The 118,894-nt window shown below is 33.6% G+C and overlaps 1 protein-coding gene across 2 annotated transcripts; it reads left to right on the top strand.

Annotated features, from left to right (window-relative positions):
- The first annotated feature begins 2,738 nt into the window (after positions 1-2,738).
- LOC143235066 (uncharacterized) lies at positions 2,739-110,625 on the top strand. Of its 2 annotated transcripts, XR_013018911.1 has the most exons (27): positions 2,739-3,927; positions 25,021-25,119; positions 42,257-42,320; positions 47,236-47,264; positions 50,484-50,620; positions 51,041-51,141; positions 55,792-55,901; positions 56,161-57,839; positions 60,955-61,100; positions 61,367-61,462; positions 63,157-63,269; positions 63,809-63,983; positions 64,669-64,803; positions 65,809-65,889; positions 67,398-67,550; positions 76,673-76,774; positions 77,475-77,658; positions 86,439-86,593; positions 89,689-90,820; positions 91,442-91,579; positions 92,836-92,915; positions 95,612-95,827; positions 96,489-96,611; positions 96,964-97,097; positions 97,347-97,495; positions 102,450-103,001; positions 109,983-110,625. XR_013018911.1 is itself a non-coding variant. In XM_076472840.1 (26 exons), the coding sequence occupies exons 1-26, from the start codon at positions 3,884-3,886 to the stop codon at positions 102,572-102,574; spliced, it is 5,700 nt and encodes a 1,899-aa protein (XP_076328955.1). In that variant the 5' UTR covers positions 2,739-3,883; the 3' UTR covers positions 102,575-108,350. The 2 variants fall into 2 exon arrangements, 1 of the variants encoding a protein (XP_076328955.1); XM_076472840.1 differs by lacking the exon at positions 109,983-110,625 and having other exon boundaries at positions 102,450-108,350.
- Positions 110,626-118,894: the final 8,269 nt, after the last annotated feature.

The following is a 118,894-nucleotide window of genomic DNA, read 5'->3' as shown; positions in this document are numbered from 1 at the left end:
AACAATTAAAACTGAAGAAAAGACTTTTCAAGATCTTCTGTAAATGTAATTCTACAAAACTGCATATTCTAACTGAGGAAAAAGTTAGGACACCCTCATATTTATTCCCACTTAAAATGGCTCAACTCACACACAGGTGTATCACACCAGGTGCACATGATAGAAGCATACTCAGCATTTTGAATGAGACTTGCCCTATTTAAACCTCAGACATTTAGTTTGGTGTGCTCCTGATTGTTGAAGTGAGAGTGAGCACCATGGTGAGAGCAAAAGAGCTGTCTGAGGTCTTCAGAAAGAAAATTGTAACAGCTTATGAGTCTGGTAAGGGATTTAAAAAGACCCTAAAAGATTTTGAAATCAGCCATTCCACTGTCCGGAAAATAGTCAACAAGTGGAGGGCTTTCAAAACAACTGCCAACATGCCCAGGTCTGGTCGTCCAAGCAAGTTCACCCCGAGAGCAGACCATAAGATGCTAAAAGAGGTCTCCAAACACCCTAACATGTCATCACGGGACCTACAGCAGGCTCTGGCTACTGTTAATGTGAAAGTTCATGCCTCTACAATCAGAAAGAGACTGGATAACTTTAACTTGCGTGGGAGGTGTGCAAGGAGGAAACCTTTGCTCTCTAAGAGAAACATCAAGGCCAGACTGAAGTTTGCCAGAGAGAATGTAGACAAAGACCAGGACTTCTGGAATAATGTTCTTTGGACAGATGAGTCCAAAATTGAATTATTTGGATACCAGAACAGAGGACATGTTTGGCGTAAACCAAATACAGCATTGCAGGAAAAGAACCTCATACCAACTGTGAAGCATGGAGGTGGAAGTGTCATGGTTTGGGGCTGCTTTACTGCAGCAGGACCTGGACAGCTCACAATCATAGAATCCATCATGAATTTTGTTCACCAAAGTGTATACCCTCCAGGTGGTACAGCGGTTTATATGCAGACTTTCAACGCTAGAAACCAGGTTTCGATACCGATCGTGGACAGACCACAAATAGCCCATACATGGTAGCTTTGTGGTTAACATCAAACAAACAAAGAAACAAACCAAATTGTATAGCCATAAATGAATCACGACGGAATTCTCCAACAACAAAATCATGCTCGCCTTTTCAGCCTTGGGGGCGTTGTAATGTGATGGCCAATCCCACTATTTGTTGGTAAAAAAGTAGCCCAAAAATTGGCGGTGGGTGCCTTCCCCCTAGTCTTGCATTGCCAAATTAGGGTCGGTTAGCGAAGATTGCCCTCGTGTAGCTTTGCGTGAAATTAAAACCAAAGCAACCAAAACCATGTAGTCCTTTCTCGACTGTAATATAAGCACTGGCATAAGTAAGGGTGCCAACTTTCCAATGATTATTGTTCACTAGTTCCTCGGCGTGCGCCCTTCTTCTTTCTGTTTCCATTATAAATTTTAACCTGAGTTACTTTGTGAGAAACCTTCTTAAAATATTATTATTGTGTTCTGATGGATACTCGGAAATTTATTCTTCTTTCTTTCCCTTGTTGTTGTTATCCCTTCCTACACACACACAACACTCCATTGCTAGCTTGGTTCTTCACAATAAACACTAGGTAATTTTTCCTGTAAGGAATCCAGTAGGTGTTTCTAGTATCTGTTGGTTCTTATATATTACATTCACTTCTCTCGTATAGTAACCAACTCTCCTAACTCCTGGGAAAGAAACGGCTCAAGTGACCCAAGAAAAGTCCTTACCAATATGATGTCTATGTTTGCGAAGAACGAGGAACAAAACTGAAAACAAACATTTAGTCCAAAAATTTCATTGACCTTCTTTATATGTAGATCTCTATAAACCTATCGTAAAATGTATAAATACAAGATAGATTTATTTGTTTCACAATTTACATGAAAAACTACAATAAATGTTTTCTGAACATACTTGTCCCTGATTTTGAATTGATGGGGTAGAAGAAAGGTGACTAATCAACAGCACCTACTGCCAACATTTAGGCTGCATTCATTTAACTGAACAGTGGGATATAACCACCAATCTTCTAATACAACCATGGTCCTAATGTCTGCAGCACGTTTTTGCGGCACCAGGTCGCGGACCACGAACACTCGGATTCAGTTTCAGCACGCTAGTCTCTAGCCCACGCCTGGCTCGCCAAGAGAAAATTTACTATTTTAAGGACACTCATGCACAAAATAATATTGCTATTTCCAATATTTGTTGATAGGTTAGTGGTTGAAGGTACGAAAAATTGAATAAAACGTATCAACTTACTGGAGTCATTATTTTGAAGTTTTTGTTTTCATGATTTACGTACGTCAATATTTTACGCTTTTTAACTTTCACTTTCATGGTGTTACTTTTTTTTAGATATCAAAATATAATTAAATATATGCATTTCATCTCGAATTACATACACACACATATATGAGCACTCAATAAAAAACAACAACAAACTAACGAACGAATGTTTAAACACACAGTTCGTGTGCCGTGTTTCCACGCGAATTAGTATAATTTCCTACATTCTAATAACACGTGATCAATAAAGTAGTGCCGGCTCGAACACATAAACGCTTGAGAGATTGTTTACACTGGACGGCAGAATTGCAAAATTCAAAAATAAGAATCCAGGAGAAAAATTGTTTGTTGCTCGTTCTTCTGCAGTAAACATACGTGTAAACAAAAAATATATTTTTACATTTGGTCTTCAAATTGCAGTTTATTATCCACGTACTTTTAGCTCATATCGACCAGTTCTGACCGTGCTGAATAACGGTGTCAGCTTCGCTTTGATCCCGTCTGTATTCATTTGCTTGTTATCCATGGTCCAACTCGTTTGTCATGGCCTCAGATTAATCATTTTTGTATTCATGCTAAATGTATACTCCATTTAGAAGGAGTATACTTAAGGAAAATATCATAATTTAGCGGTAATAATATTGATAACTTATGGTTTCAAAATGTACGCGACGTATAATAACACCGCTCTTAGATCGACGTCTTATAGCGCAGCTTACGACCTTCTATTGCGCGTGCGCCAGAACGTGTTCTATTGATGATATAGGAGAGCTGGAAGGTGTATTATTTTCATTGTATAACCTAGCAAGAAAGATAGCTATAAAACGGCTTATTAGTCCAGCAAGAACACAGTTGAAGAGAATGACAATTATTTCTTCGGATCTCATTTGTTTTCCCGCAATACTCAATTAATTTGAGCTGCAAGACGTTGCAGTGCGACCCCATACAGCCATAGAATTTTGGTCAATATTTAGCGGGGTTACTGTTGTACAGACATCTAGCCAGCCAATAGAGGGTTTCTGGTGCCACCAAGCCGGTAAGGCACGGTGTGCCGCGGCACCAACTACCTGTGTACCTAGCGCCTGTTTCGTGCTGCAAGACGCAAACTGCAAATTTGACAGGAATACGAAAATTTGAAGTTTTAGCGGTAATCACTTGATGTCAAATTCCTACGTTAATATATTTCAGGTGACCAAATATTATATTTTATTACCGTCTAGCAACTGATACTCCTATCTCCTTTTCACATTTTCTTACCGAATCGAAAACTACGTATGTTTGAATGGAGTGTAGAAACTAAGCTCCCGTTTGTGATGGAGGGTTCTACTTCTAACCCGACTGCTTTGCTAAACTAACATCACTTCACTTCTTACTTTTAAGGTGACTTTCAGTGTAAACAACTAGACTGGCTTATAGGGGAAACTGAAATGCTCGGTTAAAAAACCCTGTTGCATTTGAGCAATGCCAGTAGCCTTATCACTAACACGTCAATAACTGGGAAATCTTCAATACAGTTCAAGTGGTGTTCTTAAGCAATAATTAAGTTTGTGTAACTTCTAAACGTTTATTAAGGTTCTTGCCAGCTCCAAAATTTCGCACTATGGATTGGTGGGAACTTTGCGTCTCTTTGCTCTGTTGTAGGAGGTGAGTCAGTGTAGTTTTTTTACAAAAAACGAAAATAAGACAAAAGAATGCATGTCTTCTGATATTTTAAAAAAAGAATCACTGCCTTGAAATTATAATGGTAATAGAAATAAAAATAAAGTTATTTTTGGATAATTTAAAACAGTTCATTATTTCTTTTTGTGTGTAGTTATATATTTTGACTGATAATCTTTATATCTTTGTATATCTATTTTGGTTTAACTACAGGTATATATCATTCACGAATAATCCATAAAAGTTTGTGTAAAAATGGGTACTTCGTTTTGGATACTTTTAAGATCAGATTGCATTAAATAAAAAATCATGATACGATTAAAAAGTAAGAAAATAACTAGTTCATATCTTGTAGAGAGCGCAAATTAACTCCAGTTTCCTTTTCTGTTGTTTCAATTCTAATCTAATTCAACATTCTGGATCACAACTTCATCCTTAGGTTACTCTATTACTTATTTAAATGCAAATCTAATTCTGCGTTCTAGATATTACCTCCTTCCTTGGGTTACGTCAATTAGTTGTTTGAATCATAATCTAATCCTGGGTTCTAGATGTCACTTCCTTCCTTTGGTTACTTCAATTAGTTGTTTGAATCATAATATAATTCTACGCTCTAGATGTCACTTCCTTCCTTGCATTACTTCAATTAGTTGTTTGAATCATAATCTAATTCTGGGTTCCAGATGTTACTTCCTTCCTTAGGTTACTTCAATTAGTTGTTTGAATCATAATCTAATTCTGGGTTCTAGATGTTACCTCCTTCCTTAGGTTACATCAATTAGTTGTTTGAATCATAATCTAATTCTGGGTTCTAGATGTCACTTCCTTCCTTTGGTTACTTCAATTAGTTGTTTGAATCATAATCTAATTCTGGGTTCTAGATGTTACCTCCTTCCTTAGGTTACATCAATTAGTTGTTTGAATCATAATCTAATTCTACGTTCTAGATGTTACTTCCTTCCTTAGGTTACTTCAATTAGTTGTCACTTCCTTCCTTTGACTTCATTAGTTGTTTGAATCATAATCTAATTCTGGGTTCTAGATGTTACCTCCTTCCTTAGGTTACGTCAATTAGTTGTTTGAATCATAATATAATTCTACGTTCTAGATGTTACTTCCTTCCTTAGGTTACTTCAATTAGTTGTTTGAATCATAATCTAATTCTGGGTTCTAGATGTTACCTCCTTCCTTAGGTTACATCAATTAGTTGTTTGAATCATAATCTAATTCTGGGTTCTAGATGTCACTTCCTTCCTTTGGTTACTTCAATTAGTTGTTTGAATCATAATCTAATTCTGGGTTCTAGATGTTACCTCCTTCCTTAGGTTACGTCAATTAGTTGTTTGAATCATAATATAATTCTACGTTCTAGATGTTACTTCCTTCCTTAGGTTACTTCAATTAGTTGTTTGAATCATAATCTAATTCTGGGTTCTAGATGTTACCTCCTTCCTTAGGTTACATCAATTAGTTGTTTGAATCATAATCTAATTCTGGGTTCTAGATGTCACTTCCTTCCTTTGGTTACTTCAATTAGTTGTTTGAATCATAATCTAATTCTGGGTTCTAGATGTTACCTCCTTCCTTAGGTTACGTCAATTAGTTGTTTGAATCATAATATAATTCTACGTTCTAGATGTTACTTCCTTCCTTAGGTTACTTCAATTAGTTGTTTGAATCATAATCAAATTCTGGGTTCTAGATGTTACCTCCTTGCTTAGGTTGCTTCAATTAGATGTTTAAATCATAATCTAATTGTGGGCTCTAGATGTTACCTCCTTCCTTTGGTTACTTCAGTTAGTTGTTTGAATCATAATCTATTTCTGCGTTCTAGATATTACCTCTGTCTTTGGTGTAGCTCAATTCGTGTTATAGTACTATACTTATTCTACATTAGGATACTATGCTCATCCATAAAATACTTCAATTTGTTGTTTGAATCCCTAACTAATTCTACATTTTGGACTGTTTCTAATTCCTTGCGATATTTCAGTTCTCTGTGGCATCCCAAACCAATTCAACATTTTGAATAATAATTTTATTCTTGTGATACTTCAATTCCTTAACTGAATCCTAAACCAATTTATATTCTAAAAGCCCCCCTCCCTCACCAGTGGCACAACGGCATATCTGTAGACTCACAACGCTAGAATCCGAGTTTCGATACCCGTGGCGGGCAGAGTACAGATAGCCCATTGTTTAGCTTAATAACAAACAAACATTCAAGATATTACTTTCATCATGAGGATGCTTTAATTCATTCTTTCAATACAAATTAATTCTACATTTGGTATAACACCCTTTTCCTTAGGATATATGAATTTCTTGTTTGAATTTTATACTAACCACACATTCTGGATATTGCTTTAATGTTTAAAATATACTTCAGTTTGTTAATTGAATCCTAATTTACTTCTGTATTCTAGATATTACCTTTATCAGTAGTATGGTTCAATTCGTTGTTTGAATACTAAATTGATCATGTTTTAAATAACGCTTTTATCTTTAGGATTCTTATAATTCGACGTTTAAATCCTAAACTAGTTTTATGTTCTGAAAAGTAACTTCATTCTATGATGACTTAGTTTTCTGTTTGAATACTGAATTAATTATACATTCTAGATATTGTAGGAATACTACACTAATTTTACGATCTATACACTACCTTCCTAAACAAATTTTACATTCTATATACTGTCTTCACCCTTAAGATACTTAAATTCGTTGCTAGAATTCTAAACTAATTCTACATAGTAGATACTACCTTCTTCCTTAGGATGTTTCAATTCGTTGCTAGAATCTCAAACTAATTCTACATGGTAAATTCTACTTTTTTCCTAAGGATGTTTCAATTTGTTGTTGTAAGTACAAAACAACATTTCGAGTTCAGACTCCTTGTTAACCTGAAGATAACCTAAGAGGTCGAAATATTATCCTGTAATTTATTTTAATTTAAGTTTTAATACCCATCTAGCCGTCTTGAGAATAAAGTTTTACTTCAAGTGGGTTTCTTGTCATCACAAATCATTTTTACATGGTAGATACCATCTTTGTGTTTACGATGCTTCAATTCGTTGCTAGAATCATAAACCCATTCTTACATTCTAGATACTATCTTCTTTCTTAGGATGCTCCAATTCTAATTACACAGTCTAGGTACTATCTTAGTTCTTAAGATACTTCGATTCGTTGTTTACATTCTTAATTAAATCCACGTTCTGGATACCACCTTTATCCTTATGTACTCCAATTCGTTGTTTGATCATCATACTAAGTATACATTATGGACACTACATTCAATTTCAGTATACTTCAACTTTGCCTACTAAACTAGAGCTTTACTCTGGCATTGCTTCACTTTTAATTTCTTATTAAAAAGTAATACTGATTACAATCATCAGGATATTACACTCCATTTATTTACACAGTGAACTCTTGCAGAATCGACTACATTCTTGAAGAATTAAAAATAATTATTGCATTCGAAGTCAGTGATGCAATATACAATATACATACAACCTTAACATACTCAAGTTCGGTTCTTACATCAAGGATAACACTTCATTCTTGCACTGTCTCCATCCACACATTGTTCTAAATCGTTTCTCATCTTAAACTAGTGCCATATTGTTGCATATGTTCATTATTAGGTTGTTTTGATTTGTTGGGTTATCTCAAAGTAGCATCATATTCTTTTATCCATCCATCTTTAGGTTGTTCTAGTTTGCTGCTTATCTTAAAATAGTATCATATTCTTGCAGCCATCCACCTTAGTTTGTTGTTTATCCTAATTAGTATCATAATTTACATAGAACATGATATAAGCAGCTGTCATTGGAGTGTTTGCATAAGGGAATTACGTTCTGGTATGCTGTTGCTTTTCGTAATGATTTCTAAATCATGGAATGTCACACACTATCTTAAAATGTTACAACATCTATTCTTTGGGTTTTTTAAATCGTTGACTTATCATGTGCTAAGCTATTTCTTCCAAGTCATCACTACCCAAAAAAATGAAAGTTAGGAGAAGTTAATTAGGTTGTACTTGTACAAAGGAAAATTTTATACACCTGCCTTACTCTCTGTAAGTGATAAATAGACAATTCTACTCTTCGAAAACAGGACTCTGAAAACTTTTGTTATAAGTCTAAAAAGCCCAGAGTTTTCTCGTGACCTCTGCGTGCAGGAACTCGAAAGCTATCGTGAAACGAAGGATTTAAGAGATAATGAAACAGCCATTGTTGGAGTGTGTTGTTCAATGGATTCGGATAAGTGTGTGCTTTAGAGCAGATGTATCATCAGCGTTTTGTACGCACTGTTTGTGTGATGTGCTAACGTCGCAGTCTGATTATGATATCGATTGATGCTGTCTGCCTTGCTTGTAAAAATTGCCTTCAGTTAAGCAACTGACAGACTGTTCAGAAGAATAAACTCTTTAAGAATTAAAGAAGCTTGTCTTAAAGTTCAATGTGAAGAGGCGGTCTGGTATGGCCAGGTGGCTAGGGCGCTCGACTCTAAGCATCGCAAGTTTGAATTCCCGTCCCTCTAAATATGCTAGCCCCTTCAGCCATGAGGGCGTTATAAGTAAATTCTTATCTTATGGTAGATACCATAATTGTCACAAGTCCAAAAAGCCCCGAGTTTTCTCGTGACCTCTGCGTACAGGAACTCGAAAGCTATCGTGAAACGAAGGATTTAAAAGGTAATGACGAATAAACAACCGTTATTTTTCTTCAAGAAATTTTTCATAAATAAAATAATTACATAACCGCCTTCAAACATGTGGTCAGCTATCGAGCATTAACCCTTTCTTTCTTTGTGAACCTGACGATGACGGAAGAGAGAGTCGAAACGTTGTTAGCTCCTCTACATAGTGCTTTCTCTACTCATAAAATATTAAACTGTGTCTGAAACAAGGTTCTAATCACAGGATCTAATTGAGTACAAATTTAAGTGAGAATAAGGTCCTTCATACTCTTCTAGGTGGTGTTTTTTCACAATTTTTTAAAATAAACTTAAAAGCTTTCACACTTCGTTTTGATTCTGTATCGTACTTCATATTATTGTGACTACATAGCCAGTATTTCAGTCTCTCTCTCTCTTTTTTGTACATCATTGATTTCAAGCCACGGCTGACATTAAGAAATGTCTATGCAACATAATCAAGTGCTAAAGAAAAATAGTTGGATGATGGAAGACAAACATGTTACTGTCATTGTAAGGAATTTGAATGATGGAAGAGGAATTTAAGACAAATATTCCCTGAATTGGGACTATGGAAGTCATATATGAGACGTTCGCGTCAACAGCATTCTAAATAATTGTGATCATGAAAGTCATATGTGAGACACTTATGTCAACATAATTCCAGAATTTATACGATGGAAGACGAGTATGAAGAGATATTTCAATATAAATGATGCTTCTACTGCTTTTCAATAGTATATGATGCACGCACACTTATAGCTTATTAAAACGTAAAATTTATGTAAATTTTGCAAATCATATGATAAGAAACACTAAAGTTCCTTCAACTTAAGCTGAAATGATCAATATTTACTGCTTCATGAGTTTTAAGTATGGTTAAAAGTTTTTTTCTGTGTAACAAAATGAATGTAATTCTTAAAAAGTGGTACAAAGCACTTGTGACTTTACCAACACCTGCAATTAATAACTGTATGTTTTGTGACTTTACTCACAGTTGTAACTAGATATTACTTCGTGATTTTACCATTAGCTGTGATTGCTTATCATTTTTGTGACTTTATCAACAGTCATGAATACATATCATTTTGGCACTTTACCAACAGCTCTGACTGCATACCGTTTTGTGACTTTGTCAACAATTGTAATTGTGTACTATGTTCTGACACTTGATATTTGTTGAAGAGCTATTCAACCGTTATTAGCATCGATTATAGTATAACCGATATCAGCCAAACTTTGAATTACGACGTAACCGATACTAGCTAATCTTTGAATTACGACGTAATCGATACTGGCCGATCTCTGAATTGTGAGATAACCGATACTAGCTAATCTTTGAATTACGACGTAATCAATGCTAGCCGATCTTTGAATTGTGACATAATCGATACTAGCCAATCTTTGAATTACGACGCAATCGATACTAGCCGATCTTTGAATTACGACGTAACCGTACTAGCCAATCTTTAAATTGTGACATAACCGATACCAACTAATCTTTGAATTATAGCATAACCGACACTAGCCAATCTTTGAATTACGACGTAACCGATACTAGCCGATCTTTGAATTACGACGTAACCGATACTAGCCGATTTTTAAATTGTGACATAACCGATACTAGTCCATCTTTGAATTATGGCACAACCGATATTAGTTAATCTTTGAATTACGGCATAACCGACACTAGTAAAACTTTGAATTATGACATAACTGATACCAACCAATCTTTGTATGTACTGTCATTTGAAGTATTCAAATATAATTCCAACCTCTATCAAATTTATTCAATATATTTCTATTGCAATCCACGTTTATTTTACTAAACAGCCACTTTAAATTATGGTAACTTGGTAAACATATTTTCTTGGAGAGAAGGTTTACTTGATTTGAATTTCTCGCAAAACTATTCGATTGCTATCTGTTTTAGTCATGCCAGATTTCGCAGGGATAAACTGGAGAGAATGTAGCTAATTACCATTAACCACTGCTAACACTTGGGTTACTCTTTCACCAGTAAATAGTGGTATTAACCGTCACATTATAATGCACCTACGGCTTAAATTTGGATCTTATTATATCCAATAGCAAAGGAACAAAAAACACTTGGAGAAACAATGTAGTAAATATGTTATAAGTTGATTCGCTTATACAGTGTGTTCGGAAAGTCACTGTGCAGTTTTGAAAGTAGCGATAACAGCATTCGTTCAGTCTATTTCAAGCCATCAACTGATAGCGGTGTTTAGAAACAAAATAGGAAGGATCCAGGCCTGTATTGATGCCAACAAGGGTCACTTTCAACATTGTTTATAATTGTCATTCATATTTACATCCTGTATTCTATATTGAAACATGTCTGTTAATAAATATATAAGTGCACAGTGACTTTCTGAACACCCTGTATTAAGAACTTAAGGTGGATTGAACATGTATACGAAGTAGAAAAATTCAAACAAACAAACTCTGGTGTGTATGTTGTTTAACAAACATTAAATACCCTGTAGAGGGTAACCAACGGGGAAGCACTAACCAAGTAGTATTGTGACATTACCTACTTACGTGAAACTTACTTGTATTGGAAAGAGAGGGGATGTTCTAATAATACAGTTTTATAAAATTCCATCCGTGTAAACAAATTATTCTAAATGTTGACAAACAAACATAATTTAACTCTAAGAAACGGACCAGATCTTTAACTATAATTCAGAAAACACTGTATTTTAACAGTAGTTTTGCTTCTTGAGAAAGTGTTTCACTAACGAGAAACCCGTTTTTGAGAACTTGCAAGCATCACTGATAAAGCTTGATTTGATAAACAGGCTGGAGCTGTGTTGTCTGTGAGTCTTTCCATAGTAACTCATTACAGTGGCAAGTCTAAGGATTTACAACGCTAAAATCAGGGATTCGATTCCCCTTGGTGGGCTCAGCAGATAGCCCGATGTGGCTTTGCTATGTGAAAACACACGCACACAACTTAATATTATGAAGTAAGAGGCTGCAAAGGTATTTTCCTTCCTTAGTCAATGCATCATAAAAGTAATCTTTATTAATTTATGCTTCCTGTTTATGACGCAGCGGTTGTGTAAGTTACTCACTTTAATTCTGTTTCTTTGTTTTAGCGAAAAGTTCACATCAGCCTATCTGCATTATGTAAATGGAATACCACATTTGATCATTATAAGCACTCAAGCTCAACAATAAACCCCAGTGACATTATTCACTTTAAAACAGTCTGCATACAGTTCTGTGTTAGTACGCTAGTTATAAATGTTGGTTTTTGAATTTTGCGCAAAGCTACACGAGGGCTATCTGTGCTAGCCGTCCCTAATTTAGCAGTGTAAGACTAGAGGGGAGGCTCCTAGTCATCAATGCCCACCGCCAACTCTTGGGCTACTCTTTTACCTACAAATAGTGGAATTGACGGTAACATTATAACGCCCCCACAGCTGAAAGGGCAAGCATGTTTGGTGTGACTAAGATTCGAATTCGCAACCCTCGGATTACGAGTCGAGTGCCTTAACCATCTGGGCTCTCTAGTTTTAAATAATTACATCTTGTCACTGTTAAGATGTTACTGTTTTTATTTTCAAGGCATGGTCAAAATATCTGAATAATCAATACATTCATGACTTCAATTACTTTATTTAGTTCCCTACAAACTAACATAAATTTCTTTGTCCATTTTGACTTTTTTCTGAGCTTTTTCTTCATAAGTGTAGCAGTTTTAACGCATTAACTAGATGAACATGAATTTCATTAGTAGACAAGAATGCCTGCGGTATGTTATAGTTTTTCAGGTATAAAGTTTATCTACCAGATGTATTTCCACTGAGTCTCCGACTGTGTTCTATTTCAAGAGTAAGTAAAATCAAAATTAAGAGTAACGTATATTTTATTTATTTCTTTTTAATTTCATATGTTTTAGCATACGGTGTGCATAATTCTTCTCGGGATGCATGACATGCACACGTTTTCCTGACCTTACAGCGATAGAAATTGCAACGTTAAGCGTCCCTTAAATGACGTCATTTTAGTGTCTACTGTATGACTGACAGACAACACACTACTGTATAACTGTGTGAGTGGTTAAAATAGGTGACTGCTTCAGGCGCCTACGTCCTCCTTTCGGGGAAATAATTTTGTGAAGTAGAAGTGCTCTACACCTTAACAGGTAGCTAAACTGATACCTACCCGTCTTTGCAACAGTACCGCAGGAAACTATAAAAGTTTAATTTAATTTTCTCTGCGACATATTAATGCGTGTTATTACGTAGTTAGAAACTCTAAAAGATGTTTTGAACATAGCTCGTTGATTCCAAACCACCAGTAAACCCAGGAGGTTGATACTTTATTATGTAGAAAAAATACAGGTTGTTAAAGTGTTCTGTTTTTGCAGTTAAGAACGAAACGGAGCCGATGAAGTAAATAAAAATAATAAAATGATTAATCTAGATTCTAGAAGAAACCTCATTGTTCGATGCCCAAAGAGATACCCGCTCACACGTGTTGTCAGGGGCATAAAGGGGGTGTCTTACCATCCACATAATAATAATATTCATGGCTTTCAATATACAAATTAAAGTGTTGAAGAGTCTCTTTCTTAAGTTGAACTCGTGTGTACCAAAATTAATAACTGAACAGAAGGTCTTTGTACAAGAATTATACGAAGTATTTTATATTAACGAGGGGCATTGCACAAAGTAACAAGGAAATTTATTAATTTTTCCGCAAATAAAGAAGTTAGTAAATTTGAACAGTTTGGTATGGTTTGTTTTGAATTTCGCTCAAAGCTACACCAGGGCTATCTGCGCTAGCTGACTAATTTAGCAGTGTAACTCTAGAGGGAAAGCAGCTAGTCATCACTACCCTCCGCCAACTCTTGGGCTACTCTTTTACCAACGAATAGTGGGATTGACCGTCACATTTTAACGCTCCCACGGCTGTCAGGACGAGCATATTTGGTGTGACGAGGATGGCTAGCGCAGATATCCCTCGTGTAGCTTTACGCGAAATTCAAAAACAAACAAACAATTCTTTAATGGCCCGGCATGGCCAAGCGCGTTAAGGTGTGCGACACACAGGAACACGTAAAATAAAATGTATTCCATACAAGCACAGATACAAGATTAATAACACCTGTAGTGAAATCTAACGAGTGCTGTTTATGAAGCCCAGTTATTCTGTATTTGCCGAGCTGTATATAAGTAATATAAGAATAACATATATGTTGTGGTTATAGCACCTATAATTAGTATCAGCGATCTATGCACAGCACAGGCTACAGAAAATTGGTATACACCACATGTAGTTTCTGCAGTTACGCCTTTATGATTAACATCACTGGTATATAAGGTGCACAAAAAATCAATTTCTCGTTGTATGAACGTTAAGTTGTAATTGTGTTTAGTATCTGGAGAGTTTAAGTAAATCGGGTTGTTGAAACATTTAATATAGCTAGTTAATTATTGGCTGTTCTCTGCCAACTGTTTTAATTTATCTGACCAAACATATCTTATGAATTTTTCAGAGCTGTACAATCGGCCAACTTTGGAATTTGAGGCGGGTATTATACAGGAGCTCGATAGAAACCATAGTTCAGCTATGCTATCATTAACGCATCGTGTTTTTTTATTTATTTTGTTGTTTTTTTCAATAAGATTTGCATCGCGTGCTATGATTGGTTACACAAAAATCTGCCGAACATGTTTTAATAGGAAAGTTCCACTCACAGCCAAGATGGCACTCAGTAGAAATCCTGCAAAAAAAGGACGTTCTTCCTATCCAACCATTATTTTATCTAAAATTTTGTTAAAAAGATAGAAATTCCTATTTTAAGGATGTGCATTAGGTAATTTAGAACAGTAGATCAAACAATTAAAAACTGCAACTTTCAAGCTATACACACATTTACAAGCTTGCTAGTAAAAGAACTGATATGATTAAAGCATTTATTTACTAAGCAGAGGTGTTTAATAATTATTCATTCATTACGTAGAAGTGTTTATATAATTATCTATGAATTAAGCAGAAATGTTTTATAATTATTCATTCATTAAGCAGAAATGTTTTGTAATTAATTATTATGTAGAAGTGTTTTATAGTTATATATTAATTAACCAGAGGTGGTTTATAATTATTTATTAATTAAGCACAAACATTTCATGATCAGTGCACACTTCTTTTTACCTTTTTTAAGGCACTCGACTCGTAATCTGAAGGTCGCGGGTTCGAATCCCTGTCACACCAAACATGCTGGCCTTTTCAGCCGTGAGGGCGTTATAATGTGACGGTCAATCTCACTATTCGTGGGTGAAAGAGTAGCCCAAGAGTTGGCGATGGGTGGTGATGGCTAGCTATCTTCCGGGCCTGACATGGCCAAGAGCGTAAGCGTGCGACTCGTAATCCGAGGGTCGCGGGTTCGCGCCCGCGTCGCGCCAAACATGCTCGCCCTCCCAGCCGTGGGGGCGTTATAATGTTTCGGTCAATCCCACTATTCGTTGGTAAAAGAGTAGCCCAAGAGTTGGCGGTGGGTGGTGATGAATAGCTGCCTTCCCTCTAGTCTTACACTGCTAAATTAGGGACGGCTAGCACAGATAGCCCTCGAGTAACTTTGTGCGAAATTCCGAAAACAAAACAAACAAACAAACAGCTATCTTCCCTCTAGTCTTACACTGCTAAATTAGGGACGGCTAGCGCAGATAGCCCTCGTGTAGCTTTGCACGAAATTCAAAACAAACCAAACCTTATCTTCTCAAATTCGAAACGTTATAAAATTTTCAAAAATTTATACATGACTCATCTTGGTTACTCATGCACTGTTTTCTCAATACATGACGCACTTAACTTTACTTGAAATGCAGTACTTCTGCAAACCTTAAATTGTTTGTTAGTGTGTAACAACTGTATGAAATTTCATGAGGCCCATCAAAACAAATTACCCACGTAGATCAGAACTAAAAATTAACCCTTTTTATAATGCATCTACTTTAGAAACCGTATGACAGTGACCATGTGATACCATAAAACAATACTTATATAATGGTTAGAACGCACTGATTCATCATTTATATATCCTCTCTGTTATCAACATTTTTGGTCGTAATCCCAATAATGTTTTACGATGTTCGGCTAATTTAGAAGGTTTGGGATAATCTTAAATCCACATACTAAGTTAAAAATTTAAATAATCTTCACTGAAAATAAATATCATAAACAAATGGAATGTATACATAAGTATATTTCTAAATTTAAATAAATACTAATAATTAAACTAACATTAACGAAGTAATGATTTGTAAGTTTTGTTTCTTGACCAACTGACTGTCCTAGCTTTGGATACTTGAGTAATTGTCACGAAATGCTACACACACATTTTGTCGGGCTAAATTAATTACTCGCTCAAAAAACAAAGGTTGTGACACCCTTTCAGTCATTGTTTCTTGATAAATTGGATATTTTAGTTTTGGATAATCAAGTGGTTGTCACCAACATCTCGTTTCCACTGAATGACGAAAAGAAACTCAGGGCTTTTAGCTTATGTGGGCACTAGATAAAGACAAAGTAAGTGAACATGCAGATAGATAAAGGGAACAACCGCCGTTATTTAGCAGTTTTGTGTAATGTACTTTAAGAACTAAAATAATATGCGATAATATTCTGTTCAAATAACGTATTTAATACAGGCAATACATACAACATAACATACGAACCTACTACTTTAACTATGCATTAAATTTTTAAGTACGAGAGGATTAATACAAAATTTCAATTTAATTATCTGAAAACACCAAATATTTTATTTGACTTATTACTATATCCGTATTTCAGTACGTTAGTAAGCTGTACCTGAAAGTAGAAGGGTACTCATTAGAGCTCATATATCCGCCACATAGCGTTGATGATATTCGACTCTCAAAAAATACGAAATTGTGTCCGCATGTCCGTCGTTATCAACACGTACAGACCATTTTTGAATAATATTTTATATGCGTCTACCAAATTTCGCAAAAATCCAATTATTTTTGACTAAATCATACAACAAAAATAGTGAGAAAATTTGCTCTCCACGTTAACAGATAGGAATTTTACGATTATGCCACGACCTTGACCCATCAAAAATTAATCACTTTCGTCCAAATTCGTTCAGCCATTTTCGAGAAATCTTCCTGATAAACACAAAAACACACCATCCGTCTTGAGTTGCGAAGGTAAACAGAAAGAGAACAATTAAACAGTGAAACAAAACTTAACTAAAATAAATTTAAAACGATCACAGATTTCCAAAGCCAGTCATATATATATTCTTCTACATTTATATCAAATTAAACTGCGTTTAGCACTAAACTCAGCACGAAATGCCACCGATAATTAATTTTAATAGTTCCATGTAACTACAAGTTAATAAATGAGAAGGAAGCGAGTGTTCATTAAATAAGGCGAGACAAAATTACGAGGATTATTTAAATATCAATATCAAAAACAATTTACAGATCATCCATCAATTAATTTAAAATTTTAATTTCTTGAGTAAGATTTCTTCACGTTCATTAGGTACAGTAACATCAAGTGTCTATTGGTTTCTACAATAAGATAATAACAACAACTTCTATTTTAGTTTGTTAATATTATGTATATTGTGTAGTACTAACACTAAAGAAGCTTTTAATGAATAGGAGTTGGTCTATATTTAAATTTATTTATTTATTGAATTTCGTGCTACTCGAGAGATATCTGCGCTAGTCATCCTTAATTTTAAAGTGAGAGAATAGAGAGAAAACAGCTAGCTATCACCATCCACCACTAACTCTTTGGATACTTTTGTATCAACAACTAGGGGGATTGACAGTTACATTATAACGTCCCCATGGTTGAAAGAACGAGCGTGTTTGGTGTGTGGGGTTTCGATCCCGCGACTCTCGGATAGTGAATCGAGCGCCCTAACCAACTTGTCGTGCCGGGAAAGCTGCTCGTTACCAAATAATTGAAAATCGGCCTTCACACTATAATATCACCACAGATGAAAATTTGTTTTTTTATTTTTGAATTTCGCGCAAAGCTACTCGAGGGCTATCTGTGCTAGCCGTCTCTAATTATGCAGTGTAAGACTAGAGGGAAGGCAACTAGTTATCACCACCCACCGCCAACGAATAGTGGGATTGACCGGAACATTATAACGCCCCCATGGCTGAAAGGGCGAGCATGTTTGGCGCGACTGGGATGCGAAACCCGCGACCCTCAGATTACGAGTCGCACGCCTTAACACGCTTGGCCATGACGGGCCACTATTTATAATTAACAAATATTTTTCCTAATGTTAGTTTTCTAATCACTAGATTTTCAACTCATATTTCTTCAAGTTAATTTAAAAATATTCTTCAGTTGTTCAGAATACTGTGAAAAGGCTCATCTCTCTACGATAAATTTACTTTTTAAATAATAAGTAACCGGTTATTTCGAAGTTTTAAGTCATTGAAATGATAAGAATGAAAGTTTCCAAAGAAAGTAAGAAAATAAATTTCTCGTAAATTTACTTTGTTTCTTTCTTTGGAAAATTTCATTCTTATCACTACAGTTTGTTTGTTTGTTTGTTTTATAATTTCGCACAAAGCTACATGAGGGCTATCTGTTCTAGCCGTCCCTAATTTAGCAGTGTAAGACTAGAGGGAAGGCAGCTAGTCATCACCACTCACCGCCAACTCTTGGGCTACTCTTTTACCAACGAATAGTTGGATTGACTGAACATTATAACGCCCCCACGGCTGAAAGGGCGATCATGTTTGGCGCGATGGGGATGAGACCCCGCGACCCTCAGGTTACGAGTCGCATGCCTTAACACGCTTGGCCATGCCAGGCCATCACTACAGTAATTTTAAAACTTCGAAATAACGTTACTTTTTTAAAAAAATGAAATATTTTTTGCAGAGCCATGAAACATTTGTTTCCCTTAAATTAATAACTAGCTGAATAAGTCGTAATAACAAATTCTAATATTTAAGCAGAATCGTCAAAGTTAATTAATTTTTTCTGTGAATCCTGAAGTAATTAGAATTGGCATCAATAACAATGTTTATCATGTGTCTAATTGAGGGCGCCCCTTTTCTTGCGAATAGCTTCAGTGCAATATGTATTCATTTTAAATCATTCCGCATGGTGACCCTGTATTTTTTAGACGCCTTCTAGTCTCATCTAATTAATGTGGCGTGTAGACTATTGTAGGTAAATAATCATAACATAATCAAAGTATACTTTCATCTTTATTGCAATTTTCCCTTCCTTATTACAGGAAAAAAACAAACAAACTTGTAAGTGAAGATATTTTTATCCAAACAGATGCTATGGTAAAGTAATTTAAAAAACAATAAGCTTTTCTAGTTAAGTATATTACGTATTCTTTAACGAAATAAAGTAACTCTAATGATTCTGGCTTTTTTGTAACAAGCCACACCCTCATCATGTTACACGAGGCATGATATTGCCACTACTAATTACTTGTTTAAGGGTCCAAATACACTGTTGAAGACATGCAGTATTTAATGTGTGACAGGTTGAAAGTTGTGAATTTTGTTGCCACACGTTTAAATAATGGCTCAGCGATACGTTTTGCAGTTAATAATGCTAAAGTTGAGGGTTTAATTCCAACGGTGGGCAAACCACAGATAACACATTGTGTAGCATTGTGCTTGATAACAAATAATCTTTTATTCAACCTACTAGAAAAGCTGTATTGCAAAAAAAGTTAACCCTACAATATGACGCTGTGAAATGTCACTTGTATATACGAGGTCTGTTAAAAAAATACGCGGACTGACGTCATAAAACAAAATGTACTTTATTTTGAAGTTACACGTCTGGGACCCCTTCAAAATACTCTCCACCCCAACGCACACACTTATCCCAACGGTGTTTCCACTTGTTGAAACAGTCCTGGTACGCTTCTTTTGTAATGTCCTCCAGCTCCTTCGTCGCATTTGCCTTAATCTCGGGAATCGTCTCAAATCTTTTTCCTTTCAAGGGTCTTTTGAGTTTGGGGAACAAGAAAAAATCGCAAGGAGCAAGGTCATGTGGGTAGGGGGGTGGGGTGGGGAAGAACAGTGATCGAGTGTATGGCCAAAAACTCACGAGTTCTGCGTGACACAAATTTCGCAGCAACGCGGTGCATCTTCAATTTTTCGGTCAAAATCTCCTAACAAGATCCAACTGATATCCCACACTCTTCAGCAAGCTCCCTGACAGTCAGACGTCCATTTGCCCGCACCAGGGTGTTGATTTTGTCGACGTGTGGGTCGTCAGTTGACGTGGAATGACGTCCAGGACGCTCATCATCTTCAATGGACTGTCGACCATCCTTAAAACGTTCATGCCACTTGGAACATGTCGTACGATTCATAGCAACATCACCGTAAGCCGTGTTAAGCATAGCAAAAGTTTCAGTCGCAGATTTTCCAAGTTTAACACAAAATTTCACAGTAAGTCGTTGCTCCTTCAGGTCATTCATTCTGAAATCCGCCAAACGAAAAAATCGCACTTCACTTAAAACCGCGTAGCTAATACACAAATGAAGATATCTGCAATCGGGAAATGGCGTCGTAATCAGCTGATCTGTGCGAACCTAGCGACACTAAGCGGATTCCCCTGGAACCAACTGGAGCCGCGCAATTCAAACAGTCCGCGTATTTTTTGAACAGCCCTCGTATATATATTAAATAAAAAGAAAAAAAAAGAGAAGACTAGGCCTAAAGCATGGCGATCTGATAACAAAACTGTAACAACGCCAGAGTCATTGTATCTACATGCGTAAATACATTGGTATATAAAAATATTTATACATTATATCAGACTTCTCAACGAATATACTTACATCACCCTTCAGAAATTCCTTTGTAATTGAAAAGGTAGAAATGAAGGATGTTGCTTAAATCACATTGAAATGGGTGTTGAAGAACCTAGAAGACGCTATTCGAGAGAAAAGAGCCTGTGCTTATAACAATAGTAGAAATGATTGTATTAAAATAATATTATTTACGTTAGGTACTTGGTGTTCAAATTAAATATAAAATAATACTCAGTTTTGTCTGTCCTGAAAATACGCGCGTACTTCACTATTAAAATGCGCGTGCGAACTTCATTTCAACGGATGTAAACAAAAGATTAATGTAAATATACTGTAATATACCTTTTGTATAACAATATATGAACAGCTTAGCAGAGTTTTATAAAAAGGTCTAGCATTAAGTTTAATGTTATAAGTTTATTTGGTAATAGTATTATTTACAGTGAAGTAAAACCCTAATTAAATGAAATAATAATACGACAAAACTTACACAGGTTATAGTGTTACTTGATCTCTCTATCGAATATAGGTAGTATTTAATAAAAAAACTTATCTAATGTTAGGCCTAAGACAATTCGATGTCTGCGATTTGTATTTGTATTACTCTAGAAATCCTGCATTTAATTCGGACTGTTTTAAAAAAAATAATAATTCAACCGCGAATGTTTTGTGCGATTCTGCTAGTAATGAATAACAATAAAATAAAAAAGCGACAGCTGGTGGCCGGTTACTTACATGAAAGTATATAATAATAATTGTAAAACTTCTAACTGAACAAATAGATCGCTTTTCTTTAAGTTGACCGGACTTCGCAATATTTCAGCAGGCATCAAAAGACTACTCTGACCGACAAAATCGGTTTCATCAGTATGGAATCATTTAAATTCAGCAACTAGGTTATTTAAAGTAAATATTATTTCGTTCATACTATGATTCGTCTTCTGTTAGCTTTACCTTGAGGATATTATTCGCATTATCATTAGAATAACTTTCTTCTGGTTTATTTAATACACTTACATTGTTTGTCTAGAAGGTTGACACACTCGACATGATTTCATTTCGTACAGCTTCGCTGTTGGTCAAGAAAATGCACAACGCTTGAATCAATAGAATTAAAAAACCAAATTACACAAAGTCAGTTTAGTGCTTAAGCGAAAATGTAACTCAGCGATTGTCGGTTGATTTTAAACATTGCTATTAAGAAGTCCTCATTCTTCAACCTTGGTAGATTACAGTGCGCTCCCTATTGCTGCCCTTAATAAACGTCAAACTCTAAGCAGAAGGGTAATTACATTATATTGGTCACTGTATTTTCGCGTGCAGTGTGAGGAATTTCTTGAGACTAACTGTTCCCTTTGAAAATACTTTTATTTTAATTAATGATCAGAATAGATGCCTAACTATTATTTTAAGGGATTAAATAACTGCAATGGCAGAATAAGTTTTAAAAGAACAACAAACATTTTCTTTGTAACAGCGTGAGGTCCCAAGTTGACACTTTGCCTACACGGATTTAAATAAGATATTTGATTCCAGTAATAGGAAATACGTATTCGAATAGTTATGTACGTATGATGTTACTGGTAAACTGTGTAATACAGTAAACGCAACGCACAATGAAGTGAGGTACACGTACTTATTATTATCAGAGCACTTCGACTTTTGTAAAGGTTTTATTCAGAATTTCGCACAAAGCTACACGAAGGTTATCTGCTCTAGCCGTTTTTAATTTAGTAGTGAAAGAAAGACTAGAGGGAAGGCTGAAAGGGCGAGTATATGTGGTGGGATGAAGATTTAAACCCGCGACCCGTTGGTTGCGAGTAAAGCGTCCTAACCTATTTATATTACTTTTAAACGGCTTGAATGAGATCCTTGCACAAATTATAAAAAGCTTATTCCTTTTGTTATTCTGTAGAGAACGCTTTCACGCTCTTATTTTGGCAATGTTCCAAAATGTACATCGTTGCTTAGCAACATAACTGTCACCTGATTGTTTTTAGGCCAACTATAGTGTTTATGTTGAATGCTCAAAATTCATGTTGATTTGTTAGAAAGATTTGTTTGTTTTGTTCTTTGTCTTCATAAAATTTGATGGTTTAACAGCAAAGTAGATTAATTCAGACGTTTTATGATATTGAGTTGTAGCCAAAAGTAAATTAAAATTTTCCAAGTGGTGTTTCAGTTAAGCCTCACGCTTATGTAATAAGCGTAATATTTAAATTATACAACAATTACTACTATTACTAAAGTTTGTTCGTTTATTTTTTGGAATTTCACGCAAAGCTATACGAGGACTATATGCGCTAGCCATCCCTAATTTAGCAGTGGGCTACTCTTTTACCAACGAATAGCGGGATTGACTGTCATATTATAACGCCCTCACTGCTGAAAGGGCGAGCATGTTTGGTGTGACGGGGATTCGAACCTGCAACCCTCGGATTACGAGTCGACTGCCTTAACAACCTGTCCATGATGGGCAGAAGCAGAAGGAGTTAGAGAAAAACTGGTTAAGGTTACAACGATTAAATTTTAGTATCATAAATTATCTTACACAGAAATGAACATACTTGATGAAAAGGAGAATTTGGTTTAGAAATTAGGCGTAAAAAATTAATGTTGTCTGGGGTTTTCCGTATTCTTGTATAAAATGTATACTCGATGCTCTAAACATATCTTTTTAAATATCTACACTCTCGTCCCTAAGACATGTGCTCGGCAACGGTCAGTTGCAAACTCTATTTGTTAACCTGAAAATGACTTAAGAAGGTCGAAACGTTGTTTTTTACTTTATTTTAATAAACGTTTTAATACCTAACGTCTTGAGATACAAAATATCTTTTTATAGAAATTGACTATCTTTTTACGCTTGCCAAAGCATTAAAAAAGAAAGCTTCTTCTTATATATTGAGAACTGAAGCTGATCAGAAAAGAAAAGCTTAACGAGAGATTATAATTTCTGTAGTGAAATAAAAAACCTTTATTGAAGATAGATACCCATGTTATTTTCATTAAAAAGATTTCTTTTCATTATTAGCTTAGTATATGTATTTATGACCTCCCTAAATTTCTTAAGCTGGCTCAAACTCGTGAGATATTATTAGGATTACGGACGAAAATGTCGTTAACAGCGAGGGCACCCAACTGAGGAAAAAAGCATTTTAATCATTTTGAATAAAAATCTAAGAAAAGCATACTTAATTAACTATAGTCATAACCGATATGTTGATGAATTTTAGTTTCTCTCTAAGCAGCTAGTTTGTTTTTATAGGATATTAATATTAATCATTGTGTGATAATATGTTGATACACAAAGTAAAATAGAATCTCACCCTATATCATTAGGTATGTGTATAACATGTATGTTCATGGTATTTTTGAAACACCTCTACTAGATGTGGAACCGAAAAGCACAAGTAACTGATATAAAACTTACATGAATTATACATGAGTTTGTTGCTAAGTACAAAGCTACGGAATAGGCTATCTGTTCTTTACTCGTCTCAGATATCAAAGCCCGATTTTTAGCGTCATGAGGCCTGAAACTTGTCACTGAGTCACAGAGGAGCAAGTTGTTTATCAAGAAAATACAAAATCAATACAATTAACGTAACATTAAATATTTTTAATTTCACTACACAACAAAGTTTTTGCTTTTTAAACACTGTTGGGTGTTCCTTATAGATTTTTAGCTGCTGATCACGAAAATCAAATCCATATTTGCCCATCACGTACTGTTTAATCGAAATATTCAGTATCACCAGGATATTGCTACAATAGAAAAACGATATCAGGGCAGCTGGAATCCGTCAATGCTTGCTGACTACTATTGGACACTGCAACGTGATGCACCGGACATTAAATACAAACGAAAATCAGGAGCAAAACACTTTTAATTATGTTGAACCTAATAGCATATTAAAAACATAAATGCATAAACACGTTATTGCCGGTAAACAATTAACTGTCTATTTCTCAGAGTTCCTACGTGATGAAGCAAAACCAATACTATATTTGTGCATACCCACCAGGTACCTGTCACAATCAACAAAAACTTTTCAGGAAGCAAAACTTTTCAAAAAAATTGTTGTGCAGTGTTACTGAATTGAACAGGCATTTTCTTCGAACATACCTGAAATTAAAAGGTAGAAACAAATGAATGGATGCTCTTCGTTTAAATGCACAAATTGCTTCCTAATCTAACGGTATCAAGAGTCTGATACAACGAACTATGTTTATTACTCCTGTTGAAAATAGATACGTATAGTTTTTCTTGTTAATCATAGTCATTCGCTTCCTGTTCCTAAAGTTTTGCAGAAAGAAGTTTGCCCTTCTTGTTACACTATAGTTGGATGTATAGGAAATTAACACCACTAATCTTTTCATACTCAGCTGCGGTTCTACAGAAACAGAGTAATAAGGATAGCAGCTGTCTTGACGTTCGGATCTATAGAAACGAAACACTACAAAATTTATGACTTAAACAGTATCGGTCTTATTATCATCATTTCTACATATAGTACAGTGTTTTCTTTTATCAACAGTTACCAAAAGGAAGATTCGGCCAGAACTGAACCAGTTGTTGAAAGAAAAGGACCTTTATCCAGCTACGCCTCGCCTCTTCGAGGGTATGGTGCTCTTCGGTGAATAATTGGTTCTTCTTTTCTTTTTCTTTTATTTGAATTTAACCTCGTGAGTAAGCGTTTTTATTGCATGTTTACACCAATTATTACTTCCTTTCTCTGATTTATATTGTACCTTTGAGATAGATGTATGTATATATTGCGTAGAATTACTACTAAAAAATACGTGATTAGTATCATATCTTTATTATGACCTAGTTAGAATCAGATGTGTTTGTATTTGTATGTATACATGTTAAAACAGATAAGCCGCGAACGCTTCAATAATAAAATAGCAATCTGAGGATAAATCAAGTGAAAAATAAATTAAAACGCAGCTACTCGTTCAGAATATCTAGGGTTTTTAATAAAAAATGCAGACTAACAACACCAGTTCAATTCGTTATCTGATTATTTATGCATAAAATAATGACAACTCCAGTAGACTTCCTTATGTGACTATTTACATATAAAGTACAGACACATCAACGCCAGTTCAATTTGTTATCTGATTATTTACGTGTAAAATAATGACAACTCCAGTATACTTCCTTATGTGACTACACTATGTAACACAAATTTTGTTCCTGTCTAGTATGTGTTATTTCTTAATTGCTTATGTTGTAAAAGTACAGAAAATGGCCATCGTTCCCTTCAAATTTTGCTTTTGTGACCTGGATAATGAAGTTTAGAAATTATCTATTTTCTAGGTAAAAATGGGCAGACTTGCACATTTTCATTTACATAAGTTCTGAATAAAACAACATATGAATCAAGATTTACATGTATTTATACTAAAGTTACACAAAATGAGCAAAAATGTTTAGAAGTGAGTGGTACTACTGTAATATAAATCACTTTCATCTATCAGCTCCTAAATATAGTCTCCCTTCATGTTTTCGTTATACGCTCCTTGGTAGCGGCGTTCAAAGTCCAGTATATTTTGGTGGAAGAGCTCGCCTTGCTCCTCAGAGAATACTCCCATCTTCTTGAATTTATCAAGATGAGCGTTAAGGATATGGACTTTCAGGGACATCCTGCAGCCCATTTTGCCGTAGTTCTTCACCAGAGCCTCAACCAGTGCCACATACTTTTCGGCCTTGTGATTGCCCAAGAAGCCCCGAAACACTGCGACAAAGCTACTTTAAGCTTTTTTTTTCCCTTCCTACTTAGCTTCTTGGGGAATCCTGTGCGCTCCAAGATATTCTTTATTTGTGGCCCAACGAAGACACCAGCTTTGACCTTTGCCTCAGACAGCTTAGGGAAGAAGTCTCGAAGGTACTTTAAAGCTGCAGACTCCTTATCAAGAGCTGTGATAAATTGTTTCATAAGACCCAATTTTATGTGCAGTGGTGGGAACAACACCTTCTGGAGGTCCACTAGTGGCCCACACTTGACATTGTGCCTCCCCACAGAGAACTCGGTTCTTCGTGGCAAATGCTTCCTGTTGTAGTGCGCTGCGATGTCCCTGCTGTCCCAAAGACAAAGATAACAGGAAACTTGGTAAAACCTCCTTGGAGACCCATTAGGAATGCCACCATTTTGAAGTCTCCAGTAACCTCCCAGCCATACTCATCATACTTCAAGGCTTCTAACAAGGTCTTGACAATGTTGTATTCCTCTTTGAGGTGCACTGAATGAGCCAGGGGAAAAGACGGATGGAGCAGCACAGCTTTGAGGCTTCTACAACATTCTAGAAAGTTTGAGAAAATTCTCTATCAGCTACTCAGCACTTAATCTACCTAAAATGTTCTGGAAAATGGGTAAATTTGAAAATTTCATTGCCCAGGTCATAAAAGTAAAGTTTGAAGACATCAGGAATGCCACCATTTTGAAGTCTCCGATAACCTCCCAGCCATACTCATTATACTTCAAGGCTTCTAGCAAGGTCTTGACGCCGTTGTATTCCTCTTTGAGTAAAGTTTGAAGAGAAAAATAGGTATTTTTCATTTATTTTAGGCATAAGCAATAGAGAAATAACACTTTCTGCCCAGGAACAAGAAAAAGTAAAAATTTTGTTACATAGTGCTATTTACGTGTAAAGTACAGACTCGTCAACTTCAGTAGACTTCGTTATCTGGTGAATCACGTGTAAAGTACGGGCGAAGTAGCGTGCCCTTCGTTATTTGGTGATTCTATGTGTAAAACACAAACGCAATCGCTCAAACGCACTTCGTTATCCGGTTATCTAAGTGAAGGTAAAGCAACATATGCTAAAAGTATGCGATAAAAAAGAGAAAAAAAAGAGATTATCCGGTATCCTAGGTGTGTGGGATCCTGGAGTGTTTTCATGTTTACCTGCTACAGACTCCTAGTATAATTATGACTGATACACAACACTGCTGCAGCTTCTAGATCTTTGACAAATAATCTTCAGGAAGGCTAAGTCTATCACTGAAGATGAACATAGAGAAAATGTTTGGAATTCGGTATATTTCTTTGAAATTTTCTTTCAGAGTCTCTTTTTGTACAGACAAATAATCAACCAGTGACAGTTCAGATTCATTCAATATTGAAATGACGAGTGAAAAGAAAGAAGAGCAAATACACCCTTTAAAGGAAGTTTTCTCTTGAGTACAATTTGGAAGAGGCTCCTTTTATAAAAGGTTAACTATGCAATATATATCGAATTTGAGTGTGCAAGTTAGCGAGTTTCGTGACAAAGAATCAACCAGTGACAGCTCAGATTGATTCAAAGTTGAAATGACGAGTGACAAGAAAGAAGAGAAAATACACCCTTTAAAGAAAGTTTTCTCCCGAGTACAATTTGGAAGAGGCTCCTTGTATAAAAGGTTAACTATGTAATATTATATCGATTTTGAGTGTGCAAATTAGCGAGTTTCGTGACAAAGAATCAACCAGTGACAGTTCAGATTCATTCAAAGTTGAAATGACGAGTGACATGTAAGAAGAGCAAATACACCCTTTAAAGAAAGCTTTTCTCCTGAGTACTGCTTTTTCTGCTGCAGACAAAAATTAAAACACACTTTTGACTTCGTGTAAGCTAAGATTAGTTACATTACGTGGCGCTAAAAATAGGGTGTACTATTTTTTATGGTGTAACATTTGGATTTCATTACTTTATGCAAAACAATTGAATTTATTTCAGTTTGAAATCAAGCATTTGAGATTATGAGACTAATAACAAAAACTGATATGGTTTTTACTTAAAATTCACAACTTTGTGATCATTGCTATCTCCAGAAATAGTGTCGAGGTCCATAATTTTTTAATTGCAGTGTCAATAATGACAAGATAAGAATTTCTTCTGAGGGTCTTTCCCTTCTTGACAAATTTCAGTCTCGGGTTAGAAATTTACACGTATTTCTAATTCTTAGACATGTACGTAGTATTTTGTAGAAAAGATTTCTTTTTTCAATAACAGTAATCGCAGACGTTAAGTGAGGGCGCTGTACCACTTTACTCCCTATATTTATTTGTAAAAGCACGAATCTGAAGTTTCAGGGCTTATGAGAGAACACCCGTTACTTTTTATTTTTCATATTTGTTTTCCATTATCTTCTCAGTCAATGGTAAACATTTATTTCTCTTATCTTATTCTCTTTGTTTTTCGTTTTTCTTTATTACTACATCCTTTCTCGCTGTTCCAAGCAAATGTTTACTTTGCTCACCCGCTAAGTTCGATTCTTACTCGAAAACTGCTTTGATCGTAAAGAAATATTTGTGGCACAAGCACGTTTTTTTGTTTAATTAAAAAAAAACAACAAAAAATTAACATATTCACTGTACAGCCTTGTCTCGACTTTCTTAAAATTCAAATCAGATTTCTGCAGCATTTTTCTTTATTATACAGTTGCGTTATATTGAATCGTTAATGGTGCCAATCCAAACACGAACGAATCCCTTTACTGACTAAACGACCGCCATTAGGAAAACAACAACATAAAAAAAATTATCATAATTATCACAAAGTGGCAGAATCTTGAAACTGAATCAATGTCACAATAATTTTGAAGGTCTTGTAAAGGAACGTTTTACTCTTTTTGATTTAAATTAATAAAATAAAACGAATACAGATTCAGATAGACCCTAAAAACGCACGTTTTGACACTTAAAATGGATTTGGATGATTTAAAGAAGTTGTAATTGTTATCAAGGTTAATTAAAATTATTTTGCAATTTACTTCTATCACAATTTCAAGCATATTTTTATGAGGGTTATCTACACTTAAACATCTCTAATTTAGCTGATAAGGTAGTAAGAAGAAAGCTGGTCAAACGTGTTCACCGTCAACTTCAGGAAAATTCTTGTGATTTAATTGTGAGAATTGACACTCATTTTTATAACGCACCAGTACCACCAAAATGTGGATCGTGCTTTTGCGACAGTGTGTCGTCGCAAACTGGAAAATCAGTCTAACCACGTTACCCTCTAATCCAGATTCGTCCTGGTTTTACAGTAGCCTAGAGAAAATGTTAAATTTTTTACTCTGCTTAAGATAAGTTTCTCGAATCAAGCAAAACGCGATTTTGTGACACCTTGTGTTTACAGCAGGAAAACAAAATCCCGTTAATTTTGCAAATAAAATTTGCTGTATTCAAAGATTATGTTTTAAATTTTCAGTTATATTTGATAAAAAATTATAATTTCAAAAGTGACTTATATGCTTATTCGATAATATTATGACAGTTGTAACTTTTATTTTGAACGGTTTCTCTCGAAATATTACAACGCTAAAATCAGGAAATCGATTCCCCGCGGTAGACTTCGCAGATATCCCGATGTGGCTTTGCTATAAAAAAACACACTCTCGAAATATTATACTTGTAAAAATGTGAATGACCATGTACTCGGTCATCCCTTAAGTAATGTTCGATTTTAGCTCAAGAAAAAGAGAAAGGATTTCAAATGCTTTTAATGTTATTATTCAATAATGTGTGTTCCATTATTATTAATTACTTCCTGCTAACGATTCACAAGCTTCTGAATGCCACTTCTATAAAATCCTTGAGGTATGGAGGAAAAGAATGTAGAGAGGGTAGTTTTGACATCTTCATATGTTCCAAGTTCTTTGCCATCAAGATAGTTCTGCAAACTTCGGAATAGATGATAATTAGATGGAGCAAGGTCTGGAGAATAAGGAGGATGTGGAATTTTTCCCAGTCTAGCTCTTCAATCTTTGCAGATGTGATCCTTGCTGTATGGGGCCGTGCATTATCCTGGTGTAACACAACACCTTTATGACTGATCAAAGCAAGCCTCTTTTCTTTCAGTGTAACATTCAAGCGCTCTACCTGTTGACAATAGAAGTCTGATGTAATCGTTACATAGAGTGGCAGCAACTCAAAGTGGATCACACCAAGAGTATCCCACCAAACGCTTAACAAAACTTTTCTTGGGTGGAGGTCCATTTTGGGCTGTACTTTAGCCAGTTTACCTGCACTGAGCCATTGTCTTCGGCGCTTAACATTTTTTTTTAATATATCCATTTTTTCATCTCCAGTCACAAACCTATCCAAAAAAGGGGAATTACGTTCACGAGAGTGCAAAGAAGTGCAAATGTCCATTATTATTCTAAGGTTGGCTTCTGTCAAATCACGGGGGACCCATTTTCCATGTTTTGACACTTTTCCAAGCTGTTGCAGATGACAGTGAACTTTTGAATGGGTTGAATTAAGCTACTCTGTTAGTTTTTCACACCTTAAACCATAAACACCTTGAATGTTTCGTGTAGTTTCTGCTGTACTTTTGCCTTTTTTAAACTGGTAAAGCAATATATGCCTATTGTGCTCCTCAGACACATCCACCTCCATAAATGGTTTATTTGATTAACGATCTGAAAAAGTGGAGTTCAATTAGTTTCTTTTATTTGTCTGAACATTTTTATACATGTCCTACAACATATTTTATTTATTAAAGCCTTTTAGAAAGACAGAAATGATGATGCGTTTTCTGTATTAAGTTTTCGGACTTATGTAATGGGGATTCGAACTCGCGACTCTCAGATTACGATGCGAACGCCCTAACCACTTGGCCATGCCAGGCCTATTCGACTTTGAAAATTTGGCAAAAATTGGTAAAATTACTCACAAAATAAATTATAATGATTACCTGTGAAAAATTTGGCTCTTATATTTCAGCTTGTCGATATTAGTTTAAAGATTTGTGTATAAATTTGTTGGAAATTACGCGCAAAGCTCCATGAGAGAAATCTGTGGTAGCGGTCCCAAACTTGGTCTGCTATTTTACCAACGAATAGTGAGATTGATCTTCACTGTATACTGCATCTCTAGCTGAAAGGGTAAACATGTCTGGTATGACGAGGATTTGAACCCGCAATCTTCATATTACGAGTGGAGTGCCTTAACCAAAGGGCCATTTATGTATGAAAAGAAAGAGTAAGAAATTATAAATCAACATATTTTACTCTTAGAAATGATGTATTAGCATGTATTATTTATGTCATCACAGAAACCACATATATATAAGTGCGTATGATGTTCTTTCATAAAATGAAACGTCGGTTATTTACGAGATGTAATAATAAAGTAGTAAAACGTCACGATACACTTTCTATACTTTTAGAAATAGCATTTTTGTCAGTAGAGGTTTTCAGTATTTTTCAAAGCAAGAAATGAATACTATTGAACTAACTGCTAATAAAAAAGGAGCAAAAAATGTGCTATAAAAGAATGTGAAACTTGCTCGTGAAAGTAGACAGGTATTATGGTCCACTACTCAGCTCGCTCATCCGACTGACGTCATCCAGTGTTGTGTAAGTATTTATTATCACGTGATTAGAAAACAGGAAATCCTCGTATAAATAATTTTGAAGTAAAAAAGAAGTAAAAGTAAAGAACATGGCAGCATTTTAAGCTTGTATGTAGTATATTTATTTGAAACCCGATTCATCTAAGTAGCGTACGAGTTTCACGAAATCCTTCCAGTGTCATCAGTTTCAGTACTATTCACCGGTGAGCGTGTTCCAACAACAATTTCTGGAATTTTCTTAATTTCAGATTTTTCATTTTATAACTGTTCATGTTTGTATATATATCAACTAAAATGGAAATAATTATGGAAATACACTTACGTACAGGAGTCGTAAACCATAAGTAATGGCAACTAGACGATAAAATTATTATTGGTACGATTTTGTTTGTTTGTTTAGAATTAAGCACAAAGCTACACAATGGGTTATCTGTGTTCTGCCCACCACGGGTTTTGAAACCCGGGTTTTAGTGTGTGAATCCGCAGATATACCGCTGTGCCATTGGATGGCTATTGGTACGAACCATGATTATAAAAAAATACAAAAGATGTTTTTGTTGCACAAAGCTACACAATGGGTTGCCTGTGGTCTGCGTACGACAGGTATCGAAACCTGGTTTCTAACGTTGTAAGTATGCAGACATATCGTTGTGCCACTGGGGAGCGAAATACAAACGAAAAACGAATAAGTCGTACAATGTATTAACAGACTGAAAGTGGCCCTTTTGCTTTACACAGTGTTTTGATGCTGCTATACAGTTTATCTATGTACAGTTGTAGAAATATTGTTCCAGATATTATTCCTCTATTCAGCCAGGCTGTTTTGGTGCTGCTATACAGTTTATCTATGTACAGTTGTGGAAATATTATTCCAGATGTTACTTCATTATTCAGCAAGATTATTTAGTTGCCTCTTGACTTCCAGTTTTCATAAACCTATGGGCCCGGTGGGTCGCGGTTGGGAGTTATACTAGTTAGTTTAGGTAACTGGTTGGGATCCTTCATACCAGTATGAAGACTGGAATGCTAACTTCAGGAGGTAAGTTTATTTAACTTACTTACTCATAAGTGGGAGTAACTTATTATTTTAATTTCATTTTTCTTTATTTTTTGTTATTGTATATTTTTCTTATTTCTTCTTTACTTTGGAGAGCAGTCACCTTCCCACAACTGTCTGCAGGTCGTGAAAGATGATATAGATATAGGACGTTGTGGGTTTCAGTAGCTAATTTCTATTTGTATTCCTTTAATTATCTATTATTGAATTATTTATTATTTATTTGAGACTGGCAAACGGAGGTTAAAACTGATAGACGGTGTATCCATCACGCAATGTGAGTCCTACTTCCGCAGTCACCTCCAAATCTTATGGTACATTTTATATCCTATATTATAACATATACCCTGGGAATCCTTTCAGTTGTTGCAACGCTTTTGCTTTTTGTTGAGGCTTATTTTAGTTTATAACAAACTAACGTTATTCAGAGGTTTGGCTTTGCTGTTTTTAACGCAGTCCTTCTTTTTGATTTTATTTTATTTTACTTAATACTTCAGTATTAATATTATCTCTCTCTCTTTCTTTAGTCCCTCGCTAGTACAACGGTAAGTCTATGGATATACAACACTAAAATTAAGGATTCGATTCCCCTCGGGGGAATCAGCAGATAGCCTAATGCAGCTTTGCTATAAGAAAACACACACACTGTATATATATATATATATATATACATATATTGTTACTTAGTGGTACACCAAGTTTTTGTGTAGGAATAAATATCTTCAAGATAATAAGAAGGTTGATATTCCAAAATAATGTAAAAGGCGTATTTAACTTATGACAGGTTTAATCTGTATGTTCGTTTTGTTTTTCGCGCAAAGCTACTCGAGGGCTATCTGCCCTAGCCGTCCTTAATTTAGCAGGGTAAGACTAGATGGAAGGCAGCTAGTCATCACCACCCACCGCTAACTCTTGGGCTACTCTTTTACCAACAAATAGTGGGATTGACCATCACAATATAACGTCCCCACGGCTGAAAGAGCAAACATGTTTGGTGTGACAGGGATTCGAACCCATGACCCTCTGATTAGGAGTCGAGTGCCTTAACCAACTGGCTATGCCGGGCATAATCTGTATGGGCGTGAATCCAAGATTCGTACAACGTTTAGGAAGCACAGTCCGTACAAAATAAATACAGTTACGCTAGAGAAATTGATCCTGTTATAATATTTAAGACATGTCTATGGTATTATTGTTATGACAATCGTGATTTACGCGATTTGTGCAATTTAATGCAAGTTGTTTTACTTATTTATAGTACTTTTCATATATTCAGATCGAGCATCCTATAAAAGTTTTAGTAAATAATATAGTAATGATATAACGCTCTTTTCTTTACCACTTAAGGGATTTTAGCACATTCAAAAATAAGTCCGTTAAATAAATCTAAATCAACATTATCTTTGATGTAAAGTTTGGTATGTTGTGAATTTTGCGCAAAGCCATACGAGGGCTAGTTAAGTTAGCCATCTCTAATTTAGTAATGAAATATTAAAGGAAAGGCAGTTTGTCATACCATCCACCACCAACTCTTAGGCTTGTCTTTTACCGATAACTACTGGGATTGACTGCAACTATATGACGCCCCACAGCTGAAAAGGTGAGTAGATTGCGATTCGAGCACCCTCACCGCCTAGTGATGTCCGGTTTTGATATAAAGAGAACCGTCTTCAGAAATAGATTAACAATAAAGTAGATTATGATATTTGTTTCTTCCTCTTTTCTGATAACGCTAAAACGTGTGTTTTTCTTTAAAACATGTATTAAAAGCTACTAAAATGGAATAGAGGAAAACTATTTTAAATAGCTCAAAGTCTATCATAGCATCATCAAGAGCATGTGTTGCATACTTCTTTGTGACCATTGTAACTTGTGGAATATAATCACACTTTTAAATTCAGTAGTAAAATCTTATGAAATACGTAATTATATCGCTGTAGCATAATCTCTAAAAACATAAAAACTGATTTACAAAAACATGAGTTTTCAAATTAAAATTATTCCTAATACATATGTATAATTTTTGTGCCGAAGCAAATTAATCTGTCATTATTCTTCATAGAAGTGAATAGGATCATCTATGTAATTAATAGAACAATGTGTTTCACTCAGTTCATGCGTGTGTGCGTGCGTGCTAGCTGACATGGAAATCCGATATCCCTAATCATGCAGTGGTACTTTAATGTTTTTTACGTGTATAAAGGTGAAGATGTTTTACATGCATTGTTTTATACGAGTTCACACTTTATAGAATATTAACTTGAAAGACAATTATATCAGTAACATAAACAAACTCGCAGGGAAACTCATTAATTTAACGCTTTACCTTTCGATAACTAATAATAACACATTACCGTTATATATAAATATAATTGAACAGTGTAGACGATTGGGCTTGAAGTGTAAAAATGTTTCTCAGACGAAACACAGACTACCCGTTATTTCAATTAGCAGTTGCCCGCAATTTATTTTCGATGTTGTATAGCTAACACCTTGTGCGAAAGAAAATAATTACAAGTTTCAAATTATACGAAAATTCGATTTAGACAAATATACACACAGGAAATTAAAAGAGAAATACATGACGACATTTGACTTCTACTCTTATTGGTACCACAATTTTAAAACTTCGCTATTTTGCAAATATTATAAGTAACCAAATATCACAATACAAGTGCTTGAAAATCGATAATTAGGCCTAAAGTTTAAATACGCCTTTTACGCAAAGAACGAGTTCACGAGCAAGGGAGATTAGAGTATTACACCATTTTCGTTATTGGCGTTAGCAGAAGCAACGCTGTGGATAATAGGTTTATACTACTGCGATTGGAAAAAGTGAAATAGTGGCAAACGGAGATCGAAGACACCTTCATACTATGATTTTAAAGGTTCACTGAGGGAAACTGAACCTCAGATTTTACTGTTAAATGTAAAAAACGAACAATTCCATAAACTTTTTATTTTTTCTTCCTGTTGTCGCCAGTATATTACCAGTTACATTTAATATTATATTATACTGTTGTGTATACGATTTGCGATCCTTATAATTTACACGATGGAAAAACAAATGAATACAGAGACAACGTATTGAGGATATTACATTTTTGTTATTTTGTCAAATACATAATAAATTGAATGTCAATAAAATGCACACATTTGCAGTGAAACCCTATCATAGTTAAAATATTCAAATGACATATCTTAAGTAACGTGAAGTTTTAGGTTCATATTATTTGATTTGAAATGCATAAATAATACTTTAGAAGAGTAATGTAATATAACTTGAGTGGATAAAAAAGGTCTCAGAGTAGTGCCTAATTTGTTAAAAACACGACTCCAACAGCAGAAGTTCTCCGCTGGTACATCTGTAAGTTTACGGATTTACAACGCTAAATTCAGAGGTTCGATTTCCCTCGGTGGAATCAGCAGATAGCCCAGTGTGGCTTTGATATAAGAAAACACACACTAACAGAAGAAAAGAAGTCAATCAATGTAATTCCTCACTTATAAAATATTTTGTGTTAAGGAGACGCCTCTCGATGTTCTGTCCAATTAAAGTACTTTCCAGCTGTAACTTCTTTATATCATATGTTAAAACATTCCAAAAGACATGCGATACACCGTAAATTGCAATGTCACAACCAACAGAGATTTGGCATTAAAATTTCTCATTTTCGGTGTGTAAGGTTAAACTTGTTATCGATTTTTTTTTAATTGGTCAAATTCAAATTTTTTGAAATATAGTTGAACTCATTTTCGAAGTTCAAAAGATGAAGTTGAAAAACATAAAATTGAAATATCAGTAGTTATCATTTGTACTTGAACATTTGGCGAGTCAAAAGTTACTCTGGTTTGGTTTGTTTTGCTTAATCTTTTAGGAAGGGCCCGGCATTGCCAGGTGGTTAAGGCACTCGACTCGTAATATGAGGGTCGCGGGTTCGAATCCTCGTCACGCCAAACGTACTTGCCATTTCAACGATGTGGGCGTTATAAAGTGACGTAAAAGGGTAGCGCAAGAGTTGGCGATGGGTGGTGACGACTAGCTGCTTTCCCTCTATTCTTACAATGCTGTGACCTGGCCAGGTGGGTTAAGGCGTTCGATTTGTAATCTGAGGGTTGCGGGTTCGAATCCTCATCACACCAAACATGCTCGCCATTTCAGACGTGGGGGCGTTATAATGGGACTATTCGTTGGTAGAAGAGTAGCCCAAGAGTTGATATATTAGGGACGGCTAGCACAGATAGACCTTGAGTAGCTTTGCACGAAATTCAAAAACAAACAAACTTACACTGCTAAATTAGGGATGTCTACGCAGATAGCCCTAGTGTAGCTTTGTGCGAAATCCAAACCATATCATCTAGGATACGTTTTTTTCTAAATCTTCAAACATATTATAACTATAATATTATATTGCGTAATAAATGACAGCAGCTAAAGTTTTCATTAAAAATAGAACCATGAGAGCTAACTCTTGATTCAATAAAATACCAATAAATAATTTCTTATTAAACTTTGGTTTTGATAGTAATTATTGCATTTTAAATACCCATTGTACTTTCCAAGATTCTAACGTGTATTAACAACAAATAATTTGCTGATAAGAGTAAAATTTGACAGAGGGCGATTAAAACTTATTTATGCTATATGATTTTTTGATAAAATATGAATAGTAAACTAGAGGAAACTCTTGCTTCACAGACAACGCATGCATGATACTTAAGTTATTTGACTATGGAAACATTGTTTAGCAAAAAATATAAAAAAATTAATAAATTAGATATCGGCGAGATTGAATCCCCGACCTACCGCATACAAAATGTGTGCTGTATTACATGCGATACCAAAAGATTTTTTAACTATGCAACAATAGTGAGTGCAATATTACATATATGTATGAGAAAGGTACATTTTTTAAATTGATATATTCTTTTTAAAATACTGTTGTTGTATTACATAGTTGGATACGAATGAAACAAAACCTCTTAAGCAAAATACGGAGCTGTATTGCTATTTAAAGTAATGGCCTGCCATCGCCAGGAGGTTAAGGCACTCGATACGTAATCCGAGGGTCGCGGGTTCAAATCCCCGTCACATCAATCATGGTCACCCTTTCAGCCGTCGGGGCATTATAATGTGACAGTCAATCCCACTATTCGTTGGTACGAGAGTAGCCCAGGAGTTAGCGGTGGGTGGTGATGATTATCTGCCTTTCCTCTTGTCTTACATTGCTAAATTAGGTACCCCTAGTGCAGATAGCCCTTAAGTAGCTTTGTACGAAATACAAAACAAACAAATTCATACTAGCTGTCACGAGATACATTTAAACTTTAATATGCCGTTCATCGTAGCTTGTCATACGGCTGATGAGCCCGCATGGCCAGGTGTTTAGATCATTCGGCTCGTAATCTCAAGGTCGCGGGTTCGCATTTCTGTCCCACTTTACATACTCGCCCTTTCGGCCGTCGGGGCGTTATAACGTGACGGTCATTCCCACTACTCGTTGGTAAAATAATAGACCAAGAGTTGGCAGTAGGTGGTGATGACTAGCTGCCTTCTCTCTAGTCTTACATTGCTAAATTAGGGATGGCTAGCGCAGATAGCCCTCGAGTAGCTTTGCGCAAAATTAAAAACAAACAATTTAAATAAGGGTAAAAAAGTATTAAATGACTATATACGAAATATATCTCTATACGTAACATCTTTTGTATAGACGCCTTCTTTTTCTGGATAACTGTATGTTTGATTTATTTTTTTCTTGATAAAACTATGAGTGTGTGTATGTTTTCTTATATATCAAAGCATCATTGGGCTATCTGTTGAATCCACCGAGAGGAATCGAACTCCTGATTTTAAAGTTGTAAATTCGTAGACTTACCGCTGTACCAGCGGGAGACAAAACTATTAATAAAGAGACGTCATAAAGTAATGAATGTTTAAAATTAAAATATCAAGAAACGTAAAAATCAGTTGGCTTCGTTTATAGCTAATTCCCATTTTTTCTTCTTTGTTTTTCCTTTTCTACCACAGTAGTATCAACATTTTGTTACTCTCTCCTAATATATTAACAGAATGTTGAGTTCATTACTAACAATATCTTTCGGCGTCTATATTGAGATAGTTGAAAAGTTATAATAGTTATAAAATATTGGTACCAAGAAGTAAAAATCAACTCTTTTCATGCACTTCTTTTTAATTTCCTATGGGTATATTTGTCTAAATTATATATGCATATAACCTGAAACCCATAATTACATTCTTTCACGCCCCCTAGAGGCACAGCGGTATGTCTACGCACTTACAATACAAGCAATCGGATTTCGATACTCGTGTTGGGCAGAGCACAAATAGCTCATTGTGTAACTTTGTGCTTAATTCCAAACAAACAAACATTTTCTTTCGCACAATGTGTTAGCTATAAAACATCGAAAATGGATAAAGTTTTGACATTTGCTGTTTCATATAGCGGGTTAACTCGGTGCTTCGTGCATGAAGCATTTTTTAAACTTTAGGATTAATTGTCAATATTTAGAAGCCTATTGGAATTGGGATTGAGATGTAGTTCTATTGTGTTATTATAAACCAGGAAAGACAAAAAATTAACTTAATATGTTTCCTTCCATGTTTGTTTATGTTACTAAAACAATTATCATTAATGTTATAATAGCCAATTTTGCACATGTATAGAACAATGCATGTTAAACGACGTTTACTTTTGCAATCGTACTAACGTAAAAGTGCCACTTTACAATTAATCGCAAGGATTATCTGGTTTTGACACGAGCTAGCATGCATACACATATAAAACTGATTGACACACGTTAAGTGGCAATGTTCTATTATATAAGTTATAAACTTTGGTTGAGTAAACATTAGGATATTCATGGGCGGTCTTAGTCATTCTGGAGCCCTGGGTAGAATTCAGTAAATGGAGCCTCATAATGATAAGAAAACTCAAAAGTGGATTAAAAGGCACAACATTGGGAGCCCTTCCACTTGTGGGGCTTCAGACATTTGTCCAGTTTGTCCAGTAGGTAAAACTGCTTATGAGAGTATTTTAGTTAATTAAACATGAAATAGTACTTTGTTTATAAAGTGTTTTTGAGGAATAGTTCAGTATATACTTTTCCTTTTAAATTATGGATCTGATTTTGAAAATTTAATTAATAATGTACAAATTGCAAATTAAGAATTGACATTACAATCCTAACGTCATATGTACAGCTTTATAAAAATGTATTGATTGTAGTAATAACGAAATTTTAAAAGGTTTATACATTATTTAATTTTTAAGCATTTCTGTTGTTTCACAATAGTCAGGTGTGTCTGCAGATTTCCACCGCTAGAAACTGAGTTTCGATACTCATGGTGGGCAGAGTAAGTTTTATAAAGTAAATTATTACCAACATGTATGTAATTTAACTACAAAATTATTACTTAAAATATTATCAGTGCATTAATTCCACACATCATAACCAGGTTTAACAAATTAATATTATTCGTATATTAACGTGAAATAACGTTAGTGTAGTTTTCAACGCTTTAGCAAACACTGAAATAATAAAAGAAATGATTTCATAAGGCTGACGAAAGTTTACTTTTTGTTTAAGTTTCTTAAGTTTTTGTAATATCAGGTAATCTCTCAAGTGAGGTACAATTTTAGGTTCAGTGATGACGATGAGCGAAGAAGGTCGAAACGTTGTTCGCTCCTCTATATAACATTTTTCTCAACCCAAACAAGCCGTTTTTACATACATAATTTTAGGTTCAGAAAAATAGAAAGGATTTCAAACGTTTTTAATATTATTTATTCAATTCTGTTGACAATAGAAGTCTGATGTAATCGTTACATAGAGTGGCAGCAACTCAAAGTGGATCACACCAACAGTATCCCACCAAACGCTTAACAAAACTTTTCTTGGGTGGAGGTCCATTTTGGGCTGTACTTTAGCCAGTTTACCTGCACTGAGCCATTGTCTGCGGCGCTTAACATTTTTATAAAATATCCATTTTTCATCTGCAGTTACACACCTTTTTTGGACAGGTTTGTGCAAATGTTCTCTCTTGCTCTAAGGTTGGCTTCTGTCAAATTATGGGGGACCCTTTTTAAAGTTTTGACACTTTTCCAAGCTGTTGTAGGTGACGGTAAACTGTTGAATGGGTTGAATTAAGCTTTTGTGCTAATTCTTCAACTACCACAGCACAATTTTCGTCAAGTGCAGCTAGCAGCAAGTCATCATTATACTCACCAGGACAACCTGAACGTAGCGCATCACTTAATCTGTAGACACCTGATCTGAACTTCTGAAATCACCTTAGACATTTTTTTTCATTGAGAGACTCCGCACCATAAACACCTTGAATGTTTCTTGTAGTTTCAGCTGGTTTATTGCCTTTTTTAAATTCATAATATGTGCATTATATGACTTATGTGCTGCTCAGACACATCTATCTTCATAAGGGTTTATTTGATTAATGATCTGTAAAAGTGGAGTTGGGTTAGTTTCTTTTATTTGTCTGAACATTTTTATACATGTCCTACTACATATTTTAGTCATTAAAGCCTTCTACAAAGACAGAAATAATGATGCACTTTGTGTATTAAATTTTCGGACATTACTTGTGGGATGACCTGATATATGTGTGATGATGAAGTTATGGCGAAGCTGTAGTGGTCACTACGAAAATGACTTGCGACGGGAATAGTCAGTTTTATTGAAGTAATAATTTGTTTGTGTAATAATTTTTAGCTTGTTAAAATATCAATCTGTTATTTAAAGATAAATTCTAAGGAAATTTAGTTTTAAAAACGTTTTATAATTATCTTGAAAATCAGCATTTGTTAAACTGAGTTTGTTTGTTTGTTTGTTTGTTTGTTTTGGAATTTCGCACAAAGCTACTCGAGGGCTATCTGTGCTAGCCGTCCCTAATTTAGCAGTGTAAGACTAGAGGGAAGGCAGCTAGTCATCACCACCCACCGCCAACTCTTGGGCTACTCTTTTACCAACGAATAGTGGGATTGACCGTCACATTATACACCCCCACGGCCGGGAGGGCGAGCATGTTTAGCACGACGCGGGCACGAACCCGCGTCCCTCGGATTACGAGTCGCACGCCTTACGCGCTTGGCCATGCCAGGTCTGTTAAACTGAGATCTGTTTATGTCTCTGAAAACTACATATATAGGTGAAGGAACCAGGGGACAAGGAAAAAAAAAGTTAAATTTAGGCCCCTTGAGGTAACTTTTCCCTCCTCAACTTGTAATTTATCATTAGAAATCTCTTTCTTTCTAAGCCGGGAAATATAAAGAAAAACTTTTTAGCATTTGGTCAATATAATTTATATCTTATTTTTCATTCTTTCCTATTAGGTCTGGCCAAATCTCTCTTGACATGTCCATGAACTCTGAATCTTCAGCAATAGATGATAAGAAGGTATTCAAATATATCTCATTTATATATGCATTTTGCCAATGTATCATTTCTTTTTTATTTTAGCTCAAAAAGTACTTTTTTATTGTATTTTAATTTCAGGCTACTAGACGGTTATGCCTAATGGTGACAAACAATTATAAACAAACTCGAAACTTCAAAAGAACTTTTACTGAAGTATTTTGATTCACAGTGAAACCTTATGTTCATTTACATGGATTTTTGAAGTAAAAAAAAGCCACAGTGACAGAATAAAAAGATAATGATTTTGTGAATCTGTGAGAATCTTTTAATATGATAAAGAACACATAAAAACAACAATATATATGGCAAGTTTACATATTAATATGTTTATAAAAATACTATTAGCTTTGTTTGTTTGTTTTGGAATTTCGCACAAAGCTACTCGAGGGCTATCTGTGCTAGCCGTCCCTAATTTAGCAGTGTAAGACTAGAGGGAAGGCAGCTAGTCATCACCACCCACCGCCAACTCTTGGGCTACTCTTTACCAACGAATAGTGGGATTGATCGTCACATTATACACCCCTACGGCTGGGAGGGCGAGCATGTTTAGCGCGACGGGGGCGCGAACCCGCGGATTACGAGTCGCACGCCTTACGCGCTAGGCCATGCCGGGCCAAATACTATTAGCTATTATTGTCAACATATTTTAATATTATGAATTAAAACTAGTTTATGGTAGACAAAAAATAGCCCCCTGACTGAAAACTGCACATATATTTTAAGACTAAATCTTTTATTTATCTGTTAAGTACTTTTTCAAAAAGCAATGCAAGAACCAAGTTAACGTATTGTTAGCTCAATTTAATTTATTTACACTGACTCAGTGCATAACCTAATATAAAATTAGATACTTATAGTGCTATTTGAGATTCATAATGAAACTTATTCAGAGTTCGTTAGTACTTTCTTCCCAAACTGTTAACACCCTTCTAGATAAGTTAGTGTATGTGTGTAACTATATACGAAAGTGTATACTCTCACAAACATCAGAAGTGCCTCTCATTGTGACGTCACATATTAACCTTTCAAAGACTTGTATCTTGTCTTAATTTTAAACAGTATTTTTGGATTATTTCTATTTCTCTATAGAAACATACACACCATCCGTCGTAAATAAATTTGATTTCCTCTATAATAGTACATTGAGAAGTAATAAAATATTGAAAGATTAATTTTCAGAGATTGCATAAAAAACACAATAACCCACAGTTACTCAAAATACTAAACTACTGAAAGTAAGTCAGTACAAACATGCGAAATGAAAACTATATGGTAAATACACGTACTTTTAAAAGTTAATCTTTGTGAATTATCACATTGTGTCAGTTTAAAAATGGCATTTATATTGATCCCTTAACATTAGGCCTCATAAAGGGAAATAATCGATATTATATTATTTTGTTGGAATTATATTATTGGAATATGCCGACTAATGCAATTTCGGAGTGCTTGGGCTACTCTTTTACCAACGAATAGTGGGATTGACCGTCACATTATACACCCCCACGGCTGGGAGGGCGAGCATGTTTAGCACGACGCGGGCACGAACCCGCGTCCCTCGGATTACGAGTCGCACGCCTTACGCACTTGGCCATGCCAGGCCTTTTTTAGAGTGCATTGTTGATCATGTATAAAGAATTTCGAAATTATTACATTTGTAAATGGTATAACAGCCCTATTTAAATGTTTCTGTAATTATTTGACACTACAAAAAGTGTAGCTCCTACCAAAACTGGTTTACAAAGTTTGAATGTTGAAAGAAGACGAAAATTTAATCTTTATATCTTTCAGTTAGTAAAACCGCCATGCATCATATCGGGAATGGTGTAATGTTGCTGAAGTGTATATAGCTTGTGCTGCCGTCTAGTGAGTGTTATATATAACTTCTTAATTACATCCCCAAGAAAACGTAGTTTTTTAACCATTCAGAAAGGTGTATGTCAAGTGACGAAGCATCAAATTCGTGATGTCGAGCAACCCACATTAAGTAAAAATGTATTCTAAAGACAGCTGGTATGGATATTGAAACTTTAATTCAAATAAAGTACAGAACAGTGTTTCGACTCTCATCTTTAAGATGAGCCCAGCAACAGTCAGCTACAAACTCTCTTTGTTAACATGAATATGATCTAAACAGATCGAAACATTGTTGAGTACTTAATTTTAATTAAAATTTTAATTCCCATATCAGACGCCTTTAGAATACAAGCACCAACTTGTGACTATAGGGTGACGCCATAGATAAGTGTTTCTTGGGTGGGTTGATAGTGAGGATTTGCCAAACGCTTTGAAAGCTTACATTCTCAGTTTAAAAATTTTAAATTGTATCTTGAAAAATTAAACCCTGTGCATAATTTCATTTTATCTTATTTTGTACTCTTCCTAACTATTTGAACAATTTCTGTTTTTTCACTCAATTTTGTTTTTCATGAAAGCCTTTATTTTATTCATTCTTAAACTGTTTTGATTTATCTGTGTTATAGATTAGTAGTTTCCCTTTTGTGCCTTTTTATCAAGAATTATAAATCTTATACTGTGTATTTTGGTCCTCTTATTTCAGAAGGGATATTGTCTTAGTGGAAAGGGTTCAGAGAAGCTATTAGAATAATTCCAGGGATGGAAAGGTTATCTTGTAGGGATTGATAAAATGAAGGCCCTGTTGTCTTTTAATCTTAAGACTCGTGTTTAAGATTTAGAAAAGACAGGCTATGGTCCACTTAAATGATTCTTATTTTTTGATTTATGAAATGAATTGTTGTCAGCAACAGACAAAGCTGACACTTTACAGGAATTTAAGAGAGAAATCAATGAATTTCCTGAAAAATGTAGACTTAAAATTTTTATTTCCCGTATGATGCATACCTCTTCTCACACCATAACTTTGGTCTTCCACTGTTCTCTAATGCATTGAAAAGAAAGTTTTATTGCTTGACACACTAGCCTTTACATCCCACAAATTTAACTTGCTTATTTAGCTTGCACGGAATATGTAAACCTCCACTAACAGAGCAGCAGGACTCCCCTGTACTGCTTCATGTGAACCTTCCTTTCTTTATTGGTACAGTACCAGCCAAAGGTGTTTCTTGATTCTTTCTGTTTTTGAAATATTTTTCTTTTCTCAGCATTTGGTATTTTTATTAATAATTTTACTTTAAGATTTCTTGCATTCAGGTGTGTTACTGCCTTTCTTTATGGTTTTCTTATAATTAATTGAGAATTAATTCACAATTTAATGTGATTGCCACAGTGACTTTTGTAGTTAATAATAACACACACACATCACTGTCTCCCAGGCCTTGAGTCAACATTTTCTGCCAAGGAGGTAAAAGCCTTGGTATGTTGGGGGAATGTGGACTGCTGCCTTTATCTTTGCTGCTCATTCCTAACACCATGTGGCTGTATCCTTCTCTAGTGTATATTATCCACTTCCTGTAGCAGTTCTATAAACACAAGTAGAACTATATCTTGGCTAAATGTCGTTTTTTCATGTTTCTTTCAGAGGTTCCCCTTTTCTGCAATATATATTCAGATCCCACTCAGTGGTAAGTGTTGCCTGGTTATTTGGGGTTGTATAGATACCTAGCAATGCTTAGATGAATACCTCTGCCTTCATAATATGGAGAATTTACCATTGGATTTCTGTTTTTCTTTACGGGTTTGGAGTTACCTTTCAGTTTATACATTTTTCTTTATTCTACTTATGACTTTTATTCTACACAAATTGGTTTGTTTCCAGTCACATGTATGGTTTAAACTGGGGTGAGGTTTTGTAGGATATTTTTTTCCCTCATTCAGGCCTTAATGCCACCCATTTTGTGACACTGCACTTTTAATATGAAGGGCATGCATGTTCCAGAAGTGATGCAGTCCTCCATATGTGTGCTTCCATTCAAATTACAGAGCACACCTGACTGATCCTCTATGGATGCTTTCTGCAGAAGTCTCTTGTTTTATCTTATACCAGCCCCTCGACTTTTTCAATATGGGATTCCAGCTATGGTGTGAGAAGCAGTGTATATTATATCAGAAGTTATTTTCTTTCATTGAAAATATATTTCTGATTGATACTTACCCTTCTTTACACACTTCTCACCATTCCTCTCCACTTGGCCCAGCATGGCCAGGTGGTTAAGGCTTTTAATCAGAGGGTCGTGAGTTTGAATCCCTGTCCCATCAAACATGCTCATCTTTTTAGTTGTGGAGGCATTATAATGTGATAGTCAGTTCCACTATTACTTGGTAATAGCCAAACAAGAGTTTGTGGTTGGTGATGATGACTAGCTGCCTTCCTTGTAGTCTTACACTGCTAAATTAGGGACAGTTTGTGCAGATAGCTCTCAAGTAGCATTGCGCAAAATTAAAATCAAACCAATCCTTCCAACTTCTAGTAAGTTCTGCTTCTTATGGGCCTAATCTCAAAAGTGATGATCACATGAAGTAGAACAAAGAGAGCCAGCTGGTCTAGTAGGAGTGTGTGTTATGCTGTTATTGGTGGAGGGTTGATGCATTTTCTATGTATGCTTAAGAGGAAGCTCAAACTTGTGGATGATTAAGGTTAGTGTGTCAAATGAGAAAAAATTATTTTCAATGTATTAGCGACAGTGGAAGATTGAGAAAAGCTATGATGTCAGAGGAGGTAAATATCTATCAGAATTATATTTTTTAGTGCAAGTAAATAACTTTGTAAGGGTGAAGTCCATGTGTTATGTGAACTTAACATTAATTTCAATGTCATAATGTTTCTATTTAATTATAACAATAAGAGTTTCAAATTCTGAATAAATGTATCACTAAATTGTTATTTTTTTCACAATTATATGTTGTACATCATAATTTGGATTAAAATATGAATGAAATCACTTGACATTGTTATCTTTTTTTTACTTGCATGTAGAGCTACAGTAGAAGTTACAGATACATCAGGTAAGATAACATAGTTTGAAAAGTTTTATTTATTTGGGAGAAAAGCCTTGAACTTTCTGGATAGAATATAATTAAATAATTCTTCACATACATTTTGTAATATCTGTGGTATTTGGTTTTGGTATGAAGTTTTACAAAAAGTTAAGTTTTTATTAAATTGAGTTCATTCTTTCTTTACTATTGCACATTTGTTGATTAACTTGATATCTTCTGTAGTTCTATTCTTGTGAAAGTATACAAAGTTAATTTTGGATTATCAGCCACACATTTTAACTGTGAATGTGATATATATATCATTTTGTATATGTTTACATGTGTGAATCTTGTATCAGTATGTAGCTCATTTGTTGTAATTTGTGACTATTATTACATCATCGTTTCCCATTGTTTGTAGAAAGTTCTAGGCATCAGTTGGATAATATGTATGTATATATAGGTGATGAAATGAATGTAAATTAAATCAGTGAAAGTTGGGCTAGAGATAGTGAAATTAGACTATGTAATTGTTACCACAGCTGTACTGGGCAATATTTTAAAGCAGGTATCACAGTTTACAAGAGATAAGGAGGGTAATTTGTCTTATCAAGGGGTGATTTAAAGTAAATTAACCCATCTCTATGGACTTTAATGAGAAAGAGACTGAAAATGTATTCATCTTCAAATTTCCACCAAATAAAGCCATATGAATTTACTAAATATTGTGTATTAGTAATGAAATGTTTTCAATGCTTAAATAATAAATATAATTTCTGCAGGAAGAACTTTATTTGTAGTTTGATTTACATTAACTCTTTTTAAAGCCATTGAAGAAATTAGATATAAAAAAAAACTCATTTAACTACTTATCAGTGTAGTAGCCATTGGTATACAGGCATACAGTTACTTTTGATAATTGATAAGAATTTTAAAATACATCTAATTTTACATTTTTACATAGACAAAAGTACAGCTACTGTATTGGGCATAGAGTGAAACATTTATTGCATTTCTGATATCTGCACAGTGTTAATGTTATTGAGAATTAATAACCAAGTACAAACTATGGACAAAGATTAAGAATAAAGAAGCGTACGTGCAATAGAAGATGACCTTAAGGACTGACAAAAAGAGCCATCAATAAAGAAAAGAGTGAATCATGATGAGAATGAACTCATGACCAGGAAGGAGAAACATGATATAAAATACACAAAATAAACCCTAAAAGTAATTAAAAGCAGAAATGAATTTTATGATTAGGAAATATTATAAAACTATGAAATCTTTTAGATGATGAACCAGAATGGCTGCTGAGAAAAGTCAGAGAAATAATATTACACTGGTAACAATCAAAGCAATAGGAGAAGCAGGATCAAAATGTTTTTAAAATCATACAACATATAAATAACCTGCAAACACCAAGTACTAAATACTTAGCTCTTTCTATATAAACAAGGGAAGCAAAAGGGATTGCATTAAGCATAGAGGAAGTTGTACTGAAGCAGTTTTCAGTCTTCAACAAATAATAGAATAAGTAATGGAACATCATCAGAAGTTACTAACTTTTATTGATCAAGCAGTTGTCCTTGTTAGAATTGACAAAAGCAAACTGGGAGAGATTTTTGTTAATGTTGTTACTGCTCAACAAATCTGTATTGTAAGAACTTTATGCAAAGGCAGAATTTTGTCAGAACAAAGATAAGGTCAGTAGATTGATTCAGTATGTCCATGGGGTTAAGACAAGGCTGTGTATCATCACCCTTACTCATCATTTCATACACTGACAATATCTTTAAAGAAGCAAATCAAGTAGGTAGTGAATTGAATAAACTGTACTTTGCTGATGAGCATGAGACAGATGAACTCCAACTACACTTCAGTGAACTAAATGTAGAATATATAAGAAACAATATCAGAATAAGCCAGAAAAAGCTAAATGTATCATGTTCAATAGAAAATACATGGGTGATGAACAGACAGTCAGTGGACAAACGTTTAACAAGCTATTTAAGTATTTATATAGTATTTTCATTGAGGATGAGAAATTGGACAGAGAAATTAAAACAAGATATGTTAAAATCAATCAAACACCTTGATAACTCCTCTCAATTCTTACTTGTATAGCATGCTACAAATTGAAGCTGATATGTACTGTCTTTTTCTCAACTCTACTAATAGTGCCAATCTTGGATTCTTACAAATACATAGAATCAAAACGTTGTAAGAAGGGAAAATGAGACATCTAAAAAGATTGACTAGAATGACCAAACGATACAGAACAAAAAACAAATACATCAAACAACTACTGGGAGTAACAGATTTTGAACATTTAATGAAACAGACCACAACAATAACGTCACAAGCATTTAAACAGCCTTATGATTGGGTTGATAACATTAGAGACATGGTAACATCAACAGGTGAGTCACTATAGAAAAACCACCAAAACAGCGTAAGAGAGAATTCCTTTTATTTCTCCCTCCCATACCCACAGAAGTATAAAAAGTGGTAGAAAGAAGAAAATAATATGGATGAATATACATTTGCATAGAAATGAACAAATTAGTAAAACTGGTTAAATATGCATATATGTATTTGTTTACAATTTACAATTCATAGAACCACAAGTAGGTACATTTATTTGTGTCATAGGCCTACTTATTAATCATATGACACAGATTTCAAAATATAGGAAATACAAAGTTAAAAGATTTCTGAAATATCAAGTTAGTAAAGTTAAAGGAGAAATAATAAACCCTAAAAGTAATTAAAGTGATATATGACATAGTTTTATGATATAAAACTATGTCATAAGTTACTTTAGTTAATGCAGCAACTGTCTTTTATAGATGAAACACTTTTGTTGCTATTCTCCTAAGGTCAGAAAATAATTAAGGTTTTTTTATCATGACCAGCACTCTTATATCATAGAATTATAGACTATATAGTTTATTTCGGTTCCCGTATAAATTACAAAAATAAGTGTTTTTGAAGGTTACAATAAAACATCCAGTATATTCACCACTAGTATAAAGGCATTAAAATATATGAAATTTTACAGTTTTCATAAAGTGAAATTTTCATAGTTGTTTACTTATACATTTTAGAAATGCATCAGGTAATTGTACTTCCGTATTTCTCTATATCTTCATTTAAAGTATAGTAACAGTATTTAAAAAGATCACATATATATATATATAATCTTAATAATTTTACAGTTTAAACATTCTGATTCTGTTTCAGACCACCTAATGTACAGAGAGACAACCAAGCCCATGTTACTCTGAAAGGATGGTTGTTCAGGTTGGAAGGAGGACCATTAAAGCAATGGAAGAGGAGGTGGTTTGTTTTAGCTGAGTACTGCTTATTCTACTATAAAGGTAAAAAAATAAGATTATGTTTTATACATTACACTTTGATGATAAAACCATGTAAAAAACGTTTGTAGAGTCACTGGGATAGTAATGCTATACTAAGAATTTTTAGTTTAAAAAATATTAATTTTACAGAAAGATTTGTGGGTTTGTGTAACTTCTTATGTTTAATTATTTTATCAGATATTGAAGCAATATGAAGTTTTAAGAGTAGTGACTTTAAAAATTAAATTATTAATAACTATTTAATTTTATTTACATAACCAGCCACTGCACAGTGTTTCATAGAATGGCTGTGAGTTACTTTTTAAAGTACACTCTTAACTTATAGCTCCATGTCTTGACTGATTTGAAATCTAATTACAGTCATGGATATTAAGAATTCCCTCTTGTTTATTATTGAAAATATTCTTTTCCTTTCACTAGACCCTGAAGAAGACAGACTTCTTGGGTCAGTAATCCTACCCAGTTATAGGATTTCACCTTGTGCTGCTGATGACAAAATCACAAGAAAATTTTCTTTTAAGGTAATGTTTTACCTATTTAGTTATTTCACTGTGAAATTGTAGACGTGAACTTTCAAAATGCTATTTCTTTTAAGGTAATGTTTTATACATTTCGTTATTTCACTATAAAAATGTAAACATCGGCTTTCAAAATACTAAAAAGATAAAATTTTAATTTGTATGACACTAAGCTGAGTGTGGCCTAGTGGTTATTGTAGATCAGAGTGTTAAGCTGAGGATTCATGGTTTGCATTTCATTACCACAAAATGTGTTCTATGCTTTGGGATAGTGCACTTTAAAATTGTAGGTTAAATCTTACTATTAGGTCAAACAAAAGAAGCCCAAGAGTTACGAGTTGACTTGCTGCCCCCACCCCTCTTATCATAATTTGCATTTTCAAAATTAGGGATGCCTTATGCACATAACCCTTGTGTAGCTTTGTACAAACTACATGATGCCACATTTTAAGCTCACTTATAAAAGAATGATAGTATTCTGAAAAATAAGTAAATAAATAAAATTTTGTATAATAAAATAATAATTATTCAGTACTAACTATTCTTATGACTTAGCAGAGAATTTATTTCTTAGAACTTTTTTTCTTAAATTCCCAAAATTTCTGAACCACCAAAGTTAAATTAATGTTTTGTCACTTTTGCTACATACAAAGTTGGTGAGCTTCAAAATATGTGGACTTTTCCTTTCTAAACTAGGAAATTAGAAGCTGTAATCATTATTTTTATGTTTTACTTAGAACAACTGAAATTCATTTTTTTTAAAGTTAAAAAATCTGTTCAAAATTAGGCACTTCCTTTAATATTGTTCAAAATATTTTCCACTGCTTCTAATAATCAATCAAATACAAATCTTTTTCTAATTTTCCTTGTAATGAATTTCAGTGTTGGTTAATGACAATAAAACTGTGTGATTCCTCACAGTTTATAATCTTAAATTATTTTACCCATTTAGCATCTTGCATTTTGTGTACAAGTATAAATTAAATAAAGGCAGTAAGCAGTGGAATACAAATCTTCAAATAAATGAGCAAATCTTATTTATCTACTAACTATTACTTAATGTTTTTGAGATAATTACTGAATATTTTAGTGTATATTTCAAAGTAACTATGTTTGACAGTATTTGGTAGTAAACCATCTGCTATGATGATAGATGAAAAAGTGTGTTAGTTTGGGTAAAATGGTTTTAATGACTTAGAATTATTAAATATTTTTGATAAAAGTGTTTGCACAGTGATTGCTTTTATTGAATTGAAGTTTTTTTTTCAAGTAAACAACGTATGGTCAGAGGGTACTTTAAAAAAATTATAACTCAAAAAGTAGGTTGAACACCATCCTGATTTCTTTTGTAGATCATATTCAGAGATGTAAGAATATATGGTAAAAATCTGAAAAGGCTGAATAACTGGTGACATGGTCAAACTGTGGCCTGAAGTAGGACTATTTTTAGCTAACTCATAAAAAGTTGCATGCAACTAAGTTTTTTTACAGGAGATCTAATAGACTTTTAATTACAACAATTGCTAATTTATCAACTGATATGTTATAGAAAATTTGAAAACAAAATTCAGCTTTGTATCATATTAAGTCTTAGAGCTATGGCTAATTAAATAAACGAATGCTTTATACTATTTTGGGTTTCAGGTGATTTTACAGCCTCACTATGAAAATCCTAAAAGAGATAAATTTGGTTTGAGATTATTTTTGAATTCTGTGAGATTAATTCAGTCAGTGTAGCAAATTTCAGCCTTCTACCACCATTACTCTTGCAGCTTTAAGCAGCCCAAGTTGCCCGAAAATGAATTCTCCAAAAATAAACAAAAGTTAATTAAATTTTACAGGGCTGTAAATCAGAAACTATTAGAGATATTGATCTAATCTTTGGCAGTTTTTCATTATATGGGTGGATGAGCACATGTGAATTTTTTCAAGGCATTTTGAGAGGGTAACTTGGAAAATTTTCCAAAGTCTGGATGATTTCACATGGAATGACACTTGTGTGATTTGACAAAGTTATTAAATATATGTATATATACTTTATCTGTTGTTCAGATAACATGTATTAACAAAAATACTATGTGTCATTTAGATTAATAATGCTAAATTCCAGGGCTTATATTTGTCATATACAGTCATGTGAAAAAGTTAGGACACCCTATGAAAGGCTGTGTATTTTTGTAATATTTTTGGATATATAGATATTTAACCTCAGTTTCAGCAATATTGAGAGATTATAGGAATATAACTAAACAATTAAAACTGAAGAGAAAACTTTTCAAGATCTTCTGTAAATGTAATTCTACAAAAATATATCTAACTGAGAAAAAAGTTAAGACACCCCCACATTTATTCCCACTTAAAATGGCTCAACTCACACACAGGTGTATCACACCAGGTGCACATGATTAGAAGATCGTTATTCAGCATTTTGAATGAGGCTTGCCCTATTTAAACCTCAGACATTTAGTTTGGTGTGCTCCTGACTGTTGAAGTGAGAGTGAGCACCATGGTGAGAGCAAAAGAGCTGTCTGAGGCCTTCAGAAAGAAAATTGTAACAGCTTATGAGTCTGGTAAGGGATTTAAAAAGACCCTAAAAGATTTTGAAATCAGCCATTCCACTGTCCAGAAAATAGTCAACAAGTGGAGGGCTTTCAAAACAACTGCCAACATGCCCAAGTCTGGTCGTCCAAGCAAGTTCACCCCGAGAGCAGACCATAAGATGCTAAAAGAGGTCTCCAAACACCCTAACATGTCATCACGGGACCTACAGCAGGCTCTGGCTACTGTTAATGTGAAAGTTCATGCCTCTACAATCAGAAAGAGACTGGATAACTTTAACTTGCGTGGGAGGTGTGCAAGGAGGAAACCTTTGCTCTCTAAGAGAAACATCAAGGCCAGACTGAAGTTTGCCAGAGAGAATGTAGACAAAGACCAGGACTTCTGGAATAATGTTCTTTGGACAGATGAGTCCAAAATTGAATTATTTGGACACCAGAACAGAGGACATGTTTGGTGTAAACCAAATACAACGTTCCAGGGAAAGAACCTCATACCAACTGTGAAGCATGGAGGTGGAAGTGTCACAGTTTGGGGCTGCTTTGCTGCAGCAAGACCTGGACAGCTCACAATCATAGAATCCACCATGAATTCTACTGTGTATCAGAGGGTGCTTGAGGATCATGTGAGACCATATTTATGAAAATTAAAGCTGAAGTGGAACTGGACCCAAAACATACCAGTAAATCCACCAAGGACTGGCTGAAAACTAAGAAATGGATAGTCCTGGAATGGCTGAGTTAAAGCCCAGATCTTAATCCCATTGAGATGCTGTGGGGTGACTTGAAATAGGCTGTACATACAAGAAACCCGTCAAACATCTCACAGCTGAAAGAATTCTGCATTGAGGAGTGGGGCAAACTTTCTTCAGACCGATGTCAGAGACTGGTCAATGGCTACAAGAAGCATCTCACTGCAGCTATTTCAGCCAAAGAGGGTAACACTAGGTATTAGGGAGTAGGGTGTCCTTACTTTTTCCTCAGTTAGAATATGCAGTTTTGTAGAATTACATTTACAGAAGATCTTGAAAAGTCTTTTCAGTTTTAATTGTTTAGTTATATTCTTATAATCTCTCAGTATTGTTGAAATTGAGATTAAATATCTATATATCCAAAAATGTTACAAAAATACACAGGCTTTCATAGGGTGTCCTAACTTTTTCACATGACTGTATATATACGTGACTGTTTCAATTTAGGTGTAATATGAGTGCTACGATTTAGATAGTTTATGTAGTGCAAGAATTAAATTTAGTTATTTTTGGAAGCTATAGTTTATTACAAGTTTGTTTATGTAATTCTTTATGAATTATGCATTTTGTAGTTTGCTATTCATGAATTGGTGATCATTATATTATTGCATCATATTACTAGACCTCTGAATTTTCTCATTGTTTTAGTTTATTGAGCATTATTGTATTATAATATCCAGTAGTTGAGGAACATTTTAGACCTCTGTTGGATAAATATATGCCAAAAATTTTAGTTAGATAGATCTAGGCTGCATGATTGTGAGTTTAGCTATAAAGAGTGTATAGTGGTGATTTTTAAAATAAAATTATCACAGATTGTATTGTAGTAACAGAGCTTAGAAGAATAATTGATCTTTTCAAATTGTGTTCTAAAGTAACTAAACCAACCTGTTTGGAATTTAAAGAAAAGAGACAAATAGTTAAAGGTTTGTATACAGTTATGATAATCAACATTAAAAAACAAATATTGTCAAAGTGTGGGAATAGAACTTGTGTTTATATGACAATAAAGAATTTTGGATTGGACATTTCAACATATATTTTTGGTTTTAGAAATTGTGCATATCTTTGATTTAACAATATTTTATATTTTTGTTAAACCTTTAGACTGAAATCCTTTTACTAAGTATATGAAAGTGTGTGTGAAATAGCTCTTATCAAGTGTGTGAAAACACTGCTTTACAACGTAGCTATTAATAAAAATATGAAAGTTTTCAATATAAATTCCTCCTAAAATTTCAAATCTACATGTTATTACTTAACATTTCAAGAATAGTTGAAACTTGATGTTATGCCAGATACCCTTCAAGATTTTGATTTATTTCATTGTATTATACTTAATGAAGGCAGAACACCAGAACATGAAGACCTACTTCTTTGCAGCAGAGTCACGGGAGCTAATGATACAGTGGATGAATGCTTTGTGTTTGGCAACGATCATGCAAACATTTACAAAGTAGGAGACATAATAATTAGATTTTTTGTATAGGAGATTGCATTTTATTTTTGATATAAAAAACATTCTGAGACAAATGCATACATTATTTATGGGATTTCAAAGCTGTTCATTTAATAGTTTGCTTTTCATTTTTTTTAAAACAATGTAATGCAAGTTCAGTAATGAAAATTTGTGTATAATAATTAACTGAGTATGTTTTTTAATTAAAATTTATTGTACACTCATGTATGTAGTTGATATTTTCATGTGTATTTAGAAGACATTCCAGTATTGATCAGCTAAGTATGCCACCTACACCAGGGTTAGATGAAGAAGAGGACTCGGGGTTTACCTCCTATCAGTCCCGTAAACTGCAGGATCAAGAAGATCCCCGAGGAACTCTTAACAGCAGTTTCGTGTCTACCCAGTTTTCTTGTGATCAGTCTACACAGGATCTTTCGAGAGACCCCGAAGGAACTGTTGTTGTTAATGATGGCACCAGTGACAGTGGTTTTCTAAGTAGCAGTGAGAGATACCTAAGCCAGTATGGTAGTCAGTCAGTAATTCAGTGTTCTGTTTCTCCTAGAGGAAAAACAGGACATTCTTATTATTCTGTTGGGCCACCAAAACCAAAGAGACTTCATGCTAGCTGTATGAGTCTTCCACAAGGTGCTCCTGACCTAGTACCACCTCAGGATATAATATTGGGTAGGGGTAGATTTGTACTACCACGTGCAAGAAACCATTTTTATGAAAGTGATAAATATAATTTGGAGTCTGAGAAATATAATAACTGGGGAGATGAATATACTTACTGGACTTGGCAAGGAGATGGATGTTATGAACAACAACCACAATGCTATTTATATAGTTCTCAGGGAATGAATTCATCTCTTGAATTATGGTCTCAAAATAGATCTCCCCAAAATTATGAAAATTCAGGCATTTATAGAAATTCTGCACAACTAATTAATATTCTGGCAAGAGAGCCTTTACTTCCAAGACCAAATTTTGATAACTTAGGAAACATTATGTTGGACCTAGATCAGCCACCAGAAATTCCATATTTAAGTGAAGTAGACCGCTCTCTACAGTTACAACATGAAATGGAAAAGGAGGATAGCAATGATTTGATTGATAGAATTGCCCAAGATCCATCTTATCTTTATGATTTACGTAATAGTAGAAAATCTGGAAATATTTCAAGTAAGGACCATGACAAATCTGTATTTGGATCCAATTGTAGAACTAATGCAAATCTTATAGGTAAACGATATCAAAGCTCTGTTGGTGGTTCACAGTATATAGGAAGTGTAACTGATACAGATTCAAAAACCCTTGCCACACAGATGCACCAAATGGCTAACTGTCACGGGCTTGTCTCAGTTCGTCCTGTGTTTACTAATGAAAATACCTATGAACCATTTGACTCCGGATGCCAAGAACAAATTGTCCTGGTTCCACCTCATAGCATGAACTCCAGTGTCTTGGATATTAAAAAAAAAACTCAACAAGGAGAGTCTATCAAAAGACTTATGGAGTGGAAGGAAAGAATGCTTCCTTCTCCAGTGACTGAAAAACAAAAGTTTAAAAGAAATAGAAGTGTAGAGTTTGGAACTGCAAATGAATCTCCAGGATTACCACCTCCAAGACCTCCTTTACCAGAAATGTATTGTCAACAAGTATTGCAGGACATAGGAAATCTGGAAGTGCAGAAAAAGATTAAAGAATTTCACTTGCAAAATAATCAAACAAACAAAGTTGTGCAGTGTAATCACTTTTCACCAGCTAAATCTAATGGCAGTCATGATCTTTCTGAACGTCTTTATAAGCCAAGAAAGATTTCATATAGTGAGACTGAACTTGAGAACCAACAACAAGTGAGAACAACTAGTGAAGATCGAAGAGAAACAGACAGAAATCAGAAAACAAACAAATCACCTTTGAAAACACAAGGTTAGTTGAAATTTAAGAGTTATTACAATGTTATTAGAATTTACCTGTATGAGTTAATTGAAAAATATTTTTAGAAGGACAGCTATGAAAGTGCTATACAAGTATACTTCTCATATTATTAAATAAAATAAAAGAATTTTTTCTGGCCTGAAACTGTTTACAATATTATGGTAATAATGTATATTACTAGAATCTGGAAGATATTAAGCCTGCTGTCTGTGCTACTCAGTAGTGGCATGATGTGGAATGTTTATTGTAAAACACAAGATCCACTGTTTTTCTCCAAAAATTCAAACCTGCTTGATTTGTTCTTTGTTTCATAATTTGTTTATTATTATATAACTCTACTGGTACTCCTGAAAAACTTGAGTTATGAGTAACGAAACATAAAATAATCAAATAATTTTTTCCTACAAAAGTATTTTATGCAATTATCCAAATTATTAACAAAACTTATCAGAGTGCATCATGTCCTCCTTTTGTCAGTCTTTTTTTCTTGTGATAATTATTAGTAGGGGCTTAATCTGTACTGAATTCTGCTCAGGCCTGTAAACAGGATGTTTGAAAAGGGGGATCTTAATTTGTGAGATCAAAAGCTAACAGATATCGTGTTAAGCACAATCATCATGCAATGGAGGCCTGGGGGCAACTATTTCAAGCCAAAAAATGTTAATGCTTCATCAGAAGGGTTGAGACTATACAGAAAATATTGTATACCATAAGCTACATATAACTTTCACATCACCATAATAGGGAGGATTGGCTGAACTCCTTTGAACCACCTTGTAAAGATGCATGCTGTTTTCTCTGATGAGCCTTGTCTTAGCGAAATGTTTACTGCCACTACTAATGTACAATATCTATTATTAAGTAATTTTCACACTTTCTACACAGTTAGTCCAAAATTCTAAATTGGTATGTTTTAAAGGATATCCAAATTGAGGGATGTCTTTTCTTTTTATTTTGAGGAATATAAATATGTATGATGTATATTCAGTCATTTATGCTCACATCTAAGTAATAAATTATTTTACTGTAAGCCTGCTTGCAGTCTTACAAAATATAAACTTTATGTACATTGCAGCTGGTAAAAATATTTTTCTACAGGGTGAAATACAGAATAGATTAATAATGATATTAAGTATGCTGCATCTTGTTTATTTAATTTAAGAATATTTCTGTGGTAGCTTGATACATGTAATACATGTACCTTTTTATTCTTCTTCTGGATAGGAACCTTTGTTTATTTCTCAGTGCTTTATTTGTTTTCAATTTGAATATTTTCCTCTTTCCTGTGCCATCTTTCTCTTAAGGTGTATTTTATTTTCCTTGTCACTTAAGCTGCTGGGGAAGTCAATTTGGGTCAATGTAGTCTCACTAGTATGACACTGTGTGGCTGTCCCCCTTGATTGGAAGTAAAGTAGGGATGCCTACCTGTAAATGTAGTCCATTCACCCTTACATTATGATCTGGACAATTCCTAGCGATGACTGTGACTAGCCTGCTGGGCCTGGCATAACCTCAGAATGAGAATCTAGTATGATTCATTCCTGCACCTTCTTATGCTGGTATATAGTGACTTGACACATTCCACGTATTTCCCTTTTTGTTACTTTATTTTTTGAAAAAAGCTCACATTTTTTCTTTTATCTATCTATGCCAGTCCATTTATCATATTCTCAATATGAAATATGAGATGTCTGTTTTATGGAGAGGTGAGTAGTGTTTCTGAAGATAATATTTTCCTCACCAGTAAAATCTTTTCAGATAGATAATCACTTATCCACAGGACCACCAACCCAACTTCTGGCATCTCTTTTGCCTCACCACAGTTGATCTTTTGGTATTCATAAAGTGCTCTAGAAGAGTACTGTGCAAGGAGAGTGTGTTGCCTCCCTACTGTTGGAGACCTACTTACAGTCTGACTTTAAGTGTATCCTATACTGGCACAGTATACATTATTATAAGTAAGGTTTGGAGATTTGTTTAAAGCTTTGACTTTTGCACAAGGCTTTTGACAATAGAGTGGACTGCTGCTATTTGTTCTGTAGAGATAAGGATATTTATATGAAATACATTTTCAGGTAAAGAAACTGTTAATTTTAGGTGGAGGGACCAAGGTCAAACATTACAAAAACATATTTTGCTTTGCAGTTCCCTTGCATTTCCATCAGTGTGGATGAGACTTAGTGTAAAGATAATTTATGACAAGCCTTACAGAGTAAAGTACATGGCTTTGGAATTTATGTCTTTTTATTAATCTTACAGTTATTTGTTTGTTTGTTCGTTTTAGAATTTCGCACAAAGCTACTCAAGGGCTATCTGTGCTAGCTGTCCCTAATTTAGCAGTGTAAGACTAGAGGGAAGGCAGCTAGTCATCACCACCCACCGCCAACTCTTGGGCTACTCTTTTACCAACAAATAGTGGGATTGATCGTAACATTATACACCCCCACGGCTGGGAGGGCGAGCATGTTTAGCACGACGCGGGCGCGAATCCGCGACCCTCGGATTACGAGTCGCACGCCTTACGCGCTCGGCCATGCCAGGCCTTCTTACAGTTATAACTAAAATGGGCAAAATAGTATTTTTGGCCTGCTATTTCCTTGTGTTTTGACTAATCCATATGAGACAGCACAAAGATACCTTATTACAATTCCCATGAAGTGAAGGTGACAGATATGAGACTTGTGTCTTATTATTTCACAATTTATAGCAGTCAAAAGTAAAAAAAAATAATTAAAATTTAGAACTTCTGGTCTGCTACTCCTTTAATTTGACTAACTTTGATGATACTTTACAGAACTGTCAGGCTTTGTATAGTTGTCTTTATACAACTTAAAGTAAGGTGTTGGTGATAAATTTCAACAATAAAAAACAGTAAATAGTGATTGGTTCTTTATTGGAAAAATCTCAATAAATGATAGGCATTATGTGGGTAAAAATCCAAAACAAATAAGCAATGAGTTATTTAGCCAAACCACTTGACTCTATTTCAAGAGTCAAGAGTCAATTTCAACGATAAATTGGATGTTTTATTTGGTCACTCATTTAAAACCAAAATTGAGATTTTACAAATAGTATTGGTTTAGCTGATTTTTATTTTGTTTTCCAGAGTATCCTCCAGGTTCAGTTTATATCAGAGAAAGTAGTAGTAGTAGGCCAAAAGTCCGTAGAATGAGCTGGAGAGGAAAAAGTCCAAGTCACAGAAAAGCAGTGGGCAGAGCTATTATGTCAGACTCAGAACTTCATGTTCATCGGGTTTGTATCTGTATTACAAAGAAACGTGCAGAAGTAAGATAAGAAAAGTTAACTGAGGTTTTGTCATTAACTTTGATTACATTATATGGTTCTGTTTATATGAAAACAAATTACACCATTTATTACAGAAACAGGATGTTTTCTAGAAATTAAAACCAAATTGATGTTTGATATTTATAAGATACTTAAAAGCTTTTATATTGTGGCTGTATTTGTACATGTGTGTATATGTAATGCCACTGATTATTTTTTATTTATGTCAGCAGTCTTCAAAGATATTCAGATTAGTGCAATATTCGTCAGCTCTAAGTTCCCATCACAAGAGTATCAGCATTTCTGCAGGAGAACTGTTGGAGAAAACAGTAAGAACCTTATGCTGTTAAAGAAAATTTCTAGAAATGATCCTTTTTTTTTTGCAAGTAATGTAGCATTAAAGTTAAATCATTAAAATTTTTTTTCACTATAAGGTATAATAATAGTTTGGCAATAATTGATGAAGTATAATTTTTATTCCATTTTGTGAAATATTTATAACCCATAGAAAAAATTCTCATTTTGTTGTAAGATCGTTTTCGTGATTTTTCATACCATCAGAGATATGTGTACATGTTTCTATTATAGTACCTAATCATTTCTATTTTAATCTGTATTTAGAAACTTTAACATACAATTTTCTTGGCTAAACATATTTTGAAATGAAACCAAAGATAAAAAAGAAATAAAGAAGCTTTATTTTAATTATTATAATATGCTTGTTTTTATTCCAAACACTGATAAATTATTTCTAGTAGTTGCTTGATATGTTAGTATTTAAATTGTTTAAGAAAAAATAAAGGAGACTTCTTTTACTAGCAGAAGACTGTTTAGATTATCAGTTTTCTGTGTCTTTGTGTTCTTTGCAAGGAATTATTGTAACTTAAGAATACATCAGTGATCTTCATCCATGTTAACAGAGAGTGAGTTGCAGATAACAATAAGATGAATAATCATGTGTCTTTGTCCTTTTACACGTAAAGTAAGCTACAAGTATAACTAAGACTGGTACCAATACTTTTCAAACATTTATATTTGAACTTGATAAACACATTTCTTCATCACTTTGGAAAAGAAGCATGTTCATTACAGTTTATTCTATGGTATGTGACCCATGTCCATACAGTAAAAGTTAGTGATTTGAAAATCAATGTGGAATCAGTGTGTGTTCACAATTTCTTTGTTGGGTCTTACATCTGAAATTAATGTGCAATTGATTTATTTCATGGATCATATAAGTTGTGACACGTTGAATACAATTAAAATATTTATTATATTTGAGGAAAAGAGAAAGTTCTTTAATGCATTATTGTAATATGTGCTCTTGTTGGGCAAGTCCTTTTGTATTATTTGATAAAAATAATGCCAATTACAGTCCATGTAATTAGTTAATTTTCTTCTTTAATGTTTTCTATAAGCTACTTTCACATGTATTCCTGACCTTACAAATAACTTTTGAACAGAAAGTATTTGGATACTTGAAATTTAACTCACAAGTTAACTTGTTAAATTTCATTGATAATTGATCAATAACAAACATATTAGCTAACTCAGTGGTTGGCACTGAAGTGATTCATGTAGTAGCTCATTAATTCTGTTATTTATGTTGTATCCTTATTTCTGCATACTGCATAAAATTTCTAAATTTTAGAGGTGCCTTGACCATCATAAATCTTCTATATATTGTTTCATGTGCTTTCTAGCAAACAAAGATCTAAATTAAAATATTAGAAACATAGTTTATAACAATGCCAAATGCAGGGTTTTTGTCAACAGAAGACCTCTTTATCTTACCCATTAAATGTTTACTCTTACAGATGTATGTAAACAATCTTTATTCTTACGTTGACAGTATACATGGTTTTCTTATGGATGTTTGAAATCTATACCTTGTATTGAAATTCTACATGTGCACTTGAAAGTAAAATTGTTGTTTATAATTTATAGGTAAATACACATTTATATATATATGCATGTGTACTTTTTGAGATTTGTAATTCTGACCTTTATTTCTGAATTCCAGCATGAGGAGCTAGTTTTGTTCCTAATCCAGTTAAGACAAAGTCGAATGCAGTTGTCGAAATCACGGGAACAATGTCAAATGCAAATGATTAATGAGCAACGCATGGGACAAGTGTAGGTTGAAAATTCTTTTTAATGGCAGTACATATTTATATACCTTATGAGCCATATGTTGATTAGGAGTTAGGATACTCAGACTGTGAATTTTAAAGTTTATGATTCATGTTCTATTATCCCGACACTCTTTGGGGTTATGTGTGTTATAAGGTGGGATAAAGAATACCTTAAGAATTGACAATAGGTGCTGTTGACTTATATTTAGGATATTAGTTAAAAATTAGGGATGGCTATGCATTGATAGTTCATTGTGTAACTTTCTATGAAAAGTATTAAACAAATAATTTTTACTTTATATTGGTCAAACAATTTGTTTTTTAGTAAGTTACTTTGGGTTTATAAGTTAATATTCAATAAAGACTTTTTTGACTCATAGGAGTATATTATTTATCAAGTTGTATTATGGGTCAAAATATTATTAATTGAATATTGAAAGATATTCCTAGTGCATAGCTGTTTAGCTCTTTTCACCAAGTTCTCTTTCATGAAATATAGCACAGTTATTTCTTCTAGAAAAACTAACTTTTTTGTTGTAGGAAGCCCCATGAAAAAGAACATCAAACAAAATATTTGAGGTTGTATGAAGAGCTAGAAGATTTGCAAGAAAAATATGAACTACTTTGTCCACTTATTAACTTGGTGGAAAATCTGGTTAAACTGGGAACTTTGTCTGGAGCCACTGAAAGAAAATCTGCCTCCCTCTCCCGACTTGTAAGTATTATTTATATTAGTATAATCAAGTTGTTAGTATTAATGTTAACTGTTTCTTAGTATTAGTAATAGCAGTATTATAAATTTGTTAGTATTAATGGTAGTGTTAACATTGTCAAAGTATAGGTATTAGTAATAGTAGTATTATCAATTTATTAGTATTAATAATAGTGTTAATATTGTCAAACTATAGGTATTGGTGATGGTGATACTGTTAAATTTCAAGTATTAATAATAGTTCTGTTGTAAAATTGTAAGTATTATATATTTATTATCAATTTATAAACATTAATAATTTTGCTATTGTTGAATTTTAAGTATTAAGAACAGAATAATAGTAGTATTGTTAAATTGTATCACTAATGTTACACTGGGGATTTGGAAGTATTAGTAATGGCAGTATTGTTAAACCATAATTATTAGTACTGATGGTATTGCCAAATTGTGAGTATTGGTAATGGTATTTATTATTAAAGCAGTTTAGAAATTTAAAATAAGCTTGTTAATTATCCAAAGCTTACGTTATCAGTTGAATGATGTATTCAATTTTGACCACAAATTGCTAAGTGTATCAATAGTTTTAATTTTGTATTTATTTTGTGATTTAAATTCAGCTTGTTATCTCTTTTTTTAAATTAATAATTTTAGGAGTTTAAAAGGATCATACATCTTTACATTTATGCAGGAAAGGGTTGGAATAGAAAAGTATATACCATCTGAGAAAATGCTGGAATTTGCTCATCATCTTCAAGAATGTCAAAAATTGCGAGGTGAGATAGAAGGAGTTGAAATGATCATGATTGACAGTGAAGGCCTTGAGGTAACGTGTTTTTGTCACTTATTATATTTATTTTTCATTTTCTCTCTAATTGAAGTTTTAAAAGACCACTTGAGTATAAAATATACTAATATGGTTTACATGCATATTTTTATATTTGAATTTGGTATCCCTATAGCCACAGAAAACAGATTTTTGCAAACCTACTTCAGAGTATCATAGAACTGAAAATTATCCCTTCAGAATATAAATGTTATGAATATATCTTTAAAGAAATGAATAGCTTCAGTAGCTTTAAAACTTTGTAAGCAATCATTAAAATAACCAAATATACACTTCCAGATCTTACTTTAAACTTTATTGTAATAAATCTTATAAATCTTGTACATTTTGAAAGAGAAAACTTAATTTTGAAGTATAAATGTTAAATGAATCAGTAACAGTGAAATAAAATCATAAATTACTAAGCAAATTTTTGAATTTAATAGAATAAGAACTCCATCAAGTAAACGTGGTTGCAGTTTGTGGCATGTTTGAGAATGATATTTGAAGTTGTTTTTTACAATTACTTTAGTAGAGGGTGTATGAAGGAGGTTTGTCTATAAGATGAAGGTACTGGACATAGCATTGCTGCATGCCCGTATAATCAGTACAGTTGTGGTGATTTCTCTAGAAATGTTGAGGTGTACTAATGGCATTGTGGGCCATATACGAACTTAAGAGCTAATTTGCATTATACCACAAACTGAAAATGTTTATCTTATGCAGTTCTCATTCTATTTAACTATAGTAATCTATAGACACCCTGAACTAACTTGGAAAACTTATGCTTAACAATAAATAAACTTTAAATGATGACATAAAGATGTATATTTGCATAAAACATATCTGAAGAATTCTCAAGTTGTAGAGAATTAAGAGAAAAAAATTAAAGTCACTCAAATTTATCAAAATGTGCACTTTTCAACAGGTTAACTACAAATAAATATTAAAATGTGTTTGAAGAAGAATTCCTTAATAAACATTTTTAGGAATTATTTTCAACAGGAGAAGCTAAGTCGTCTTTATCAACTTGATTCTTTGGTCCAAGAAGAATCTTCTCACTTTGCTTCTCTTCAGAACAATAAGGTAAAATTTTAGGTTATTTACTAAATAGTTTAAGTTCATTACTGTAATTATTTTTAATTAAAAAGTGTTTGTAATAATTAAGCTGTTTAAACTATTATGTGAAAAATTTGATGTATGCTTGTTTCATTGTATTTGGTTCATTCACATCTTTTTGTATACTAAAGGTACAAGTTTATTACTATGCTGGTAGCTTGCCAGAAGATTTGGGGTTCATTCCTTATTACCTGTGTGTTTGTTGTAAGAAGGAGTCAGACTCCACTTTTCAAGTAGAGGAATCCATGATTTGGCAGTGGGTGGTATTGCTTAGCTGTATTCTCTCTTGTCTGTCACTTAGAAAGTAAGGATGTTCTCAGATAGCTAATGAGTAATTTTGTGCAAAGTTTAAGAAACAACAATATTGATATTAAGTTTTAGTTTTGGTTTCAGTTATGAAGTAACATAAAATGAAACAGCAGTATATTTTGTGAGCAGAATGCTAGAGTTCATGTTATAAATTGTATACATATATCATGCTAATAGATATACATGACGGTTTCATTTAAATTTAATATGGGAGTTTTGATTTAGATAGATATAAAGCACAAGTGTTAAAGTGAGTATTTTTGGAAGTGACAATTAATTAGAGGTTTGATAAAGAAACTGTTTATAAATCATTTGTTGTGTAGTTAAGTTGTTGTGAAATGACATCATGTCACTTGAACCTTCCAAATTTTGTTCTTTGTTTTATGTGAGTTTTGTTGCATCACAACATTTTATAGTTTGTAGAAAGTTTTAGGCCTCAGTCGAGCAACATATATGTATATAAATAGGTAACCAGTTGTAGTACAAATAAGTAAGTTAGTGAAAGTAAAGTTTAAAGAAGTGAAACTAAACAGAGTGACTATGACTTTAGCTATAAAGAATATATAGTGATGATCTCTAAAGTGAAAGCATCACAGCTTATATTGTAAGAACAGAGACAGAAAAGAATATTTTGTCTTGTTAAAAAGTGTTGTGAAGTAATTGAACCTATCTGTGTAGACTTTGACAAGAAAAAAAAAGTTGGTTATTTAAAGCTCTGGATACAACTGTAATAACCAATAGTATAATGATTTCTTGTACATACATTTTACTTGTTTTGAATATATTATTTTAATACAAGTGGACTGTATGCTATTTATTGTTGACATTTATTGCCAGCAGGTCACAAACATTTACTGTGAACATGTATTTTTTGTAAGATTATAAAAATAGAAATTTGCAAGGAAATATTCAGAAAATGATATTTCCATGGTAGTATAAACTTTTATTGTAAAAATGCGTTTATATGATTTTCTATTTGAACAGAAAACTAATAATAATACAGAATCAGTAATTGTATTCATACGTATGCTGTAGTTTATGGATAGCTACATAAGCATTTTATTTTGGGGATTTGTCATCTAATGTAAATTTGTTACTTACACTGTATTGTCTATGGAATAAAAATATATTGTTAATCTAATTACTATTGTTTTTGCTTTTGTTAGGAAATGTTAGAACAGTCTTTGAATACAGTTCAAGAGAAACTGAATGAGCTGAACTGGGATAATCCAATTGAGATGGAGAAACTTAGAAAACAACAACGTGTTATTGAAAGAGAGTTGTCGTACATTCGTAGTCTGTTGTCACAAAGTGCTATGGTATGGCACTATGTCACATAGTGACATATTATTTGTAGCATGTAACTTTAACCATGGGAAGCTTACGTAATAAAACCTGTATGTATAGATCATTCATAGAGTTGTAGTTTTGATATGATACCTACTCTTTTCCTACAGTTGGTTGGGGCAGAGTAATCTTATGATTCACTTTCTCCTTCCTGTCTTATATTTTATATGCCTCATTCTGGCTCCTTTCATCTCCCTGTATGATTTTACTGGTATGCTTGCATCTCTGGGGTTATATGTTGGGGCTGTATACCAATGTTGTGCCTTGTCTTTGTTTACTTTCTCTCTCATGCTCCTTGCTTCTCTGTCTCCTGTCTTCCTCTTCTCTTTCTGTTACCATTTTCCATTCCTCTCCCCATATATCCTTTCACCACTCATATATTTTGATGTTGTCAGTCTTGGCTTGTTTCATTTGGTTTATGGACTTTTTCCTCCTTTTGAAGCTAATTGTTGTATACTGGAATTTCAGTAATAGAACCTTAACCTTCATTTTGTTTCTCTCCTTCTCCAGTGTCTCCAGTTCTCATTATTTTATATCCTCCAAGGGAACATGTTTCGTGCTAGCAGTGTTCCTTGAAAATGTTGGTCCTCATCCTATTCCAGGTTTTTCTTCCAATCTTTTCATGATTCCAAAGGAATCTGTAGATAGGTGTTGAGTCTTACATCTTTCATATCTCAGTCAGTTTCTCTTTTTTCTTTGCTTTCTCATAGGGAATTAATCATCCTGTGCTGTTGTTTCTCCTGGATTTTAGATTATCAATATTTCAGAAGATTATTTTCTCATTTAGCTTTGTCCTAACACGTTTTCTACTGCTATCCTCTTTTCCTCCTTTGGAAGGTGTCTTTGGTGATTGATTGATATTGAAGGAGTCACATTTCACAGCCATTTTGTTTTTCATTCACATGGGTGTTTCTTTTGTTCGTGTGTCTGTTGGGTCTAGCATTTTACTCTTCATTCTCTAGGAATGAATTAATTGGTTTCCTATACCATATTTTTCCTTCTCTTTTGGGGATGTGAGCTTCCATGCACTTTAATATCCCTGTGGGTCATGTTACTTTATGATGTTTACAATGGACTGCATGGTCTCTGGATCCATTCTTGAGAACTCTTGTCCTCAGTCGTTCTTTTTTCCTCCTTTTTTACTCAAACACTTCACCTAATGTCCCTAGTGGGTGTTCTTTTTCATCTTGTCCATTTCTCTTTCCCTGGGACCACACAGGGAAGGTTCTGTTCTTTCAGCTTACCTCCTCTGGGATCTAAACATCAACCAACGTGTTTGCTGTGTGTGACAACCAGTGCAGGGGAGGAGAGGATCCTAGTGGTTGAAGAGTCTAACCCTAACGTGCCACTTTGGCCTTGAATTCCTGTAGACTGACTGCCTTGGAGTGGCCCCCCTAGGGTCAGTCGGCTGGTCCACTTGCACTAGGGTCAACCAAGTACCAGTGTTGGATGTTCTCAACAGGTGTTGTGGACATTGTATCTGATGTTGGTGTTTGGGTATAGTGCTCACAAAACCCTGGCATTGTTTGACATTGTAGTGCATCCCCTCTTAGGGATGCATGGTGGGTAGGGTCAGTGGGCACCGAAATTTCCCTTTTTTAGTTTGGATCCTTCAAATAAAAACTTAAGTAAAATAGTGCAAAACCAGTCCATAGATAAATGACCACGTCTTTAAGATTCTGAGCAGCAATCTTCAACATTTGTAACACATGTTGTACCTCATTTTCTTATCCTACGCAAATGTGTCTCTCTTTCATTCAGAAGGGACTCAAGGGACTTGCTGGCTTTCCAAAGTCAGTAAAGAAGCTTCAGTCTGTTGACATATTGGTGGAAACATCCACATCTCAACACAGTGAACTCCTCTTGCATTCAAAGGCAACTGGGGATATACCTCTTGAGGTCACACCTTATGCTACTTTGAATTCATCACAAGGAGTTATTGTTGAGAGGGATTTAAAGGACATCCTCGAGCCAGAGATTCTCGCTGGTTTCTCCACTGAAGGAGTTTCTGCAATGAGGCATATCCTCTACTCGCAAAGATGGAATTATGATGCTGACCAATATCCTTGTTCTGACGGTTACATCACCACATCCACCTCTCATCGTCAAGGCAGGTTATCTTAACTGCAGGGTGCAGCCATACATTCCAAACCCTCTCAGATGTTTACAGCGTCAGTGGTTCGGTCACTCAATAAAATCATGTTGTGGTTCCTTGACATGTGTTTGTTGCAGTGGCAAGGACCATGATGCCTATGAGTGTGAAACGGACCCTCATTGCATCAATCGCAATAGCTTTCACCCATCCTACTGGTTGGAAGAAAAAGAGGTGCAGTGTTTGAAAACGATTCATAACATTAATTATCCTGAGGTTCGAAAGTTGCTGTCCACCACTACATCTCAGATGTATGCTGCTGCATTTCATTCCACAACTACAGTGGGAGTGCAGAGAGAAAAGACCTGCCCAATCGACCCACGACAGGATCCATGGAGGTCGATAGACCACTCTCGAATAAAGACAGTAAGGAAAAAAGACGTAGTTGTAAACAGAAGGTGTCTTCACCCAATTTGCCTACACGTAAGTCAAAATGGCCACCTTGATGCAATGGAACTGTCCAGGTTTACATTCTTACCTGGCTTGCTTCCTACCATCCTGTATGTCTTTGCTTACAGGAAACATTTCTGAAACCTGCAGATATAGTCACCTTTGGATGGGATTCGTTGTACAGAAATGACAGTCTGTGTGATGGAGGAGTGCATGGAAGGGTGGCACTGTTGGTTGATCAGCATGTGCCCACCCTGTCTTTGCTACTCGACACACCCTCGGAGGCTGTAGCCATCCATGATTCCTTGGGTCATACCATCGCTGTTTGTTCTCTCTACCTGTTGCCTGGAGAGACATATGACCAATCAGACCTTGATGCTCTCATTGAACAATTGCCTTCTTCCTTTTTAATTCTGGGGTACTTTAATGGACATCATCACCTCTGGGAAAGTGCTGATATTGATAGGGAGGGGTCACTCTGTAGAGGGTATGCTCTCTGATCACAATCTTTCTCTTTTCATTACTGTTTCTTCTACTTAATTTCATGCACCTAGTCAGTCCTTTACTGCTAATGATCTTTCACTTCGCTCACCTTCATTATTCTCCCATTTTTCATGGAGAGTTGACAATAATCAACGAGGCAGTGATCATTTTCCTGTAGTTTTGAGAGAGACTGGCCGTGGTCAATGCCACCTGACCCATGTACCCTGGTGTAAGCTGGATCACAAAAAACTGGCCCTCTTTCACTGCTCTCATAGAACTTGATCCTGCCATTGTCTGTAAGCCATCAATAGAAGATTGTGTAGCAGCAGTAACTGACTGTATTATGCAAGCAGCTTAAGACATCAAAGCCAGAAGGAATCTTGGATTAAGTTCACAACTGGCATATCTTCTACCACCAGTCCCAAAGTCATATGGGACGAGATTCAAAAGGTCAGTGGGCAATATAATTCTTTCTCCCTCTCGATCTTGCTCATTGACGGCCAGAAAGTAGCTGATACCTGGAGCATCACCTATACTCTAGGTGAAAGCTTTTGCTGAGTATCTAGCTCTTCTGCTTCTTCCTCACTTCCATTACTGAACAACTCCCTCTCACTGTTGCAAATGGGCTCTAGGTATACTGAGTGGTAGCTAAAGTCTGCCCTTAATCATTTACTGAAGTGTACCACAGCAAACGGCTTTAACTTCTTTCTGTGTAAAACTGTTTGCCAGCACTTTTGCTGCCAATAGGGTATTCACCCTGATCCTGAACTCCATATCTGTGAAGTTGTGCTGCCTGTGGTCCCTGAGACAAAGTTCTTGGGGCTTATCTTTGACTGTAAGCTGACCTTTATACTATACATCAAGCAGCTACAGGTCAAATGTACAAGAGCACTGAAGATCCTCCGTATCCTCTCTTCCACCACTTTGGGAGCAGATCGATGTTCTATGCTTAAGATATATCGTGCTCTTATTCAATCGAAACTTGGCTATGGATCACTGGTCTATGGCTCTGCCAGACTCTTGGCCTTAAAGATGCTGGATGCCATTCATCATCAAGGACTTTGGCTCTACACTGGGGCTTCCTGCACTTCCCCAGTTCAGAGCTTGTACATATAGTCTCATGAAACTTTTTTGCAACTGTCTTTACTATATGCTTCGAAACTTCATTTCTTACCAAAGTATCCCACTTCGGGTTGTGTTTTTCTTCCTCAGTGGGCCATACTTTTTCAGAACAAACAATTTGACATTGCTCCTTTTGGCCTTTGTATACAGGCACAGTTGAATGAATTCATCTGTACTTGGATAACATTGCTTTATCCACTGGTCAGCTCATCCCACCATGGCTTCTTACAGTTCCCAATTGTGACCTATCTTTCTTTCATCTGAGAAAAGCAGACACTCCCAATTGGAAATACTGTCAGCTATTTGCTGAACGTCTTCTGAAGCATCCTTCCATTCCTATTTACACAGATGGTTCCAAATCAGGTGACTGTGTGGGCTTTGCTATGGTTTGTTGTGGTTCAGTGGTTACATGCAGAATCCCCTCTATAGCTTCTGTGTTTGCTGCTGAACTGTAGCCATTTCACTTGCCTTGGATCACATAGAAGCTAAGCAGTATTCTAGCTGCACTCTTTATACTGACTCGCTTAGTTCTCTACTGGCCCTGAAATCACTTCACATTGGTTCACACCCTGTTCTTGCCGATATTGAAAACTGACTGGCCCATTTCTCTTTAACATCTACTTTTGTCCTGTTTTTCTGGATGTTGAGCCACATTGGTCTTCTCTGGAACAAGCTCGCTGACAACGCATCTAAATCTATCTGGTCGGCACTATAACCACTCTGCCTGTTCCATACATGGACTATGGTCTTGCATTCAAGACTCGGCTCCTTGCCAGCTGGCAGTCGACTTGAAGTGAGCAACGTGAAAACAAGCTTTGCCGAATAAAACACTATGTTGACTTTGTACATTTTGCTTCCATAAGGATTGAAAAGAGGAAGTTGTTTTAATTAGACTACGAATTGGTGACAGTTTTTAACTCATTGTTTTCTTTTATCTGGAACTGATGCATCAGTGTGTAATTTGTGTAACTCTTAAGTCACAATAAGCTACATTTTACTTTCTTACTGTTGTTATGACTCTCAGTGACAGCACCATTTTAAACATGTTCTGTCCCAAGGTTTGTCCATTACGTTATACAGTGTTATTGGTGATGGTGACACTGTCCACCTTGGTAATGTTTTGAATTTTTTAAAGGCCATTAAAATTTTTAATGCCATTTAAGTTTTTTAATTTGTACATTAAACCTTTTTTAATGTGGTTGTCTTTTAAGAATTATTGTCCATCTAGTTCGATTTGAAATTAAAAAATGGCTGTAACATTAAATAATGCAAAACCAGGACTGGAAAGGCCAACTTCGGGTGACTAACGCTGCTGTTTGAACTATCCTTTTGAACTACCCCTTAGTCATCCTGGCAAGTTATTATTAAAATTTTGCTACAAGTCTTTTAAATCTTTTATTACTTTACTTTTCTAAAATGGCCATAACATCAAATAACTAGGAACCAGGACTGGAAAGGCCAACTTCAGGTGACTGATGGTGGTTTTTGTACTTACCTGTTAGTCTTCCTGGCAAGTTATAATAATTACATATATGTTACTGAAAGTCCTTCACAACTTGTATTACTGTAGTTTTCGTCTTAACGCTGTTGACTAGATGTAAACATTGGTTTTATGCTATTTATGTTTTTTAAACTTTGTTTTGTTTTACCTTAATTTTATTTTATGAATTTTACTAAATTTACATTAATTTTAACTTTTCACAAGATGTTTGGTGCAGATAGCCAAGCTGCTTTGTGGCTTAAAACACTAAATCAACCAACCAACCAACAAACCATTTCTCCTTCTATTTCCACATGCCAACTTGACAATGATGAGGAACGTGTTTCAACTTCAGGTGTTCAGGTTCTTGGTTCCATGACATAATATCTTTGGATCTATCTTTTAGAACTTTTGGCAGTACATTATTTTTTTTATTTTTTTATGTTGTCCCATAGACATCTCTTAATGATGCATACATTCAACTCTGCAGTTTTCTCTGTTGTCAGTCACCATGGAAACTCTTTGTCTTGCCCCTTCTGTTTCTTTGCAATTATTCTCCTTTTTTTGGTCAAGTATATCTTATAGTTTGTTCTATTCTGGATGCCCTGGATCTTGTTGCAAATCGTCTCTTAAGGCCCTCCAAGATACTACTGGATTGAACAGCAGAGGGACAAGGGATCAATCCAACAGTAGTATCTTGTTTTCCTCTGGAAACTGTTCTTCTTCTTGTTTTTGCCACTCTTCTCAACACCCTATTTCCCTTTTTTATTATCCCCTGTTATCTTCTCTCAGCTTTAACTGATAATGCATTCTGTTAGGATTGGTTCAAGTTTTTTTTTGTATCTATTCTCCTAATCATCTTCACTTTCGTGTTTTCCCTCATTCTGGACACTTCACATCGAGTCTTCCTGATAACTCTTTACTGGATAACTCAACCAACTAAATCTAGTGCAGGAGAAGTCCTGTCCTCTTTTTCTCTTCTTCTCTCAGTTTACCTACTTCTTCAACCTCGCTCCTCCCTCTCTTATTCACCAGTGTTGTTAATCTGACTTCACATATGAGTATGGTCCAGTCTCTTATGAGACATTCCAGACTCTCTTTACATATAGCCTTCTTTCTTTCTTGTTCAGTTTTCTTGTTCAAGACTGCATATTCTGTAGTTTGTCATATTTGCTTTTATTTCCTTCCTCCTATTTTCCATTTTTTTCCAAATTTTTTTTGTTGACTGTTCAAAAAAGATTATCACTTTCAACCATAGCTGGTTACTGTACAGCTCCCCCAAATACTTTCATATTTTCTAATTATTGTCATGTATTCACCTTTCCTGTCTTTTCTATGTTTTTTTGTTAGTTTTGTTAACTTTATTCTTCTCGTTTTGCATTCCTTCCTTATTTGGACCTGCATACTGTTATCCATGCTCTTACTCTTCCTCTTTGACTCTTTATTTAGTCTCTTGTTTCTAGTACCATCTTTCACTTAAGTCGTACTTAAGCAGAAAGTTATGCTCATTTTCGTGGTTCAAGCTCCCATGAAACTCTTTGTCACCCTGAGATATTTCTCATATTACTCTTAAGGAATGGCTACATCACCTCATCCATTTAACCTTTACTCATTCGATGTAGATTCACATTAATTTTTAAATTTTCTCACTAAATATGGCACCTTACTCTCTTTCCAACTCTTTACCTCCATCATCTGTTAGAGGAGCTCATGCAAACTGGTGTCTAATCTACCCTACTACCAACTCTGAATGGGTACAGTTTCTTTTATATATCTTAACATTAGCCTATTTCTTCAACTCTGGATCCTACTCAGTGGTAAGTGGTACCTGTTTGAGTATACCTAACTTTAAGTCTATATCATATGACCTTACAGGTTTATAACACTCACTTGTGAGATGGGGTATTCTAAAATACCACTAGAGGGTTCCTTGCTACATAAATAAGGCATGCACTAGACTTTATTAATTCATGGACTATCATGAATAGAGCAGTGTCAGGATCTTTGCCCATCCCTCCAGTCCTAGCTGAAAAACCCAGAACTGGCCTGTCTTTAAAAATGGGGTTTTTGTGGGCACATATTGCACCATCTTATGTTATTACACATTAGGCACCCCACCACATTATTCCCCATCTTCCAGTGATGTAGAGGTGTCCTTGTCTTTTACCAGTTCTGAGCTGTGAGTCAATGAACCATGGAGGCTTTCTCCTGATTGTGACTGCTTCCATTCAGTCAAGAGTAGGGTGATAGTGTTCTGTCAGTGTATAAGGTAAGCACCCTTCTTCTACTGTAAACCAGAAACAAATTCCTGATGTCATCTGGTTTGGATTAGATGAATCTGTCACATAAACGTGCCCCTCTTGTTTAATTTCTCCATTCCTACTGCTGCCTGGCTATCAGTCCCAAGCAATCTGATGTTGGATTGGCATAGGACCAGCCAACATATGTGGTTGGTAGTGACCATTACCCCACCACAGATCAGATGAAAAATTCCCAACTCTATTTGGTTTTGGATTTGACCCACAACGTTTGTATTCCATCTTCCTACCATTGCCTGGATATGAGGTTCATGGGTGGTATGGTGTTGGCTGTGTACTGGGTCTGCACATGTGCTCTGCCTGGGTTGCCTGAATGGAAGTTGCTTTTTTTTTTCTGGAGTTGAGGTGAAGACAGCTGTGCTAAGATGGTATGTCACACTCTTATTGGTGGAAGTTTGTTGTATGCTCAGTTGCATGCTACAATGCAGATATACCGCTTGTAAACATGCAGTTTTAGGTGGGACTGTCAAGGCTAATGGTGAACAAAAAAAAAAAAACAGCACAAATCAAGGAAAACTATTACATATATATCCATAGTCAAGTCAGTATTATACATACTGTCAAGGCTAATGGTGAACAAAAAAACAGCACAAATCAAGGAAAGCTGTTACATATATATCCATAGGAGATCCTTTTTTAAATGTAGGAAAATGTTTACATTTAATAAAAGTAACGTGTATAAAGCATAATCTGTTTCAGGTAAGGGCTGTGCATTGCCCACTGGCAAGCATAATAAACTGTGGATTTTATAACAAGCTGTAGTTTGTTCACAATACTTTGTTTGCAAGCTGATGAACAAATGTGAACTTTGGCCATAGAGTCAAAATTGGTCAGTGAAATGTGGCATTTACAAGTGACTCTTTATCACTAAACATTCAAGCCACACGTTTTTTTGAAGTGCAACGTTTTTCGGTTAAATTAGCTTTTTAAGTTAAAATTTGTATTCATCTATAGCAAGGATACATTGTGTACACCTTTTTGTAGGAGTTTAGTCTTTTATGTAGAAGATATAAATCTTGAAGAAAAAACGATTAGTGAATGACTCTCTATTATTGTATAGGAAAAATATGAGAAGTTTACATTAATGCTACAGCCCTTATTTTTTGTTTAAAATTATAGTGAAAAATTATTTTTGTACTTTTCTCATAGAGACTTGAGGAGAGAAACTCAGAAGTTTGTAAAGTAGAGCACAAAATTCTAGTTCTCAGACAGAAGATACAACATGCTTTAACTGCCAGCCACAGAAGAAAGGTAATGTACATCAAAATAGTGAAACGAAGTAATTCTCTACAAATTTCAGCATAATGTGGCCTTTTGAAAAGTTTTCTGAATCCATACAAGATCATGTTTTTAAATTTATTTTAATGAGATACAAAATATGCAGTATGTGTATAAATGCATAGCTGTCACAGTAGTGGTAACAACTGCAAAAACACTTATAAAATTCACAAAATGTAAAACTGAAAATTTGTATTTGACTCTGGATGGACCTAATGAACCTCCATGCCAATTTTGGTGAATATCCATTTATACGTAAGAAAGTAGTTAAATGGACATACAACAGACAGTACTATTATATTTATATTGATGTATAGTTGGATCCTGTTAATTGATTGTCTTTCTGAATTACACATGTCACAATTATTAATCATTATTATTTAATGGATTAGTTGGTAATTTATTTGGATTTTTTTTTTCTTTGATGAATAAAGATATATTTACAAACACTTTTTTTTGTTTACTTTCTCAAGAGGGCACAAAATTAGATTATTTTGAGTCCTTGTGCAAATCTTGTAATAGAAATGGCATGAAAGTTTTATAACTTAATCTCATTGATAATATAATTTTATATAATATGTTAAAAGTGAGTATTTCCTAATGACATAAATTTTTTGTTAATTACATGTTCTTAAATAATGATAGTATGCCACTTTTATATATTATATTTTAGGAAATGTCATCAATATCCAAAGCAGATTTGGAAACTGAACTTCTGAGGGTTCAAAACTTTTTAGAAAGTTTGGCAAAACGTCGTCAAGAAATCAGCAATATCATTGAAACATTGAAGATCAAATCAAAACATAAACAGCTACCTAGCATTCAGAAAGTGAGAGAAGGAGCATCAGGGGTTATAGGTATGTAATACCAAATTCTTTTAATTGTAAAACTCTCAAGTGAACAAGTGGAACAGTGAATTTTATGAAATGAATTATTGATACTAACATCATAACTTTATTGTCATGCTCCTTCATAAACCTTAAAGTACATAGTGATACTAAGTAGCTTGCATTAAAACAGTAGATGGGAATTCTTTTGCTGCATTATAGTACTGAAAATTGTAATGTCTTATGTAGGACAAGAAATAATTAATAAATTTTTAATAAATTATGTTCTAATGTTTTAATCATATCCCAAATTAGACTTTTGAGGGACTTAAAAAAATAAAACAGTCTGTTCACATTAATGAACGAACTTGTAGTTTGAAGATTTGTTTTAACGCTAATAACAACACAAGAGACAATGTTACAAAACTACACTATGTAACCCAAATTTTGTTCTTGGATAGCATGTGTTATTACTTAATTGCTTATGTTGTAAAAGTACAGAAAATAGCCATTATTCCCTTTAAACTTTGCTTTTGTAACTTGCATAATGAAATTTACAAATTAACCTATTTTTTATGTAAAAACGGGCAAATTTTCACATTTTCATTTACATAAGGTCTGAATAAAACAACATATGAATCAAGATTTACATGTATTTATACTAAAGTTATACAAAAATGTTTAGAAGTGAGTAGTTTTTAGAGATTTGGGACTGTAATGTAAACCACTTTCACGTATGAGCCCACAAAATTGTCTTCCATCAAGTTTTCATTATTTCCTCCCAGGTCACAAAAGCAAAGTTTGAAGAGAAAAATAAGTCTTTTCCATTTACTTTAGACATAAGCAATTGGGAAATAACATTTTCTGCTCAGGAACAATAAAAAGTAAAAATTTTGTAACATAGTGTTATTGAAAAATATCCCTACTAGTTTTTCTTATAGTTATTAATGGTTACATTAAAATCATACTTCAGCAGATTATGTATGTGTGTGTGTGTATGTACATATGTATAAAACTATTATTATAAGACATAAAACTTGACCTAAGTTTATGCTGTGTAGGCTTTCCTAAACTAATAAATGTACAGACTAAATCTAAAAATACAGAGTTGAGTACATTATATCAAAATTGTCACGAATAAAATGAGCATGCCATTTGTCAACCACAGTCGATATAAAGTCATGGTGGAATGGCTTTATCAAAATTGCATTGTTTTGTGTTTCATAGATAGTTTGATGCCACCTAAAATCAATCACTTTAGGAAAGATATGTAACATCTTTTACTGATACAAAATATTTATACATTCAAATTGTAGAGATGTATTCAGGGGACTTCTGACTGGGATATCTGTTATACTTAATCACACTGGAAATCAAAACAATGTGGTTAAACGTCTGGCACTAGAACTATCCAGCAAAAATGATCTGCAACAAGTCATACCCATCCATGGTGAGAAAAGTGAGACATCTTGTAAAGGTGAGACTCCATGAACACAAAGGTCTGTAGCAATAGCCAATCACATGCTCCAAACAACAATACATGAGAAAATAACAAAACATCTCTGCTTAGAAAGTGACACAAGCCACATACACATCAATTGCTTCCATTACCTATCAATTCAACGTTTGAATGCCACAAGCAGAACGAGAATGAAATGGGCACTCACACTATAGTATATGAAGACATACTGGTCAAGTCACTGGATGCAGTACCAATGAACTTTCCTGCAAGCAGGCTGTTGAAACAGTTGCTCAGAAACTATTGTTCTTGTACTCTAAATGGGGTGTGGAAACCTGCAGGAAGATGTGTGATCATGAATATTACAGTCACATAAAAGTCTTTTACAATGAAAACAATGATAGAGTTATTTTTAAAGATACACATTTGTCAAATAGGTCATGACCAGAAGTAGCAAAAGGAACTGTTACAGTGTGACTAGACTCCAAAGCTATTTATAATATAGCTAATTAAAAAACTGGAAAAACTAAAAGAAAAAGCTAAATTGTAGACACTATCTTTACATGGAAAAGTTTGTAAATAACGATGTACAGTAAAATAAATTTCAGTATATTCTCAGTATTTCGTTTCTTGAGTTGGCTTTCAGAATGAGAGCTGAATTATTCTGCTCAGAATTATGCTAGATTTATGAAAATCCAAATGGGGCATCCACAGGGTGTTCGGAAAGTTACTGTGCAGTTTTGAAAGCAGCGATAACAGCATTCATTCAGTCTATTTCAAGCCAGCAACTGATAGCGGTGTTTAGAAACAAAATAAGAAGGATCCAAGCCTGTATTGATGCCAATGGGGGTCCCTTTCAACATTGTTTATAATTGTCGTTCATATTTACCTCCTGTATTCTATATTGAAACATGTCTGTTAATAAATATATAAGTGCACAGTGACTTTCCGAACACCCTGTAGAATTTACTGAATCATAAATTAATTGAAGTGAAAACATGAACTTCTGTAAATTACACTAAGTAACAACAGTTTTACTTTTTTCTTGTTCCTGGGCAGAACCCCTGCCATCCTCTTTTCCTCCTATAGAAAGTGTCTTGGGTGATTGATTGATATTGGAGGAGTCATATCTCACAGCCATTTTATTTTTCATTCACATGGGTGTTTCTTTTATTCATGTGTCTGCAGGGTCTAGCATTTTACTCTTCATTCTAGAGAAATGAATTAAATTGGTTTCCTATACCATATTTTTCTTTCTCTTACTGTGTGGGAGGTTCTCTCTCGTTTGGGGACTTGGGCTTCCATGTAATTTCGTATCCCTGTGGGTCATGCTCATTTATGATGTCTACAAAACTACATAATCTCTGGATCCATTGTTGAGAACTCTTGTTCTCAATTGTTCTTCACTCAAACACTTCACCTAATGTCCCTAGTGGGTGTTCTTCTTCATCTTGTCCATTTCTCCTCCCCACAGTGTGGATTCCTGTAGATGGTGAGGGGACCTCCCAGGGAAGGTTCTGTTTTTACAGCTTACTTCCTCTGGGATCTAAACATCCACCCATGTGTTTGTCATGTATGGCAACCTGTGAAGGGGAGGAGAGGATCCTGGTGGTTGAGGGGTCCAACCCTGACATGCCACTTTGGCCTTGAATTCCTGTAGATGGGCAGCCTTGGGCGAGAGTCAACCAAGTACCAGTGTTGGATGTTCTCAACAGGTGTTGTGGACATTATATCTGATGCTGGTATTTGGGTATAGTGCTCACAAAACCCTGGCATTGTTGCAGTGTCCTTGTTTGACATTGTAGTGCATCCCCTCTTAGAGCTGCATGGTGGGGTGGGGTCAGTGGGCACCGAAATTCCCCTTTTTTTATTTTGGATCCTCCAAATAAAAACTTAAATAAAATAGTGCAAAACAGTCCATAGGTAAATGACCACATCTTTAAGATTCTGAGCAGCAATCTTCAACATCTGTAACACCTGTTGTACCTCATTTTCTTATCCTACATTCTCTTTCAGACAAACCTTTAGGGCAGTGGCTCCCAACCAGGGGTGCTCACACCCCCAAGGGGTGCAAAATAACATTTATTTTGGCCACCTTCACCTTTATTCTTAAATAAATAATTACTGTGAGAGGTGCAAGAACATATTAAATTTTTTTACGAGTGCAGGGCATAAAAAAAGGTTGGGAACCACTGCTTTAGAGCAAATGTGTCCCTTTTTCATTCAGAAGGGACTAGAGGGACTTGCTGGTTCTCCAAAATCAGAGAAGAAGTTTCGACCTGGTGACATATTGGTGGAAAGTCCACATCTCAACACAGTGAACTCCTCTTGCATTCAAAGGGATTTGGGATATACCTCTTGAGGTCACACCTCATGCTACTTTGAATTCATCACAAGGAGTTGTTGTTGAGAGGGATTTAAAGAACTTCCTCGAGCCAGATATTCTCGCTGGTTTCTCCACTGAAGGAGTTTCTGCAATGAGGCATATCTCCACTTGCAAAGATGGAATTACGATGTCGACCAATATCCTTGTTCTGACAGTTACATCACCACAACCACCTGTCACCATCAAGGCAGGTTATCTTTATTGCAGGAGGCAGCCATACATTCCAAACCCTCTCTGATGTTTACAGCGTCAGTGGTTCAGTCACTCAATAAAATCATGTTGCGGTTCCTTGACATGTGTTTGTTGCAGTGGCAAGGACCATGATGCCTATGAGTGTGAAATGGACCCTCATTGCATCAATTGCAATAGCTCTCACCCATCCTACTGGTTGGAAGAAAAAGAGGTGCAGTGTTTGAAAACGATTCATAACATTAATTATCCTTAGACTCGAAAGTTGCTGTCCACCACTTCATCTCAGATGTATGCTGCTGCATTTCATTCCACAACTACAGTGGGAGTGCAGAGAGAAAAGACCTGCCCAATCGATCCACGGCAGGATCCATGGAGGAAAAAAGACGTAGTTGTAAGTAGAAGGTTTCTTCACCCAATTTGCCTACACGTAAGTCAAAATGGCCACTTTGATACAATGGAACTGTCCAGGTTTACATTCTTATCTAGCTTGCTTCCTACCATCCTGTATGTCTTTGCTTACAGGAAACATTTCTGAAACCTGCAGATATAGTCACCTTTGGATGGGATTCGTTGTACAGAAATGACAGTCTGTGTGATGAAGGAGTGCACGGAGGGGTGGCACTTGGTTGATTAGCATGTGCCCACCCTGTCTTTGCTACTCGACACATCCTCGGAGGCTGTAGCCATCTGTGTTTCCTTGGTTCATACAATCACTGTTTGTTCTCTCTACCTGTTGCCTGGAGAGACATATGATCAATCAGACCTTGATGCTCCTATTGAACAGTAGCCTTTTAATCCTTGGGGACTTTAATAGACATCATCCCCTCTGGGGAAGTGCTGATATTGATAGGAGGGGTCACTCTGTAGAGCGTATGTTTTCTGATCACAATCTTTCTCTTTTCAATACTGGTTTTTCAACTTATTTTCATGCACCTAGTCAGTCCTTTACTGCTAATGATCTCTCACTTTGCTCCCCTTCATTATTCTCCCATTTTTCATGGAGAGTTGACAATAATCAACGAGGCAGTGATCATTTTCCTGTAATTTTGAGAGAGACTGGCCGTGGTCAATGCCACCTGACCCATGTACCCTGGTGGAAGCTGGATCACAAAAAACTGGCCCTCTTTCACTGCTCTCATAGAACTTGATCCTGCCATCATCTGTAAGCCATCAATAGAAGACTGTATGGCAGCAGTAACTGACTGTATTATACAAGCAGCTTAAGACATCAAAGCCAGAAGGAATCTTGGTTTGAGTTCACAACCGGCATATCTTCTACCACCAGTCTCAAAGTCATATGGGACGAGATTCAAAAGGTCAGTGGGCAATATAATTCTGTCTCCCTCTTGATCTTGCACACTGATGGCCACGAAGTAGCTGATACCTGGAGAACACTAATACCGTGTTTCTCCGATAATAAGACCTACCCATAAAATAAGACCTAGTGTGATTTTTGGGGATAGTTTTAATATAAGCCCTAGTTAAGAGTGGCAGGAAGAGGAAAGAAATAAAAAAAATAATTTATTAATTAGTTTAATAGTTAGTTAATTAGATTGTTTAAGTATTAATCAGTTAGTTTAATAGTTTAATAATAGTTTATTTTAAATGGTTAGCTTAATAGTTTTACTTTGTAATTTCATTTTTTTAATATATCAAAATAAGACATCCCCCAAAAATAAGCCCTAGTGTCATATTTTGGAGTGAAAATTAATATAAGCCCTATCTTATTTTCGGATAAACACGGTACTCCAGGTGAAAGCTTTTGCTGAGTATCAAGCACTTCTGCTTCTTCCTCACTTCCATTACTGAACAACTCCCTCTCACTGTTGCAAATGGGCTCTAGGTATATTGAGTGGCAGCTAAAGTCTGCCCTTAATCATTTACTGAAGTGAATTTACAGCAGACAGATTTAACTTCTCTCTGTGTAAAACTGTTTGCCTGCACTTTTACATGGAGAGTAGTTAATTTCTAATAATCTGATGATCCAATGGGATCATCTGCCATTGTGATCCTGAACCCCATATCGGTGAAGTTGTGCTGCCTGTGGTCCCTCAGACAAAGTTCTTGGGGCTTATCTTTGACTGTAAGCTGACCTTTATACCATACATCAAGCAGCTACAGGTCAAATGTACAAGAGCACTGAAGATCCTCTGTGTCCTCTCTTTCACCACTTTGGGATGTTGTTGTTGTTTTGAATTAAGCACAAAGTTACACAATGGGTTATCTGTGCTCTGCCCACCACTTTGGGAGCAGATCGATGTTCTATGCTTAAGATATGTCGTGCTCTTATTCGATCAAAACCCAACTATGGATCTCTGATCTCTGGCTCTGCCAGACCCTCGGCCTTAAAGATGCTGGATCACATTTATCATCAAGGACGTCAGCTCTGCGCTGGGGCTTTCTGCACTTCCCCAGTTCAGAGCTTGTACATATAGTCTCATGAAACTTTTTTGCAACTGTCTTTACTATATGCTTCGAAACTTCATTTCTTACCAAAGTATCCCACTTCGGGTTGTGTTTTTCTTCCTCAGTGGGCCATACTTTTTCAGAACAAACAATTTGACATTGCTTCTTTTGGCCTTTGTATACAGGCACAGTTGAATGAATTCATCTGTACTTGGATAACATTGCTGTATCCACTGGTCAGCTCATCCCACCATGGCTTCTTACAGTTCTCAATTGTGACCTATCTTTCTTTCATCTGAGAAAAGCAGACACTCCCAATTGGAAATACTGTCTGCTATTTGCTGAACGTCTTTTGAACCATCCTTCCATTCCTATTGATATTGATGGTTCAAAATCAGGTGACTGTGTGGGCTCTGCCATGGTTTGTTGTGATTCAGTGGTTGCGGACAGAATCCCCTCTACAGCTTCAGTGTTCACTGCTGAACTGTATGCCATTTCTCTTGCCCTGGATCACATAGAAGCTAAGCAGTACTCAAACTGCACTACTCAAAACAGACTGGTCCATTTGTCTTTAACATCTACTTCTATCCAGGTTTTCTGGATACTGGGCCTCATTGGTATTCGCAGGAGCAAGCTTGCCAACACCGGAGCTAAATCTATCTGGTCTGCCACTATCAACACTGTGCCTGTTCCATACATGGACTATGGTCCTGTATTCTAGACTCAGCTCTGTGCAAGCTGGCAGTCAACTTGGAGTGAGCAAAGCGAAAACAAGCTTTTCTGAATAAAACACTATATCTTTGAACATCTTGCTTCCATAAGGATTGGAAAGAGGAAGTTGTTCTAATTAGACTACAAATTGGTCACAGTTTTTTAGCTCATCATTTTCTTTTATCTGGAACTGATGCACCAGTGTGTGATTTGAGTAACTCTTAGGTCACAGTATGCTACATTTTACTTTCTTGCTGTCATTATGATTCTTAATGACAGCACCATTTTAAACATGTTCTGTCCCAAGGTTTGTCCATAACGTTATACAGTATTATTGGTGATGGTGACCCTGTCCACCTTGGTAATGTTTTGAATTTTTTAAAGGCCATTAAAATTTTTAATGCCATTTAAGTTTTTAATTTGTACATTAAACCTTTTTTTAATGTGGTTCTCTTTTAAGAATTGTTCATCTAATTCGATTTGAAATTAAAAAATGGCTGTAACATAAATAATTTCAAAACCAGGACTGGAAAGGCCAACTTCGGGTGACTTAATGCTGCTGTTTGAACTATCCTTTTGAACTACACCTTAGTCATCCTGGCAAGTTATTATTAAAACTTTGCTACAAGTCTTTTAAATGTTTTATTACTTTACATTTTGAAAATGGCTATAATACCAAATAACTAGGAACCAGGATTGGAAAGGCCAACTTCAGGTGACTGATGGTGGGTTTTGTACTTACCTGTTAGTCTTCCTGGCAAGTTATAATAATTACATATATGTTACTGAAAGTCCTTCACAACTTGTATTACTGTAGTTTTTGTCTTAACGCTGTTGACTAGATGTAAACATTGGTTTTATGCTATTTATGTTTTTTAAACTTTGTTTTGTTTTACCTTAATTTCATTTTATGAATTTTACTAAATTTACATTAATTTTAACTTTTCACAGGATGTTTGGTGCAGATAGCCAAGCTGCTTTGTGCCATTAAACACTAAATCAACCAACCAACCAACCTCGACAGAAAGTGTTATTTCCCAATTGCGTATTCCTAAAGTTAATGGAAAAGACATGTTTTTCTCTTCAAACTTTGCTTTTGTGACCTGGAAGGAAATAATGAAAACTTGATGGAAGACTATATTTGGGGGCTGATACATGAAAGTGATTTACATTACAGTCGCATTTTTGTATAACTTTAGTATAAATACATGTAAATCTTGATTCATATGTTGTTTTATTCAAACCTTATGTAAATGAAAATGTGAAAATTTGCCCGTTTTTACATAGAAAATAGGTTAATTTCTAAATTTCATTATCCAAATCACAAAGGCAAAGTTTGAAGGGAATAATGGCCATTTTCTGTACTTTTATAACATGAGGAATTACAAAATAATACCCACTATCCAGGAACAAAATTTGTGTTACATGGTGTTGTTTGTTTAAGGATTTATTATTGTATTGTTGTGTTTCAGAAAGAGCTTTTAATGTTTATTCTTTTATAGTTTTTATTTGTAAACTTTATTTAAGATGAAAATAATTGTGGTAAATGTTACAAACAAAGGTTGTTTTTTTTTTTTGCTTTCCTTTCTGAGTAAATTATTTTTCAATTGATGTTATACATAATATAATTTTCCTTTTTTATTTCTGTGTTATCAGGCTCTGCTACTCTACCACCTAAGAGAAAACACTGCAGCGCATACGTGGAAACAGACCTCGATTCCTCCAGTTCCCATGAACTTGGTGTTTTGAGGAAGCCAGAAACTACAAGCAGATGGGAAAGACAGTATCTAAACACAATAGAAATTTCTCAGGTATAAATAACTCTGTTTTTTTCAATAATAATTGATAAATGTATTTGGAAATGGTCAAAATAATTTTCTTTTTATTACATTTTCTCAGTGGTTTCTTTTTTCTTTTTTTTTCTTCTTGATTATTAAGTTTCTTGTTTATCTTCAAGACCCTTTCAAGATTATGGCCTTGCTTGATTGCACTTATACAAAGATAAAACTTATTAGTACCACAAGTGGTGTATTTCTCTTAAAATACCTATAATATTTCAACAGTACATCCATACTTTTAAGATAGGCATACATGATGTTCCAACCTGATATCTTTGGTGCAGATGTTCAACCCATCTGAGAAAGCAGAAATTGCTGTTGGAAAACAACTCAACTGGCATTTGATACTTGTTGCTCCTATGTTGTACATGTGAAGATATCACAAAGCATAGTAATAACTAGCCAGTCCTAATTACAGCTACTACTGTTGTCATTTTCCATAATTTAACATGCAACTGCACATATATATGATGGATAATAGCCATTGTTTGCCCTTAATTTAGTGGTATAATATTTTTAAACTCGGTAATACTACTAGACCATTGCTTATGTGGTTGTGTGATGAAAGAGCATTTCTAATACAGTTTGGAAATATATCTAATTATTTCTACTTTTTAATATCGTAAGAAATAATTATACATAACTAAGAACAAATTTTTTATTGCTTTTGAGGCTGGAAAGGTTTTATTTGAGATTAGCTTATGCATTTAACATCAATATTATGTTTCAAGTACTGCATACAAATATCATTCCAGATATACTTTGATATATTGTTTAGGCAGAGTATTCATGATGGAACTTTGTAGAATGGACGACAACTGCCTGTTGTGGAGACACAAGTGTAGAGGATGACGTTTTGAAAGTCTTTCACTTTTCGTCTTCAAGTCATTTTGTGTGTAGATGCTGATGGTCTTTTATAGTGTTCTGGTGGATTGTGGAGAGCGTGTTGCAACTGGTTGGATTATCACTGTTTTTGATTGGAGGAGAGTTTGCCTGTAGATGCAACCAATGGCAGCCACAGGTTACTCACCTCTAATCCAGAATCTCTCTTAAGTGAAGGTTTAATAGTGTTAATATAAAATGATTCTTTGATTTTTCTTCTCTTCCAGAATTTGACTGTGTCGATGATTCTAGTTTTCTCCCAGTTTGTTCTGTGTCCAGTTGACATGGCATGCTCTGCAATGGCTGAATTTTGTGTTTTTATGAGTCTTGAACTGTCTTTATGTTCTTTTATTCTTTTATGTTTGAGTGAAAAACTCAAACGCATAGCCAAAAACATTCAACATAGAAGTCCAGTGGAAATCATACAATACCTTAAGGTTCATTCTGATAAAAACAAACAGCAACCTATCAAAGAAAATCTCAGAAATGTCATCTATGAAATTTCGTGTTCTTGCAATGATACATACATTGGAGAAATGGGAAGAAAACTTGTGACAGGAATAAAGGAACATAAGACTCATGAAAACACAAAATTCAGCCATTGTAGAGCATGCCATATCAACTGGACACAGAACAAACTGAGAGAAAACTAGAATCATTGACAGAGACAAATTCTGGAAGACAAGAAAAATCAAAGAATCATTTTATATTAACACTATTAAACCTTCACTTAAGAGAGATTCTGGATTAGAGGTGAGTAATCTGTGGCTGCCATTGGTTGCATCTACAGGCAATCTCTCCTCCAATTAGAAACAGTGATAATCCAACCAATCATAACACTCTCTTCACAATTCACCAGGACACTATAAAAGGCTGTCAGCACCTACACACACAATGACTTGAAGATAGAAGACTTTCGAAACATCATCTTCTACAATTGTGTCTCCACAATAGGCAGTTGTCATCCGTTCTACAAAGTTTCATCATTTCAAATATACTTTTGGCTACATTAAGTCCAATTCAGATGAGTTATTATCTCGAACAAAATTTTCTGGACAGATAGAAGATAGATCTAATATGTTATTTCTACACATTTTTTCTCTTAGTCTGGAGTAAATTAATTTAAAATAATGTAAAAATATCTCCAGCCACGTGTCACTTTAGTAATTTCATTTATGATTAAAAACCTCCTTGCTTGTTTCCAGCTTATACATTTGTCATTGTTTTATTAAAGTGTGAATTAATTTCACAATATTTTACTTTTTAAACTTTTATTTTAATAAAAACAATTGAGAAAATATGTGAAGATCATTGACTTATTTTAGATTTTGAGCTATTTCTAGCTATTTTAGGTAGAGATAATCGTTTCAGAGGTGTTCCTAGGCACCAACATGTGGGTCCTGTGTCTCAAATCTCCAGTTAGTGTTTTTAAAAATCAGAATAGAAAACCATGATCATTAATCATATTGAAGCATTGAAATTTCTTGTGTATATTGGCAAGATCTCACTGTCATTTACATACCAGAGATGCCTCCAGATTGTTTCATAAACAGGTTATAAAGAAAACTTTAACTCCTTTTTCTTAATATTCTTATATTACCTAACTTTCTTAATTTCAGCCATATTTTTTCTACTACTATTTTGTTTGTTTCTATTGAAAGTTTTTCGTGCTCTTTCAAGAAAAAATCTGTGGTTTGATTCTTCATAATGGAGAAGGTGCAAATAGCCCATTTTAACTTTGTGCTGAAACAAACTAACTCAAACTTAAGATAATTTGAAACTAGTTGGCCAGATTTAGAGGCTCTTCTGCTACAGTATCAAAATTGTTAATATTTTTACATCTTCTGGATAAAAATAATTGCTTAAGTCTCATTCTGTCACTTGTTATAAACAGGATGGCCAAGTTGCTTTGTTTTCTGCATTCACTTTTTGAAAATATGAAATGGTTAATGTGCTATAAATTATATCTGATTATTGTTACTTAAAGAGAATTACTTATTAAGAAAATTTTGTATAACAAAAAATGTATCAAATGCTTTCTTATATCAGTATTTTTATCAGAGATAAATAGTGAAGTCCAAAAACCAGTTAATGCATGTTTCAATTTTTATTGTTAGTTAAGATTATTCTGTCAGACTTTACAATAATAATAAAAATGAATTGTAATAAGTATGTTATGTTTGTAGCAAAAACCTGAGTGCAGTGTGATTAGCCACTCTGGTGGTGTTGAGAATGATTCCTCATTAATTTCTGCCCAATTTACAAACATGAATAACCTAGCACAGTTAAACGAAGATCATCAGGTTCGAGTTAATCATCATGACCAGCACACTTCATCATACACCACTCTTCAACAACAAGATTCACAAGGAAGACTGAATTATATAGATCAAAGTGTTCTCAATGGTAGAGATCAACATGGTATATTGAACTTACAGAACCAGAAGCAGCAGATTCAGTCGGAACACATTAGAATAAATCAAGCAAGCTTGTCTGAGAGAAATAATTTATATTACCCAAAAAACTTACTGAGCTGGCCAAGTCAACATATCAGATTAAATCAGTATGACAAGCAAGCCATACTAAGTCAATCAAAGCAACAGATTTGTTTTTTAGATCAACATGGTAAACATATTCAACCAGAGTTAAATGGAAGGATAATTTCACAAAATCATGCAAGACCTGACAAACTAGATCAGACTGAAAGATTACATTATTCAAATCTTCATGACAAACAAAACCAGTTAGATGAAAAAGAAAACATAAATCAACCAAACTGTTATGGTAGATCAAACCAACCAGATCAAGATGGTAGATTAAGCCAATTAAACTACCCTACAAACAACTCACATCTTCCACCTAGATTAAATCAATCAGAGAATTACATTAGACAAAGCCAATCAGAACAAACAAGTGGGTATAAACAGCCAGATAACAATGGAATACACCAGTCAAGCCAACCATATCAGGAGAACAAACTTAATGAACTGGATCAAAATGTAATCATAAGTCAACCAAACCAACACGTGAAATCTAACCAACCAGATCACCATTCCAAACTTAATCAGAATTCTAAAACTTATCAACCAACCAAACAATCTGGTATTAATGAACCAGCTCGACATTTCAAGGAAAACCAATCAGAACAAAACAAACCACATCCTAATCAGTGTATAAAATTGACCAAGTCAGACGAAGAAGACAAACGCAACAAAGCAGCTGACCTTACTAGGCCTCATCAACAAGATCAAGAAACAAGCCTAACTCAGCCAGAGTACCATTTACGTGAAAATCAATCAAGTAGCATTAGTTCTCTTGGTAAGTATGAAAAAAAAATCTTTAAACTTTTTTTTTTTAGATCAAGTGTGGAATTTAGAAAAACCATTTAATTGGTTAAAGTTGTCATGAAATTAGACTTAAAACTAAAAAATTAAAGTGTATGCATTTATTTGTTGTTTCCTTTTGAAAAACTATTTCAAAACATAGGACATGATAAATAATCTCTTATTTTCTTCTATATATTATTGGGTCTTTAGAATATTTAGCATAAATTTCAAACAATCTGTAATTTCAAGGTCTTGAGACTTGAGTGAAATATTTAGTTACTAAGACATCAAAATATTAATTTTTTCCTAATCTGAATGTAACTAAAACAGTAACACAACTGAATATTTATTGAATTAGAGAGACTTTAATTGAATATAAAAAAATAACACTGAGCATTAGTGTTTGGAACTTTGAACTGATTGGTATAAGCAAAACAAGAAGTTTTGGGTGTTTAATATAACAAAAATTTCTCTCTCAGTAATCACTATAAAGTAGAATTTAAAACAACATAAAGTAGAGAGAGAGAATTTTTGTAAGAAAGATTTGTGACCTTATTGAAAAATATAACTAGAATTGAAAGAGAAGATATCATAAATACATTTATGAATATAGGCCCCTCTCAAACTCATACAACACCTGAAGAGGTAACAACAAGTGATCCCTGTTTGAATGATTCAAAGCAAATTCGCTGTGATAATCAGGCTGAAGTCAGGTTGTTTGAGGCATCTGACTGTATTAAAAGCCAGGAAGGTATGGAAAAATGGTTGTTTTATCAAATTACGTTATTCCTGTTGTTCTGGTTAATTTTGTTGTTATGATGAGTTATTAAGTTGGTTATTGTTAATGTGATTGATATTGATATTCATGTTGTTCAGTTGATTGAAATAGCTCAAAGCCTTAACTTATTAACTGATACAGTTGTAGAACAGTACCAGAACAAAAAAGTGATTCTGATTTAAAGTTATTGGTTTTTTTTAATGAGTAGAATTTATTTGGTTTTAGTAGTTAAACTGCTTACATTAATTACCCTAGTAATGTAATTTGTATTGAATATAACTGATGTAGAATTGATAAATATGAACTACATGTACAGGTATCTAGTTATATAAACTGTTTATATTAGTTACTTTAATTATGTGTTTTGAATTTAATATATTGGTGTAGAATTGTTCATTATGCAGTACATATACTTGTATGCTAATTAATGTTTTAACTTGGTCACAGTGTTTAAAAGAAGTAGATTAAATAATGCTTTATGAATGTCCTCAAATATGTTATTCAATCATCTATTAAAAACAATGTTTTTAGAAGAACCTATGATAACACATCACTACATTGATCAAATCAAGTGGGTGAATGTACTTAAAGCCTAATTTATGCCCACTCACACTGTTCATTTTGAAATTCTCCTCTCCTCCACCAGAAGCTCAAAATATGCAGGAACTTATTACATTAATTATTTGTAACAGGCAGGAGTAGGACCTTCCTTACAATCAAGCGCCAATTTTTTGTGTAGTATCAGTTCATGCTTAAGTATTTGATTACATTTTCATAACAACATATTCAAATTTATAAGGGTTACCTTATTGTAGGAATCATACATGACTTTTGGGTCATAATTTGGAAACTTCAAATACAGGATTTCAGGTAATTATATAACAAAATGAATTATATAGACCATAAATTATGAGATTTGATATGAAAAATTGTATATTGGCTAAAGCACCATCACTTTATGAAGATGTTAATTAGTGTCATTTCACAATTAAATAGATTTTTTTTGTATCAGTAGGTTTTTTGGACTATTTTTTGTCTGCACTTGCTATATGAAGCATTAAAACAAATTTAGTGACTTAGAAGTTAATGTTGTCTACTTATATTTGTAACATTTACAAAATACCAAGTTTTTTCCTTTACTTAGCTGTTTTTTATCTTTCACAGGTGACAATAAAAAGCTTAAATATTTTGCTGTGCATCAAAGTGTTCTTTTTTAAATTTTATTTTAGATGTAAAACCAGCAACAGTAACAGAAACTACTTCACCTCATCGACCCACCTCTCTGTTTTCACCTACTCATACTGTCCAGGTAAGATATTGGGCATGACTTTGAGTATGAACTCTAGTCCCTAACATTCTTATTTTGTGCATAACTTATAAGTTATTTTAATATGTGAAACTGAGTCAAGTGCATAGATTCAATTTTTGCTTTGATCCTTCTCTGCTACCAATAGTGTAAGTTGATAATTATTGGTTAAACACTGGGTACAAGTCTAGATCAACCATACGTTCTTGTTTTTCAACATTTAAAGTGCTACTAATATTGTGATAGGTTCTTAGACCTGAAATTAATAATAAAATAAATAAAAATATCAAATATAGAAATTAGTTTACTTTATCTAGTAATTGACCCTGCATGGTCAGGTGAGTTAAGGCGTTGGTAAAAGAGTAGCCCAATAGTTGGTGGTGGGTAGCGATGACTAGCTGTCTTCCCTCTAGTCTTACACTGCTAAATTAGGGGCGGCTAGTGCAGATAGCCCTCATGTAGCTTTGGGAAAAATTCAGAAACAAACAAAACAAAACAAATTATCTAGTAATGAATTTTAAGATTTTGTTGTTGTTAAATTATGTATTATTTAATATGTAAAACAGTTTGAATAAACTAATAATTTAAAGAAAATGGATTTAATGCTGAGCCTAAAGATGTCTAGTGTTATCTTTGAAGAAAGTCTATCATATAATATTACTTACTGTCATAAAAATATACATGCTTTTAGTTATTATCATGTCTGTTATCTAAAACCATATGCAAGTGGCAAATATCATGTTATTTGAAATTGTATAATATCAGCTGTTATTATATCTTAAATTATATACTGTCCCCTACTGTTGTGTCTGCAAACTAAAATCATATACTGTCAGTTTTTGTGTGTTCCATCTGAAATTACACGATGTCAGTTATTGTTATGTCTGTCATCTAAAACAGTATGATGTCAACTGTTTTTGTGCTTCTTATCAAATCTCTCGTGCTGTCAGTTGTTTTTATGCCTGCCATCTAAATTCATTTTTGTTAGCTATTATATTTGTTATTTAAAATCATATACTATCAACTTATGCCTGTCATGTAAATTCACATACTATCAGCTGTAGTCATGATTGTCATCTAAAAATCATGTGATATCAGCTGTTATTATCTCTGTCATCTAAAACCATATGATGTTTCTTACTGTTAAAATTGTCATTTAAAGATCAGAATGTCAAATATTGTGATGTTTGTTATATAAAGCCATATGCTGTCAAGCCTATTATATGAAAGGTTGCGTCTGAAAAACGTACATTGTAACATTGTACGTTGTCTTCTCAAAAAAATATTTTCTCAAGTCAAATGGTGGGTCCAGAACAAACCTGAAGAAGGAGTAGTTTGTGCTGGGGTTGTCACTGTCATTGTGTACAAAGAACAGATAGGATTACATATCAGCCCCAAAGTCTGTTGTATTGTTATTCATAGCAAAATTGGCTTCATCAGCTTATTCTACATGTAAATTTACTGACTAACCTACTTCAAAGATTTTTTTTATTCACTTTTGAATCTTTGTACGTGTCTTTTTTACCATGGTTTAATTTTCTGGTTCTTAATCTTCTTGTTTCCTGTATAGAAGGCACCTGAAAAACATGGGGATATAAATACTCTCATGTTCATGTTTTATGATATTGTTTGTGTTGTTTATTTGATATGGATTGTTAGTTTGCTTGGATATCCAATATTTTGCCACAAAAGTCCAGTATAAATGCAACTCAAGTTATTGAAACCTGAAGGCTACGTTTTAATAAACAATACTAAACTTTTTTTTAATAAGAAAAAAAAGTAAATAAGCAACATGACACTTGAAATGGGGTGCATTATTTTTGGAAAAGAATGCATGAGACAGTGTCATATCTGCCTTCTGAAAAAAAAAGTATTCTTGGGTCTGTTGTCTGAAACCAAATATACCATCAGACTTATTTTCTGAAACCAAAAATTTTGTCAGGTGTGTTTTAATTAAGATATAGTTTAAGGTTTTGTCTTTTGGAATCAAGTGTTGACAGATCTATATTCTGAAACCATTTATTGCAAGGTCTGACATCTGGAAGCAAAATATATTATTAAGCCTGTTAATCTAAAACAAATATTTTCTCAGGTCTGTTGTCTGAAAACAAGTGTGTCCTCAGACCTCTCATTTAAAACCATATATGTTGCCAGAGTGTAGCATCTTAGCCAAATATATTCTATGATCTGTATGCTGAAATCAGATATGTTCTCAGCTTTGTATTTTCAAACTAAATATATTTTCAGATGTGGTGTCTTAAAATAAGTACATTATCAGATCTGAAATTAAATGTTTTCAAATCTGTCACTTGGAACACAAGTTTAGTGTGTCACCTGACACCCATACAATGTGGTGTATATTAAGTCAGTCATGTATTGAACCTGTTATTTAAAAACACGCATTCAATTATATCATTCAAAAATGCAGTTTTGATGTGTTATTGGATTGCACTTGTTTGTAAATAAAACCAAAATTAAATTTCAAGTTCATTGTTCTTTATTTTAGCAGGTTCACTGGTTTATAGAATGTGAATTTCTGTATTTTACTGCAGTTCTCCATGTTTTTTCCTTGATTTTTCATTGGTGACATAAATAATGGCATGTTGTGTTACTACTTTAAATTTGTTATTTAACAAGTTAACATATGAGTGTCTTTGGTTCAGAATACACTTTGAATTTTGAGTAATCTTTACATTTAGATCCAGAGAAAGACCCTGAGTGCACATGAGCGATTATTTGGAGGAGCATCTACCTCTCCTCTTTTAATGTCTTCCACAGAGCACAGATCAAGTAGTCATCAGTCTCTGATAAGCCCGAGGCATCATAGGCAGCTCTTCAGAAAACCTAAACGGAGACATCATACCATTACTGGTACAGGATCACAACAATTTCTTGACCAGTTTTCTCCCAGAATGGTAAGTTATTTATTATGATAAGTGAATGTGCCTGAAGGAAGTGTTACAATGACATACAGAATTTTTAAAATTAAAAATATATTCAAAATTGTAGTGTAAAAAGGGTAAAGGATTAAATTTATTTTGTAAGCTTCATTTGTTCTGTACATCATGCAAGAAAGTAAGGAGTTTTAGGTTGGAAGAATATATTCAGTTGGATCAAAACATTTGTGTTTCATTGCATCCAAGATGTTTTAAAGTTTCTTTTCTTTTGAACAGTATGGTTTGGAGGTTTCTGATTTATTGCCTCTAAATAGGAGACATTATTGGTATAGATAAACAGCAAAGTTGAGATGAGTGATTATTTCTAAAATGTTTCTCTTACATCTATGAGGATTTGTAGTTAGGTAAACAACTTAGGTAAAACTTCTCAACTTTTTGCTGCAAGTAGTAGTAGTTACATGTAAGAAAAATGTCAACACACATTTCTAATATTCTTAAATTATCAAACAGTTTATCAGAAGTCTCTCTCAGTTCTCTATTTGTTTAATAATTGCATCATTTTCAGATTTTTGATTATATTATTTAGGATACATACTGATTGATTTGAGCTGTATTTTACCTGCTGTTAAATGAACTGATGTAATTTTTCAAATTTCTGAGAAATCGTTTTTATTTTGAGTTTGGTCCATCATTACGACATTTCCACACGGATTGCTACTTACGCACAGCAATCACACCAGATATTGTACGGAGCACAATTCGAAAAACAGAAGTATTTGATGAAAGAATTATTGATCGAGAAGTAAGTTTGTTGATATCATATTTTTAACAGTTTGGGAGAAGTCATTTGTATTCATAGAAGTATGGTATAAAATTATGTACTGCTCTGATATTCTGCAAACATGATACTGAAAGTACAAAGTGCTTTTAATCGCAAAAAGAAATGTCCAATAATAAAACTGTATACCTTAATGATTCTAATATTAAATAGTTCATTCCTTTCAATGATCAAAAGCTATTTAGCTTCAGTGTATAACATGAAATTGTCAGTGGTGTGTTTACTGAAATGTAAAAGTTTTTATTACTTATTTCATTAAAATTTCAAACCTGGTTATAGTGCAGAATTATTTTACTGAGCATTTTTTTTCCACTAGCTTGGTCTTCCTCAGAAAATTGACATTCCAGAACGCTACATAGAAGGTGAGCCAGAAAAACTGTCCACTGCTGAAAAAATCAGAAGAAACTTAAAGGCAGAAAGTATAAGGAAAATGCTTTCTGAAGCAACAGTGTAAGTGTATAGCAGTAAGATGTTGATATTTGTTTACAAAGTTATATTTCAAATTTTTTATTTTTCCTCTCGAATTAATTTGACACTGTTTGATAGTGTTTTCTTGTGTATGGTATTCAAATTAGGTTTATTTCTGCATTAAAGTTTAGTATTTATTACAATGTATTCATATTCAGTATTTATATTTTGTAAGTGGGTTTTATTTTGAAAAAAAGGCTTACAGAATACATTTTTCATGATATTGTTTAGTTATGAAGAACCAACTAAAATGGAAGGAACTGAATCAGAGAAAATGATGATGAAGAAAGTGGATGAAGAAAAAAAGAAAAGAGCCCATCTTTTAGCCCTTAATCACACTATTGCTAAAGAAGTGATGGAGAGAAGCAAACTTGTTGCAAGTAAGACAAACCTCATTGATTGCCTAGCCAACCTCACTTAAGCTTTTAATGTGTTCTCTGTTTGGTGAAATATTAGAGAAATAAACCAAGAAATTTCAAATGTATCACAAGAAGTCAAAAGTATGATGTGGTAATAATTTTAAAATGAAGATATTATTTTATACTTATTTGGGTTAAAATATTATTCTATAACAGTAAAAACCAGTTTATATTTTATTTAATAATAGCTAATTAGGCCAGTAGCAGTTCTATATGAAAAGGAAATGTATTGACATTTTGTGATTTGGGTATATATACTTTAATGCTTTCTTCAAGTTTGTTAGAAAATGCTTTCTTTAAATATTACACTATATCTTGTAGTTTAAAAGCAGAACCTTATAGTTGGCTAATGGTAAAAGAAAGATTATATTCTGTGTTGCGTTTCTGTTTGACTAAAAATTTCTGATAAATTACTAATATAATTGTACAGCCATGACTAGAAAAGGTGGGTTTAAAATGATAAAAAAACAATGAAACAAATAAGATAAAACCTATAAACAATCAATTCTGTGTGTGTTAAAGATTTAAAACAAACACAAATTAAGCCTAAATATAGGTCTCTTCCCAACCCCCTGACTAGTTTGTAAACAAGTTGTGCATACTTTGATTCATTGCTAAGATTTAGTAGTAATCCTCACACAGTTTGTAATATAACTATTGTTATGAAATGTCTGTGGCAATAATAATAATAATACTTTTTAAATGTTTTACATACCTTAACTCCTGCTTATTCATTTTATGTTGGAAGTTCATTTTAAATATATCTAACTTATGCCATAATACTAATGATTACATTAAGTAAGTATTAGAAATGGTTGTTGAGCACAATCATAATGTTGTTGTAAGCAAGTGTACAAGTTAAGACTATTTATAATGTCATTTTTTAAAATGAGATTGAAATTAAAATATCCATAACAGTGACATGCTTTATAATGGTATTCTAAAACGTAGTGATATTTTCATATCCAATATTTTGTATTTATAATAACTCTTAACATATGATGTGTGAACGGTATGAAACTTGACAACAGTGAACTGCATGCTGTGGATGACATGTTTAATATGTCCTCCTTACTGTAATATTATGTAATATATCACTACATACCTCTCTGAATTAGTTCCAGGTTAATTCCCTACATTTTCTGTTAGTTACATCCATACACCACTGAAGTGTATGTATTATTATTAAATAATCCCAGAAAAACAATGTCACGTGGGTTCACTGGTCATTTGATAATTAAAGCCAGGATAACCTGCTTCAACAGATGTCAGGAAACCTACTGAGAGTCCAGCACAGTGTTTGCTACTGTCCTGCTACATTCTGTACTTAAAATATCCAAATATTTAGTGCAAGTTTGCTAACTTTCATATTGTCCTCATGTAAAATATTAGTTATTACAAACTGAAGTTGTCAATGTGTACAAAATCATCTGATATTTCATAACATACATGTTTTTTAATTTGTTATCTTACCTAAAGTCCTTATTAATATTTACAAAAAAATTACACAATTAAAGTTCATAGGTTAATTTTTAGCCCAACTGATATGAGCATTTAGTTCTCATCATTTCACCCTTTTGCCACAGGCTTGGTATAATATACACAGGTTCATCTACACATTTGCACATGTTAAGAATTTGCAGTATAGCTTTTGACATAGCATATGTACCTTAAAGTTTGATCAACTTTTAGTAAAAATTACAAGTATTCTGTAAACAAAAAATTGATGAAATATTTTACTAAAGTCTTGTTTGTGAAAATAGTGTTTCATTACGAGACTGAGTGCAAAGTGATTTCATGTCATGATTAGATAACTATTTTTGTCCCAAAAGTCTTAGCATTATTTGCATAATCTCTGAAACCTTCTAACTATGTTCCAAATGTTTCTTTTCAGTAAGATTTTATATGTTATTTTCTATACTCCAACTATGTGGGGTCTGTCACTTGATCAACCTTGTGAGCATCATGAAAAAAAAAGAGGAAATAAATATAAATTATGCTATTTCCGTGATAGAATGATTACATATTACAACACAAAAATACAAATGTTTAGTCTATAACTTAAGTGCCATAATGCTATGTATTTACATAAATATTTATTATTTTGACCTTCCAGTCTTGCCTAACTAACATTACATAACTTGCATTGACACAGTGCATGTGTACTCATTACGTATCCAGTAAGATAAAACTGATCTTTAGTTTTTGTCATGTTTGTTGTGTTTTAGTGGACTGCTATTTTGTAATATACAGTCACATTTCAGTTATAATAGATTATTACTATTTAGAAATAAATTACTCAACTTATATTTCTTAAAATATAGAACAATAAATGAAGAAGTAAAGCAAACAATTATTTCTTCTCACTATGACCTTTATTGCTGGATGTGAGTTGCTAATCCTTTTAAAATTTCACATATGGAGGATATGAAACAATTTACTTTTTATATTTTATATACATACACAGTTGAATAACCATAAAATCATAAAAAACTACACTGATATAATAAAATTTCCCTACTTTATTATGCTTAGTAACTAAAATGTATTTAGATTTTAAAAAACACAAAACTTTGAGCAGATGAAAGACACAACATACTTCTTTGAAATCTTGGATTGAAAGAATGCAATAGCCTTTACACAAATTAAAATACCTGAGAAAACTACTTAGGAATAATCTAAGCTGTTGACTGGTTATTCACATGCCATATATTGAAGGAAGTGTATGTAAGGGGCTGTTTTATAAAATGGAAAGAGGTGAATAGGGCTACAGTGCTTGATTCAGTACATAAACCATATCTCTGCAAAATAAAAAAATATAAGGTTCTTATTTTATATTATAACTTGTTAATATTAGTAATTTGAGTTCCTAACTTGTAAAAAAACTATATACTTAGTATTTTGACACCACAAACATCTAATTTTAAACATTGCTGCATTCAACATACCATATAACTCACTAAAATCTATATTTAGGTGTGTTCTTTTAATATTTACTTTTATGTTAAGAAATTAACTCGCATATAATATTAAAGTTTGAATTATAATGTACAACTTTGTTCCAATCTTATTGACATAAATTCATAAAATAATAGTTCAATAAAATTTTGAATGCAAGTCAACAAACACAACAATGTAGCCTTTGACTTGTGATTTGTGGTGAAAGAGTTAAATGGGAAATGTGTCAATGTAAGTTAGTACTGCTGGTCATTTTGGATACCACAAAAACAGTTGGCACTGAACAAATAAACATCCACAACTTTGATTTTTTAAAATTTATAGAAAAATGTTGTTTGATTGTCGAGGAGGGTTGCAGCAGCAGGATAGTTTGAAAAGTGAAAAAGTATTTGATTAGTAGTACTAACTGGGTTACCCCTTTACTTCAGTTTACATGAGCAATAATATTTTTAATTGTGTAAGATATGCATTTAAATCTCATTAGGTGCAAGAGTTGGAAGATTATGCATGGAACTAATGAGAGGATATTCCAAGAAAATATTTGTTACCCATCATGCAACATTCAGTAAACCTGTAGGCTTGGCTCTGAAATAAGTAATTGATACAGACTTGACCTAGAAGCAAATAGTTAATATGGGCTTGTCTCAGAGATAAATAATTAATGTTGACTTGACCAGAAGTGAGCAGTTCATATATACTTGACCCAGAGACAAATAGTTGATGTTGACTCAATCCAAAAGTGAACTGTTGAGGTAGACTGGACCAAAAGTGAACACTTAAAAGTAGATTTGACCCAGAGAGAAACAGTTGAAGTATAATTGACTGAAATGTATAGCCAAACTAGATTTGACTCCAAAGCAAGCATTTGATATAAAGTTAAGCCACAAGTCAACAGATGTAAATTCTGATCCACTTATTCTGTAAAATGAATAATATTTGAAGCTTGTGTAAGACTAAAGGAGTTTCAACAGAAGTAGCAAAAGATAACTAATGAATCTTCCAGTAAAAACAAGCCAGTAAATTAGTGCAAAATATTAGCTTACTGAGGGGAAGGGAACACTAATGTTTTACATTGTATTTCCTAGAACAACTAAATATTATTTAACTTTGATAAATAAGTGAATAATAGTAAATAGCACATTTTGTTTATATGTGAATGCCTGATAGTACTTTTTGGTCATGATACATTAGTTGATCAGATATTTGGCATACTTATTTTCAATTGGAATTTTATTTGTTTTCAGTTTGAATTTTCTTGTTTTTACAGCTCATCTTTAAACGAGATCTCCCAAAGTTCATATAATGAGGTTTAGTTTATGTTTTCTTATTTTTTGTAATAATTATCATTATTACTTTCATATCTTATAAAAAGTTTTTATTAGTAAAAACCAAATAATTTAAATGTGACACACTTTTATAATCTGCTTAACTGAGACACTTGTTGAAAGAAAGAAATTTCCTTCATATATTCATGTGAATGAAAATTTTTAGTTATTTCCAACTTTCTTTAAATATGGAGAAAGACTTGATTGCAGGTCACGTTTTGAATTTCACTCTTTCTTAGTAAGTGTTAATAAGCCTAAAAACCTGGAGTATGGAGTTTTACATTTTTTTTTATCCATACGTAGAGAAGTTTAATATCTACAGTTAAATGTTGAACTTTAATAAGTTCTAGATTTTAAATTTGGAAATACACTTAACTAGTTTTGCAAATTTCATTACTTATAGCTTTGAATAATTTTTTCCAAATATTTTCACTTGATGAAACTAAAACATTGAATGACGTTATATACATTTACCATCTGTGTGAAATAAATTTGCAAGTTTTATTTATGTTTTAGGCTCCTCTAATTAGTTTTCAGGTCTGTTAAAAATCTTATTTATCATTATGTCAATTTCCCCTTCAAAAGAGTTTTTTTCTTAATTATATTATTTTTTGCTTATTATATAATTTCAGTGATAGCAACTTTGGAACGTTTGGATCCTGACACAGTGTGTCAGAAAGAAGAAGCTCAAGATGAAGATGAGAGCCCAGTTCAACCTTTGCCTGTAATACAACAGCGAGAAAACTACCTCACTTAAATATACATTCATGCAGTGGTTGTAAGATAACATCCAGGCCTGTATCTCATCGTATAAAATTGAGATTGAGAATTGTCAGTAAGGTCTTAGAATACCCAGCATAAAAGCAGACTTTTATGTTAGGTGATCAGTATCCATGTGTAATGTAGTTGTATTTTGAATAGTTAAAAGATAATAACCAAATATACCCAGGAATAGCCAATATTCTTCTTAAACATTTGATGATCAGTAAAGCTAACAAGATTCCAAGTATTTATATGGAGCAGATAAATAAACATTGTATATTTCCAGTTAGATGTTTTCTTAGGTTAAATAATTATTTTTTTGAAAATCCTATTTTGAAGTGCCTGAGCCTTTCAGTGACAGTGAATGAGATCCAGTTATACTGATTGTTGTATATGTTTGCAAAGAAACAAAACGTGTCAAGGTAACACATATGAATAGTTTTTTATTTGAAGCTCACAACTAAAAGATAGTTTTGTTTTAATTATGATAATTTGTCTAGGTTATAGGTTACCATGAAACTGTTGAGCTAAGTTTAGATTTTTCATGTACTGTACCTTAGACAGTAACTTTTGCTGGACATGGATCACAGTTCTGTAATGAAATATCATTTACTATTATTGTAATATCTTTTTACAACTGATTGTATTAATACACTTTCTAATAGTTAATATTCATTAGCATGCTATGGGTAATATTCACTGCTATCAGGAGGAGATTGTAAGAAATATAAAGTAGAAGACATTTTTCTTGACGATGAAAATATTATTTTAATTTATTAACGTAAATTATTTCCAGTAATATTTCATATGTTATATCTGATTTTCTACACTGCAAATCACGAGGCATTACTTGAAGATTAGCATAATTCAAAATTAATCTACAGTTGTTAACAACTCCTCGACAGTTGTCTTTCATACTTGAAAACACTTACTTACTTAGTACTCTTCATTTAAAATGGAACATAAGGACTCAACCCACCTTTGCCATCTTTTTCTGTCCTGAGCCAATCCTTGCATGTGTTTGTTGTACTTTCATTTTTTTAGTTGTGCATCTATTTTACATCAAATAACTTTTGGCCTCACTGTTTTACATTTCTTGGTTAATGTCTAGAAGAAGACTGCTTCTATGGAAATTTCTTATTAACTAGATATAAGTTATTTATCTAATCCTTGTAAATTTCTTGAAAGTTAATTAGTTTGGCCAACCTTTTTTAACAATTTGTTTTTGAAAAACACTATAAAAGTTTTTTTATGTATTGATATAATTTAAAATAATTCCCCTGAATATGAACATTTAATCTTTTTAAATTGTGAAGGAAGAGTTTTAAGATTTCAGGAAACACACTTTCATGACGATTTGATGCCTTGGATAAACATATCGTAGCTGTGGATTATCATTACTTAATGTAGTAAAACTTCTAATGAAAATTAAAAATTTGATGGAATATCTAATTTGGATATATATATATTTTGTAAGCTGATAAACATGATAATATAAAAGGACTGTTTCTGTAGTGTTTATTTTTATGAATTACTGCAAAGTTTACTCAGTTTTATTTGTTATAGTATTATGATAATGGTACAGAGTAGTAGTAAAGGTTTTATACTTGCTTTTGTACATTAATGATATATTTTAGAATAACTGATGAAGTATTAAATCTTTACTGTAGTATTATATACTATTTAATTTATATGTTGAATGTTTAATTTTATTCAACTATCACTATATCTTTAATTGTTCACACATATCGGTTGGTACTTGTGTTGCAAATATAGTCACATAGTCTGTTTACTTCTCAGTTGTGGGTTGCATAATCAAAAACTATTTTGCATTCTTTGTAAAACAGAACTGTGCAGTGGTAGCAACATGGACTTTAATGATTATGTTGTGGTTACATGGACTAAAGGAAAACAGCTGTGAATCTGTAGTTTGTTGACTGGACAAATCAAATTTATATGTAAAAACGGCTTGTTTGGGTTGAGAAAATACTTTACATAGAAGAGCGAACAACATTTCGACCTTCTTCGGTCATCGTCAGGTTCACAAATGTTTTGTACAAAGTGTACAGTGGTGAATAAACAGAACAGTAATATTTATAAAAACTGGAAATATACGACTGTTGTTGGTAGCAGTATAACCTGGATGGTAATATGCCTAAAGACTGGAAAAATACAATGTTGCTGGTAGTTCTATAGTCTGCACAGTGAGATTTATAAAAACTGGATTCATACAGATGTTGCTAGTAGTCATATGGACCAGAATAATATAGTGTTGCTAGTAACTATTTTGACTGGATAATGATATTTATAAAGACCTCAAATAATACAACTTTTGTAACTCACCATATAGACTGGAACAATATAAATGGAAATTGATTGATATGTACAGACTGAAATAATATGGCTTTTCAATGGTGGCTATATGTATTTGGGCAGTACAGCTTACAGTTGTATACACTGCAAATCTAATTGTTCAGTTGTACCTGATATTCTGAGAAAGAAAAAACTGCTAAAAATTATTATTGTACATTTCAAATGGTGTATCCAGTTACTATAGACAAGTATTCAATGTCTCTGAAAAAAAGAGAGCTGATCATTTGTGTGTTAATACATTTCAAAGTATAAATTTATATGGGTACATATACACTTAAATTTGCCATGCTGTGCAAGTAGAAATAGTGTACAGTTATTTAAAATATGTGTTTAGTAAATGTTGTGTTTAATAAATTAGAATTATTGATATTCAGTATTAGTGATCACACACTATAATACTATTGCACAGTGTTTACAAACATATCTTTAGAGCAGATACTTGGTGTAATGGTTGAACATGGTGGACGTTCTGCTTTCAATTATAATGTGTATGTAGTTGTAAGTGACTTTGTTAGAAATGTTTTTTTTATGATTTTCTGTTTCATTTGCATATACAACTCTCATCCTCCTTTCCATTTTGTTTACCATATAAAATAAAACATTTTGGCTCTCATCTTGTTCAACTTTTTATTTTATTTTTTTACGAGTTTTAACACTCAGCCTGCAAGTTAATGGAACTATGTTTAGGGAATTGGGTGATCTATAGAATGGGCAATACAGTTTCTGGTATTGAAGTTAGAACCAAATAAATATAATCTGATAAAAAAATCACCTTTCAACTGTTTAGTCACAAAGATGTGGAGTTAAGGGGGTTGGAAATACTATGTTCTTGCACAAAATAGTACAAGTATTCACATTCAGACAAGTACCACACTTAGCCCCCTTACAGCAGCAAGTGATTGGGAAAATCTGCAGAGAAAGCAGTTATATAGAAGTGAGAAACTAGCTATTATATTGTGCAATATGTCCAGCAACTATCACATTGTGATGGAATTTACACCATCATAGCCTGGAAACTATTGTAAATTTAACCACATTACTGGGTAATTGAGAATCCAGATGTTATACAAAGCCAAATGTTTATTGAGATTCCTTTTTTTAAAGAGTACCAGAAAACTTTGTTTTGAAATCAACCCACCAAAAACATCACACTGACTAGCAGACTGTGTGTTAATTAGAACATCATTTTTCTCAGTTTAGAAGTTTTTTTTTGACAATATAGATTAAATCTGTTGTTTGTAGATAAACTTGTTTATTGCATTTCTATTTCATTGAAAAAGTTTCTTGTATATAGCCTGTTAGTTTATTTATTGTATTATGTCTAAGTTATATCTATCTAAATAAAACATTATGTAGTCCATGTAGTGTTTAAAATTCCTTTATTATGGCTATGCAGTTGTCTTAATGTAATTTTAAGCTTTTGTAAAAGCTTTGAAATTTACTGATTTAGTATAAGAACACTGATTAAAACAAGATGGTAGTTAAACTTGCATTTGTTTCTTACACTGTAAAGTGGTTCCTAGATACCATAAAGTCAAATGTTTTTTTGTGTGTGTAGGTTATTACCTTACTTATCTTATAGCAATACTACTTAGAATTTAATTGTTGATACTGTATGTATATATGTTTGCTAAGATTAGTGAAAGATCCTTATAATACTTGTCCAAATAGTCCATCCGAAAAAAATGTTTAAACTGGTAACTTGCAACTTTATGAAGAGTACATTTATTTGGTTTCTGATTAGAAGCCCATTTTATAGCCTCAGTATTGCACATCAAAAATAGAAGTTTGAAGTGAGATAAAACAAAATGTATATTTTAGTTATAAAAAAGAATTATTATGAAGAGGGGGCTACAGAGGGGTTGATAAATATAAAATACAGGGGAACTGATGGTAAGAATTATTTTTAGAAAACTTAAAGTTGTTCTTCATCCAATAATGCTATATTCTGTACAGCTTTGTGAAGTATTGATGTGTGTTTGTTAGTATGGTAGTGATACTGAGAATACAGATAGTGTGGTTGTAGAAATTTTCTGGTACATTTCTTATTTTCAAGATAATTAAGTATGTGCATTTAAAGCTGTCAGTGTTCAAAAACAGTGTTACATGCCAATATAATTTAAAATTTATTGGAATTTAAAAAATTATTTCCCATTTTTTAGTTATACATATGAAGTTAGAGTGTGAGTTTTTTCTTCTTCATGATTTTTCTTAATGTTTCAATTGTTTTCAGTTTTTTTTTTTTATGAAACTCACAAAAGTTTTTATTTTTTGGAATACTTAACAAAATGAAAGTTTGAAATTAATTTATTAGACATATTTTCTTGATACACATATCTATATTTGTAATGCATTACATATCAACTACACTTAAAAAGATAGTGGTGCTCACTGAATTTTGAACTGACTTTCAAAATAATTATATAAGAACTTGTAAATAAAGACTGGGATTTAAAGTGAAATAAAAGATGTTTAATTGTAATAATGTCTTATCTTACAATTACCTGTTTAAAAAAGTCCATAATTTATCAACTCTTCACTACCTTTTTATAATTTGTGTAAAGTGGTTAAGTAGTATCCTGTAACTCTTATCTTGTTACCCTTTCTTTATTCAAATAGATCATTCCCCTATTTTCTTATATTTGATAATTAAAAAAACACAGACATCAGTACTGATGCCAATGAAAAGGAATATAAAATCATTATTTTAAAAACTAATTACCTTATTACTGTTGTGATTATTTAAATATTTATCTTTTTGTTACATAAAGGTAAAAATATATTCAAACACAATTTAAGTGATATAAATGTTTAACAACTAATTTTGTATTTATAGACCTTGATGCAGGAATTTCATTTATATACAACAAAGACAGGTCTCATCTATGTGTTTATTTTGGAATTTTTATTTATTTTTATGTATTTAGTAATTAACAAACTGATTATTGAGCTCATTAGCACATATTTTAAAATGTTTTCATTTTGTATTAATAGATAATTTGTTGCTTGTCACTGCTAAGATTATCATCTTATAATTATGTAGTTCCTTTAGAAGTGTTTCAACATTTATTTGGTCAGATATTTAATTGTTAGACAACTGTTGGTTTACTGTTGCTATGTGTGTAATACAAATAGAAGGTATAAAACGTTTATATATGTGGTATTAGACTAAGAGAGTGGTTTGATTTTGTTATAATCCAGAATCCAGTAAAATATGTTTCATCATTGTTCCTCACTGTTTAAAACTGAAAGACTGGAGTTTGCATTGTCTAACATTTTCTTGTAAATGTGATTATTACAACCAATGTATAAAAGCTACAATGGAGAGTATAGATGTATAATAAAAGTTAAACTGTATGTTATGTGTATAATATACATTTTTTTTAGTAAAACTAAAATATTTTGGTGTTATATCAACTTCTGGAATTATTAGAAGCAATATGTTAATTAAATCTTCAAATACAATTTCCAATTCATTTAGAGCAAAGAAATACAGTAGATAAATACACAATACCATATAAAGATATCTAAAATAAAGGTAGGTCCACTATTATGAAAACTATTTATATGGATGAGAGTTTTGACACTTTTGCGTGTCCTTCCTCGTCTGTCCAGCTTCAGTATAAATTTATTAATGTGCAGTATTAGTGGATCTAAAACTTCATTTCTCAATTATTTTTATGTAATAAAAAACGTTCATATGAACCTAAACAGATTGCACAAAGAACTGGCAATCCCCTAGAAGAGAGAGGTTTGTTAGCTGAGAAGAAGAAGAAACTGGCAAATAATGCTCACTGGAAGAGAAGAGGCATATGATTGGTACCACCACTTAGTGAAAGACTGATGGTTATCATGGACAAACAATGATATGGGTAATTAACATCTTGAAAAATAAACTGGCATGAATTTGGAAGGATCATTATGAAGATTAGTTGGTTGTGCAGTGAGACTGGCAATAGTTTCTGAAGCTCATTCTTTACTGGCCCATTATAAGTTTCCAGTAAGGAAAAACTTACAGCATATCCTCCACCCACATACACATTGTATACCAAACTCTGCTTATGAGACCATTTACTCAATACTGAAGCTCAGTTGGTCAATGTGACATGCAATACAAAAAACCTTGGTCAAAATGCTATTTATGTCTGCCATTAATATTGGTGGTTATTATTATTTGCAACGCCTCATGCCTTTGAAGCATAAGCTGTAAAGTGATTATTTTTGTGGCATTATGTTGCAGTAAGATTAATTTCAAACAGACCTTTCTTTAATGGTATTATCCTGGCTTTCAGTAAGAAGAAACATAATAGCATCTAGTATTGAGTAAAGGCAATGAAGTGCTGGATATAAGGTGGGAGTTCAAGATGATATTGTGTTTCTGCTTGTGGAAACCTGTATAAGGTATAAGGTAAAAGAGAGATCTGTTAGAATTTATTACTAATCTTACTTATGATATAATGTCACAAAAACAGCCAACCATGCTTCTCTGGCACAAGACACATATCAAAATTACTGACAGAACCAAAAGTTTTAACAAGTGGAAATCTTATCATTCCCTTAGGACAATGGTATGAATTAAAAGAGTTAATAAAACAGTGCTTTTGTATCAAACTATGTTAAAAATTATGAGTTATGTGCTGTTATGGAAATATACTGATACGTTTGGTTGTAAGGAAGCTGCTTATAATAGATACCAGTATAAATGTATAATTAATTTATAACATGTGATAAGATTATTCTTATGAAACCAAGACATTAGAAATACAGTACAACTGGGAAAGACACTGGTAATTAAGTATACAGGGTGGTTCAAAAGTTAGTTACCTCATAGTCACATACTCTTTTAATTTTTATGTTGCAGGTAACATATGTAATAGTACTTAAGCATAGTTAGTATTTCTTATCTTCATTAGTTAGTAAGTTGAAATTTTTAAGTTCATTTAGAATTTATAAGCATTTGTTTAGTTTCTAATAACTGAATGTCAATAAAGGAATGAAGCTAAGTTCCTTCTGTTTTACCTCTGTTTTAGGTCACTTCCCTATGGTATCATTGTTGCTTTCTCACCAGAAAGGCTGCTGTAAAGCATGATACACAATACAGAGGCAGATGATGATACTTTCCACTGGCAAGTCACAGACATCTTGAATAGCCAGATTTTTTTTATTGGAATGATCATCTGTGATGTGGGTAACACATGCACACTAGAAGGATGACATTATACATGTTTGCTATGTTCTTCTAGTCTGTAACAGTCTACATCCAGTCTTTAGTTCCAATAAAAAAGAGTTCTCAATAGATGAATATATCTAGACTAACTGTACTGTATTTCATCCAGTCCACTTGGCATTGTTTTAAGTGTTTATCACCTCCTCTGTGATACTCTTCTCAGGTAAACCTTGTCATCTATAGATACAGTGGAGCGCCGTTAAACCGCGGTATTTGGGGGGTCAACCTGCTTAACCGCGGCTTAAACCTTTGTGACTGAAAAGCCGAAGTCGCCAACAGCTCCGTCGAGGAGCCTCATCTGGGCCATTGCGTGATCATTATAATAATGGCGGCCTCCATAAAGCTGACATAGAGAGTGGATAAGGTAGATTAACCGTCGATTTCTATTGTAATATATTTTATTTATTTCCCAAATTAAAGCAAATCCTATTTAAATATCCCCTTGAAGTTATAAAGCCAGGATTAAATTCGTAAGCCGCGTTTTTACACGTTCTTAAATTAGCGGTGAGCCTCGATAATCCTCGCTCACATTTGTCATGTCAGTGTCAACGACAAGGAGAGTGTGAGAAACTTTAAAAAGCCAGGTAGTAGATTTAATACATCAAAAATTTTGTGACAAGACTTGCTACAGCGGCTTAAGCGATTTTGCAGTTTACTGGTCCGCGGCTTAATGGCGCGCTCCACTGTAGTACCTCAAAGGCGTGTCTACAGACAATACAATAACAAACAAAATGATAATGATCAGTGCATTTTGGTGCTGCTTGTCAGTTTCTAATCACTCAGAAAAGATTAAAGTGTGAGACAGCTAACTTTTTAATTACCCAATACATACCTACATTATTTATTGTAATTTATAGATACAAAACCTACAAATGTACTTCAGACCTCCAACCACTTCTACCATTGCATTTATACATTAAAAGTTATAATAAGCTGGAAGATCATTAAAACTTTTGACCTTAGGAAGATATCCATGATACTAATTATTTGCTGACAGACAAATAAACATAACCTTATACTGTCTTAAATTACTTTTGAACAGTAATTTTAGAAGACTTGGCTGACATGTTAGTTGCAGGTTAAAAGTGACAGAAGATGATTTACTCAAAGAATGTAACAATAACTCATGATGTGATTAGCATAGTTCTGTCACATGATTCAGTTGATTGTAACAATAATTCATGGTGTGATTACTGTAGTTCTGTCACATTATTTATTTAACTGTAACAGTAACCAATGGTGTGATTATCATAGCTCTGCCTAATGACTTACTTGACTGTAGGACAAGAGTAAACTGCATTTCTTAAATTTACTTGACCACTGTTACAACAAGAATACTTGGAGTGGTTAGAATAATGCCTCTTATAGATGTAGTTGATGACTTCGTAGAGTAATACAAGATGCAAGTAAAATAGTGGAACATGATTATTTGGTTTAGATCCTAACAGTAATACAAAGTAAGAGCAATATCTCTTTATGTTAAATTAGTTGAGGAAGGTGTAAGTAAGATGAGAAGCATCAGACATCCAAAATGTTTACAGCTGACACTGACATACTAACATATGTATATGTATTTCCTGGGTTATATACTGTCATGCACATGTAAAAGTTGTATAGCAATAGCTTATACAATAAAAATGGGCTTTACTGTGCACTCTAAAATATCAGTTTATAAATGTATAGTACACAAAATATTTATAGTGCAAGTAATTCAGTATGTATAGTAATAATATGCACTGGCAATAAATATTATACAAGGGGAAAGTGAATAACCACTTTGATCAATGATCAACAGCAAAGTGATTCCAGAAATGATCAGGAATAACATGAAACTTAAGTAGCTTACTCATTTTGTCAGCACTGTCTGATCACTGAAATGCTTCTTTGTTATTATACTTTAACATATGCAAATAAATGAGATTAATTTGCAGTTTGTGTCAACCAAACATGGTAACACATTTGAAAACACTAAACAACCAGTGGACATCAAGTGCAATCAGTAACAAAAGCAATATTTCATAAAAGAAGGTAATACAGTAACAATCTTTGCAAGTTGATGTGACTTAAATTCACATGTGGATCCAGTATATGAGATATTTTTCTCATGTTTAAAGTTCTGGGTAAGTAATGTCAGTGCTGTCTGTTGCAATATACCAATCAGTGACTACTTTCAAGTTCTAAAATTAACACTTGAATAGTGTCCAAAAAAATAAACTGGTGAAGCTGGGACTCAACACCAGAGAAGAACAGTGTTCATGTGATAATTTAATAGTGGTTATTACTTTTACAATTACTTAAGGGCTATAAAAGGAACAAAAAAGAAGATTGTTTTTTTACCTGGTTACTTAGCCAAGAACAATAATATAAACTGTGATTAGAAAAGTATTTTGGAAATAATTTAGTTGTAGCTAACAATAATACACTGGTAATGCAGGTGAGGTCTGTATGGTTCTGTACTTAATTTGACATGAGCTAAACACTGATTTACAATAATAATTTTTAACATACTTTGGTATTAACAAGTTGATTCCCAAGCCTATTTTGCCAACACTTTGCATGTTCAACTAGTCATTTTACAATTATGTTTTTTAGAAAGAGTGTATATGTACCCATTGTGTCCTAACCAATACGTGGCCCTTTAAAAAGAAAATGGAGCATGACTCACCAGAAGACTGTCATGAGGGTGGCTAACATGTTAAATGGCAATTTAATTTTTTATATACTTTTCACAGTCTAGTGAAGCAACTAAACCTAGGTTTGTTGATTAACAATTTTATGAAAATATACTCTTCAAAAAAAAGAAACACAAAAAGGATATTTTTGTTATTTTAAAGAGAAATATATGTAATAACATTACAAGCTCAGAGTATGTGATGTTACACATGTTAAGGCACTGACTGTCAGACCAAAATGACAATAAAAGTTGTGCACATTGAAAACGGCGGAAAACATTGGATTTTTCGCCAAAACACATTCGTGTCCAATATATTTGTTTGAGAGATCTGCATGTTCTGCAAGTGCAACATGTGCAAAATCCCTATAAAAGTGACAGGTTCTTGGTTTCCATAGCTCAGTGTTAAGCCACCGACACGCAATTCAGTTACGCCAAGACTGACTGAAGCACAACGCAACAACACCATTGGTTGCTTGGAAGCAAGCGAATCTCGATCATATGTTGCCAGAGCTGTGAATGTCCATCCAAGCACCATCACAAGGCTATGGAATCATCACCAACAACATGGATCAACTTGTGACCGTCTACAATCTGGCAGACCTCGTGTGACCACGCCCGCACAAGATCGCTACATCCGGTTACGTCACCTTCGGGATAGGACCACCACTGCGACATCTACTGCCTCAACTATACCAGGGCTGCGTAGGATTTCCGACCAGACTGTACGCAACTGTCGACGAGATTTTTAGACCCCATGTGCAACCCATCATGGTGAACTTCAATGACGTTTTTTCAACATGACAATGCCCGTCTTCACACAGCCTGACTCACCATTGTCTTCTTGAGACACCACAACATCAACATTCTTCCCTGGCCCTCCAGATCGCCAGATTAAAACCCCATTGAACATTTCTGGGACGAGTTAGACTGACGTCTGCGACGGCGACAACCTCAACCGCAGACTCCACCTCAGCTTGTAGCAGCTTTGCAGGCTGAGTGGACAGCCATTCCACAGGATGTGATTTGTCATCTCATCGCTTCCATGGGCAGGAGATGCCAAGCAGTTATTGATGCTCACGGGGGGTATACTCGTTATTGATGCTGAGTGACGTTAAACGTCAACTAGTGAGCGTGGACTTCGCCTTTGCAGACTTTGGATGTTCAGCAGTGAATGTGCAAAGTTTCGCACATGTCATACAGAACTACCCGGAATAAACTTGTTAACAATATGTCTCAAATTTTGCCTTTTGCGTTTCTTTTTTTGAAGAGTATATTTTCAATCCAGACTTTAAGTTGGATTTTACTTTTTGTCAAACAAGTCCATTTGTAATAAATGAAGTTTTTTTTTGTGTATGAAATTATAGCTGTACAAATGTGTAAAGGTTACACAAAAATTTATAAAATAACAAAATGGCAAGATAAATGACAGGTTTTTATACTTGACAATTGAATTTAATCAAGCTTATTTTTGGAGGTAATAAATGAGATCATGTATCTTAACATGAGTAACCAAAATTTATTATTGTTTTTCTGTTATTATAAAAACAGGCCATTAAACTTAACATGATACTTTTCTTTTGATATAATTGTAGTAGATGTAATATGATTAAACAAAAGGTTTGTTTAGATGCTGTTTTCAGACCAATATTGAGTAATTTGTAAATTTATGCAATTCAGTTATGTAATTAATACTGTGTATTAAATGAAAATATGTAAACTCTGAGCTTATTTACAATTTGAATATCTTGGGCTTTTACACAAGTTTTAAAATTGTAGTATTTTTTTTGTCTTTTATTAGAACAATGTTCCATGAGTAGCTTTTGTCTAAAGGCTTAAGTGAAGTACCATTGTCCTTCCTAAAGAAAATTACTGTAGTCTTGTGTGCTTGCCCAAATCTTAAGTTTTTCTAAAGCAACATTGGTAACAATGGTTTCAATAAATTATTTATGTTGGTATTTAAATCAGTAGTCATTTGGGAAAAGAACATCAATTTATCAATATTAACTTCTGATCAGAGAAAGTTAAGTATACTTAGTAAGTATACTTGGAGCAAAACTAAAAATCAACCTGGTAATGAATATAGCCAATTATAAATACTCTTATTAGATTCAAAGTTATAAAAATTATAGTGCACTGTTTCATCAGATGGGTATCCTCACTGTTAGGTTAGTCTTAAATATGTATATTAAGTTAAAAACACAAAACAGTCTATAATAAAAATATATTAAGCATTCTAACAAATGCTATTAAAGAAAGCAGCAGTAAAGAAATATACTTACAGAACATTCTTAAACTCTAGCTGCTGACTTTAAGTACTGCCATCATGTTAGTAATATCAATGTGTTTAGAAAATGTGATATCAATAATTGTGGATGCATCTTTTATTAATGACTTCTAAGTGACAAAAACACTTTTACATCAAAATTGTGGCAAACAGTTTTAAGTATACAACTCTGTGTACTTTTGTATGTATGTACACTCTTTACACACAAACACACATTCATCCGTGCCCACAGTTTTTTTTCATAAAATATTTGGAATTAATTTATCCAATGGTGTCCGTAATGCATTGGTATTAATTACAATATATCTGTTATAATTGTTGCTGATACTTTATCTAAATGTTATCAAGAATGCCCATTATTTACTGATACACTATCCTCTTCCTTTTTATATACAAAGCAGGGAAGCTTGCATAAATGAATTTTTCTTTACCTTTGTGATTTGGACAATACATTGTGTTGTTTAAAATCATAAAATGATCTATTTATATATTTCCACCAGTGAAGTCTGGTTAATAATTTTAAATGTGAAATATTTTTAAAAACATTTAAAAATAAAATTTGCTTCAAAAGAAATTTTTAACAAAACCGTCACTTTGCAAAATTACTTTTGTGGTAAATTGTATTTTAACATTTAAAAATAGCAACTCATTTACAGTTATTTTTAGACTTTCTAATACTGCTGAAGTAATTACATTTTAAGTACAAGTGCATCTTTACACTGCAGTCAGATGCTATAAATAGGGTTAAAACTGCATGGAAGACAGGCCTTTAAACAGTGTTCTATCCAAATGACCTTTTCTGGGATTAGTGCCAAAATGAGAAGAAATATTTTAAATAGCTAGTTTTCCTTTCAACATATATATCCATATAAGAGTGCCAATAAAAATATGTACTTATATCTTTTCCTAATGAATTTTAAAATATTTAATGTAGTTAAGATACAAAGCTAATTATGAATGCAAAATGAAACTTTCCAGAAGGTCTAAACAACACTTTTTCAGCAAATTCTATAGCTTGGTGGTACTGGATTAGAAACTGATTTTGGTTACTTGTATAAAAAAGAAAATTCACTTAACTATCGTCAAATAAAGTTTTAAAAGAAAGTTGCAACTACGCAACCTGAATTTTTGTTGTTGTATTACAATTACAGCAATTATTTCAAGGAAACAAGCCATTATGTAATAAGAACATTAATATATATATTTTACACCCATTTAAAATAAATTATTTTGCACATGAAATTCATGAAAATAATTTATGAATTATGGCAAAAACATACTAGGAAAGTAGGAAATATATGAGTGCCAAGATTGATTCATTGATTCTTAATGTATGACTGATGCAAGAAGAGAAAATGTTAATTTTAAATGCATGAAGAGATATTTAATTATTATACAGATAATTGAAAATAGCTATCAATATTAAGTATTTACAATGATAACCAAAAGTCGCTATGACATGAATGGGTGATGGTTTTGGCGAGTTCATAAATATTGTTTTTGTAAATGTGTACTTTGTAATAATAATTTGTATTTAATATTGACCTTGAATTTAAATTTGTAATACCTTAATCATCATGGTTCCTTCCAGCTCCAAAAGAAAGAGACAAGTGGAGTTTCAGTAATGTCGAGAAACCCACTTGTTGAGAAATTTATATGCAAAACCGGCTCGTTTGGGTAAAATATTTTCTCAACCCAAATGAGCCGTTTTTGCATATAAAGTGGAGTTTCACTAAATTCTTCTGTTTAAAACTCTAGTTCTTCATAAAAAGTAAAATGTCTACAAAGAGAGAGAAAAAATATACCACTGTATCACCATCAAACCTTTCTTGCAGAGGAAATGAAAATGGAACATATTTAAAATTTGAGAAAAAGATATTTGTTAAATAGCAGTTATCTACAATTAACTTCAAACTAGTAACTGTAAGACTCGTATTCTTACATTTCAACTTACCTCTACTCACAATATTAGCTTCTCTGCTTATCAGTGTTAAACTCCCTATTTTTGTATGCAAGCACCTTATGAGCATTGTCACTTTAACAAGTTTTTCAAACTGAATCTAAAATATTTGTATTTAATTACTTTTTCTTGGTTCTTAAGAATATATAAAGGCTGTTTGCAAAGGGTTTGAAAGATATAAAATTCAAATAAATAATTACATTTGAACAAAATGTGGTGAATTATGAATATTCTAGATGTATATTACAGTCACATTAGTATGTTCTTTTATTCCAGCAGACAGCAACTTACTAATGGATCCAACATAATTCTTCCCATGGTAAGGATTAATAAGAAGCACAAAATTGCTCAAAAGAGAAACATTACAATCTTATGTATCAAGACAGAGAAACATTACAATCTTATGTATCAAGACAGAGAAACATTACAATCTTATGTATCAAGACAGAGAAACATTACAATCTTATGTATCAAGACAGAGAAACATTACAATCTTATGTATCAAGACAGAGAAACATTACAATCTTATGTATCCATCAAGACAGAGAAACATTACAATCTTATGTATCAAGACAGAGAAACATTACAATCTTATGTATCCATCAAGACAGAGAAACATTACAATCTTATGTATCAAGACAGAGAAACATTACAATCTTATGTATCAAGACAGAGAAACATTACAATCTTATGTATCAAGACAGAGAAACATTACAATCTTATGTATCCATCAAGACAGAGAAACATTACAATCTTATGTATCAAGACAGAGAAACATTACAATCTTATGTATCCATCAAGACAGAGAAACATTACAATCTTATGTATCCATTAAGACAGAGAAACATTACAATCTTATGTATCCATCAAGACAGAGAAACATTACAATCTTATGTATCCATCAAGACAGAGAAACATTACAATCTTATGTATCAAGACAGAGAAACATTACAATCTTATGTATCCATCAAGACAGAGAAACATTACAATCTTATGTATCAAGACAGAGAAACATTACAATCTTATGTATCAAGACAGAGAAACATTACAATCTTATGTATCCATCAAGACAGAGAAACATTACAATCTTATGTATCCATCAAGACAGAGAAACATTACAATCTTATGTATCCATCAAGACAGAGAAACATTACAATCTTATGTATCCATCAAGACAGAGAAACATTACAATCTTATGTATCCATCAAGACAGAGAAACATTACAATCTTATGTATCCATCAAGACAGAGAAACATTACAATCTTATGTATCCATCAAGACAGAGAAACATTACAATCTTATGTATCCATCAAGACAGAAAAGCTATCATACGTGAAAAATGGTATTCAAGCAAACTTATATGAAATAAATATATGATAAATTTCAATTACAGTTATTTAACACCAGTAGAATAAAAAAATGTATTTTTTAACCAGCTTCTTTCAACAGTATGTTTCTAATACATGTACATTTAAATAAATACAATGTTTCACTTTATCATCTACTACAGGAATTAAACTTGATAAATTAAAAATAGTTTTAATGACAACTCCCTAGACATCAAAATTACATAAGCTGAAAATTAATGTGGATCTTTGTATTATTTCTTTCTTAACATTTACAAAATATTTAAACATTTTTTCTCAGTTATCATAATATAAAATTGCAATAAAATAACAACATGTAGTTTACTTTTATGTAAATAATGAAGGGTTACAGGGTTTGACTTGAACCTATTATGATAATTTTATTCAAAGTTAACACTGAAAGAAAAACTTGCAAAATATTGACATTTTT

Source organism: Tachypleus tridentatus, chromosome 12 (assembly GCF_004210375.1).
Source record: "Tachypleus tridentatus isolate NWPU-2018 chromosome 12, ASM421037v1, whole genome shotgun sequence".
NCBI classification, from domain to species: Eukaryota; Metazoa; Arthropoda; class Merostomata; order Xiphosura; family Limulidae; genus Tachypleus; species Tachypleus tridentatus.
Note: the sequence above shows the minus strand (reverse complement) of the source record. Positions and strands in the feature narration are given on the sequence as shown.

Excerpts from the sequence above, each read along its gene's own strand:
- LOC143235066 (XM_076472840.1), top strand. The coding sequence starts at position 3,884 with ATGGATTGGTGGGAACTTTGCGTCTCTTTGCTCTGTTGTAGGAG. Across the intron at positions 92,916-95,611 it reads CACCTACTCATACTGTCCAG|ATCCAGAGAAAGACCCTGAG; the intron begins GTAAGATATTGG and ends CTTTACATTTAG. Across the intron at positions 96,612-96,963 it reads AAAGAATTATTGATCGAGAA|CTTGGTCTTCCTCAGAAAAT; the intron begins GTAAGTTTGTTG and ends TTTTTCCACTAG.